The 139,089-nt window shown below is 39.8% G+C and overlaps 1 protein-coding gene across 9 annotated transcripts; it reads left to right on the top strand.

Annotated features, from left to right (window-relative positions):
• The first annotated feature begins 49,990 nt into the window (after positions 1 to 49,990).
• Positions 49,991 to 99,688, top strand: LOC309653903 (cyclin-dependent kinase 20-like). Of its 9 annotated transcripts, XR_014259604.1 has the most exons (13): positions 49,991 to 50,072; positions 50,424 to 50,537; positions 52,664 to 52,852; positions 53,098 to 53,219; positions 53,410 to 53,472; positions 54,208 to 54,331; positions 54,778 to 54,933; positions 62,942 to 63,032; positions 70,885 to 71,048; positions 71,498 to 71,616; positions 74,146 to 74,333; positions 88,602 to 88,643; positions 96,321 to 96,409. XR_014259604.1 is itself a non-coding variant. In XM_082478658.1 (9 exons), the coding sequence occupies exons 1-9, from the start codon at positions 49,998 to 50,000 to the stop codon at positions 98,961 to 98,963; spliced, it is 948 nt and encodes a 315-aa protein (XP_082334784.1). In that variant the 5' UTR covers positions 49,991 to 49,997; the 3' UTR covers positions 98,964 to 99,688. The 9 variants fall into 9 exon arrangements, 6 of the variants coding, with proteins under 6 accessions (XP_082334784.1, XP_082334783.1, XP_082334782.1 ...); XR_014259605.1 differs by lacking the exons at positions 70,885 to 71,048; positions 71,498 to 71,616; positions 74,146 to 74,333; positions 88,602 to 88,643; positions 96,321 to 96,409 and adding exons at positions 56,667 to 56,819; positions 65,303 to 65,635; XR_014259606.1 differs by lacking the exons at positions 70,885 to 71,048; positions 71,498 to 71,616; positions 74,146 to 74,333; positions 88,602 to 88,643; positions 96,321 to 96,409 and adding an exon at positions 65,303 to 65,634.
• The last annotated feature ends 39,401 nt before the right edge of the window (positions 99,689 to 139,089 follow it).

Below are 139,089 nucleotides of genomic sequence, written 5' to 3'. Positions count from 1 at the left end.
TGGAATGGTGTACTGTTGGAGACCTTTGTTCACCTTTCTTCAGCATCCCGGAGACCCAACAGCCAATATCTATCTGCCTTTACTTGGAACAATCAACAATATACCTGCACTTTTATGCCTCAAGGGTTCACTGGGACCCCTTCTTTTTTCTCCCAAGCACCTCACCAAGATTTAAGTACCCTCTAGTTCCCTGAGAAATCAACCTTTTTACCATATGGAGATAACCTCCTGCTGTACTCAGCTACTGTAAAGATTCCATAAGGCATGCATAAAAGATTCCATTTATTTGCTGCAACAGTTAGCTGAGAAAGAACACAAAGGAAAAATTACAATTATCTCTAGACACTGTTCATTACCTAGGACATAATCTAAGCACTGAAGGAATTCAGCTATCTCCAGAGAGAATTAGGCTGATACAGGAACTTCCTAGACTCACAACTAAGTGCTAGCATTGTGGATTTCTAGGTTTAGCTGGTTATTGCAAGCTCTGGGTTCCAAATTTTTCTCTGTTACCTCTTCCACTCTATGAACTTATTAAAGATTTAGTTCCTGAATCCTTTGCTTGGGAAGATAAACATAAGCAGGCTTTTATAAGGCTAAAACAAGCACTGCAAGAGCTGCCTGCCTTAGGGTTACCCAAATGATCAGGTTCAGGTTGATCCGGAAACTTTAAGGTGAGATCTCCACTGGAGGCAAAATATATTAGCCCTTTTAAGTTAGCAAAGAGATCTCTACCTAACAGATTAACTTTAGGTTATTCAAAACCTTTTACTTTATTTGTGCATGAATGGCATAATCAGGCCCCGCGGAACTATGTGAGCATGGTAGTAAACATAGGCCTTTTGCCTATTATAGCATGCAATTTGAGTCAGTTGCTTATGCCTATCTCAGTTGTCTTAAGGTTATAGCCACAACTGCAAATTTAGTGGAAGCCTTGGCAGATTTGACTCTAGAAAATGAAGTTTATTTGCAAACTCCACACATTGTCCACAGTCTTCTTAACTCTGAATTGACAACGTTTCACTGCAAGTGTCACTAGATTCACTTCCTGTGAAATCCTGCTTTCACCACCTAATCTTTATCTTAAACTTTACAACGTTCTCAATCCTGCTACACTACTACCTCTGTCTCACAAAGGTGAGGACCATGACTGCAAGGTAACAGTGTCCCATGGGAATTCCCTGGTAGTCCATTGCTTAGGACTCCGAGCTTCCACTGCAGGGAGCGCGGGTTCGATCTCTGGTCGAGGAACTAAGATCCCACAAGCCACGTGGCGCAGCCCAAAACAAAAACAAACACAAAACACAAAAACAAAACAAACAAACAGAAAACAATGTCCCATTTTGTGACACCGTGTCCTGAGTAAATATGTTACCAAGTCCAAGCTTGCTGTGCTTGCCGCACGACAGGCCAATAAATCGGAGATGAGGTGTTGAGGCAAGGAATATGACTTTATTCGGAAAGCCAGCAGACCGAGAAGACGGCGGATTAAAGTCTCAAAATAACCATCTTATCGGGGTTTGGATGCCAGTTTGTTTTATAGCACAGAGATGGGGAGGAGATGAGGAGGTAAAGTAAAAGGGCCATAAGTTTTGCGAATATCCCCTGGAATGGCCAGCCTCAGGGAGGGGATGTGTTAATTTCTTCTTAATTACAGCCATCCACAGGTGGACAGAGTCCGTATGTTTCCCTGAACAAAGGCACTTTGGTTTAACATTCAGGCAGAGGAACAGGGTTCCCCGAGGCAGGCCATTATGTACAGACAGTATCCTTTTAGTGAACAAAAGCAGCGGAAGGCAAAGGTTAAAGTCAAAGAAACAGATCCAACGTGTAGTCAGATTTGGCTCCTCCCTGTTCCAATTCCCTACTGTCAATGTCCATTCCACAGTCTTGTGGAAAAGGGGGTGACGGCCCTTCTAATTGCTTCGTCAGATGGAACTTTCCGGGAGTGTCCACCATTGGTGCCAGTGTTCCAAACGTTGTTTTTTTTGTTGTTGTTCCTCTCTGGAAAGTGTCTCCTTTACACCTGTAGCCTTAAAAAAATATTCTCAGCCTAAAAGTTGAGAGTTATGATCTATTTGATGGGAATTTTGAGAGCTTCAAGCCTGGGAGGCAGCATCTCAAGGTAAGGAATTTAGCAGTTTTCTATGTATGGGAAGATGCAAGAGTCTGGGCTCACTGAAATCATTCATTTGATATGTACCTCAGCTACCCGGGGCCTGTATCCTATATTCTCATATCCTGAGTTTCGTCAGGGCTCACCGGCTCACGTTGGAGGGCTGCAATCGCTAATGACTGATGTGTCAGGCAATATTCCATTTCTCAGATCCTCTCCTCTTGGTCAGGATTTTGACCAATATCTGGGAGATATTTCAGGATCAAATTTTGTCCCACGGTGCTGGGAGGCTCATCCCAGGTCAGGGGAGAATTCTTGATATGCCACTCCAGGTGCTAGTTTTTGGACTAGGCCCTATTGATAATTAAAGATCCTCTGGATCCTCTATCTAATTATGACCCAGGAGACATTTTCCCTTGTTGCTTCCTCCCATACCTAGAATCACACTATTACAATTATTTTATGTTATAAATGTGATCTATTTCCTCAAGATGTTTAGCCATAGAAGTATTGTTGGAGGCCTGGTTACATACTGGGTACTGTAAGAGACACCAATCTTATAAAATAGACAAGATATAAGTAATGCAGCTAGTAACGTTAACAAAGACACAGTGCAGCAGGGAGACACAAAGAGCAAACAATCTGGAAACAAAGAACAATGATCAGTATAACTACTTGTAATCCAATTGCAATAGCGAGCGACCAGAGGTACCATAACTGATTTAGTGAGCCATCCGCTGTTTCAGTGTACCAGCAGTGCATACTTAGACATGCACGGCTTAATCTTTGAGACAAGCATACGCTACTGGCAGGATCAACCAGGTAGAGAGAAAAAGATAAATGTTTCAATTCTGCTTACAAGGGTATAATTTAACAAATTACTGTAAGTCATAGTTAGTTTAAGGGGAGGGTTTTGCTTACACCTGGAAAACACAGATTTAAAACAGTCATTTTTCAGATAGAAACCATAAAAATTATAACCATAGTCACCAGTTTACCCAGTTATGTGCAACTAATCGTTTTTGTTAACAGCTTTATGAAGCCATCAGGTTTCCCATTAGAATTCTTCAAGTTCTTACCCAGTTCACCCTTATGGTTTGAAAACCAGAAACTTGTATTTATCCGAAGGTCCCTTCTATAAATCTTCTTGAAGAGGAAACATTTTTGCAAAGGCATCAGAGTGAAACCATAACTGTGTACAATGACGAAAGACTTAAGAAGGCACGTTTAAATCTGATTACGATGCAATTGACAAAGTAACGTGGTTACTGCAGTGACATGCAACACTTTCCGATAATAAAGAGAATTCTGACTGGTAATATTTTACCAGGACATACCAAATTTTAGGAACTCCATATAATCTGTAGAATTCCTGTATCATTTGGCATACAATGTAACCTAAGAAGATTTATTGCTTATTTGACAACACTTCCCGTGTGATTCAACATACCAAGTCAACCGAATTAGTTAATATCTCTCTTTGGGATGTTTCAGGGGCCCTTTGAAGCACCCCAAAGTTAGCTAGAGCTCAAAGGAACTTCATTATAATTTGATTTGGGAAGTTTTGTCCGAAAAATAAGAAAAGGGTTTAAAACTGTCAGGTAGGATCACATGTCACTGTGAAACAATAGTTATTCAGTTAGCCAAAGTAACAATAAAAGATTTCAAAGGCAAGTACAGAACAGATCTCTTAAGAGGTAGAAAAACTTAAAATCTGGTATCAAAAGCAGTCCAAAATCTTAAGAAACCTTGTCTTCTTAACAGAGAGAAAAGCGAAATTCAAGTTTTGCACCAGCTTACTTTTAAAATTTATTGACTCAATTAAACTTATTTTAAACTTAGTCAATCCTGACCACGTACAGAACTCTTTTTTTCAGGGTCCACTTTCCATAAACCTTCTGTCACTTATTTTAGCACAATTCTGACTTTCAAGTGGTCAAATATCTGGAGAGACTAATTTTAGATAGACCTTCCTAAAAGATAAGTATTTTAAAAAGTTCACCTAAAGCTCTTATTTCATTTGCATTTTCTTTCCTTAAAAGTTTCTTCATATCAAGTTATTTCTTTGCTGACAAATTTGCAATAGATATAACAAGATTTTATTTAGCTTATATTAAACCTAGGCATAATAAAAGTATTATACTTAATGTTGATGACTCTAACAGCATGTCTGTATTAATTAGATCAACAAACGAAAGTTAATACCAGGTCTTAATTAATACTGACTATTTCCCAGTTCACATGAACCTGAAGCTCATTTAGCTCAATTTCTCTTGTATTTAGAATAGTTTGGTTTGTAAGTGCTCACTTTTCTTTAAGCCAATTAAATAGAGCTCATCCACAAATCAACCTCAGTAATGTTATCCAAAGACAAAGACACATACAAGGACACAAACATACAGAGACGTCATAGTTGTCATTTCAAAATTTCAGCAGGGAGTCAGGTACAGCCATGTGAAACCCATCAGTTTACAAAAAGAGGTTGGATTCAAATTAGGTTGCTGAGAGATGGAAAAAATCAAACTCACTTGTCTAGATGGCTGAATTATTACAGCAAAGACACTTAGGTTTTTTATTTATCCTTGATAAGTCAATTTCTAAATTACTTTACCCTCTTTTAAAAAGATGCATTTTAAAAAGATGGCAGAGATGAGGGTTCCGGAGAAGACCAGAAAGGACGTTTGCATCTCAAAGATACAGGCAAGTTTTTCCTAGGATGACTTTGTTTCCCCTTTGTTTAATATTTACAAGCCTCTTAAGATAAACAGGGAGGGTTTGGGGAGTGGTATCTATTGGAGAGTCAATCAACTCGTTCCCCACTGTCAAAGTTCCCTGGGGCTCCTGTGGGGAAATTAGAATCGGACGCCTCAAGTCCAAGGGCGTCGCCTGGCCTCTTATAGGTTGTCAGCACAAGGGAAATTGCCCTGCTGTGGAAGTGGCTCCCGGTCCAAATTGGGTGGCCTGTGGAGTCTTAGATGGTGATACTAAATCCGGCTCCTGTGCTCTGGGGGTTAACACAGAAACTTCTATTTGATCCCCGTGGGTAGGGGAAACAGGAGGTGGTGAATATGATGGCGGCATGGGGGGAGGGTGGGCAGTTGGAACAACTGCCGGTGCAGCTTGCTGTTTTGCAAAACACTTGTAACTGCGAGATCCTATAAAAGTTGAGTGAGCCATTCAGGGGCTACCACCCTTCTGATCCTATATTTTGGGTCCGCACCCTATTAAAATAGTATATCATGTGTTTCTTAGTCATAGGCTCAGGGCTATGTTTCACCCATTTATCTAATATAGGCCCCAAAGGGCTCTCCTTCAGGGTAGATGGAGTATTTCCCATTGTGTACACCAAAACGCAAAAGACGCAAGCAAACTCTGGCATCAGTGCACACCAAACCAAGACCAAAACCAACGAACCAGTTCCCAAATCGGTTCTGAGGGGGTGTAGTGGTGTAGAGAGCAGCCGTCTGGTCCAGAAGCCCACAGGCAGCTAGGAGGAGCTGTGTTAGTCCAAAGGCTCTGGGACTCATAGTCCATTCTCAGCCCAGAAGGAGCAGCCAGGGGGAACCAGTGGGAGGGCTTGACTAATTGACCTTTGTGCCTGCTATAAAGCTTATTGTTTAGCTCTTCGCCAGTAAAATATGGAGGGTTTGTACGTGGCTGCATAAATGGGTCTACGAATGATGGACGAGTGTGGTATTTGTTGCCTCCGAAGTGTGAAGAGACCTAAGTAAGACGAGTTGGGCTTGCTATAGTGTGTTGGGGGGCTGAATAGTTAACAGCTGAGGTTTAGCTGCAAGAGGAATTTCCTGGCTTTTAGAGGATCAGTTAATGCCCAGAAATGTAATAGTTGTGGACAGCCCTTGAATTTTCTGTGGGGCAGTAGCCCACCTGTATGTTATAGATGGGTCACCAACCATGTTAGGGCCTCGTGCACCAATCTCCTCAGGGGTTCTGGATTAGAACATCAGTATAGTGCCAGACGGTGCAAGGGGACACCAGGTCTTCCCAGCAAAGACTGTGGGCAATAGCTGGGCTGTTAAGATAGCCAGTAGGCAGACAGGTTAGAACACAGTGGGTGCCTTCTGCAGTGAAAGTAGACTGCAGCTGGGACTCCTCAATAACTGGTACTGAATAGAACATAATAGCTAGATTGTCACAGCAAAGTAATTCCCTGGAGCCCTTTGGATATCCTTAATTAACTGGACAGTGTTGGAAATGGGAGCCTTACTAGTGGGGATCAGCACTGATATTTCAGTAGTTGCTTATAAGGCGCCACTCATTAAGAACAGGCTTTAATAGCAGCCAAATGGGGGAATTGAAAAGGAGAAATGGTGTGTTTAATGACTTCTTCTTGTCATAAATTTTGAATTTTGGGCTGCAATCCCACAGCCCCCTGTCATACGTGTTATTGGGGGATATTTACTGTCTTAGGTGGCAGTCTTATGGGCTCCCAGTATTCGGCTTCCACCAGGAAGACCAGGGATTTGGGTTTGTTCCAAATGGCGTTGCAGTACATCAAGGCATCCATAGCTGTAACGGGAAAGGGTAGGGCCAAAGGGGCTACCACCACTACAAGATTTTTAATAAAGATTGTTTCAGTAGTGACATTCAATGGAAGCTGAAAGCTTTCCACTCCCCTGACTATTATGTGTTGTAATCTAACGTGTGGCCCTTGCTTATAATTGAAGGGTTTCCCAGGAAGCACTGTAATTTGAGCTCCAGTTGTCAATGAGAGCCATAAGAAAAGTTGTTTATGTGTGTCCCAAGGATAATTAGAGAAGTATATGGGCAATTGTCCCAGAGGAGGGCCACGCTCCAGGGATCTGCCAGGTCACTAAGGCAGAGGCCTTGGCAGAGGTCAGGGTACAGGATTCGGAGAGGTGACAGCTGCCCATCACTCCAGTCTGCTGAAGAGTCTGTAACGCCTGGGCAAAAATTTCTAACTTGTGCTTGGGCTGTCCCAAGGTTACGTCATTAGGGACCCCGATCTCCAGAGCTGCCAATACAGGGAGGTCTGTTAGTCATCTCATGAAGGATGGAGCTGTGTGAAAGCACCACCCCTTGGTGGAGACCAGTAAGGGTCCCAGAAGCCCCTATATCCCTTAAGGGTCCTCTGTTGGGTTCCTGGCCGATGGGGCAGCGGGGCCCATGTGCCTTTACTGGCAAGAGAGATTTGGGGCTTCAGAAAAATTATCTTTCTCATATCTAGCTACAACATGGATGCAGTCCAATGCCTGTTGTACTGTATCTGACGTTTCTTTGAATTGTAACAGCATGGCTTTATAATTAGGGGGAACACAGTTCTCCCCCTTCCCTTGGACAAATTTTTTCTAGAAAAATTTGCATTTCTATCATGGTATAGTTACATGTCTCTGTTTCTTGTTCATGCTGGTCATCCGATGTTTTGGTGCAATGGATGGTGACAGGGAATACCTGGAAGGGAGTTTTCCTCTTCCCTGACTCATATGCTGCCACTTCCCGTTTAGGGTGTCCCAGTCAGCCTCGGTGGGGTCAAGGGATGATTTGCAACAGCAGCAAGAATTGCAGCAACATAGGAGGCACTTACCTCAGCGGCATTTGCCCGCTCGGGGTGCCATGATGCCCCTGGTAGAGCTGCCTCTATCATGGGTTAGGGCTGTGTGGGGAACTCATGGATGTATGTTTGAGGTATAGGACGGTTTGGGGTAATAGTAAAGCTGTGCAGAGACTGTGTATGTGTGATCTGGGGAGAGATGAGGGGCCTGAGTGCCTTTATGAGTGTACGGTTGGTGTAGCATTGTGCGGCTGGGTGGTGGGGCTGGTTCTGGGTGTTTTGAGGCTGTGTGTGCAGGCATTTGAGAAGAGGTAGGGGTATGCATTTTAATGTTTTGTGTGTTGGATCTGTGTGTATTCAGAGTATAGGGCTATACATATGCTCATCCTGTGGGGTAAGAGTTTAGGGAGTGTATTTTTGGTGTGGAGGAATTTGCAGAGACTGGGGTTGTCAGTGTAAATTGGGGTTGCTAGCTGTGTGTGTATAATCAGGGGATGTGACAGAGGCTGTTTATAGTATCTCAAGAGGGAGATGGGTGTATGTTTGTATTGGGGATGTGAGTTCATCATGTGTTCTGGGGGGAGTATTTAGGAGAAGGTTGAAAACATTGTGTCTCTCTGATGGTATTTTGTGTTTGTCTCAGCCTCTGAGGCATTGTACATACGTGGATGTTCACAGCTGTGGGGGGACTGTATGTGTTATATTTGGATTTTGGGGGTTGTGTCTTGTATTAAGAAGTATGTGAGCTTGGTTTGGATGTATTTGGCTATTGTTGAAGGGTTTGTGTGTTTGCATTGGGAGGTTATATGGGGTTGGGTGGATTTTTGTGGGATATGAGGATTTAGGTGTTTGATTATCGGAGGCCGTTGGGGGTGTGTTTTTGTATTCAAGACTGTGGCTGTGATTTTATTGGGGTTTGTAGTGCATGTATATTGGAGCAGGAGGGTTCTGGGCACACAGGCATCTGCTTATAGGTAGGGAGTTTGTGTGTTTGAGGATGTTTGGAGCTCTGTGGGGCTGTGTGATGGTGGCACAGGCGACTGTGGGCAGGTGGAGTGTGTGTTGGGCTGGAAGGAAAACTCGAGGGCATGTTGGTGACTGTGAGGCGCCCATGTGAACTCCCATGTGGACTGACCTTTGTTCCTTCTGATCTTCTATGGCTTGGACCCATCCTGATCTTCTGTGGCAGCTACTCCCCTGGAATGGTCAGCAATACTCTGCTCATTCTTAGCCAGATGAGTCAGGAAATGTCACTTCCTCTGGCAGCTGGATGTGTCTCTTGCAAGTGAGTGGTCCTGGAGTCCAGGGTGCAGGACTGGTGGACAGATGCAGAGGGAGGCTGATTCCCCCATGAGCTCTCTCCTCAGTGAGGTGGCCAGGAGGTCAGGGCTGTATCTCCAGAGGGTCAGACATGGCCAGTCCTCTCTAGAATGTGCTGGAGGGGCCAACTCATTGAACGGACCCTGCCAGGAGATAAACAGACCCCGAGGACAATTCCTAAGGGAGAAGTCTATACCTACCCATCTTCCACTTTCTGCTTTGGATGGCCTCTACCACAAGGTAAAAGCTAAACCCCCTCACACGGCCCTTCTTGGCCTGGTCTTACTGACCGACCAGTCTCTCCCCACATCCTTGCTCACTCTGGGCCCTCTGGTGATAGCAGCATGAGGCCCCCTTGCATGTCAGTTCTCACCTCCTTCCCTTGGCCCATGCTGCCCTTGCTGTTTGTCCTGCTCTTCCTCCCCCAAGGCTGTGAGTCACCTTCTCCAGGTGGGAAGGATCCACTGAAAATGCAAATTTGGGTAATTACTGCATCATCTGAGACTCTAGCACGTGTCAGGCGCTATGACGCTTGCCAAATCCATAAAAACCCCACAAAGCGGATGTGCTATTAGTTGCACTTTGCAGGTGATGAAGCTGAGGTTCAGAGGTGAGCAACCATGACCAAGTACCCTGTATGTACCAGAATATCAATCAGACTGGTCAACGTATCCAATAAAGCCAAACATTAGTCTGATCAGGACGCCTAGATGCCAGGCTGTAAAGGGGCAAAATATGTCCCAGCAAGAGAAGGAGCAGTGCCAAGTACCCCAGCAAAGAAGCAGAGTTCATATCCTGCTTTCTTAATCAAAATAGCTGCAGATCAACCCACAGTTTCCTAGTCTGTTAATAGGAGGAAAATACTAATGTGCGTTGTCCTATAAAACTACCTTAAGATAGTGTGTATGATCCCGAGTGCTTTGGTAATGACCCCAAATCATCATCATGAAGTTGGGATACTTCTTAAAACACTGCAAGTCTTACACACTGGCATATAGAATCTGTACAGTCAGTTCTTTGGGTAATGATGGTAGATAGAAGTGGCCCAGAAGGACAGAAGACAGAAAATAGAGCAGAAACTATTTGTCCAGAGGTGAGAATGGGTCATAGCCAAGGTTCAAGCATTACTAGGGAGGTGGTGAAAATAGTAATGGGCATAGAGTGTAATAAGTCAAGGATATCTAATGTAGTTTCCAATGAAAGTTTGTGAAAGACATATAACTAAAAAGATAATAGGCTGGGAGGTGAAATAGTACAAAACATTTGATATATTTTTTACAAGGATAAAAGAAGATAGAAATGAATATTAAAGAAGTAGGTCAAATAGAAAAACTGTAAGATGGTAATAACCTCACAATATGATGAGGCAACTTAGATTTATTTTGTTTAAATAAATTTGTAGACTATATTTAGAGTAGTTTTAAGTTTAAAGAGAATTTGAGCAGAGTATAGAGTTCCCATACACCCCCTCACATCTATTCTCCAAACCAAAGTTTCCCCTATTATTAACGTCTTGCATTAGTGTGGGGCATTTTTTACAATTGATGAGCCAAAGTTCATACATTCCTACTAACTAATATCCATAGTTTACATTACAGTTTACTCTGTTGCATATCCTATGGGTTTTGACGAATGTATGACAAGCATTGACCATTACAGTATCATACAGAATAGTTTAAGTGCCCTACCTTTTCCAGGATGTCATATAGCTGAAATCATACAGTATGTATCCATTTCAGTTTGGCCTCTTTCATTTAGCAATATGTGTTTAGGGTTCCTCCATGTCTCTTCCATTTAGTACTCTTATAGCTCAAGCTGCCATAACATAATACTATAGGCTTGGTGACTTTAACAACTCACAGTTCTAGAGGCTTGGAAGTCTAAGATCACGGTGCTGGCCAATTCAGTGCCTGGTGAGGGCTCTCTTCCTGGCTTGCAGACAACTGTCTTTTCCCTGTGTCCTCACATGGTGGAGAGAGACAGAAAAAACTCTCTGGTTTCCTCTTACAGGGGCACTAATAGAGCCTAATCCTCATGACATCATTTAATCTAATTACCTGCCAAAGACCTCATCTCCAAATACCATCACTTTGTTAGAGCTTGAATATATGAATTTTGGGGGGACAGAATTCAGTTGCTAGCGTCATTCTTCTAACAGTATAAAATATGACGAATAAAGAAAGCTCATCATTAAATTATCTCTTTTCTAGCAATACATAGATATTTACTTGCTTTTTATAAACCATTTACATATTTTAAGATAAATGAATTAAAGATTTAGAAAAGTAAGGTAGAACAAGATAAGAAATTGTAGGCACAAACATGTTGAAGCAATAACACATAAACCCCGCCGTTGCATTGTCTCAAAAATTCAGTTAGAGTTCTAAGGTCTAATTTAGGTTTCCACCTCTGGTTCATGCCATTTGCTCTACCACAACAATAGGGATGGGGTAGTATGCTAAAGTTAGGGCATTAAAAAAACCATTAGAAAACAGATACCTCGTTAAACTGAATGTTTATTTGGTGTGAATTGAGGCTGTTTCTTCTTAACGATATGATTCATATTAAAACTTGTCAGGAAACAGTAAATTAACTAAACGTAACTTGGGGAGAAGTTTTACTTTTTACGGAGACAAAATTAACCGTTTTAACTCGCACGATTCAATAGCATTTAGTACCTTCACCATGTTGTGCAACCCTTACTTCTACGTGGTTCAAAAATAGTTTTATCGCTGTAAAGGGAAGACCTACCCATGCTTTCTTCTACCTAACCCCTGGGCAGTCACCAATCGGCTTTCTGTCTCTATAGATATATCTATTTGGATATTTCATATAAGTGTAATTTATACAGCATGTGACCATTTATGTCTGGCTTCTTTCACATAGCATAATTTTCAAGGTTCACCCATATTGTAGTATGTATCATTACCTCATTTCTTTCTTCTTCCCATCTTTAATGAGGTATAATAGAGAAATAAAAATATATATTTAAGATATACAACTTGATGTTTTGATATGCATATACATTTTTGAAATAATTGCCACAATCAAGCCAATTCACATATCCATCACCTCATATAATTACCACTTTCTTTTTTCTTTCTTTATGGTGAGAACACTTCAGATCTACCCTCTTAGCAAATTACAAGTACACAATACAGCATTGTTAACTATATGCACATTGTTGTACACTAGATTTCCAGAAATTATTCACCTTGCATAACTGAAACTTTGTACCTCGTGATCAATACCTGCCAATTTTCCCATCCCCTCATCTACTGTCAACCACTGTTCTGCACCCCACATCTATGACTATTTCAGATTCCACATAAAAGCAGCATCATGAAGTGTTTGTAGCTGTCTTTCTGTATCTGGCTTATTTCATTTAGCATAATCTCTTTCAGGTTCATCCATGTTGTCACAAATAGCAGCATTTCCTTCATTTTAAAGGCTGAATAATATTCCATCGTATACAGGCATACCTTGGAGATACTGCAGGTTTGGTTCCAGACCACCAAAATAAAGCAAATATTGCAACAAAACAAGCCACATGAATTTTTTGGTTTACCCGTGCATATAAAACTTATGTGTAGGGCTTCCCTGGTGGTGCGGTGGTTGAGAATCCGCCTGCCAATACAGGGGACACGGGTTCGAGCCCTGGTCTGGGAAGATCCCACATGCCGCAGAGCAACTGGGCCCGTGAGCCACAATTACTGAGCCTGCGCGTCTGGAGCCTGTGCTCCGCAACAAGAGAGGCCGCTATAGTGAGAGGTCCGTGCACCACGATGAAGAGTGGCCCCCGCTCGCCGCAACTAGAGAAAGCCCTGGCACAGAAACGAAGACCCAACACAACCAAAAATAAATAAATAAATAAATAAATAAATAAATAAATAAATAAATAAATAAAAAACTTACGTGTATACTATATTATAGTATGTTAATATGCGATAGCATTATGTCTAAAAAACCAATGTTCATACCTTAATTTTAAAGTAATGCTAATTGGGAAAATGGCACCAATGGACTTAATGCAGGATTGCCACAAACCTTCAATCTGTAGACAACGTAGTATCGGCAAAGCACAATAAAGTGAGATATGCCTGTTTATATACCACACTCTATTTATCCATTCATGAATCTACAGACACTTCGGTTGATCCAATATCTTGGCTACTGTGAAAAGTAAACATGGAAGTGCATATGTCTCTTCACGATACCGATTTCATTTCCTTTTGCTGTATACCCAGAAGTGGGATTGCTGAGTCATAAGGTAGTTGTATTTTTAATGTTTTGAGGAACTTCAATACTGTTTTCCTTAGTGGCTGTATCAATTTACATACCCAACAGAAATGCACGAGGGTTCCCTTTTCTCCACATCCTCACCAACACTTGTTATCTTTTGTCTTTTTGATAATTGCCATTGTAACAGGTGTGAGGTGATATCTCATTGTGGTTTGACTTGCATTTCTCTGACAGTTAGTGATGTTGAGCACCTTTTCATACATCTGTTGGCCATTTATATGCCTCCTTTGGAGAAATGTCTATTCAAGTCCTTTGCCCATTTTTAAAACTAAATTTATTTTATTTATTTATTGATTTTTGGCTGTGTTGGGTCTTTGTTGCTGAGCGTGGGCTTTCTCTGGTTGAGGCGAGTGAGGGCTACTCTGTTGTGGTGCACGGGCTTCTCATTGCAGTTGCTTCTCTCATTGCAGAGCACGATCTCTAGGTGCGCGGGCTTCAGGAGTTGTGGCTCACAGTCTCTAGAGTGCAGGCTCAGTGGTTGTGGCGTGTGGACTTAGTTGCTCCACGGCATGTGGGATCTTTCTGGACCAGGGCTCCAACCCGTGTCCCCTGCATTGGCAGGTGGATTCTTAAGCACTGCACCACCAGGGAAGTCCCCCATTGGGATTTTAATAGGGATTGCATTGAATCTGTGGATTGCTTTGGGTAGTATGGATATTTTAATGATAGTAAATCCTCCAGTTCATGAACATGGGATGTCTTTCCATATTATCAGTGTCATCTTTAATTTTCCTCATCCATTTTTTATACTTTTCAATGTAGAGATCTTTCACCCCTTTGGCTAAATTTATTCCTAAGTATTTTATTCTTTGTAATGAAATTAAGAATGGGGTTGTTTTCTTAATTTCCTTTTTTGGGTAGGTCATTCCTTTTGTATAATGACTTCTATATGCTGATTTTATATCCTGCAACTGTACTAAACTCACCTATGAGTTCTAACAGTTTTTTGTTTTTTATTTATTTATTTATTTATGATTGGGTGTGTTGGGTCTTCATTTCTGTGCGAGGGCTTTCTCTAGTTGTGGCAAGCGGGGGCCACTATTCATCGCGGTGCGTGGGCCTCTCACTATCGCGGCCTCTTGTTGCGGAGCACAGGCTCCAGACGTGGAGGCTCAGTAGCTGTGGTTCACGGGCCCATTTGCTCCGTGGCATGTGGGATCTTCCCAGACCAGGGCTCGAAGCCGTGTCCCCTGCATTGGCAGGCAGATTCTCAACCACTGCACCACCAGGGAAGCCCCTCTAACAGTTTTTATTGCTGTTGTTGTTGAATCTTTAGGATTTTCTACATGTATGATCATGTCATCTGCAAACAGAGGTAATTTTATTTCTTCCTTTCTGATTTGGATGCATTTTATTTCTTTTTCTTGCCTAATTCCTCCGTCTTCCAGTGCTATGTTGAATAGAAGTGGTAAGTGTGGACATTCTTGCGTTCTTCCTGATATTAGAGAGACAGCTTTTAGTTTGTCACTGTTGAGTAAGATGTTTGCTGTGGTCTTTTCTTTTTCATATGCCTTTATTGTGTTGAGGTACATTCCTTCTACACCTAATTTGTTTAGAGTTTTTATCATGAAAGGATGTTGAATTTTGTCAAATCCTTTTCTGCCTCTATTGAGATGATCATATGATTTTTCCTTCATTTTGTTAGTGTGGTGTATCACATTGGTTGATTTGTGTATGTTGAACCATCCTTGCATCCCAGGAATAAATCTGACTTGAGCATGGGGTATGATAATTTAAATTTATTGTTAAAATTGGTTTGCTAATACTTTGTTGAGGATTTTTGCATCTATGTCTATCAAAGATATTGGCTGTAATTTTCTTTTCTTGTAGTGCCTGTGTCTGGCTTTGGTATCGGGGTAATGCTAACCTTGTAAAATTAGTTTGGAAGTGTTCCCTCCTATCCAAATTTTTGGATGAGTTTGAAAAGGATTGGTAGTAATTCTTCCAATATTTGGCAAAATTCACCAGGGAAGCCGTCTGGTTCTGGATTTTCTATTTTGCTTTTTTTTTAAATTATTGATTCAATCTCCTTATTTGTTATTGGACTTTCAGACTTTCTGTGTTATCTTGATTCAGTGTTGGCAGGTTGTATGTTTGTAGGAATTTATCCATTTCTTCTAGATTATCACATTTGTTGGCATAATTGATGATGGACCCTTATGATTCCTTTATTTCTGAGGCATCACTTGTATTGTCTCCTCTTTCATTTCTGATTTTATTGAGTTGTCTTTTGTATTTTTTTCTTAATTCGTGTAGTCAAGAGTCTTTCAAGTTTATCTTTCCAAAAAACACCACTTAGTTTTGTTTCTATTTTCTATTGTTTTTCTGTTCTCTATTTGATTTATTTCTGCTCTAATCTTTACTATTTCCTTCCTTCTGCCAAATTTGAGATTACTTTTTTCTTCTTTTTCTAGTTCCCTGAGGCATAAAGTGAGATTGTTTACTTGAGGTTTTACTTCTCCTTTAATGTATGCATTTATCACTACAAACATCTCCTGTAGTACTGCTTTTGCTGCGTCCCATAAATCTTGGTGTGTTGTGTTTCATTTTAGTTTGTGTCAAGATTCTTTTAAAATTCCCTTTTGATTTTCTCTTTGACCCAATGGTTGCTCAAGACTGTATTATTCAACATGATAAATATAATTAACATTGCTGTGTGTTATGTATGAAGGTTAAGAGAGTAAATCCTAAGAGTTCTCATCACAAGGAAAACATTTTTTTCTTTTTCTTTTATTTTGTTGCCATATGAGATGATGGTCACTAAACTTACTGTGGTAATCATTTCTTGATGTACATAAGTCATATCTTTATGCTGTACACCTAAAACTTATGCAGGGCTCTATGGCAGTTATATCTCAATAAAAGTGGAACGAGGGAAAAGAGTATATTGTTTAGTTTCCACATATTGGTAAATTTTCTTGTTTTCTTTTCTTTATTAGAATTTTGTTTTTAATTTAATTTTTTTGCTGTGTTGGGTCTTCGTCGCTGCATGCAGGCTTTCTCTAGTTGCAGTGAGCAGGGGCTACTCTTTGTTGTGGTGCACGGGCTTCTGATTGCGGTGGCTTTTCTTGTTGCGGAGAACAGGCTTTCAGGTGCACAGGCTTCAGTAGTTGCAGCACTCGGGTTCAGTAGTTGCGGCACATGGGCCCTAGAGCACAGGCTCAGTAGTTGTGGTGCACGGGCTTAGTTGCTCTGCATCATGTGAGATCTTTGCTTACCAGGGATTGAACCCATGTCCCCTGCATTGACAGGCAGATTCTTAAAGCACTGTGCCACCAGGGACGTCCAGATATTCCTGTTTTGTTACTATTATGGGATTTCTAGTTTCATACCATTGTGATCAGAAAAGATACTTGAAATTATTTCAGACTTCTTAAATTTGTTAAGACTTGATTGTGGCCTAACATATTATCTATTCTGGAGAATGTTGTGTGTGTACTTGAAATGAACGTGTATGTGCTGCTGTTGGATGAAATGTTTTGTATATGTCTGTAAGGACCATATGGTCCATAGTGTTGTTCAAGTCATGTTTGTTGATTGATTTTCCGTCTGGGTGTTCTATCCATTATTGTAACTGGGTTATTGAAGTCCCTTACTATTCGTGTACTGCAATCAATTTCTCCATTTAATTTCAATATTTCCTTTAGAGCTTTATGTGCTCTGATGCTGGATGCGTATATAATTGTTATATCCTCCTGTTGAGTTGACTCTTTTATTATCATATAGAAACCTTCTTTGTCTATACAGACAATTTTTGACTTAATGTCTATTTTGTCTGTTATGCATATAGGAACTCTCACTTTGTTTTGGTTGCCATTTGCATGGAGTATCTTTTTCCATCCCTTCACTTTGTGCCTGTATGTGTCTTTTAATCTAAAATGAGTCTCTTGTAGACAACATAAGGTTGGATATTGTTTTTTTATCCATTCAGCCACTCTATGCCTTTTGATTGGGAAGATTAATCCATTTATATTAAACTAATTATCAATCAGTAAGGACTTACTATTGCTGTTTTGTTAATTGTCTTATGTGTGTTTTGCAGCTGTTTTGTCCTCTTTCTCTGTAGCTTTATTTCATTGTTGTTTGATCTTTTTTTTTTGTAATGATTTACTTTGATCCTTTTCGCTTTATCTTTTATTTATAGTAGGCCTTTTCTTTGTGGTTAGCTGAAGGCTACATAGAAACCTTGTAGTTCTAAACATCTATTCTTTTACTCCCACCCAAACTTTGTGTCCTTATAGTCAGTTTCCTTCCTTGTATATTGTTAACCAATTTTAACTTTTATCTCAGGGTTAAAGTACTTTATACAGCACCATTACAGTGTTATTATGCTATATTTGTCTGTGTGTGTATGAGTTTACCATTGAAATTTATGCTTTTGTTTGCTTTTGCATTTCTGTTCACATGTTTTCATTTCAAAGTGATCTCCCTTAAGCATTTCTTATAAGGCAGGTCTAGTAGTGATGAACTCACTTTGATTTTGTTGACTTTATCTCTCCTTTATTTTTAAAGCATAATTTTGCTAGGTATGGTCATTTTTGCTTACAGGTTGGTTTTTTTTTTTTCGGTACTTTGAATATATCATCCAACTTTCTCCTGACCTTTAAGGTTTCTGCTAAGAAATTCACAAGTTGTTTTCTGGGAGTTCCCTCATATGTTCCAAGTCACTTTTCTCTTGTTCCTTTCAATATTCTCTCTTTGTACTTCACATTTAACAAGTTGATTATAACGTGATTGCGTGTAGTCTTCTTTGTGTTGATCCTATATTGAGCCCTTTGAACTTACTTCTACTGCTACACTATTTATTTTCTAGATATCTTATATCCTTTTTGTTCTTCAGTTCCTTCATTATTACATTCTTTTGTGGTTGATGTGTTTCCCAGTTTACCATTTTGATTCTCTTCTTATTTCTTTTCTGTATATTTGTGAGGTAGTTTTCTTAGTGCTTATCCTAGGGGTTAAAGTAAACATCTTAAGTTTATGAAAAAACGAATTTGAAGTAATAACATTTTCATTCAATAATAACACAAATTCTGCTTATTTACATCCCGCATCCTCGTTTACACTGCACTTGTCACAAATGACATCCTTATGCATTGTATGCCCATTAATAGCCTTATAATAACTATTTTATATATTTGTCTTTTAAATCACATTTTGAAAAGAGGCGTTACAAACCCTAACTGCAAATGTGTTGGCCTTTTAAACTTAGTGTAGTTACCTTTACCATTGTTCTTTAATTCTTCATATGGTTTCAAGTTACGTTTCGTTTCAGCCTGAAGGATTCCTTTAACAGTTCTTATTGAGCAGATCTACTAGTAATGAACTTCATCAGTGTTTCTTTATATGAATGTCTTAATTTTCCTTTATTTAAAAAAAATCTGGTAAAATATACATAACATAAAATTTATCATCTTAACAATTTAAGAGTGCAGGCCAGAGGCATGAAATATATTTACACTGCTGTGCTATCATTACCATCATCCATCCACAGAACTTTTCATCTTGCAAAACTATAATAGTCTGTACTCCTGAAACAACAACTCTCCATTTCCCTTGCCCCCTCACCCCTGGAAACCACCATTGTACTTTCCATCTCTGTGAATTTGATTACTCTATGTACTTCATATAAGTGGGATCATACAGTATTTGTCCTCTTGTGACTGGCTTATTTTACTTAGCGTAATGCCTGCAGGTTGATCCATGTTGTAGCATGTGTCAGAATTCCCTTCCTTTTTAAGACTGAATATTGATTTATTGTTTGTATAGGCCACATTTTGTATATCCCTTCATCCCTCAATGGACCCTTGAGTTTTTTCACCTTTTGCCTATAGCGAATAATTCTGCTATGAACATGGGTGAACACATAACTCTTTGAGTTCATAATTTCAATTCTTTTTGAGTATTTAATAGGAACTCGAATTATGGGATCATATGGTAATTCTATTTTTAATGTTTTGAGGAACGACCATACTGTTTTCCTTTCTGTGTGCACCATTTTCCATACCCACCAACAGTGTACAAGTGTATACATACTGGATATTAACCTTATCAGCTATAGGATTTGCAAATATTTTCTCCCATTCAGCAGGTTCGTTTTATTTTTTGATGAAAGAAGTATTTTTAAATTCTGAATACCTAGTTTATCTATTTCTTTTATTACCTCCACTTTTGGTGTCATATTCAAGAACTCTTTACCAAATTTCATGTCATGGTTTTCTTCCCAGAACATTCTTCTAAGAGTTTTATAGTTTTAGGTCTCACATTTAGGTCTTTGATTCACTGAGTTAATTTCTGTATGTGGTGTAAGGTAAGGGTCTACCGTCATTCTTTTGAATGTGGATATTGTTTTTCCAGTACCATTTGTTGAAATCGCTATCCTTTCCCCATTAGGTGGTCTTGGCACTCCTGTTGAAAATCATTTGGTGATGTATATACGGGTTTACTTCTGGGTTTCTATTTTGTTCCACTGGCCTATTCTCCGTCCTGTATGTGTGTTTATGCCAGTACTATGTTGATTACTGTGGTTGTTTAGTCGGTTTTGAAATCAAGAAATTTGAAACTTCAAATTTTGTTCTTTTTACACATTATTTTGACTATTCAGGCCTTTTAAATTCCATATGAACTTTAGGATGAATTTTACTACTTCTGAAAAAAACCTCACTGTGATGTTTAAAGAGATTGCTTTTAATCCGTACATCCCTTTAAGTCGTGTTGACATATTAACAACATTAAGTCTTCCAATCTGTGAACACAAGATGCCTTTACATTTATTGGTGTCTTCATTAATTTCCTTCAGCAACGTTTTTTAGTTTCCAATGTACATGTCTTTTGTCCCGCTGGTTAAGTTATTCCTCGTTTTTTACTATATTTCATGATATTTTAAATGATATATATATATATTTTTTACTTTTCAAACTTTTCATTCTTAGTGTATAGAGAAACAACTGATTTTTGAGTGTTGATTTTGTATCTGGCAAATTTTCGAAATTCATTTATTAATTCTAACAGGGTTTTTTTGGTGCATGTGTGTTGTCTCTGAACAAATATAATTTCATTTCTTCCTTTCCGATTTAGAGGCCTTTTATTTTTTATCTTGCCTTATTTATTTGGCTAGGAATTCCAGTACTTTGCTGAATAGAAGTGGTGACAACAGGCATCCTTCCTTTGTTCCTGATCTTAGGGAGAAAGATTTCACCACTGAATATAATAGCTGTTGGTTTTCTATCTGTGACCTTTGTTATGTTGAAGTCATCAACTTGTATTCCTGGTTTGTTGAGTTTTTTTTTTTTTTAAATCATAAAATGGCATTGAATTTTGTCAAATGTTTTTTCTGCATCAATTAAGATGATCACATGGAGTTTAGTCCCTTCGATCTGTTTACATGCTATACTACATTGATTGATTTTCATATGTTGAACCAACCTTGCCTTGCAAGAATAAATCCCATTTGGTCATGATATATAATCCTTATAATGGGCTGTTCTGTCTCTTATTATTTTTTAAAGGGTTTTTGCATCAGTATTCATAAGGGATATTGGTCTGTAGTGTACTTTTCTTGTAGTGTCTTTAGGTTTGTAATTGATGTAATGTTAACCTCATAGAATGAGTGAAGATACATTCTCTCCTCTTAAATTGTTTGGAAGAACTTGAGAAGGATTGGTGTTAATTCTTCTTTAAATTGTTGGTAGAATTCACCATGAAGATACCTGGTGCTGGGCGTTCAGTTGTTGGGAGATTTTTGATAACTGATTCCATATCTTAACTTCTATATCTGTTCAGATTTTGTATTTCTTGGTAGGATGTGTGTTTCTAGGAATGTGTTCGTTTCATCTAAGTTATCAAATTAGTTGGTATACAACTGTCAATAGTACTCTATTGTAAGCCTTTTTATCTCTACAAAATTGGTAGTAACGTCCCTTTCTTCATTTCTGATTTTACATATTTTGTTCTTATCTCTTTTTTTAATAGTCAATCTAACTAGTTTTGTCAATTTTGTTGATCGTTTTCCTCTTTTTACAGCTATTTTGAGGCATAACTGACAAAACTGTAATATATCTAAAACGTATAGCATGATTATTTGATATACGTATATATTGTGAAAGGATTCTCACAATCAAGTTAATTAACATACCCATCACCTGTCATATATTTACTTTTTGTGTGTGAGGACACAAATTCTACTCTCTCAGAAATTTTCAGTTACAGAATACAGCATCATCAGTTAGTCCCCATGTTATACATTAGCTCCTCAGACCTTATTCCTTCATTTTATCCCTCATGTTATAACTGAAAATTTGTATCCATTTACCAGCGTGTTCCCATTCCCCCCCATGCCCAACTGCAGGCAACAGTTCCTGCTCTGTGTTTCTATGATTCCATCTTTTTTTTAGATTCCACACATAAGTGATACCATGCAGCATTTGTCTTTTCTCCATCAGGCTTATTTCACTTAGCATAATGTTCTCCAGGCTCATTCATGTTCTTGCAAGTGTAAGGATTTACTTTAAGGCTGAATAATATCCCATTGTGTATGTTACGTATGTATATTTGTGTGTATGTGTGTGTGTGTGTGTGTGTGTGTGTGTGTGTGTCAGATTTTGTTTATCCATTCATCTGTGAGAGACAGGCACGTTCTTTCCATACCATTACTGTGAATAACATTTCAAAGTTTGTTTTTGTTTTGGTTTTGTTTTTTTCCCATACCACGTGGCTTGTGGGATCTTAGTTCCCCAACCACGGATTGAACCCGGGCCCTCCCCTCAGCAGTGAGAGCATGAAGTCCTAACCACTGGACAGCCGGGGAACTCCTAAAAAAATATTGTTTCTTTTTGCTATATGACCAGAAGTGGAGTTGCTGGATCACATGGTATTCTAATTTTATTTTCTTGAGGAATCTCCATACTGTTTTCAGTACTGCTTGTACCAATTTACATTCCCAAAAACAGTGCACACAGATTCCCTTTTCTCCACATCCTCACCGGCATTTATCTCTTGTCTTTTTCATAATACACATACTAACAGGTGTGAGGTGATATCTCATTGTGGTTTTGATTTGCATTTCCCTGATGATTGGGGATGTGAATCACCTTTTCATATACCTGTTCCCCAAATGTTTGTCATCTTTGGGAAAATGTCTTTTTAGGTCCTTTGCCAATTTTTAAATTGTGTTATATGGTGTTTTTGCTACTGAGTTGTATGAGCTCCTTGTATACTTTGGATATTAACTTCTTTTTAGATACGTGATTTGCAAATATTTTCTCACACTCCATAGGTTGCTTTTTCTTCTTCTTAATGGTTACCTTTGCTGTTCAGAACCTATTTCGTTTGATGTAGTCCCACTTGTACATTTTTGCTTTTGTTGCCTTTGCTTTTGGTGTCAAATCCAAAAGAACAGTGATGAGATTAATGTCAAGGAGATTACCCCCTATATTTTCTACTAAGAATTTTAAGGATCAGGTCCTATGTTCATGTCTTTAATTAATTTTGAGCTTATTTCTATGTCTGGCGTAATATGACTTTTGCATGTGGCTATGCAGTTTCCCCAAAAACCATTTATTGGAGAGACTCTCCTTTTCCCATTGTTTATTCTTGACTTCCTTGCTGAAAACTAATTGACTATATATGCGTGGATTTATTTTTGAGCTCTCTATTCCTTTTTGTTGATCTGTGTTTCTGTTTTTTGCCAATACAGTACTTATGTGATTACTATAGCTTTGTATTATAGTTTGAAATCAGGAAGTGTGATGTCTCTAGTTTTGTTCTTCTTTCTCAAGATTGCTTTGGCTCTTTGGAGTCTTTTGTGGTTTCATATGAGTTTTAGGATTTTTTTTCTATTTCTCTAAAAAATGCTTTGGAATTTTGATAGAGCTTGCATTGAATCTGTAGATCACTTTGGATGGTATGGGCATTTTCACAATATTAACCCTTCCAATCCATGAACACAGAATATCTATCCATTTGTTTGTGTCTTCTTCAATTTCTTACATCCGTGTTTTATGGTTTTTAGTGTGTAGATCTTTCACCCTGTTAGATAAATTTGTTCCTAAGTATTTTACTTTTTTTCATACTATTGTAAATGAGATTATTTTCTTAATTTTTCTTTCTGATAATTCATTGTTAGTTGATATTCGTTCATATACAAATGCAGCTGATTTTTGTATATTGATCCTGAAACTTTACAGAATTCAGTTATCCTGACAGGTTTTTTTTTTTTTTTGCAGTGTGTTTAAGGTTTTCCACATATACTATCATGTCATCTGCAAACAGACTTATTTTACTTATAACTTTACAATTTGGATGCCTTTTATTCGTTTTTCTTGCTTAATTGCTGTGGCTAGGACTTACATTCATATGGTGAATGAAGGTGCAGAGAGTTGCATCCTTGTCTTGTTCCTGATCTTAGACGACCCTGTTCCTTGCTTCAGCTTCTCACTGTTGCGTGTGATGTTAACTGTAGTCTTATCATATATGGCCGTTATTACGATAATGTACATTACATCTATACATAATTTGCTGAGTTTTTTTTCACACACACACACTGTATTTTATTTTTACAAGAGTTAAACTGACACGATGCATTGTAAATGGATGACCACAACTAAAGCAACAATGATTGCAATTACCAAACACGAAACACACTCATACTGTGTCATAATATTGACATTCAGTCCAGCAATCCTCCACTGTAACAGCTCCTTTACTTTGCAGTGAAAATTGATTTGTATATTTTTTGCCTCTGAGTCCTTGTGGGATTTTTTTTTTATTCAAACAGAAAGTCACAGAAATTATAATCATCCTCATCAGTTCACTCAGTCCCATGTAATTAATTTTTTTTATCTTGATCTTTTGTTAGCACTTTTATGAATTCATCATTTTTTCATTAGAGTTCCGAATATGCTTATTCATTCAGGTCAGCAGTATAGTTAGTTACCAGAAACGTGTACTTGTCAGAGTCTTTTCCATGAATGCCTTGAATATGAAACCCTTTTATAGGAACATATTTGCAAAATCATCAGAGTACACCCAGAACTGTCTGTAAATGACAAAAGACTTAAAAATGACCATGGTTAAAGATGTGATGAAAGTTCATAATAATGCAATTGACAAGGAAATTTAGTTATTCCTGAGATATACATTTTAAAGTAATAGCTAGAATTATGACTTATAACATTATACCAGAACATATAAGATTTTTAGAAATTTCATGTACTGTCTGAAACATTTATATTAACATATTTCCATACAAATAACCCAAACAAAGTTTCGTATTAGTTGTTTTTTTGTTTTTTTTTCTATACTGCAGGTTCTTATTAGTCATCAGTTTTATACGCACCAGTGTATACATGTCAATCCCAATCGCCCAATTCAGCACACCACCATCCCCACCTCACCGCGGTTTTCCCCCCTTGATGTCCATATGTTTGTTTTCGACATCTGTGTCTCAACTTCTGCCCTGCAAACCGGTTCATCTGTACCATTTTTCTAGGTTCCACATACATGTGTTAATATATGATATTTGTTTTTCTCTTTGTGACTTACTTCACTCTGTAGGACAGTCTGTAGATCCATCCACGTCTCAACAAATGACTCAATTTCGTTCCTTTTTATGGCTGAGTAATATTCCATTGTATATATGTACCACAACTTCTTTATCCATTCGTCTGTTGATGGACATTTAGGTTGCTTCCATGACCTGGCTATTGTAAATAGTGCTGCAATGAACATTGGGGTGCATGTGTCTTTTTGAATTACGTTTTTTTCTGGGTATATTCCCAGTAGTGGGATTGCTGGATTATTCTTCAGTTTGTTAATATGGTGTATCACATTGATTGATTTGCATATATTGAAGAATCCTTGCATCGCTGGGATAAATCCCACTTGATCATGGTGTATGATCCTTTAATGTATTGTTGGATTATGTTTGCTAGTATTTTGTTGAGCATTTTTGCATCTATATTCATCTGTGATATTGGTCTGTAGTTTTCGTCTTTTGTAGTATCTTTGTCTGGTTTTGGTATCAGGGTTATGGTGGCCTCATAGAATGAGTGTGGGAGTTTTCCTTCCTCTGCAATTTTTTGGAAGAGTTTGAGAAGGATGGGTGTTAGCTCTTCTCTAAATGTTTGATAGAATTCACCTGTGAAGCCATCTGGTCCTGGACTTCTGTTTGTTGCAAGATTTTTAATCACAGTTTCAATTTCATTACTTGTGATTGGTCTGTTCATATTTTCTATTTCTTCCTGGTTCACTCTTGGAAGGTTATACCTTTCTAAGAATTTGTCCATTTCTCCCAGGTTGTCTATGTTATTGGCATATAGGTGTTTGTAGTAATCTCTTATAATCCTCTGTATTTCTGCAGTGTCTGTTGTAACTTCTCCTTTTTCATTTCTAATTTTATTGATTTGAGTCCTCTCCCTCTTTTTCTTGATGAGTCTGGCTAATGGTTCATCCATTTTGTTTATCTTCTTAAAGAACCTGCTTTTAGTTTTATTGATCTTTGCTACTGTTTTCTTTGTTTCTATTTCATTTATTTCTGCTCTGATCTTTATGATTTCTTTCCTCCTGCTAACTTTGGGTTTTTTTTGTTGTTCTTTCTCTAGTTCCTTTAGGTGTAATGTTGGATTGTTTATTTCAGATTTTTCTTGTTTCTTGAGGTAGGCTTGTATAGCTATAAACTTCCCTCTTAGAACTGCTCTTGCTGCATCCCATAGGTTTTGGATCCTCATGTTTCATTGTCAGTTGTCTCTAGGTATTGTTTGATTTCCTCTTTGATTTCTTCAGTGATCTCTTGGTTATTTGGTAATGTATTGTTTAGCCTCTAAGTGTTTGTGCTTCTTACTGTTTTTTCCCTGTGATTGTTTCCTAATCTTATAGCGTTGTGTTCAGAAAAGATGCTTGATATGATTTCAATTTTCTTAAATTTACTGAAGGTTGATTTGAGACCCAAGATGTGATCTATCCTGGGGAATGTTCCATGCGTACTTGTAAAGAAAGTTTAATCTGCAGTTTTTGGATGGAATGTCATATAAATATCAATTAACTCTATCTGGTCTATTGTGTCATTTAAAGGCTGTGTTTCCTTACTTTTCTGTTTGGATTATCTGTCCATTGGTGTAAGTGAGGTGTTAAAGTCCCCCACTATTATTGTGTTACGGCCGATCTCCTCTTTTAGAGCCGTTAGCAGTTGCCTTATGTATTGAGGTGCTCCTATGTTGGGTGCATATATATTTATAATTGTTATATTTTCTTCTTGGATTGATCCCTTGATCATTATGTAGTGTTGTTCCTTGTCTCTTGTAACATTCTTTATTTTAAAGTCTATTTTATCTGATATGAGTATAGCTACTCCAGCTTTCTTTTGATTTCCATTTGCATGGAATATCTTTCTCCATCCCCTCGCTTTCAGTCTGTATGTGTCCGTAGATCTGAAGTGGGTCTCTTGTAGACAGCATATATATGGGTCTTGGTTTTTTATCCATTCAATTTGCTGAGTTTTTATCATGAAATAATGTTCACTTTTGTCAAAAGCTATTGCTGCATCCATTGAGCTGATCATATGATTTTATCCCTTATTTTATTAATGTGCTATATCACATTTACTGATTTACATGTGATGAACCATCTTTGCATCCCGGGAATAAACCTGCTTGGTCATGGTGTATGATTCTTGTAATGTGCTGTTGAAGTTTGTTTGGTAATATTTTGTTGAGGATTTTGGCATCTGTGTTCATCAAGGATGTTGAGCATTAATTTTATTTTCTTGTAGTGTGCTTGCCTGGCTTTGGTAGCAGGGTAATATTGGCCTTGTAAAATGAGTTTGGGAGTTTTCCCTCCTCTTCAGTTCTTTGGAAGTGTTTGAGATAGAATGGTTAACTTCTTTAAAGTGTTGGTAGAATTTACCAGTGAAGCCATCTGGTCTTGGAACTATTTTTGGTTGAGAGGTTTATTATTTACTGATTCAATCTCCTTACTTGTAATTTGTTCATATTTTCTATTTTCTTATGATTCAGTCTTGGTAGGTTGTATGTTTCTAAGATTATATCCATTTCTTCTAGGTTATCTAATTTGTTGGCATAAAATTGCTCATAGTAATTTCTTCTGATCCTTTATCTTTGTTGTTACTGTTACGTGTGGTGATATATCCCCTTTCACTTCGGATAATACTGAGTCTTCTCTTTTTTGCCTAGTTAGTCTAGCTAAAGGCTTGCACATCTTTTTTTTTTTTTTCTAACTTTTAAAAAACCAGCTCTTAGTTTCAGTGGTCGTCTCTTGTATTTCTAGTCCCTGTTTCATTTATATCTGCCCTAATTTTTATTTCCTTCCTTCTGTTAACATTAGGCTTAGTATGTTGTTTAGTTCCTTGAGGTTTTTTAGTTGTTTTTTGTTTAGGTTGTTTATTTTAGACCTTTCTTTTTTCTTAATGTAGACTTTTATCATTATAAACTTCCCTCTTAGAACTGTTTTTGCTGCAGCTCATAAGTTGTAGTACATTGTGTTTCATTTTCATTTGCCTCAAAATATCTTGTCAATTACCCTTTGATTTCTTCTTCAGCCCTTTTGTTTAGGAGCCTGTTGTTTAACCTCCACATATTTGGGATATTTCTGATTTTCCTCCTATAATGTATTTTAGTGTCAAACCATTGTAGTCGGAAACGATACAGTGATTTCAATTATATTATGACCTAACAGATGATCTGTCATGGAGCGTATTCCATGTATGCTTGGGAAGAATGTGTATTCTTCTGTTCTGCATATGTCTGTTAGGTCCATCTGGTATTATGTGTAGTATGTGTAGCTTAAGTCCAATGTTTCCTTATTGATTTTCTTTTTGGATGATGATCTATGCATTGTTGAAAATGGGGTATTGAAGTCCCGAAATACTGATTTGCTGCCTATTTCCGCCTTCAGGTCAGTTACTATTTGCTTTATATATTTAGGGTGCTTTGATATTGGAGGAATACAAATGTATAATTGTATGTCCTGTTATAACTAAATTTATTCTTTATCTTTATATAATGACCTTCTTTGTCTCTTGTTACAGTATTTGACTTCAAGTTTATATAAGTATAGCTACCACTGCTCTCTTTTGTTTTCCATTTGAATAGAATATCTTTTTCCATCCCTCTACTTTCAGTGTAAGTGTGTCATTAAAGCTGAAATGAGACTCTTGTTATCAGCAGAGAGTTGGGTCTTCTTTTTAAATTCATAAAACCACTCTATGTCTTTTAATGCGAGAATTTAATTCATTTGCATATAGAGGAATCATTGACAGGTAAGGACTCACTAATTCCATCATATTAAATGTTTCCTGGCTTTTTTGTCATTCTTTTACTCCTTTCTTCTTTTCTTGCTGTCTTTCTTTGTGAATTGATAATTTGTTGTGATATGCTTTGATTCTTGTCTCTGTTTTTTGGGCACCTACTAAAGGTTTTTGATTCTTTGTTATCGTGAGCCTTTCATACAACCTCTTAGACTTATGACATACTATTTTAAGCTGATAACAACTTAATTTTGAATACATACAAAAGCGCTACAATTTTACACTCTCCTTATTTTACGCTCTGATGTCACAATTCACGTCTTTTTATATTGTGAATCCATTAAAAAATTATTGCAGTTATAGTTGTTCTTGTCTTTAACTTTTATACTAAAGTTATAAGAGGTTTACCCATCACCATCACAATATTAGAGTATTCTGAACTTAACTATCTTTTGACCCATGAGTTTTATACTTTCATGTGTTTTCATGTTCCTAATTAACTAACATGCTTTCATTTCAGATTGAAGAACTTTTAACAACTTTTGTATAAACTCCTTCAGCTTTTGTTTGTCTATGAAAACTCTGTCTCTCCAATTCTAAAGGACAAGTTTGCTGGATAGAGTATTCTTGGCAGTTTTTTTTTCTTTGCACACTTTGAATATATCGTTCCTATCCCTTATGGGCTGCAATATTTTTTGCTGAAAAATCTGTTAATCTTATGAGGATTCCCATGTATTAAACAAGTGGCTTTTCTGTTCTTGCTTTTACGATTCTGTCTTTATCTTCTGATAATTTCATTACAGTCTGTCTATGTGTAGATCTCTTTGGATTAATCTTCTTTGGAAGTTTTTGGGCTTCCTCAATCTGGATATCTCTTTCTTTCCCCACATTAGGGAAGTTTTTAGGCATTATTTCTTTGAATATGCTTTCTGCCCTTTCTTTCCTTCTCTTTCTTGAAGACCTGTAACGCATATATTGATCCACTTACTGGTGTCCCTTATGTGATCTTCACCTTTTTCTAGTCTTCTTTCTTTTTGCTCTTTTGATTAGATGACTTCCACTGCCTTGTCGGATTCTTTCTTCCATTTGGTCTAGTCTGCTTGTGAAGCCCTGTATTGAATTTTTCGGTTCATTTATTCTTGAAATCTATGATTTGTGTTTCGTACTTCTTAATATTTTCTGTCTCTTTGTTGAATCTCATACTTTGTTCATGCTTTATTCTCCTGACGTCAGTAAGCATCTTTATTACCATTATTTTGAACTCTCTGTTGGGTAATTCACTTATATCCACTTCATTAAGGTCAGCTCCTAGACGTCTGTTTATTTGTTTGAAACATCCCCGTTTCTTTACTTTCCTTGACTCTCTGTGTTGGTTTTTGTATAAAACAGCCACTTTTCCCAGTTTTGACAGATTGGCCTTGTGTAGGATATGAACCTCCTTAATCAGCCTGGCCTGGTTGTTGAAACCATTGTCTTTGTTCTTAGTGACTTCCAGTAGTTGAGGGTGTTCCAAGACCCATCAGTGTCCTCAAAGATGTGGTTAATGCGCATATGCCTGTTTAGGCTTCTGGACAACTGCCAGTTGCCTGCCGCTTTAACTCCCTGATGCAGGTTAATTGGAAGCCCAATTATCAGGCAGGAGTTGGAAAAGTCAGAATATGACATATGTAGTCTAGCCCCTATGAAGAAGAATCCAGAGCTGGAAGAGTTTTTTCTTCCTCACTCTGTGCTGAACCAAGGGAAATAGTTGCTCTGAATGCTTCTCTGTCCAAGTAAAACAGCCTTTGTTTTTAGTGGTCCCAGGGACTCATGAAGGCTGAGCCCTTTCAGCTCCGAGAGCTAGGTGAATTGGGGGCTAGTCCCTTAGGTGGCAGTTGAAAACTGGTGTGCTAGAGGTGTGGACAAGCTCCTTCCAGGAGAGAAGATAAAAATTTGGTCTTACTTGGAGCTGGGGGAGATGGCAGGGGACATGCCCACCATACATTTAGTACAGCTAGCCTGACCAGGAAAAAGAGAGAAAATTCAAAATACTCTAATCAAGAATGAATGTGGTGGTAGTTGTTAAAACTCTTAGAACTCTACACCAAAAGGAGTGAATTTACTGTATATAAGTAACAAAAGAAAAAAGCAGCCTGGACTTTCCTTAAGAAATTGCAAGTACAAATAAGTATAAGTTTCTTTTAATGAGAAGAGTATTATAAATCCACATAAATTAAAACTCCTAAAAAGTGGCCCTTGGACAGCGTGATGGGTCTGGACCCCTCCTGTATACTAAGACACTTCCAATTCTACACTTACGAGGGGTAGAGTTTAAGCAGTATAGAAGCATGAGCTGTGCAGAAGATGGCCCACCTAATGGATAGAAAAGACCCTGTAAGTCAGCACGGACCTAAGGGCTATACTGAATTCCCCATTATGGGCAAGTAAATTATACCAAGAGTTTATAACCTACTCATTGGTTGGAATTAATTAATTATTGACTCATTCTTCCTGAAATTTTTTCTGACACAGCTGATTTATTTACAAACTGTGACTTCAGATGTTACCTTGTGCTTGTTAGGAATTTCCTGTCAGGTTCTAGAGAATTAAAAAAAGGGAGAGGAGGGGACTTTCCTGGTGGTGCAGTGGTTAAGAATCCACCTGCCAGTGCAGGGGACATGGGCTTGAGCTCTGGTCTGGGAAGATTCCCACATGCCACAGAGCAACTAAGCCAGTGCGCCACAACTACTGAGCCTGCGCTCTAGAACCTGCAAGCCACAACTACTGAAGCCTGTGCACCTAGAGCCTGTGTTCCGCAACAAGAGAAGCCACCGCAATGAGAAGCCCGCACACCACAAGGAAGATTAGCCCCTGCTCACCGCAACTAGAGAAAGCCCTCACGCTACAACAAAAATCCAACGCAGGCAAAAAAAATAAATAAATAAAAAAATAAAAATAAAATAAAATAAAATCAGTAAAATAAATAAGTAAATAAATTAAAAAAGGGAGAGGAGAGATTTCCATTTCCCCATTTTCTATGACCCTTACTTAGGTTTTCACTAAGTATGGGAATATATCAGTTTGGCACCCAGAAATAAAACCAGATTCATTCAATATTATTCCACAAAGAACAAAATCTATAAACAAATAAAAAATCTTAGCTGTAAAAAAAAAAAAATGAATGAAAAACATCACTACTGACCTAACAGATGTAAAAAAAAAAAAAAAGGATTATATTGGAATACTATGAACAATTGCATGGCAAAAGAAGCTAGATAATCCAGATGAAATAGACAAATTTACAGAAAGACATGGACTCCTGAAATTGTTCAAGAAGAAAAGAAACTTTGAATATATACATAGCAAGTAATTAATAATCATAAAACTTCCCACAAAGAAAAGCCCAGGAATAGTTTCACTGGTGCATTCTCTGAAATGTCTAAAGAATTAACACCACTCCTTCACATATTTCAAAACATAGAAGAGAAGGGAACACTTTCCAACATATTTTATGAGTCCAGTATTACCCTGATACCAAAATCAGACAACGATATCAGAAGAAAACTATAAACTAGTATCCTTTATGGATAAAGTGGATATGGATAATGAAAATGGACTTTAAAAATCTTCAACAAAATACTGGCACAGCAAATCAAGAAAGTATAAAAAAGATTATATCAAAATAATGAGAAGACAAACCACAGACTAGAAGAAAATATTTGCAAAAGACAGCTGATAAAGCACTGTTATCCAACCTGATTTTAAAATGGGCAGAAGGTCTGAGCAGACAATTCACCAAAGAAGATATACAAATGACATATGAAAAGATGCTCTACATCAAATGCCATTAGGAACTGCAAATTAAAACAACAATGAGGATACCACTACACACATATTAGAATGGTGAAAATCCAAAACACTGACAACACCAAATTCTTGTGAGGATGGAGAGTAAGAGGAATGTTCATTCATTGTTGGTGATAATGCAAAATGATACTGCCACTTTGGAAGACAATTTGGTAGTTTCTTACAAAACTAAACATACTCTTACCATTCAGTTCAGCAATTGTGCTCCTTGGTATTTACCCAAAAAAGTGGAAAACTTAATTCCACAAAAACACCTACACGTGGATGTTTATAGCAGCTTTGTACCATAATTACCAAACCTTGGAAGCAACCAAGGTGCCCTTAAGTAGGTGATTGGGTAAATAAACTATGGTATATCTAGACAATGGAATATTTTTCAGTGCGAGAAAGAAATGAGCTACCAAGCCACGAGAAGGCATAGAGGAACTTTAATTGCATATTACTAAGTGAAAGTAGCCAATTACTGTGTGATTCCAACTACATGATATTCTGGAAAAACCAAGACTATGGAGACAGTAAAAATTTCAGTGGTTGCCAAGGGCTGGGGTGAAGGGAATGAATAGAATGAGCACAGGGGACTTTTAGGCAGTGAAATAATTATATATGATACTATAGTGGTGGGTGCATGCCATTATACATTTGCCAAAATCCGTAAAATATACAACACCAAGAGTGAACCTTAATGTGAACTATAGACTTTAAATGATAATGAAGTGTCAATGTTGGTTCATTAATTGTAGTAAATGTACCGCTCTGGTGCAGGATGTTGATGGTGGGGGAAGCTGTGTGTGCAGAGCAACAAGGAATATAAGGGAACTCTCTGTACTTTCTGCTCAGTTTTGCTGTGAACCTAAATCTTCTCAAAAAATAAAGTATCTGTGTGTCTGTGTATGTGTGTGTGTGTTTAAAAGACTATACACAGCAACCAAGTAGGATTTGTCTCAGGAATGCAAAGTGCTCAACATAAGAAAATCAATAAATGTAATATATCATATTGATAAGGGACAAATCTCACATGCTAATTTCAATAGACACAGAAAAAAGCACCTGACAAATCGAAACCCTTACAGGATAAAAATATTCAACAAAATAAAAATAGGAGAGAACATCCTCAACCTAATAAAGGTGTCTATGGAAACCCCACAATTAACATCGTACTTAATGGTGAGAGACTGAAAATTTCCTCCCGAATATCAGGATCAGGACAATAATGTCTGCTCTCTCCACTTACAGGCAACATTTTACTGGAGGTTCTAGCCAGGGCAATCCGATAAGAAGAAGAAGTAAAAGCTACCCAGATTAGAAAGCAAGAAGTAAAACTATCTCTATTTGTAGATAAAAAATACTAAGGAATCCACAAGAAAACTATTAAGCTAATAAAGTTCAACAATGTTGTAGGACACAAGATCAATATACAAAAATCAGTTGTATTTCTATAAAGTAGCAATGAACACTCTGAAAATAAAATTAAGAAACCAATTCTATTTACAATAGCAAAAATTGAATAAGCTTCTTAGGAATAAATTTAACAAAAGTAGCACAAGACTTATGCACTGAAAACTACCAAAAAAAAAACAAAAAGAAATTAAAGAAGATCTAACTAAATAGAATGATATCCTGTCTTCATGGATTAGAAGACTTAATATTCTTAAGATGGCAATACTTCCCAAATTATGTACAGATTCACTACAATCTCTACAAAATTGACTTTTTCCCCCACAAATTAGCAAGCGGATCCTAAAATTCAGATGGAAATGCAAGGGACCCAGAATAGCCAAAACAATCTTGAAAAATAGGAATATAGTTTAAGGATTCACATTTCCCAACTTCAAAACTTACTACAAAGCTACTGTAATCCAGACTAGGTGATACTGGCATAAGGACAGACATATAAATCAGCAGAGTAGAATTGAGACTCCAGAAATAAATCCAATCATTATGGGGAGCTGATTTTTGACAAGGGTTCTAAAACAATGCAAAAAGAGAAGAATAGTCTTTTCACAAACACTGACGGGACAACTATATATCCTCACGTGCAAAATAATGAAGTTGGACCTCTACCTCACACTATCTACAAAAGATGGATGAAAGACCTAAGTGTAAGAGCTAAACCTACGGAACTCTTAGAAGAAAATATAAGCATAAATCTTTGTGATCTTGGATTAGTCAATGATTCCTTAGATATGCTACCTAAAGCACAAGCAACCAAAGCAAAAAATAGATAACCTGAACTTAATAAAAAAAAAACTGTGCTTCAAAGGACGCTATCAAGAAAGTGAGAAAAAAAAACACAAAAAAACAACAAACCCTGAGTGGAAGAAAACATTTGCAAATCATATATTTGATAAGAGTCTAGCATCCAGAATACATAAAATACTCTTACAAGTCTACAATAAAAACAAAAATATCCCAAACACAAATTGCTCCAAAACACAAATTTCTCCAGAGAAGACATACAAATGGCCAAAAAGCACGAGAAAAAATGTTCAACATCATTGGTTATTTGGAAAATACAAATAAAATGCAGAGTGAGATACCACTAGGATGGCTGGAATAAAAAAGATGGTCAATAACACATGTTGGTAAGGATGTGGAGAAATTGGAATCTCATACATTTCTGGTGGGAATGTAAACTGTTGCAGTTGCAGCTACTTTGGACAACAATGTGTCAACTCCTCAAAAAGTTAAACATAGTTAACATATGATCCAGCAATTCCACTCCTACAAATACACCGAAGAAAATTGAAAACATAATTTCACACAAAATCTTGTATATGAGTGTTCATAGCAGCATTCGTCAGAGTCAAAAAGTGGAAACAAATGTCTATCACCTGATGAATGGATAAACAAAATGAAGTATATCCGGATAGCGGAATATTATTCAGCCATAAAATGGAATGAGTACTGATGCATGCTACAACATGGATGAACCTTGAAAACATTATGCTAAGTGAAAGAAGCCAGACACAAAATGTCACATATGTATGGTTTCATTTATATGAAATGTCCAGACTAGGAAAATTCACAGTAATAGAAAGTATATTAGTGGGTGTCAGGGGCTGGGGCGAGAGGGGAATGGGAAGTGACTGCTAATTGGTATGGGATCTTATGGAGGGTGATGGAAATATTCTGGTTTAGATAGTAGTGATGGTTGCAGTCTTGTGGACATATTAAAAATCTTGTGAATATACAAAAAACGACTTAATGTACACATTAAAAGGGGAAATTTTATGGTATGTGAATTATATCTCAATTTAAAACAAAAACATTTGACCATACTTGTGTTGGTCTATTCTTGGACTCTATTCTATTCCATTGATTTATGGGTCTATTTGTCTGCCAGTATCACACTGTCTTGATTACTATAGATATACCCAACTCCGTAAATTTGGGTAGGGTGAGTCTTCAAACTTTATTCTTCATTTTCAAAACTTTTAAAAATAACTTTTCCAGTTTCTTTGCCTTCCCACAAAATCTGATAATCAGTCTATCGACATCTACACAAAATACTGTAGGCATTTTGTTGATAGTGTCGTTTTTCCATACCCTTGCTGCTTTTATCTGGTGGTTCTATCGATGACTGTGAGATGCGTGTCAAAATCCCTGCCTATAATTGACCATGTGTCTGCTTCTCTTTTCAGTCCTATCAGTTCTGTTTTTTGGTGCATACACATTTTGGATTATATTTTCTTAGTGAATCGACCCTTTCATCATTATCATCTCTCTCTTTGACGCTGGTAATTTTCTTTGTTCTGAAGTCCATTTTGTCTCACATTAATATAACCACTCCAGCTTTCTGTGATTAATGATATTAATCACAGAAATCACAATAATGATATTACTGTTCTAATGATATATTTTTAGAGGAAACTTTAAAATTTAGAATAGTTTTAGATTTACAGAAAAATTGCAAAGATAATACAGCTTGCATATACCTCACATCTAGTTTCTTCTATTAACATTTTGTATTAGTATGGCACATTTATGACAATTAATAAATGAATATTGATACATTATTATTGACTAAAGTCCACACTTTATTCAGATTTCCTTAGTTTTTTAAAATTAATTAATTAATTTATTTATTTATTTATTATTTTTGACTGCATTGGGTCCCCGTTGCTGTGCGCAGGCTTCCTCTAGTTGCAGCAAGCGGGAGCTACTCTTCATTGCAGTGCACGGCCTTCTCATTGCGGTGGCTTCTCTTATTGCGGAGCACAGGCCTCAGGCACACGGGCTTCAGTAGTTGTGGCACATGGACTCAGCAGTTGTGGCTCACGGGCTCTAGAACACAGGCTCAGTAGCTGTGGCGCACGGGCCCAGCTGCCCCGCGGCATGTGGGATCTTCCCGGACCAGGGCTTGAACCCTTATCCCCCGCACTGGCAGGTGGACTCCCAACCACTGCGCCACCAGGCAAGTCCCTAGATTTCCTTAGTTTTTACCTAAAGTGTTTTTTCTGTTTCTAGTATTCCATCTAAGATACCAAGGTACATTTAGTCTCCTTAGGCTCCTCTTGGCTGAACTGTTTCTCAGACTTTCCTTGGTTTTGAAGACCTTGACAGTATTGAGGAGTGTTGGTCACCTATTTTGTAGAATATCCCCTATGTGGGATTTGCCTGATGTTTCCTCATGATTAGATGGAAGTTATAGGATTTGGGGAGGAAGACCACAGATGTAAAGTGTCATTCTCTTCACATATCAATGGCACATACTATCAACATGACTTATCCCTAGTGTTGTTGACCTTAGTCTCCTGGCTGAGGTGGACTCCTGTCAAATTTCTTCACTGTATAGTCTGTTTATTCCCTTTCCATATTGTCCTCTTTGACAGTATGACACAATGTACAGCCCACAGTTAAAAAGTGGGGAGTTATACTGCACCTCCTGAGAGCAGAGTATCTATATAAGTTATTTGGACTTCTTCTGTACAGGATACTTTCTATTATCCGTCCTTCCTTCCTTCCTTCCTTCCTTCCTTCCTTCCTTCCTTCCTTTCTTTCTTACTCATTTATTTATTAATAAGGATTCATGGATATTAATTTTATACTTTGGGTTATAACCCAATACTAAGTTATTTATTTTATTGGTCAAATTGCTTCAGCTTTAGCCATTGGAAGCTCTTTTAGTTGGCTCACGTAGACCTTATTTATTTATTTATTTATTTATTTAGAAGTTTCTTTTTTATTTTTTTGAAAGTCTGTCTTTAATATTTTATTTATTTATTTTTCTTTTTTAAAAAAAATCTTTATTGGAGTATAATTGCTCTACTCCAATAATGGTATGCTAGTTTCTGCTTGATAACAAAGTGAATCAGCTATACATATACATATATCCCCATATATCCTCCCTCTTGCATCTCCCTCCTACCCTCACCATCCAACCCCTCTAGGTGGTCACAAAGCACTGAGCTGATCTCCCTGTGCTATGTGGCTGCTTTCCACTAGCTAACTATTTTACATTTGGTAGTGTATATATGTCCATGCCACTCTCTCACTTCATCCCAGCTTACCCTTCCCCCTCCCCATGTCCTCAGGTCCATCCTATACATCTGCATCTTTATTCCTGTCTTGCCCCTAGGTTTTTCAGAACCTTTTTTTTTGTTTAGATTCTATATATATGTGTTAGCATATGGTATTTGTTTTTCTCTTTCTGACTTACTTCACTCTGTACGACAGACTCTAGGTCCATCCATCTCACTACAAATAACTCAATTTCGTTTCTTTTTATGGCTGAGTAATACTCCATTGTATACATCTGCTACATCTTCTTTATCCATTCATCGGTCGATGGACACTTAGGTTGCTTCCATGTCCTGGTTATTGTAAATAGAGCTGCAATGAACGTTGTGGTACATGACTCTTTTTGAATTATGGTTTCCTAAGGGTATATGCCCAGTAGTGGGATTGCTGGGTCGCATGGTAGTTCTATTTTTAGTTTTTTAAGGAACCTCCATACTGTTCTCCATAGTGGCTGTATCAATTTATATTCCCACCAACAGTGCAAGAGGGTTCCCTTTTCTCCGCACCCTCTCCAGCATTTATGGTTTGTAGATTTTTGATGATGGCCATTCTGACCGGTGTGAGATGATACCTCATTGTAGTTTTGATTTGCATTTCCCTAATGCTTAGTGAAGGTTGAGCATCTTTTCATGTGTTTATTGGCAATCTGTATATCATCTTTGGAGAAACGTCTATTTAGGTCTTCTGTCCATTTTTTGATTGGGTTGTTTGTTTTTTTGGTATTGAGCTGCATGAGCTGCTTGTAAATTTTGGAGATTAATCATTTGTCACTTGCTTCATTTGCAAATATTTTCTCCCATTCTGAGGGTTGTCTTTTCGTCTTCTTTATGGTCTCCTTTTCTGTGCAAACGTTTTTAAGTTTCATTAGGTCCCATTTGTTTATTTTGGTTTTTATTTCCATTACTCTAGGAGGTGGGTCAAAAAGGATCTTGCCGTGATTTATGTCATAGAGTGTTCTGCCTATGTTTTCCTCTAAGAGTTTGATAGTGTCTGGCCTTACATTTAGGTCTTTAATCCATTTTGAGTTTATTTTTGTGTATGGTGTTAGGGAGTGTTCTAATTTCATTCTTTTACATGTAGCTGTCCAGTTTTCACAGCACCACTTATTGAAGAGGCTGTGTTTTCTACATTGTATACTCTTGCCTCCTTTATCAAAAATAAGGTGACCATATGCGTTTGGGTTTATTTCTGGCCTTTCTATCCTGTTCCATTGATCTAAATTTCTGTTTTGGTGCCAGTACCATACTGTCTTGATTACTCTAGCTTTGTAGTAAAGTCTGAAGTCCTAGAGCCTGATTCCTCCAGCTCCGATTTTCTTGTCTTTTTTTTGAATTTTTGAATTTTATTTATATTTTTATACAGCAGGTTCTTATTAGTTATCCATTTTATACATATTAGTATATATATATATCAATCCCAATCTCCCAGTTCATGACACCACCACCACCACCCCTGCTGCTCTGCCCCTTGCTGTCCATACGTTTGTTCTGTACATCTGTGTCTCAATTTCTGCCCTGCAAACTGGTTCATCTGTATCATTTTTCTAGGTTCCACATATATGCGTTTATATACGATATTTGTTTTTCTCTTTCTGACTTACTTCACTCTGTATGACAGTCTCTAGATCCATCCATGTCTCTACATAAGACCCAATTTCGTTCCTTTTTATGGCAGAGTAATATTCCATTGTATATATGGACCACATCTTCTTTATCCATTCATCTGTTGATGGCATTTAGGTTGCTTCCATGACCTGGCTATTGTAAATAGTGCTGCAATGAACATTGGGGTGCATGTGTCTTTTTGAATTATGGTTTTCTCTGGGTATATGCCCAGTAGTGGGATTGATGGGTCATATGGTAATTCTAGTTTTAGTTTTTTAAGGAACCTCCATACTGTCCTCCATAGTGACTGTATCAATTTACATTCCCACCAACAGTACAACAGGGTTACCTTTTCTCCACACCCTCTCCAGCATTTGTTGTTTGTAGATTTTCTGGTGATGCCCATTCTAACTGGTGTGAGGTGACACCTCATTGTAGTTTTGATTTGCATTTCTGTAATAATTTGTGATGTTGAGCAGTTTTTCATATGCTTCTTGGCCATCTGTATGTCTTCTTTGGAGAAATGTCTATTTAGGTTTTCTGCCCATTTCTTGATTGGGTTGTTTGTTTTTTTAATATTGAGCTGCATGAGCTGTTTATATGCTTTGGAGATTAATCCTTTGTCAGTTGATTCATTGGCAAACATTTTCTCCCATTCTGAGGGTTGTCTTTTTGTCTTCTTTATGGTTTCCTTTGCTTTGGAAAAGGTTTTAACTTTCATTAGGCCCCATTTGTTTATTTTTGTTTTTATTTCCATTACTCTAGGAGGTGGATCAAAAATATCTTGCTGTGATTTATGTCAAGGAGTGTTCTTCTTATGTTTTCCTCTGAGAGCTTTATAGGGTCCGGTCTTACATTTAGCTCTCTAATCCATTTTTTAAAAATTATTTATTTATCTATCTATCTATTTATTTATTTATTTATTTTGGGCTGTGTTTGGTCTTCGTTTCTGTGCGAGGGCTTTCTCCAGTTGCGGCAAGCGGGGCCACTTTTCATCGCGGTGTGCAGGCCTCTCACTATCGTGGCCTCTCTTGTTGCGGAGCACAGGCTCCAGATGCGCAGGCTCAGTAGTTGTGGCTCACGGGCCTAGTTGCTCCGCGGCATGTGGGATCTTCCCAGACCAGGGCTCGAACCCATGTCCCCTTCATCGGCAGGCAGATTGTCAACCACTGTGCCACCAGGGAAGCCCTCTAATCCATTTTCAGTTTATTTTTGTGTATGGTGTTAGGAAGTGTTCTAATTTCATTCTTTTACACGTAGCTGTCCAGTTTTCCCAGCACCACTTATTTAAGAGACTGCCTTTTCTCCATTGTATATCTTTCCTCCTTTGTCATAGATTAGTTGACCATAGGTGCGTGGGTTTACCTCTGGCCTTTCTATCCTGTTCAATTGATCTATATTTATATTTTTGTGCCAGTACCATATTGTCTTGATTAGTGTAGGTTTGTAGTGTAGTCTGAAGTCAGGGATTCTGATTCCTCCACCTCTGTTTTTTTCCCTCAAGACTGCTTTTGCTATTCAGGGTCTTTTGTGTCTCCATACATATTTTAAGATTTATTGTTTTAGTTCTGTAAAAAATGCCATTGGTGTTTTCATATGGATTGTATTGAATGTGTAGATTGCTTTGTGTAGTATAGTCATTTTCACAATACTGATTCTTCCAATCCAAGAACATGGTATATCTCTCCATCTGTTTGTATCATCTTTAATTTCTTTCATCAGTGTCTTATAGTTTTCTGCATACAGGTCTTTTGTCTCCCTAGGTAGGTTTATTCCTAGGTATTTTATTCTTTTTGTTGCAGTGGTAAATAGGAGTGTTTCCTTAATTTCTCTTTCAGATTTTTCATCATTATTGTATAGGAATGCAAGAGAATTCTGTGCATTAATTTTGTATCCTGCTACTTTACCAAATTCATTGATTAGCTCTAGTAGTTTTCTGGTGGCATCTTTAGGATTCTCTATGTATAGTATCATGTCATCTTCAAACAGTGACAGTTTTACTTCTTCTTTTACAATTTGCATTCCTTTTACTTCTTTTTCTTCTCTGATTGCCGTAGCTAGGACTTTCAAAACTGTTGAATAACAGTGGTGATAGTGGACATCCTTGTCTCATTCCTGATCTTACAGGAAATGGTTTCAGTTTTTCACCATTGAGAATGATGTTTGCTGTGGGTTTGTCACCTTTATTATGTTGAGGTAAGTTCCCTCTATGCCCACTTTCAGCAGCTTTTTTATCATAAATAGGTGTTGAATTTTTTGAAAAGATTTTTCTGCATCTATTGTAATGATCATATGGATTTTATTCTTCAGTTTGTTAATATGGTGTATCACATTGATTGCTTTGAGTATATTGAGGAATCCTTGCATCCCTGGGACAAATCCCACGTGATCATAGTGTATGATCCTTTCAATGTGTTGTTGGATTCTGTTTGCTAGAATTTTGTTGAGGATTTTTGCATCTATATTCATCAGTGATTTTGGTCTGTAATTTTCTTTTTTTGTAGTATCTTCGTCTGGTTTTGGTATCAGGGTGATGGTGTCCTCATAGAATGAGTTTGGGAGTGTTCCTTCCTCTGCAATTTTTTGGAAGAGTTTGAGAAGGATGGTTGTTAGCTCTTCTCTAAATGTTTGATAGAATTCACCTGTGAAGCCATCTGGTCCTGGACTTTTGTCTCTTGGAAGATTTTTAATCAGAGTTTCAATTTCATTACTTGTGATTGCTCTGTTAATATTTTCTATTTCTTCCTGGTTCAGTCTCGGAAGGTTATACCTTACTGAGAATGTGTCCATTTCTTCCAGGTTGTCTATTTTTTTTGGCATAGAATTTCCTGTAGTAGTCTCTTAGGATGCTTTGTATTTTTGTGGTGTCTGCTGTAACCTCTCCTTTTTCATTTCTAATTGTATTGATTTGAGTCCTCTCCCTCTTTTTCTTGATGAGTCTGGCTAGTGGCTTATCAATTTTGTTTATCTTCTCAAAGAACCAGCTTTTAGTTTTATTGATCTTTGCTATTGTTTTCTTTGTTTCTATTTCATTTATTTCTGCTCTGATCTTTATGATATCTTTCCTTCTGCTAACCTTGGGTTTTGTTTGTTCTTCTTTCTATAGTTCTTTTAGGTGTAAGGTTGGATTGTTTATTTGAGATTTTTCTTCTTTCTTGAGGTAGGCTTCTATTGCTATACACTTCCCTCTTAGAACTGCTTTTGCTGCATCCCATAGGTTTTGGATCGTCGTGTTTTCATTGTCATTTGTCTCTAGGTAATTTTTCATTTCCTCCTTGATTTCTTCAGTGATCTCTTGGTTATTTAGTAACGTATTATTTATCCTCCATGTGTTTGTGTTTTTTACATTTTTTCCCATGTATTTGATTTCCAATCTTATAGCATTTGGGTCAGAAAAGATGCTTGATATGATTTCAATTTTCTTAAATTTACTGAGGCTTGATTTGTGACCCAAGATGTGATCTATCCTGGAGAACGTGCTTTGCGCACTTCAGAAGAAAGTGTTATTTGCTGTTTTTGTATGGAATGTCCCGTAAATATCAATTATACCTATCTGGTCTATTGTGTTTCCTTATTAATTTTCTGTTTGTATGATCTGTCCATTGGTGTAAGTGAGGTGTTAAAGTCCCCTACTATTATTGTGTTTACTGTTGATTTCCTCTTTTAGAGCTCTTAGCAGTTGCCTTATGTATTGAGGTCCTCCTATTTTGGGTACATATATATTAATAATTGTTATATCTTGTTCTTGGACTGATCCCTTGATCATTATGTAGTGTCCTTCCTTGTCTCTTGTAACGTTCTTTATTTTAAAGTCTATTTTATCTGATATGAGTATTGCTACTCCAGCTTTCTTTTGATTTCCATTTGTATGGAATATCTTTTTCCGTCCCCTCACTTTCAGTCTGTATGCGTCCCTAGGTCTGAAGTGGGTCTTTTGTAGACAGCAGATATATGGGTCTTGTTTTTGTATCCATTCAGCAAACCTGTGTCTTTTGGGTGGAGCATTTAATCCATTCACATTTAAGGTAATTATCAATATGTATGTTCCTATTACCATTTTCTTAGTGGTTTTGGGTTTGTTTTTGCAGGTCCTATAATTCTCTTTTGTTTCCCACTTAGAGAGTTCTTTTAACATTTGTTGTAGAGCTGGTTTGGTGGTGCTGAATTCTCTTAGCTTTTGCTTGTCTGTAAAGCTTTTTATTTCTCCATCGAATCTGAATGAGATCCTTGCTGGGTAGAGTAATCCTGGTTGTAGTTTCTTCCCTTTCATCACTTTAAGTATGTCATGCCACTCCCTTCTGACTTGTAGAGTTTCTGCTGAGAAATCAGCTGTTAACCTTATGGGAGTACCTTTGTATATTATTTGTCATTTTTCCCTTGCTGCTTTCAATAATTTTTCTTTGTCTTTAATTTTTGCCAATTTGACTACTATGTGTCTCGGCATATTTCTCCTTGGGTTTATCCTGTATGGGACTCTCTGTGCTTCCTTAACTTGGATGACTATTTCCTTTCCCACGTTAGGGAAGTTTTCAACTATAATCTCTTCAAATATTTTCTCTGGTGCTTTCTCTCTCTCTTCTTTTTCAGGGACCCCTATAATGCGAATGTTGTTGCATTTAATGTTGTCCCAGAGGTCTCTTAGGCTGTCTTCATGTCTTTTCATTCTTTATTCTTTATTCTGTTCCACAGCAGTGAAATCCACCATTCTGTCTTCCAGGTCACTCACTGTTTTTCTACCTCAGTTTTTCTGCTATTGATTCCTTCTAGTGTATTTTTAATTTTAGTTATTGCATTGTTCATCTCTGTTTGTTTGTCCTTTAATTCTCCTAGGTCTTTGTTAAACATTTCTTGCATCTTCTCGATCTTTGCCTCCATTCTTTTTCCGAGGTCCTTGATTATCTTCACTGTCATTATTCTGAATTCTTTTTCTGGAAGGTTGCCTATTTCCACTTCATTTAATTGTTTTTCTGGGGTTTTATCTTATTCCTTCATCTGATATATAGCCCTCAGACTTTTCATGTTGTCTATCTTTCTGTGAATGTGGTTTTTGTTCCACAGGCTGCAGGACTGTAATTCTTCTTCCTTCTGCTGTCTGCCCTCTGGTGGACGAGGTTATCTATGAGGTTTTTGCAAGTTTCCTGATGGGAGGGACTGGTACAGCTCCATTTTTCTGTCTCAAGATTGCTTTGGCTATTCGGGATCTTTTGTGTTTCCATACAAATTGTGAATTTTTTTGTTCTAGTTCTGTGAAAAATGCCATTGGTAGTTTGATATGGATTGCATTGACTCTGTAGATTGTTTTGGGTAGTATAGTCATTTTCACTATGTTAACTCTTCCAATCCAAGGACATGGTATATCTCTCCCTCTTTTTGTATCATCCTTAATTTCTTTCATCAGTGTCTTATAGTTTTCTGCATACAGGTATTTTGTCTCCTTAGGTAGGTTCATTCCTAGGTATTTTATTCTTTTTGTTGCAATGGTAAATGGGAGTGTTTCCTTAATTTCACTTTTAGCGTTTACTTCATTAGTGTATAGGAATGCAGGAGATTTCTGTGCATTAATTTTGTATCCTGATTTTTTTTTAGCAGTTTCTTGCTTTCTGTTTTAAATATTGTTTGTGTTAAATGTTATCTGAATACACTGAGAACTACTTCAAACAACGCTATATATTTTGTTGTTTTTCAATAGCAAACAATTTTTAAAACCTCAGTGGAGAATAATCTAGTATCCTCACCAATATTAACCCTTTCTATTCTTCTTTTTCACTCTTGACATTCCCTGTTTCCTTCTGTTATCATTCCCCTTCTGTCTCAAGAACTTCCTTTAGCAATTTTCAAATTAAGTCTGCTGGCAACAAATTCACTCAGTTTTCCTTCATCTGAGAGTGTCTTCATTTCACTTTCATTTCTGAAGGATATTCTCACTGGATATAGAATTCTGTTCACAGTTCCTTTCTCTTAGCACTTGAAAAATGTGGTATTTCCTTCTGGCCTCCATGGCTTCTAATGAGAAATCACAGGAATTAGAGACAATCTGCCCCAGGAGGCAATGTGTCATCTCTCTATGGATGTGTTCAGGAAGGTTTTTTTGTTTTTTTTTTTGTTTTTGCTTTTTTTTCCTTTAGTTTTCAGTAATTTGATTATGTTGTTTCTGGGCACTATGATGTTTTGGGGCTTATTCTTACTCAGCTTCTTGAATCTGTAGGTTGTGCCTTTCCCCAAATTTGTGAAGCTTTCAGTCATTATTTATTCAAATATTATTTTTCAGCCTTGCCCTCTTCCTCCTCTCCTAGATGTTAGATCTACTGCTATTTTCCTACCAGCCCTTCATATTCTGTTTATTAAAATTTTTTTTTATTTAAATAGTTTTAATTGTGGAAAAGAACACATATAAAATTTACCATTTGAACTATTTCTAAGTGTACACTTCAATAGTGTTAAATATATTTACAGTATTGTGCAACCAATATCCAGAAGTTTTCATCTTGTAAAACTGAAACTCTATACTCATTAAAAAACAGCACCTCATTTCATCCTCCCTCCAGGACCCAGTAACCATCAATCTAATTTCTGTTGATATGAATTTGACGTCTCTACATATTTCATATAAATGGAATCATACAGTATTTTTCTTTTTGTGACCTGCTTATTTCACTTAGCATAATGTCCTCAAGATTCATTCACATTGTAGAAAGTGTCAGAATTTTCTTCCTTTTTCAGAATGAATAGTATTCCATTGCATGTATATACTGCATTTTGTTTATTCATTTCTCTGTCTATGGACACTTGGGTTGCTTCCTCCTCTTGCCTATTATGAACAGTGCTACTAGGAAAATGCGTGTGCAAATATCTCTTCAAGATCCTGCTGTTAATTCTTTTGATATATACCCAGAGGTGGAATTACTGGATCACAGAGTAATTCTATTTTTAATTTGTGAGTAACTGCTATATTGTTTTCCGTAGCAGATGCACCATTTTACATTATTTTCTGTCAAGTTTCTTTGCTGAACATTGTGTTTGGGATTCATCCATGTTGTTGCCAGTAGTTATGGTTTGTTTATTCTCATTGCTGTGTAGCACTGCATTAGGTAAAATTCCCACAATTTATTTATTTATTTTACTATAGACTTTGGGGTTGTTTCCAGGTTTGGGCTATTAAAAAGAGTGTTGCTATGAATATTCTTGTGTGTTTCTGGTGAATATATATATATATATATATATATTTACACATTTCTGCCAAGTTAAATTCCTAGGAGTGGAATGATTCTGGTGATTATAGTAATATTGTATTAAAGTTTTGATTTGAAATTTCCTGATGACTAGTGGAGTTAGCACAGACCTTTTCAAATGCTTATGGGCCATTTGGGTATCACCTTTTGTGAAGTGTCTATCACAGGTTTTGCCAATTTTTCTGAAGGTTTGCTTCTTCTTTATGATTTTGTAAGAGTTCTTTATAAGTTCTGGATATGAGTGCTTTGTCAGATACATGTGTTACGATACCATGTCCCTTTTTGTGGCTTTGCTTTTCACTCTCTAAATGGTTTCTTTTGATGAACAGATGTTCTTACTAATGACGAAGTCCGACTTCTAATTTTTATTTCCCTTTTAGTATTCTCTGTAACCTTATTTAGAAAAGGCTTACCTAACCCAAAGTCATTAAGATATCATGTTTTCTTCTAAGAGTTTCATTGTTTACCTTTTATATTTAGGTATGCAGTCCATCTGGAATCAGTTTTCGTTTATGATTTCAGATTTGGGTCAATAGACATTTCTTCCTCATATGACTTTTCAAATGACCCGTACTATTTTTTGAAGACCATCTTTTCCAATTCCACCACTGTGTCTACCCTCACCATTTATAATAGCTGTAAAGCATGTCATTCTAAGTTACTCTCATAACTTATTCAGCCACTCTTCCATGGGATATTTGGGTTATTGTCTGGTCTCTGCCATCATCAAACAGGGTGAACATCTTTGTATGGACATCAAGGCCTTCTTCTGAAGTTGTTAGAACAGAGTAGAATTTCTGAGCCTGAAAATTCTTACTTTTTTTAAGAATTAATAAATTATACAGTTCACATCTCAAAGAATACGAAGAGCCCCAGTGAAACATTTGCCTCCTACCCTGTCCACAACCCTCCCAGTCCCTTCACCAGGTAAGCACAGTCATGAAATCTTGAGTATTTTCCAGATATCCTGTAATGCACAAAAATTCATTCTTTATATTCTTTTCTTCTTTTCTTTTTACACGGCTAGCGGTACTGCATATGCTCTGTTCTTCATCTTGCCTTTCTAACTTAACAATACATCTTAGAAATCTTCCTATTATTGTAATAAAAAAGCATCCTTGTTCATTTTTAAGGTAGTGAGCATAATTTTTCATTTGATGGGTGTATCAGAATTTAGACAGTCTCCTATTGATTGGCATCTATGGTGTTTCTAATCTTTTGCTATTCAAACTATGCTTCAATGAATAACTTTGAACATGTCATTTCGCTGTGTGCAATATATCTGTTGGAGGTACTTCTAGAAGAGACCTTGCTGGGTCCAAGGGGATATGCAGATGTAATTTGATTAGCAGTGCCAATGCTTCAGCAATATATGAAAGCTCCTGTTTTCCCACAGCATGGCCAATGTGAGGCAGGAGACAGAGGGGCTCCAGGCTAGACATTTACAGCTGGCCTCCTGTTTGCCCTTCCTGTGGTGAGAAGAAGTTGTGCTCCAGGCCGGACATTCATAACCAGCCCCCTGTTTACATTTCCTGAAGCAAGAGATAAATGGGCTCCAGGACTACGTATTTATGACTGGACTCCTGTCTATATTTTGAGATGTGCACCTCAGTATAAAAACCAGCAACAGAAATAGGGTAAATAACTGGACACTGGACATTTTTATGGCAGGGACAGAGTGGGACTAAACCCTGTGAAAAGATCAAGGGGTCATACATTTCCCACCCTCGGGGCACATGTGCAGAAAGGCTCGTTGGGAGTCACAAGGGAGGGGGCACCACCCCAAAATATGTGATGCTAAGGTCATCCCATAGGCCTCTGGGCTGTAATCCATCTTGGAAAAAAGTTGCACATGCACGTTGGGGAGTGTCCTAGGGCAGGTCAGGTGTGGAAAAGGAAACCAGATAATTGGCCAAAGGTACACAAAGACCCAGAAGAACTGCCCTATATAAATGACTTCACCTCCTCTTTACTGTGCTCCTCCTCATTAGGGAGGACACCCACACCCTTTGTCTCCAGGTGTGCATCTCTGCCTTGCTTCTATCTTAACTAAACAAACTGTTTCTCTGTGTGCTCTCCCACTTGTTGTTGTTGTGCTGTGTCTCTATTAATAAACTTTGTACCTGTTTTTACAGTTTTGCCTCCATGAGAAATGCATTTTTCACAGGGGGCAAGAGCCAAGGGGTGGTGGTTAGGATTCCTGGTTTTCATCTAGGCTACCCAGGTTCAATTCCTGGGCACGGAATTAAGATCTTGCTTCATGCCACCACTCACTGCTGCCTCTCCAAGATTAAATGGACTGTTAGATCTGAGATCTTTAGCTATCCCAAAGATGGAAAATTGTAGATTGTTTTACATTTATCTCATTGTGTATGAGATTGAGCACCTTTTCAGAAGTTTAAAAAGCTAATTGTGTTTTTTGTCAACATCCTTTCATGGCATGAACTTCTTAAAAATCACTCAGGCTGCAAATGCCTCCAAATGTTTCCTCATGAGAAGCCCTTAGACATGGACTTTCTGGGTCAGACTTTTTACTCTTTAAACGTTGTCTTTACATGTTGCCAACTGACGCTCCCTCCACAATGCAGACCCGAACCCGTCTCGCTTCAATCATCATTGGCTTTGGGGCTCATAGGTGGAAATGGCACCTGTAGGTTCTCACAGGCGGAAGCTTGCACCTCTAGGTATGGGGGCGAGGGTACCCTGGCCTGCCAGAGTAGCCGGCCCCGCCCCGTCACCTTTCGGCCATGCCCTCGGCGCCGCTGTCCCGCCCCCGGCTGTGCGGCCCCGCCCCGTGCCCCCGCTCGCCCCGCTGAGTGCCCCGCCCGCCTCGCTGAGTGCCCCGCCTCCACCCCGGAGAGCGGCTCCACCCTCCCGCCTATGTAGCCCGCTCCCAAGGCTGTTCCGCCTTGCTCCTTGGCTGCATGCCCCCGCCCCTCTGCGTAACCAGGCGTCACTCGTCACGTGACGCCCGGCAGTGCCGCGAGGGGTCGGCGGTGGCTCTCGCTCCTGCTGGCACGGTCTGTGCACGGGTGATTCCCGCCGAATGAAGCGCACTGAGGCGTGATGGCGAGGGCCTAGTGGAAGGCGCAGACAGGCCTGGACGCCGCCTGTAGCTGCCTTCGGCCTCCCGGCCTCTGCGCTCTTTCCTGCGCCGTTGCTAGGCAGCCGCATCTGGGCACGGGAGGTAGGGTGGGCTAATGCGGAAAGGTACGGGTGCCGGGGAGGGGCTGTGATTGCAGAGGGTCCGGGTGTCTGGCAGAGGGCTATGGAGCAGTACTGCATTCTGGGCCGCATTGGGGAGGGCGCGCACGGCATCGTCTTCAAGGCCAAGCACGTGGAGGTGAGCACCCAGCCCTTCCTCCTTCGGTTCCATTGAGATCTACCCGTTGTCCTGACCCACGCTTGGGCTCCTGCCTCCCCGCAGCTTTTCGTGGCGTGCTCCCGCCTCCTTTGCTCTCTTGAGTGGAGGGCGTCCAGCAACCAGCGGTGCTTTCTTCGGGCGAGTGCCCCCTAGGAGCGTGGCGTGGATGTCTCTGAGCTGCTTGCTCAGCGCTGCGCCTGCTGGCCCTGATTTCCCTCCAGCCCGGGGTGGGGGGCGCGTCCCACCCCCACGAGGGCCTCAGGCCTCGGCGTCGCATCCCCTTTTCCAGCCGGGGATGGGCCTGCAGTGTCTGCGTCCTGTCCCAAACAGACTGGAGAGATCGTTGCCCTCAAGAAGGTGGCCCTGCGGCGGCTGGAGGATGGCATCCCCAACCAGGCCCTGCGGGAGATCAAGGCCTTGCAGGAGATCGAGGACAGTCAGTATGTGAGTGGGGCTGGTGTTCTGAGGTGCTGGTTCCCGCCCTCCTCCACTCACTCCCACTCTGAGGTCCTGCAGTCACTCTGTTCACTCATTTGCTTCCTCACCCCTCACTCACTCCCTTTCTTCTCCACTTGTTGTTCACCCTCATTCACTCAGTTACTTCACTCATTCATTCCCTGTCGTTCACTCGCTTATTTCTTCGCATACTCGTTCGCTCATTCACTAACTTATTCCTTTTTTCTCAAAACACTTGGTGATTTCTGATGATAATGATAATTGCCACCTATTGAGCTCCTGTTATGTTCTGCATGCCAGGTTGACTGCTTTATGTATATTGTCCTTCTGAGTTTCGTCCTCTGCTCCGCAAGGCACGCTCAGGCCCTCCCTATCTCAGGCCAGGGGAGGAGGCGCAGCCACCAGCTTACCGGTGCTCAGCTTGTTCCGCTTGTCTGTGGAGGCTTTGGCCCAGGTCTGATCGCAGAATCAGGACGGTTTAACACTGGGGCCTCCCATAGACTCTACCCTCTACTGGCTACTGGCAACACAGAAACCAGCCCCTACCCTGCTCTTGAGAACTGAAGTGTGGTAGGGGAGATGGCCAAAGGCTACAGCGCCCATCTGGCGTGGTTTGTGCTGTGACAGGCCTGGGAGGGGCTGTGGGCACACGAGGAGAGACACCTCACACACCCAGTTTCATTCTCTTTGTGGTATTCTCTCTTGTCCATGTCCTGAGTAGAGGATGTGCTTAACTTCCCAGGGAGTGACAAGGGTAGGTCCACCCACCTAAGGGTGGGTGATACTCTGACTTGTTTCTTATTCTCTGGAGATGTCCTTGATATATTGGGTGACACAAGCATGTTATAAAACTGTGTGTGTCATCTTGGTTTTGTATGAAAATATTTTGTATATATATACGAATACATGCCTGTGTGTGCCATGTCTCTTGTAAAGTCTGGTGGAATAGACTCCTAAGGTTGACTGTAGGTGATAGGATTTTTCTTTTGCTGTTTTTTTCATTATAATTTTGAGTATTATATTATCTGAATGTATTTGTTTGTCCCAATCTGTAAAATGAGTGTCTACTACCCTCAACATCAGAAAAACAGCAATATGGCCATTCTTGTTTTTTGAGGAAAGTAAAAGGGCTTTGCTGACAGCTTGTGTGTGGGAGAGGTGGAGGGCCCATAGGAAGCTGGTGATACGGTCCCATGTCCTGTGCATCAGCAGGCCTGAAGAGTCTACGTTCAAAACACTCCAGATCTTACCCTGGCCCAGGCCATCCTCACCTCTCATCAGAACAACTACAGCAGGCTCCCCTGCCCCCCCGCCCCCCCGCCACTGCCTCCACTCCACAGTCAAAAAATGTACATGAAATCATCCACTCCCTGGCTTGAAAAGCTCCAGAGGCTTCTCTTCACTCTGAAAGAACTGTCACCATCTGCTTCCACCCCGCTCCAGCCTCTTTTTTCATTCACAACTTCTTAAGTGTCTCGCCCGTGATAAGCACTGTCTAGGCTCCAGGAGTGCAGAACAGAGCAGCCTCCTTCCTGTTCTTGCCTCCGGGCCTTGTGTTTGCTGTCCCCTGGCCCAGAGCTCCTTCCCAGATGCCTTCTCTTCTTTCTTCATCAGAATCTTCATCAAAATACCTTATACGTTTGTTGTTTGGTCATTTGTCAGTCATTTGTCCCCTGAGCTCCTTCAAGTCCTTCGGGACCCACCAGCCCTTGCTCCTGTTCACTACTGTGCAGCCTGCCCTTGTGACCTCGTGGGCCCTCAGGAAGTATATGTGACATGTCTCCTGCTCTCCCAGTGCTGGGAGTTGTGATCACCTGTGTGTGTGTGTGTTTCCAGGTGATTTTCCAGTTCGTGGGCTGGGTGGGGGACCAGACACTGCCCTAAGTCGCCTTTCTTAGACCTCCTTTTCCCTGAGTGTTTACTGGAGCATTAGAGTAGGGACTTGCCTTCTCCTGGGAGAGGGAAGCAAGAGATCACTAAGCTCCCTGATTCTGAGCTCAGATCTCATGCCACCATCTCTGCCTGCCTGGTCCTCTGTTGGTGCAAGGGCTGAGGGTCCCAGAGAGAGTCTGAGCCATGTGAGTCTGGAGGCTGACGGGATGCCCCGCTTGCAGGTGGTACAGCTGAAGGCCGTGTTCGCGCATGGCACAGGCTTCGTGCTGGCCTTCGAGTTCATGCTGTCAGATCTGGCTGAGGTGGTGCGCCACGCCCAGAGGCCGCTGACCCAGGCGCAGGTCAAGAGCTACCTGCAGATGCTGCTCAAGGGGGTCCCTTTCTGCCATGCCAACAACATTGTACATCGGGTCAGTTCCAGCATGGGCTGGGGTGGGACCGGGGGGGTGGCTGGGCTGTGGGTAGGCCAGCCCTTGATGAAGGGCATGGTTAGAAAAGGGACAGAGGGGGCAGGGCCTATGGGTAGGAGGCCAGGGCTGGGGCCCTGGAGGAGGTCGGGTCTTGCGCTGACCTGGGTGCCCAGCCTGCCAAGCCCTCCTGTCCCGAGGTCCTGTGGGGGCTCTGGAGGGACTGATGCCTCTTCGGGTGCTCTCAGGACCTGAAACCAGCCAACCTGCTTATCAGTGCCTCGGGCCAGCTCAAGATAGCGGGCTTTGGCCTGGCCCGGGTCTTTTCCCCAGATGGCAGCCGTCTCTACACGCACCAGGTGGCCACCAGGTAGGGAGGACCAGTTCCCAAGCAGGACCTGGCAATAGACAGGCCCCAACCCTCCTGCTGGGAAGAGATGCTTCTGGACCTTCTGTCCAAACAGTGCTCTTGGGGCTGGTGTGGGGGCCAGGATGACCTTCCGAGGCAGCTTCCTGACAGACCGGTGACCTGGCTGTGACCACCTGCCCTCCTCTCACAGGTGGTACCGAGCCCCTGAGCTCCTGTATGGTGCCCGCCAGTATGATCAGGGTGTCGACCTGTGGTGAGACGCCTATGGACTGGGCAAGGGGGAGTGTGGGTCATTGGGTCACCTTTTCCTCCTGGGCATTGAGGTCTCTAAGCCATTTGGGGGTTTTCCTGCTGTGAGCTCTAGGTTGCCATGGGGGTGTCTCCCCTGGTTAGAGTATCTCTGAGGAGTTTGGGATCAGTGTTCCTCCCCATGACAGTTTTGAGCTGGGAGGGGTCAAGTGGGATCAGAGTGGTTGTCCCAGTAGGAAGCTTCTGGGCTGAGGTCGGGGAGGTGGTCCGAGGCATGGGGCGTCTAAGCTGCTATGCAGGGGGTGATATCCCAGGATGCAATGTTCCTGAGTTATCTAGAGGCCTGGGTCCCTGGATATGAAGGCCCTGAACCTTTATTTGGGGTAGGATGGTTTGTATATGCCTAAGAGTTTGAGATTTGGGGGCCATTTTGGAGTCTGCCCCAGAATGGGAGGAGGTGGCAGTGTGTCCCAGAATGTGAGGCTCTGAGAAGTCTCAGAACTGTTGAGGGGTTGATGTGTGTTCCAGAGTTGAGGCCTGAGAGCTGTTTAGAGAGGGGGATATGCTCTGTGTTCTAGGCTTGAAGTCTTTGACTGTTTGGGGATCTGTATCCTTAGCTATGAAGCCTGAAGGCTACTTTGTGGGTATCTTGACCACAGTGTGAGGTGTGGGTGCTGGTGTGGGGGGATCTGTTTCCATGGTGTGAGATCTCTGAGTTGTTTGGGTTCTGTATCTGCAGGGCTGTTGGCTGCATCCTGGGGGAGCTGTTGAACGGGTCCCCCCTTTTCCCAGGGGAGAATGACATTGAACAGCTTTGCTGTGTGCTTCGAATCTTGGGCGCCCCCAGTCCTCAAGTCTGGCCGGTTTGCAGGGGCCTACAGTGGGAAGGGGTGGGGGCGGGTGGCTTCTATTACCCCAATAGCTAGTGACTCCCCTGCCCTGCACCTTCTCTCTCGTGGCCCCATGCCTCCTTGACTTGCCGGACCTCGGTCCTGGCCCAGCGTGGGGTCTCCTCCTCCCCTGCCCTGCTGGAGGTGCGAGGGCCAGGGCCCAAGCCCTATCCCTTCCCACCCGTCCCCAGCACACACGCATCCAAACCGAGCTGGGCATGGAGCAGGCGCCTGAGATGTGGAGGAAGCACTGAAGGACTGAGTGAGCACGTGATGTCATGAGTGACATGTGAGCAGGGGTGCATGGATGGGGGAGTGATGAGTGAATGGGAGCAGGTAGGTGACAGGGAGCGAGAACTGACACCTTAAGGGGGCTGGCGGGGTGGGTGCCGGCCCTGATGGACCCCCTTCTCCTCCAGGAGATCAAGGACCTGCCTGACTACAACAAGATCTCCTTCAAGGAGCAGGCTCCCATGCCCCTGGAGGAGGTGCTGCCCGATGCCTCTCCCCAGGCCTTGGACCTGCTGGGGCATTTCCTCCTCTACCCTCCACGCCAGCGCATTGCAGCCTCCCAGGTAGGGTGACACCCGTTGCCCTGACCCTCCTCGTCCGTGTCCTTTTGACCAGGCAGGTTGAGATTCTCAGAACCTGTGATGGGCTGGGACCAGAACCCCTGGAGCCAGGGTTAGGAGGGTGCAGGGCAGGTGTTCCTCTCCTGAGTGGACCCTAGAGCGGACCCTAGAGGGCAGGTGGCCAGGGGTGGCCCATTAGAAGGGCATGCACACGTCGCAGAAGAGCGAGTCTTGGGTTATTGGTGACTCACTTCTTCGTCCCTTCATTCCTTCAACAAGAATTTACTAGCATCTGGCACGTGCTGAGCATTGTCCTGGACCCTGATCCAGAGTGAACAGACGTGGCTTGTGCCTGTGGGGTCTCCACCCTGTGGTGAGGCAGGGCCGTCAGTCTGTGGGAGCTGAGGGGAGGGATGTTGGGACTGACTTTGGGGTCATGCAAGGCTTCCTGGAGAAGGGCAGGTTTAAGCATGGGGAGCTGTTTTCCCAAGAGAAATGATGAGCAGAGGCCTGGAGAGGAGGACCCAGGAGGGGTGGGTCGTGGCTAGAAGGCAGGGGAGGAGGGGAGGACCATGGGCTGATGGCTGATGGTGTGAGGGCCTCTGTCGGGTGTATCTGTCCATCTGGCCTCATGGCAGCCTCCCCTCCCTGCCCTCGGCACTAGCAGTGTGTGTTTACACATGCCCCTGGCGAGTTCCCATGTCAGCAGCACCTTCAGAGTGTACTGAGGCCAACTGACCACCTCTCAGCCCCCTGCTGCTGCCCCCATTCTAAGCGCCCCCCCGCCCCCATTGCCTCCCAGAATCTGCTTCTCCTGCCCATTTAGTCTTTCCTCCACGTGGCAAAGAGAGGGACCTTGTCCAGGTAGGCTGTCGCATCCTCGCCTGCAGGGCCCTCCTGGGGCTCCCTCAGAGGAGAAGCCAGGTCCTAGTGGCCCACAGCCATCACACATTTGGGGCCATCACCTCTGTGACTCTGCCAACTCCCATTCCCCTTGCTCACTCCCCTCGGGCCCCAGGGCTTCTCCATGTCCTGGGGGTCTGTGCATTTCTGTCCCTAGGCCTCACTCATTCACCTTTCAGGTCTCTGCTTGAGCGCCACCTCCCAGGGGCCTCCCTTCACCATTCTTCAGGCCTGCAGCCCCTCCAGTATTCCTCATCCCCCCCTCATACTTTCTCTTTCCCACATCACTAATCATTTGATGCACTGTTTGTCTTACTTCTTTATCGTGTTTATTACCCCCACCCCTCACTATGTGGAAAACTTGAAGGCAGAGCTCTTTGTTCTGTTTACCGCTGCATCTCCTGTCTCTGGAGCAGTGCGCAAACAGTGAGCACTCCGAGGTGTTGGAGTCACCTGAACGATGAGCAGATGAAGGCAAAATCCTCTCCAGGGCAATGTTCACATCTCCTCCTCGGAGGGAAGTGGCTGAAGCTGGGACGGGGAAGTGACCAGTTTCCTTTTGCTGCCCCTTGCTTGCTACCCTCAGGCCTTCCTGCACCAGTACTTCTTCACAGCTCCCCTGCCTGCCCACCCCTCGGAGCTGCCAATTCCTCAGCGCCCAGGGGGACCTGCCCTCAAGGCCCCTCCCAGGACCCCCCCCACGTCCATGACCTCCACGTGGACCGGCCTCTCGAGGAGTCACTGTTGAACCCGGAGCTGATTCGGCCCTTCATCCTGGAGGGCTGAGACGTTGGGCCAGGCCCCACAGGCGTGTCGCCCCCTTCCCTCCCCAGGACAAGCCAGGCCTCTTGTTCTTCTGCTCCGTCCTGATTCGACCACAGTGGTCCTGCTCCTGGCCAGGCCATCCAGCCTCAGCAGAGGGGACCCTCGGCCTGTGCTGTCGGCCTCCCATCTGTTGCTGGTAACAGATCCATCAGAAGGAGGCAGTGAGTTCCGCTGCCATGCCTGCCATGGGGCTGGTTCTCTAGTTGCTGCCTTCCTGGTCAGGGACAGTCCTGGTAGAGCCATTTGGGGGAGCGCTGAGTGTAGGATGTCCTCATGTCGGAAATCCAAGTGGCAAGGAAAGTTTGGTTTGATTTTGTTCTCAGAGACATTAAACACTAGTTCACTTTTGAGATTTATTATAAAAACGCCCGGTAGTTCTACGTGATGTATGCCCCTCTTCCTTTCCAGTTGAGGGAAGTGGCTGAGGTAGCATCATCCCCTGGCCCTTGCTTCTCTGTGGTCACTGGGAAAGTGGCCCCATTCATGGCTACTTTAGTCTTGGGAGATTGCTAGGTGCTTCATGTGACAGAGCTCCCTTTTGGAGGTGAGTTGGCAGAAATCAGGACCCAGGAATGGCTCAAGTTGGGGACCCAATAAGTGACCCTCCACACCTTAAGCTGGTTTACCAACATCACCCTCAGGATACGGGTGAGCCTGGACCACATGGGCCTCCTCTTTACTCAGAGATACTGGGCAAATAAGAAGACAGACATTCCTGGAACTCATTTGTTAATTCAGTAAATCCCAATACAATCTGAACTGGCTCTTGTTTTTCTTATTAAATAATTTGGTAAGCCAATTCTAAAATATATGCGGAAATGAAAGGGTTAAGAGGAGGCAGAAGCAGAAGAAAAGGCAAAAAATGATGAAAGGACTTACCCTATCAGATACCAAGACTATCATAGGGCTGTAATAAATAAGCAATGTGGTATTGGTTCACAGATAGATAAAAACAGAGAAGTCAGAGAAACTTATTCTTAGCAATCTTGTATTCTTAAAATATTCATTTTGTGCTCATGTGGCTAAAATTCTGTAAGCACTGCAGTCACAGAGGTGACTAACAGTGCCACAGTCACTGCTCTCCAAGCTCTTAGAGGGCAAAGCACAGTAAACTCTAGTTGTTGCTTTCAGGGAAGAGTCTGAGTGTCCCATATGTCTTTAAAGATGTTTTAAGGATCTGGCCTCTGCCTGTTTGTCCAGCCACATCTGTAGACTCTAAGCTTCAGTCTAGCTCAATTTCTGGTGTCTCTCACCTTCGTATGAACGCAAGTCTGTACCCAAACCCTGACCACTGACTCTCAGCCAGTTCCACTCACAAAGACTCTAACGCTTACTCCACCCTGACATTGACCCTCACCTTTACCTTAAACCTTACACTTAACCTGACCCTATCACCCTGACCCTGACATATACACTGACTCTCACCCTCACTCAATTCTTTGCCAGCCCCTTCCCCACCCATGCCTGGCTTTGATCTTGGCATTGACTCTGACCCTCACCCAAACTCTGACCCCGTTTGACCTAGAACTAAACCTTGTCCATGAACTTGGCTCTCATCTTAACCTTAACCCTGGGTCTCTAATTGACATTCCTCTTACCTTGATGCTCATTATGATCCTGATCCTGACCGTTAACATGTCCCTGACACTTGTCCTGAGCTTGACTTATCTTTGACAATGACAGCTTCTCTCACACTGATTGTGAATACTGTGATAAATGAGATACTCACCACCTTCAATCTGATTCTGACCCTCAACTTCACTCTGCCCCTAGACTGAATCCTCACCTTGACAAGGACCATCATACTGACACACCCTGCCCTTGAACTTGCACCTTGATGCTGAACTACACTGTACACTCAAGCTGGAACTAGTCTGCACACCAAGCCTGACCATGATCCTGATCCTGACCCTCATCTTGACCTAGACCTCAACTTCATCCTGACCTGGGTCCTCATCCTAATGCTGAACCTCACACAGAACATGGACTCACACTTGGCTGTCACCATTGACACCCTAATCCCATCATGACCTTGAACCTAATCTAGACCCTGACCCTGAATTGAACTTCACACTGACACTGACTTTCATTATTATGATGACTCGTCCTCAGCCTGATCGTCACCTTCATCTTGACCCATCCTCACTTTGAAACTTAACCTTGAACTTGATTTTGACTATAAACCAAACTCTGACCCTCTGTGGTAAGCAGAATAATACCCCCCCCCACCAAAGATGCCCATGTCCTAACCTATGAATACATTGCCTTACACACAAAAGGGACTTTGCAAATGTGATTAAAGCGTACAGACTTTGAGATGGAAAGAGTGTCCTGGATTATGCAGATTGGGCCAATGTAATGGGGGTTGGGGGGAGGGAGAGTTGGAGGAGGAGGACTTAATTCCTTCCAGCAGCAATAGAAAAGGGACCCACCTTGACTTTTAATTGACCTTGACCTTCACAATGAACATCATGCTCACCCTGACCCTGACACTACCTCACATTGATCTTGACCCTGAACCTGACACTGACTCTAATCCTGAACATCAACCTCACCCTCACCTTGACCCTGAATCCTACACGGAACTGGACATCCACTGTCAACTTGAATCCAACTTTCAATCTTACTTTCACCCTGACAATAACCATCATCCTAATCCTGACATTCATCCTCTCACTGATCCTCTCTAATGGAGCCTCAACCTGATCCTAACCTTGGCTCTCACACTGATCTTGAACTTGATCTTGAACCTAACCCTGGATCTAAAATTTCCCTCATAGTGATCTTGTCCTTGAACCTGATTCTGACACCATGACCCTGACCATTGTCTTATCTTGATCCTTAACCTGACATAGAATTTTACCTTGAACTGGACACTCACCCTCATGCTGATTCTGATCTTCATCACTCTGTCTCTGTTCTTACCCTCATCCTGACTGTGACCCTGGCTGCTCTGACATTGAGCTTGATCATGACCTTCACCCTTACACTAACTCTGATCTGATCTTGGCCAGGGCCACGACCAAAACCAGGGTGAGGTCCAGGGTTGGGGATAAGGCTAGGTAGGGTGAGAGCCCGGGCAGGGGCCATGATGAGGGAAGTACCAGGTTAGAGCCAGGGCTTGGGCAAGGGCCAGTGCCAGTGTAAGACGGAGGCTGAGGGTCATTCTGAAGGTGATTGTGAAGGCCAGGGTCGGGGCTAGGGCAAAGCTCAGGATGAAGGTGTGTATTAGGGTGAGTCAGGGTCAGGTGAGGGTAGGGACAGGAGTGTGGTAGATGTCAGATGCTAATGAAATCAAGGGTGATGATTAGGGCGAGGTTGAGGAAGAGGGTCAAGGTCTGGATAAGGGCCAGCACCAGGGCAAGGGCTCGGGAGGTGCTGGGTTCAGGGGCACCACAGGGTCCCGCGTGAGGGTCAGGGCGAAGGTCAGAACGAGGATGAATGTCAGTATAAGGGGGTGGGCGAGGGTCTCAGCGAATGTCAGGACAAGGGTTAGAAGCCAGTCTAAGGCCAAGTAGAAGCAGGGCCGGTGAGCGGATTAGTAGAAGTGGGTGTTCCGAACGGAAGCGTGGAGGCTGGGCGAGGATGAAGCGAGAGGGCGGGGCTCGGCCTGCGGGGGCGGAAGCGCAGCGAAGGCGTAGCCCGGCCCAGGCAACCATGGGGGCTGGCGCCGTGGAGCCGCAGATGGGTTTGCCCGAGCTGCTGCACGTCTTCTCCTTCTTGGAAGGCCGAGACATGCTCTGCGTCGCCCAGGTGGATAAGGTAGCGCGTCCTGTCCCAGGCGGTAGGCAGGGCTGGGCTCCTGGTCACTGGCGTGTCCATGGTCGGCCCGTCCCCTCGGAGCCTCCGTTTCCCAAATCTGGGAGGGAGCGTCGGACGGCCCTGAATCCGCGATCTGCAGAGGACGCTCTTGGCCCCCGGGGTGGCGACCTCGGCGACCTATGAAGGGGTTGCTGTGGAAACCTCTTATCCCTCTGTTCCTCCTTCTGTCGGTGTGTCCAGAGCCCCTGCGCGGTTGGCTTGCACTGGGCACCTGTGAACAGGGTTCACCCCTAAGATTGGCCTAGGGATCCCACCTCTTCTGGAATATTCTGGAATTCCCCTTCTGGGGCCTGCCTGGAAAGCCGTGCCCTCCCTGTGAGTGGCACCTCCTCCTGCGGGCTCCGCCTGTCCCTTCCCAGCCAGTCGAGTTCCTGTACTGGCTGTGCTCCCTAAGTGCCTGTTTGGTGCGTTAGTCTGATCTGCGCTTCTGCCCCTGTTGTGCTCCGAGCTCTTCCTCCTCTGTGCTCTTACTCAGCACAACTGTGACTAAATGATCACATACTGTGCTTGTTAAATGTTTGCTTCCCCCCCACCCCCGCTAGACTCATTCTTTTGTCTCTTGCATCACTGTGTGTATAACCACTGTATGATCACTGTGTGTATACACTCAGCGTATGGCTTGATATTTAGTGTACTCTAAGTAAATGTTTGTTGAGTAAATGAATTTCTTTACTTTTAAAATACATTATTATATCATTTTACAGAAAGATTAATAAACAGACTCTTACCTGAATTGTGTAATTATAACTTAAATGTATCAAGTAAAATACTGGGTTGCTATCCCCATTTTTACCAATAGGGAAAGTGAGTATCGTGCCGAGAGTGCATTGGCTGAGGTCGCCCAGGTAGTCTCCCAGCAGATTTTGAAAGGGAGGTGCCTTTTACCCTTTGATAGCAGCAACTTCTCCAGGTTCTGGTTTCCCTGTTAGGTAAAATGAGGTCAATAAACCCTGCCTCACAGTGTCATCATGAAGATCAGCATCTAACAGAGGCATTCTCCAAGGTGGGTAACACCCATTTTGCAGGTTATATTACATATTATAATTTTATGTTAGGGAAGTAAGAACATCTCAGTTGGGTTTTGAACTGGGAACTATAGAAAAAAAGAATGCGGAAATCTTCTTACCTGGTTTGATTATTGCAAAGTATCAACTTTACATTCCTACTAGCCAAAAAGATTTCTTAAGGACTGAGAAACTTTGATCTCGGGTGAGTGAGGGCTGTGGAAGTAGGAACCTGGGCTCAGACAGGGTGGTTGTTATTTCTGCCAGGGCCTGGAAAGCCACGTATCTGGCTGGGACCCTCAGTAGGTCTGGGCCACAGAAAGCTCCAGAGTGGTTTCTACTGAAGCTGTATAGGCTCCAGAACCCAGGGTGGCCCAGCTGGAGAGGCCAAGAAGTTCCAGGATGCAGGTGTGGGCCTGAGGGAGGGTGAGGCAGGGTACTGTGATCCCTTCCCAGGGCCACCTGAGCCTCTTCCAGATACTTCTGCAGAGAGCAGTTTGTGGGAATACGGCCTGTGTGCCCTCCCCAGGTAGCAGTTCTGTTCCTGCACCTTGGCATCTCTGGGACATCCCTTTAGCCAGAGCCTTAATTTACTCCATTGCAGCAGCCTTCTTATGGGTCCTGCTGCTCTGCCCTCGTTTCCAGTCTTTCCTTCTCTCTCTCTTTTTTATTCAATTGGCCCTACCACGTGGCTTACAGGATCTTAGTTCCCCAACCAGGGATCCAACCCGTGCCCCCTACAGTGGAAGCTCAGAGTCTTTTTTTTTTTTTTTTTAATATTTATTTATTTATTTTGCTGCATCGGGTCTTAGTTGCGGCACACGGGATCTTTGTTGTGGCACGTGGGATCTTTCGTTGCAGTGCACGGTCTCTCTAGTTGTGGTGCATGGGCTCTAGAGCGTGCATGGGCTTAGTTGCCCCAGCATGTGGGATCTTAGTTCCTCGACCAGGTATCCAACCCATGCCCCCTGCATTGGAAGGCGGATTCTTAACCATTGGACCACCAGGGAAGTCTCCAAGTCCTTCCTTCTCATAGCAGCCTAAAACACAGTTTGACTTGCCACTCTTCCATTCACAGTTCTCAAGTGACTTCTCACTGTTTTTGCCCTTCTGACTTCCAAGAGTTGGTCTAAGCCTGTCTCCAGCTCCTTTCTCTATGTTCTGATTAAGGCAACTTACTCATCATCTTTTTCATACTTCTGAATCTTTGCCCAAGCGGATCTTTCTCTCCCTGACATGCTTCAGCCGTTTTCTTAGAGGATAACTACTCATCCTTCAGGAGTTGATCAGTAGTTACTTCTGAATCCCTTGGCTCCAACTGAGTTGGTCATTCTCTCCTTTGTCATTCATTATTTGGTGTGTTTTATTTGATGGTCTGAATTTGTCTGTAACTCCCCAGGGTGAGTGTTCTTGAGTGCAAGCACTGGGTCTCATTTAGCTCTCTGTCCCCTCCACAGGGCCTGGCAGGCTAGGCACTAATTGCATGTTGACTGACCAGATACTCTTCTAGGTCTGGAATGAGGCTTCAAGGACCAAGGAACTGTGGAGGTGAGTGGAGGAAGAGCCAGGCCTGCTCAGGATAGTATCCCTCAAAGGAGAGAGGGGTGTACTTTTCAGCACTCACTGCGTTTCTGTTAAGTAGACAAGAAGGGACAATCCACAGCCCTTACCAGCAGAAAACTCCTCCCTAGTTGGGGGTGTGAGGTAGTATAGTATAGTATATTGAAATATAAGCGATTTTGTTAATCAAGTGGAGGTTGATGTAGGTGGGGGTACCAAACTCAGGGGCAGAAATGTACAGCAAATTGAATGCAGCTGGCTGATAGACAAATAAATAGACAAATAAACCACTTTTATTTGATTTCAACTTTGGTGTAACAACATAGTTATATAAGCATGTTTGATATTAGAACTTAAATAAAATTCAAAAAATTAAAAGTAGAAAATAAAAAATATTTTAATCATTAAATTATTAAATTTTTCTTTTCTGTTCATTCCTCCTTTGGAACCTGACATCTTTGCTTTTGTCCCAAGAGGTAAGTGTCAGATCTTCTGCCTCTTGCAGAATATAGGACAGACTACATAGCCTTGACAATCAACTAGGAGCTATATTTAGTTTTAGTCTTTCCTGATGGAAAACAACTGTTCACATGTAGTTTCCTCCAAACATGGAGGGAATCTTTGCTTGATGGTTTTTATTTTTAGAATAACTGTGAATTGATATATTTGAGAATTGTGGAATGCCAACCTTGCCATATTTATTTTTCAGTATCATACAGCACTGTTCTGTTTGTTGCTTTTTATTCAGTATTTTTATTGCTAATAATATTAATTAGAAAAATGATGTTAATCTCTAGTCAATTTTGAAGTAAGGGAACTTTTATTGGATTTCAGTCTTTATCGCTACAATTTGGGGGATGTACTCTAGATAGAACATTCAATTCTGGAAATTGATTTCTCTGTAGATAAGTGGACAAGAGAATGTCTTGCCAAATGTGATTCTCAAAGACACTGTGTCACTAGAAATAAATGAGTTGACTCATAGATTGGTGTAACTATTTGTGGAAGCCCTTGGAGGGCAATTCTCACAGTTGAAATGGGTAGGATGCCAACCTTAAACCCTAGTCTTTGTTCTCATCTTTACTGATAAGCTGGGGTAGGAATTTCCCTTTGAGTAACATAAGTAATATATTTCTTTCAGCAGTTCAAAAAATCTCTTGTGCAGCTTATCACCTAACCCCCACATGTATGCATGTGTTACCATATTGTGTGTACCTCCAGGTTCCTCAAGCAGATTCTTCAGCTGTCTGCAAGCCAAGTCACGAATGGGTTTTCGGTTCATTACTATTTTATAGTTTTTGGTGCTAAACTCTTTTTAGCATACAGTCATTCTTTGGGATGGTATCCTTGACCTATGTTCATATAAAAAACACTGGGTTTATGTTTCTGGAACTGGGACAACTGCAACAGCATTCCAGGAGCATTGTCACATGCACGTGTCATTTCTAATGTTGTACCTGTCATGGGTACTAGGCCCCAAAACTCTCCAGGCCCATAGGAACTCTTACGGACACAGTAAATGAACATGGTTAACCGGTCATATGTTTTTAATATGTACTCTATAATTCTAATTTAAAACACTGCAAGTTACTTCTTTAAAATGCTTCATGACCTTTTAAATTCTGCCAACTCTTTCACACACTATGTGTTAGATTTTTGGTTAAAAGGAAAATTGCAAATATTTGCTTTTGTTTAAGGTACAAATATTTTTTTTTTGTTTGTGTACAGTAGATTGTTTTGCTGTTAATTGCTATCTGAAAGGTTTTGGTGCCATGGTGTTTTTTCACTTGATACATCTTTGTATTTCAGAGGCTTGTATTTCTCATACTTTACTCATGTGCACACTTTAGCCTTGTTGACAGTCTGCCCTTTTTTTGGTCAAATCACTTGGTGTTATTTCTTCTGAATATTGGTCATGGTTCCTACTTATGGTTTGATGTATAATGGCCTTAAATATGTAGAAATAGACTTCACTTCCACAAAGAAATGTTATCCCCCCTTTTTCTTAAACCACATTATCTTCTTAGTCTAGCTTTTATTTTCACACTGTTTAGGTTGAGATATGGGTACAAGAAATTTCCCTTTCTGATTATTTCAACTAAAAGAAAATCAACAACATAAGAATGATGATGTGAGGCAGCTGATACTCAGCCTCTTAGTCCAAGAGATAAAAGGGATGGTGAAGGCCACGGTGGAGCTGAAAGCTCATTCTTTTTTTTTTTTTTTTTTTTTTTTCGGCTGTGCCATGCGGCTTGCAGGATCCTAGCTCCCCGACCAGGGATAGAACCCAGGCCCTCAGCAGTGAAAGCGCAGAGTCCTAACCACTGGACCACCAGGGAATTCCCTGAAAGCTCATTCTTGTCTGAAGAGTACTGTTCTGTGTGGCCCCAGATAAATTTTTCCAGGTGAGAATTTGATTTCAGTATAGTTAGATCTTCTTCTTTTACCGAATTAGTATGTGAAATCTCTTGATTTTTAAGTATTGGCAGCTAGTTCACATAGGCCAATCCTATGCAGGCCAGACAAGGTAATCTGGATGCCCATTCTGCCTGCAGGCTGTGAATATGCTACTTCTGGTAGAAGGAACAGGGTTTCAGAGGGTACAGGAAAACCCATATCCAACATAAGCACTGGATCCTTCACAGTGTGTTAGAAGGTCACTGGTGCCTAGTACAGAGCCTGACACATAGATGCTCGGTGAGTGTACAGGCTTTGAATGGAGAGAAACTCTTTGCGTTGTACTTATTGGGACCATGGGCTGTGAGCTACTTATTTCCCATCCAGCCTCATTTTTCTCCTCTGTGAGATATGACTGGAGTCCTCTGATGCTGTATCAACTCTGGTGACTGTAAATTTTGAAAGCCTTTGTCCATGGGGCCTCCCTAATCCTCTCCCAGATGTTCACTCTCCTTGTGTTTTACTCCCATGGCACCATAGGCTGCCCCTTCTGAAACTTAGCATTTCTCTCCAGAATTTTAGTTTTACTTATCCTCCTAACCACCAGCTGCGAGTACTCATAGGGCAAGGACCATGTCTCACTCACTTTGGGGTCCACAGACTAGGTGGGGATTCAGTATTCTCCATAGTGTGGATGAGCTAATGTTTTATCTTCAACAACCTTATAAGCGAGTTGCTATCATAGAATTGACAGTAGTTACTGATACATACAAGTTAAGGATGCAGACTCTTGGAAAATGGTGGATTAATGACTTCTGAAAATTTTCTCCTCCGTAAAAGCAATGAGAAAACTGGCATAAATTGTCAAAATCAACTTTTACAGAACTCTGGAAATTAACCAGAGACTTACAGTAGTCTGGGAAATGTTTATTCAAGAAAAAAATGGCTTATTCTCAGTAAGAGCAGCAAGTGTTCACTTGCCCTGTTCCCATAACAACCTTCCAGCTTTGTGTTAGCCTTGAATACCAACAGTTCACAATCACAGTGAAAGCAGGAGCCGCAGTCACTGGAAGGGTAAGAATGGGATGAGAGATTCTTCAAAGCCTTATTCCCAGAGAATTGTCATTGTTCAACCTGTCTGGTGTTTCCTGGAAGAGCTCACGTGTAAGCTGTCTTTATTTTACCTTGCTTGGTGTTCATCCAATGTGAAAAACCTTTACCTTGGGGCATTTGTCAAAACAACTAAAGAGAATTGATTAACTTTTTAATTAGTCTTTAATCAGAGTTGATGAATGATAGTTAAGGAAACAATAGGCTAACCAAAGAGTTTAAAAGGAAAAGCTGGGAATGTGATGTCCTTAGGGGTTTTGGAAAGCTCCAACACATTCCTAGGAATCTAGAAGGCCAAGTGCTTGTGCAGGGCTGTGTGCTAACTCAGGGAAGATATAAAAGGGCTCTAAACTTTTACCTCTGGTTAACCTTGAGGTTCTGTGGAAGCAGGAAGTGAAGACTAAGGCAGAGAAGTCAACTGCCTGGCTGAGTGTTGCACACATGCCCCAACCTGCACATAGAGCCTTTGGCAATGACTAGGAAACTTAGTGGTTCCAGAAATTTAGGAAATCTCTGTCCTCTCATTACTGCACATTAATTTAACTGAGCAGAGACATAAGTGGCCCTACATAACAAAGAATACAGACTTTCAGAGTTACTTCAGAAACTTTTCAGTTACTTCACTAAACAAACAAAAAATAATAAGGGCAATAATAACAAACCGGGGGTGGGGTGGAATCAGATTTCCAGAGTTCTACATTATGTTATTTAAAATGTTCAGTTTTCAACAGAAGTTATAAGTCATGCAAAGAAATAAAGTGTCGCTAGTATGCAGGAAACAAAGCAAACAATAAAGACTGTCCCCAAGGAAGCGCAGGCATCAGACCTACTAGACAAAGACTTTAAATCAACTATTTTAGTATGTGCAAAGAACTAGAGGAAACCACGTGAAAAGAACTGAAGGGACGTATGAGAACAGTGTCTCATTTAATAGAGAATATTAATAAAGAGAAATTATAAAAAAAAAAAACTAAACAAATTATGGAGTAGGAAAGTACAATATCAAATTAAAAATTCAAGAGCAGATTTGAGCAGGCAGAAGAAAGAATCAGTAAACCGGAATATAGGTCAGTTGGGATTATCCAGTCTGAGGAATGCAATGAAGCTAAAGATGAAGAAAAATGAATAGTGCCTAAGAGACCTGTGGGACACCATCAAGCATGCAAGCAACAGATAATAGGGAGTTCCAGATGAGAGGAGAAAGAAAGTAGAAAGTATTTAAAGATATGACTGAAAACTTCCCAAATTTGATGAAAAATGTTAATTTACACATCCAGAAGCTCAGTGAGCTGCCAGTAGGATAAAGTCAAAAGAGTTCCATGTCGAGACACATTATAATCCAACTTGAAAGCCAAAGACAGAATCTTGAAAGCATCAAGAGAGAATCAACTCATCATGTATGGGACAACCCCAATGAGAGTAACGGTTGATTTCTCATAAAAAACCATGGAGCCCAAAAAGGAGTGGGCTGATTTGTTGAAGGTGTGGGAAGAAAAAGATTGTCATCAAGAACTCTATATCCTTTGCTGTGCAAAAGCTTTGAAGTTTCATTAGGTCCCATTTGTTTATTTTTGTTTTTATTTCCATTACTCTAGGAGGTGGATCAAAAAAGATCTTGCTGTGATTTATGTCAAAGAGTGTTCTTCCTATGTTTTCCTCTAAGAGTTTTATAGTGTCCGGTCTTACATTTAGGTCTCAAATCCATTTTGAGTTTATTTTTGTGTATGGTGTTAGGGAGTATTCTAATTTCCTTCTTTTACATGTAGCTGTCCAGTTTTCCTGGCACCACTTATTGAAGAGACTGTCTTTTCTCCATTGTATATCTTTGCCTCCTTTGTCATAGATTAGTTGACCATAGGTGCCTGGGTTTATCTTTGGGCTTTCTATCTTGTTCCATTGATCTATGTTTCTGTTTTTGTGCCAGTACCATATTGTCTTGATTACTGTAGCTTTGTAGTATATTCTGAAGTCAGGGAGTCTGATTCCTCCCGCTCCGTTTTTTTTTTTTTTTTTTTTTGCACAAAAAAGGAAACCATAAACAAGACGAAAAGACAACCCTCAGAATGGGAGAAAATATTTGCAAACGAATCAACGGACAAAGGGTTAATCTCCAAAATATATAAACAGCTCATTCAGCTCAATATTAAAGAAACAAACAACCCAATCGAAAAATGGGCAGAAGACCCAAATAGACATTTCTCCAAAGACATACAGATGGCCAAGAAGCACATGAAAAGCTGCTCAACATCACTAATTATTAGAGAAATGCAAATCAAAACTACAATGAGGTATCACCTCACACCAGTTAGAATGGGCATCATCAGAAAATCTACAAACAACAAATGCTGGAGAGGGTGTGGAGAAAAGGGAACCCTCTTGCACTGTTGGTGGGAATGTAAATTGATGCAGCCACTATGGAGAACAATATGGAGGTTCCTTAAAAAACTAAAAATAGAATTACCATATGATCCAGCAATCCCACTACTGGGCATATACCCAGAGAAAACCGTAATTCAAAAAGACACATGCACCCCAATGTTCATTGCAGCACTATTTACAATAGCTAGGTCATGGAACCAACCTAAATGCCCATCAACAGACAAATGGATAAAGAAGTTGTGGTACATATATACAATGGAATATTACTCAGCCATAAAAAGGAATGAAATTGAGTCATTTGTTGAGACGTGGATGGATCTAGAGACTGTCATATAGAGTGAAGTAAGTCAGAAAGAGAAAAACAAATATCGTATATTAACGCATGTATGTGGAACCTAGAAAAATGGTACAGATGAACTGGTTTGCAGGGCAGAAGTTGAGACACAGATGTAGAGAACAAACGTGCGGACACCAAGGGGGGAAAACCACGGTGGGGTGGGGATGGTGGTGTGCTGAATTGGGCGATTGGGATTGACATGTATACACTGATGTGTATAAAATTGATGACTGATTATAAATAAATAAACAAATAAATAAATAAATAATTCTATATCTAGCAAAATGAAGGAGAAAATTAAGACATTCCCAGATTAACAAAAGCTCTGAGGATTTGTTGCTAGCAGACTTGCCCTACAAAAAATACTAAAGAGAGTCTTTCAGATTGATATGAAAGGACATTAGACAGGAACTTGAATCCACGTGAAGAAGTAGCACCAGTAAAGTAACCATATGGGTGTATATAAAAGGCAACATAAATGAATTCTTTTGTTTGTAACTCCTTTTTTCCTATGTGATTTAAAGGACAACTGCATAAAACAATAATTGTGACTCTCCATTGGGTACATAACGTATGAAGATGTAATCTGTATGACAATAACAGCATGAATGAGAGGGGCATAAAATGGAGCTACACAGGAGCTAAGTTTTTTGATACTATTAAGTTGATATTAATCAAAACTAGATTGTCATAAATTAAGATTTTTATCCAGTAATCCCCAAGGCAACCACTAAGAACTAAAAGAATATACAGTTGAAGAAATGACAAGGCAATAGGACACAAGAAAATACTTAATACAAAAGAAGGCAGTAATAGAGGAATAGAAGGAAAAATGCATAGAAATAAGCAAAATGACATGTAAATCCTATCTTATCAGTAGTTGTATTAAATATATATGGATTAAACACTCCAATGAAAAGGCAGAGATTGGCAGAAGGGATTAAAAATATCCAAGTATATGCTGTCTACAATAGACACACTTTAGATTCAAAGATACAGGTTGAAAATAATAGAATGGAAACATATACCATGCAAACAGCAACCAAGAGAGAGCTAGAATGACTATGCTAATATCAGACAAAACAGACTTTAAGACAAAAAGTGTTACTAGGGACAAAGAAGGATATTTTATAATAATAAACAGATCAATCCATCAAGAAGATCTAAAAATTATAAATGTAAATGGACCTAATAACAAAGCAACAAAATGCATGAAGGGCTGACAAAATTGAAGGGAGAAATAGTTCAACAATAGTTGACGGCTTCAAAAAAATGCAGACTCTTGAGTTCCAGTTGCATGACCGAGGCTGCATGACCCTGGGTTAGTTGTTTAACCTCTCTCTCATGTCTAAAATGGAGATGAGGACCTACCTTATGGGGTTGTTATATAGTTTGACTGGAAACACGAAAAGCACCTATTCCTGACACGTGGTGAGCACTCGTTCAGTGTCATATCATTATCCCCATTTAACAGTGGAGGAAACTGAGACCTACATAGGCAAAGTGAGTTGTCCAAGCTAGTAGATGGTGAAGCTGGGAATCAAAGCTAGGCCTATTGATGCCAAAACACCTTCTAATGACTCCTTTTCTGCCTGGGACTGTGGGTCTTTGTTTCAGGCAGCTGTGTCTGAGACGCTGGTCCTCCTGTAAAGCCTCCCAGACGACCCTGGGCACACAGACATGGAAACAGTACTATCTCTGCTGATCCGAGCTGGAGTTCCGAATGGAATCTGGGTGGCCAGAGAAGGACTTTATCCGCAAAGCCATTGCTGGGCACAAAGGTACGGGGTGGGGAAGGTGGTAACTCTGTGCATTCCCACTCTTTCCCTGGTCAGATCTCTAGGGATTTGGTTTTTCAGCCAATTAGTTGGAAAATGCCACATAATGAGGACATACCCTGCTATGTTCTATACCTGTGTTATCATTTGATCCTCACAGAGATCATTACATCTATTTCAGAGTAGAAAGAAACAGAAACTAAGAGATAAGGATGTTGTAACTGTTGTTCACAGTAACATGGCTGGTGGGTGGTAGGCAGTCCTGGGCATGATACCCAAATTGTAAGTCTGAAGTCCCAGCTCTTTCTGTCCACCACTGTCCCCAGAATCAGCACCTGTCATGCTCCTGAGAGAGAAGAGGAATGAATTGCCTGCCTCCCCTTCACCAAGTTGAATGTTCACATGCCAGGCATCCATGTGTGTGCTTAAGGCAAGTCTGTGTTCTCTTTCAGGAGAGATAGATGAGCTGGCCTACATCTCAACCAAAGAGTACTGGTTTGATGGGCGGGAGAAGTCCGTGGCGTGCACCGTGTCGTCAGATGGCACCGTGTGTGCCTGGGATCTGCAAGAGGTGAGCTGTCCAGGAGGGGGCCAGGATGAGAAGTGACCAGATGCTGCTATGTCCTCAGTCTTAGCGAGGCCCTTTGCCTTTATTCTCTTTAACCATCACAGCCAACTTGTGAGGTGAGGAGTGGGAGCCCCATTGTACAGATGAGAAATCTGAGCTGCAGGAGGCTCAGTCGCTGTGCCAGGTCACACTTCAGACTTGAGTCTGATTGATCGCAAATGCCCTTGACTCTCTGCTGTCCTGCCTCAGGGAGATGGGCATTTTTGCAGTGCCTGATGGAGGCTGTTTATGCAAGGGGATGACAGCTGCCATGCCCAGTTCTGTGATGTCCACACTGGAGCCAATGCCAGCCTCTGGGTGGTTTTGCCCAGATAATGCAGCTTTTACTCACCCCACTTGCAAACTTAAGTGTTACAACCTCGATAACTTGATTAGTATTTTGGACTTGGTTGGTACTAATTGTTAAAAAGCTTTCCTATCCATTTTCATATTCTCTGATTGCTCTTTTTTGTTGTTTAAAGGATACAGTTATTTGCATCATATGTCTTTCCTCCATGGTCAGTTTTTCATTTGTTTATCATGTTTTTTTTTTCTCTTCCACGTGCTTTATTTTCCTCATATACAGTGATGTTTGACATTATAATTTCGAGTGAAGGTCTCTGGTGACTGATGGGTGCAGGTGGCTGGTCTCTGTTTCATTGCAGTTGTGTTGCCCTGAAAGAGACCCACCTTAGGCTGTGGACATGAGACCACACAGGCTTAGATGAGGGGCTCTTGGGCAGGAAGAAGACCTGAAGGCTGGGAGGTTCCATAGTTGCCAAAACAAAAAGGTCTTGACTTGAACATAAAGAGCTTTGGTGCTGGGGTGGCAGACCTTTTCTGTAAAGGGCCAGAGAGCAAATATTTGAGGCTTTGCAGACCACATGGTCCTGTTGCAACTACTTAACTATGTGGCTGAAAAGCAGAAGCAGCTGTAGACAAGAAGTAAAAAAAAAGGGAGTGGCTGTGTTCCAATAAAACTGTACTTATGGACCCTCACATGTGAGTTTCTTGTTTTTTTCATGTGTCATGAAATATTCTTTGATTTTTTTTTTTTTTAACGAAAATACAAAAATGGTTAGTGGGCTGGGTTTGGCTGCAGGCTGTGGTTTGTTGAACTCTAGTGTGGTCCGTTGGTCACAGTGTGGGACTGTTAGACAGGGCTAGACCCTTCTGCACCCATTCTGCCTGGCTTGCCAACCTTAATCCTCTTTGTGAACACATCTCCAATCTTATTTTATTTTTAGAAAGCTCAATCATTTTGTTGGAGTCATGCAGTATGTAGCCTGTTTCTGCGCTCTGTTCCCCTGGTTGCTACTTTCTATTCTGAAATGGGAAGGGGAGTTTCACTGCTTCTTTGCCCACTTCCATACTACTAGCCACTAGTGAATAATGTGTATTCTCCGAGACCTAGTTGACATGACCCAGTCACCGGTGCCGAGTTCCTACTAGTAATAGTCTTGTTAGCTGTTTAAGCAACAGAAATCAACTGTTGATTTGTTGATGTGAGGGGGAAGAAAGAAAAGAATGGAAGAATACTGGGATATCATGATTGGAAAAAGATCATGCTAACATGATAACACCTGATAGAAAAAGAACCGTAATAACTCCAAATTGGAAAGAAACCCCATGTGGCAACTCTGAGAAACTCAGAAACAGCAATTAGAGGATTGGTTCTCTGACGCCCTATCCTAATGTGCCGTGGGCCTGCTGGACCCGGGCTCTTTACCTCGCTGTTCTAGCTTTCAGAATCCTGGGAGAGACCATGTATCTGGGAATCAGCCCATCTCGGACCAGTCATTTTCCTCTGTGCTAATGGCCGTGACAGGGCATGGGCCTTCGCCAGGCCTGGCCCGCGGTGGCACTGCTGGGTACACCACTGGGAAGGGCATGTTCTGAGCAGGGCAGTTGCAGATATGCAACAGAAACTGTTTACAACCACAAGGCTGAATTAGTTTATCTGTAAACCTGGGTTCCTTGGGGACCAAGTGAGACGTTCCACGTGGAAGTTCACTTTATGCAGCCCTGCAAAGCCCAGGTCCTGAGTACGGCCCAGGTCCCCAGCACAGCCTAGGTCCCAAGCACAGCCCAGATCCCGGGCAGGGTGGGTAGTGTTGGGTCCTGCCTCCCTGCCCAGCCTTCTTCAGTTGAGCCATAGGTAACCACTGGGAGTGCTTCAGACATCCTGTGCCCAGTGCACATGAAGAACCCCACCCTCAATCCCCCTGCAATGGCACCAACCCCAGGCAGTCTCAACACCCACGCTCAGCCACTGCTCTCCTCCAGGACACACCTGTCTCCTCTATGGTGGAACATTGCTTCTGTGTTGTGTTCCCTACCATGCTGTGCAGCCTGTGAGGATGGGGATCATATCCTTTACACCTACATGTCCCCAGTATGCACTGGGTGATGGTCGAATGAATGAAAATAATAAGTGTTTAGGAAATAAATGGGCCCTATGGGAGTTGTTACATTAATTTTGTTGTTGCCTAGGGCACGGAGATCTGTCGAGCCCTCTACAGCCTGCAGCTCTGGTGAATTTGGTGACTTACCCTCGGCTGCAACTGGTTGTCACCGTGGACAAGCAGGGACTGATCAAAGTATGGAAAGCAGAGAATGGGTGTGAGCAAGCCTCCTGCCTGCCTACATACTGTGACTTTCCAGAAGGCCCCCTCCTGCTGGTGAGTGACCCAGCTCTCAGGAACCTCTGCTGTTTCCCAGGGTCTGTGGACCTGGCACCAGACCACTGTGCCAGGTGGCACTTCAAGCCAGGCCCTCCACATGGCAGACCAAGTGACCACATAATTCTGCTCGGTCCCCCAAGCTCCTCCTTGCCTGCCACGTGGAGGGCAGACTCCTCATCCCCCTTCGGCTCTAGTGTGCCACAGCCTGTTCCCTGGCCCCATCTCTGCAGCCTCTCACCCCTTCAGAGTGAGGTCCAGCCCTGTGGGCTGCCTGTGTTTTCTTGTCCACAGGCCCCTGCTTTCCTGTCTCCTGGTCCTACTCATAGTCTTTCTTCCCCTTGCAGTTCCTTCTCACTATTGCATTCTCACCCTTCTTTCCCCCTTTTCAAGTCTCCACGAGGGCCCAACTCAAAGGAAAACTGAGGCATGTTCGACAGAATGCAAGCATTTGCCTCAGATGATGAAGGCCTTCTGCTGCCAGGACATTTGTTTTAGAGGTGATTCTTGGGCATTGGGAGGGAGCATTTGGCCAGAGAGAAATGGCAAAAGTGGGTGTTAGCTGGCAGATTGAGGAAGTAGCTCTCACCTGGGGGCAGTATCCTCCTCCTGGAGGGAAGGAGGTCTTTGCAAGTGTGGGCAAACTGGCATCCCAAATATCAAGATGAGCAGACATCCAGGAACAGTTTCATATGTAAACAGAACTAACTCTGTAAAAGAACTAAGCTCGTAAACAAAAAAAGTAAAACCTGATGAAACAGATTTCACATAAACAACTCTAGTTGTTTAAAGAAGACTTTGGAATAAGTGTAATTAACATCTCCAGAGCAATTTGAGAATATATTGTGTAGATGAAGAGGAAGCCACTAAGTTTCTTTCCTGGGAATGGTAGAGCACATGATTCACACATACTTGTCAGTGAAGGACAATTAGAAAAATTAGAATATATATCAAGTCAGAGAGCTAAAAAGAGCAAACGGTTTCTAGGCCAAGATTCAGAAGATGGCAGAAATCAAAGTGCTGAGCCTAACAATGGGGCTGCTTTTGCCCTGGAGATGTTTACTACAAAGCTAAGGGGCTGAGCAGAGCTTAATAACCAAGTAGACAAAAGTTGGACGGCAGGGCCACCAAGGAATGGAGCCCTGTGAATCCTCTTACGTTGGGTGGGTTATCAAGTTTCAACCTAAGAGGGAGGGTGGTCTGAAAGTAAACAGTCCCTGAACTGGCTGCAGCTGCCCAGTTACTGGCTGGGAGTAAATGAAAATCCTTTCTGGAGAAGGTTAACAACTCCCAAGGCCTCTCTTTTCAAATACAGTGTTCAGCACTCACTTAGAGATAAGTAGGCACATGAGGTAAGATGATATGAACTACCCAAGGCAATCTACAGATTCAGTGCAATCCCTATCAAACTACCATTGGCATTTTTCACAGAACTAGAGCAAATTTTTTTTTAAATTACATGGAAACACAAAAGACCCCGAATAGCCAAAGCAATCTTGAGAAAGAAAAATGGAGCTGGAGGAATCAGACTCCCTGACTGCAGACTATACTACAAAGCTACAGTAATCAAAACAGTATGGTACTGGCACAAAAACAGAAATATATATCAATGGAATAGGATAGAAAGCCCAGAAATAAACTCACGCTCCTATGGTCAATTAATCTATGGCAAGGGAGGAAAGAATATACAATGGAGAAAAAACAGTCTCTTTGATGAGTGGTGCTGGGAAAACTGGACAGCTACATGTAAAAGAATGAAATTAGAACATTCTCTAACACCATACACAAAAATAAACTGGAAATGGATCAAAGACCTAAATGTAAGTCCAGACACTATAAAACTCTTAGAGAAAAACATAGGCAGAACATTCTTTGACATAGATCAAAGCAATATCGTTTTTGATCCACCTCCTAGAGTAATGAAAATAAAAACAAAAATAAACAAAAGTGACCTAATTAAGCTTAAAAGCTTCTGCACAGCAAAGGAAACCATCAGCAAAACAAAAAGATACCCATAGAATGGGAGAAAATATTTGCAAATAATGCAACTGACAAGGGGTTAATCTCCAAAATATACAAACAGCTCATGGAGCTCTATGTCAAAAAAACAAACAACCCAATCAAAAAATGGGCAGAAGATCTAAACAGACAGTTCTCCAAAGAAGATATACAGATAGCCAAGAAGCATATGAAAAGATGCTCAGCATCACTAATTATCAGAGAAATGCAAATCAAAACTACAATGAGGTATCACCTTGCACCTGTCAGAATGGCCATCATCAAAAAGTCTACAAACAGTAAGTGCTAGAGAGGGTGTGGAGAAAAGGGAACCCTCCTACACTGTTGGTGGGAATGTAAATTGGTACAACCACTATGGAGAACAATATGGAGGTTCCTTAAAAAACTTAAAATAGAGCTACCATATGATCCACCAATCCCACTCCTGGGCATATATCTGGAGAAAACCATAATCCAAAGGGATACATACACCCCAGTGTTCATTGCAGCACTATTTACAATGGCCAGGACATGGAAGCAACCTAAATGTCCATCAACAGAGGAATGGATAAAGAAGATGTGGTACATATATGCAATGGAATATTACTCAGCCATAAAAAAGAATGAAATAATGCCATTTGCAGCAAAATGGATGGACCTAAAGATTATCATACTAAGTCAAGTAAGTCAGACAAAGACAAATATCAGATATCACTCATATGTGGAATCTAATTTTTTTTAAAAAAGATACAAATGAACTCATTTGTAAAACAGAAGCAGACTTAATAGATATCAAAAACAAACTTATGGTTACCTAAGGGGAAACGTGGTGGGGAGGGATAAATCAGGAGCTTGGGACGAATACACACACTACTATATATAAGATAGATAACAAGGACCTACTGTATAGCACAGGGAACTCTACCCAATATTCTGTGATAACCTGTATGAGAAAAGAATGTAAAAAAGAATGAATATATGTATATGTATAACTGAATCACTTTGCTGTACAGCTGAAACTAACACAATGTTGTAAGTCAACTATACTCCATAAAAAAGAAAAAAAGATAACATGAACTAGAACCTGCAGGATAAACAGCTGACAATGTCAGTAGAGCCCCAGGGGATTTGGATATTGTAGTTAATAGACACAAACACTAGCACACCTGTGGTTGCCCTGCTCAAGGAGATAAATTTCAACAGAGAACTTAAAGCCGTGAAAAATGACATACAGATTTGGAAAAGAACCAAGTAGAAAGAAATTCTGGAGTAGCAAAACTGAATAACAAACGTTAGGACTCAGCGGATGAATTTAATAGCAGAGTGGACAATTGAATCCCACAAAAGTCTGGGGTGGGTGGGGGGAGCTTGTGGGCCACTGGCAGTGTTCTTAACTTCGGTGGTGACATGAATATTTACTTTGTAAAAATGTACTGAGCTCTTATGTTTATGTCTTGTGCAATTTTCTATGTGTATTATATACATCAATTAAGAAGTTAAGAGTATGAAAGAATTAGTGAACTGGAAGATAAAAGTAATTATCTACAATGGAATGGGGAGACGAGGAGTGGTAAATGTGGAAGAGAGGCTGAGAGATGGAGACCAGTGCTTCTCAGACTTGAATGGGATGTGACTCACCTGTGGATCTTCTTTAAATGAAGATTCTGATTCAGTGGATCCCTGGGGATGCCTGAGATGCTGAGTTTTTAGAAGCTTCTTGAGAATATTGATGCTATCAGGTCATAGACCACACTTTGAATGGCGAGGCCATAAAGGATCCATGAAAAAATTTTAGTATTTGTTTATTTTATATCCTAGGAGTAGGTGAGGCAGGGGCGCATAGGAAACATTTGAAGAGATGATGGTAGATATTTTTCCAAAATAGACTAAGGACAGTACTCCATGGAATCAAGAAGGCCCTGCAAACCCCAAGCAGGGTAAATAAAAATAAATCTGCATATAGACCCATCAGAGTGAACTGAGATAACTGAAGACTAAGAAAAATGTATTTAATAGCAGCGAGAGGAAGTAAAATGACCTTCGGTGTAATACTAATGAGACTTCTTCAGGCAGAGGGAAAATGATCACAGACGAAATGTCAGAGAAGCAGGAAAGATCGATGAGCCGCAACAGTGAGGAAATCCACCTCACCTTTGATGAGGAAATCTAAATATTGACTGTATAAAACAGCAACAACAATGCCTTGTGGACTTTAAACTATATGTAGAAATAAAATGCATGACTTTAGCATTTAGGCTAGGGGAGGTTTATGAGGAACTAAAAGGTCTAAGCTCCTTGAATTGTCGGAGAAGATTAAATGTACCAATTAGCAGTATACTTTATAAGGCAGGCTGCAAATAGTAATCTCTCGTCTAACTCCTAGAAGAATAGTATACAGCATATAGCTTCTAAATCATAAGAGGAAGATGAATGTGTTTTGTGGTTGCACCATAGGGGGCAGGATCAACCTGACCCAAAATGTGGCTTGGTTATTGTTGACTGAAAAAAAAAAAAAGCACAACCTAAAAGTTGAGAGTTATGTTTTATTGGGTGGACTTTCTGAGGACTGCAGGCCCGGGACATGGCATCTCAGATGACATTGCAGAAACTGTTCCGAAGAGGCAAGGGTGGGGAGCCAGGATATATAGGAGATTCTCAACAAAAGACCAGGTAGTCAGAACATCAAAAGATTACTGTTAATAAAAGAAAACCAGATTTCTCAAGTTATGGAATTTAGCACTTTTCTATGTTTGGGAAGATGCAAGAGCCTGGGCTCACTGAAATCATTCCTTTGATATGCACCTTAAATATCTGGGGCCAATATCCTGTGTTTTCTCATCCTGTGTTTCCTCAGGGTACACTGGCAGAACCAGGGGGTGCGGCAGTGGCTGAGGGTTTGGCAGTGAGCAGCCCATTTGTCTACATCCTGGGTTCCCTTAGGGCTCACCCTCCGGTGGCTGTAATATGATGGCTTGATGGCTGCAACATCCTTTGTTTACTGATATGGCAGGCAACATTTTAGTTCTCATTATCAAGACTGATGATGCCACACATGCAGCGAGTGGGAGTGAAAAGGTCAATTTTTCACATAATGAGACTTTGTTGGGAGAGCAGGGTGGGCTCCCAGGAGGCAGCTCTGGAAATGGCTTGAGGAAGCAGGGAGGAGTTACTGACTCTGGCTTTCCCTGTGGTTTGGGAGGTGGGGTTCTTACCCTGGGCCAGGGTTTACTGGTGTGAATTCTCTGCAGGTGCCCCTTTCTTATCAGCTTGCCCTGGGGTAAGAGAGGGGGGTGGTCCTTAAAGGCTATCAGCTGTCAAACATCAAAAATGGAGTAAGTTATTATGATGCATTTCTGATGTTTGATGACTGACAGGTGCATGTTTCATTTCCCTGAACCTGAACTTGTATAAGTAGGCCATATGGTCCTCTGTGAGGCCTGCGTTCTAAATTGGCAGATGAAGGGAAGTTCTCTTGAATGACTGGCTCAAGAGCTTGGTGTTGTGTGTTTTTTAAAGTGAAATGAGAGTCTTGGTCACTGTTGGTAATGTCTGGGTCTCCAAAGGGGATAGGAGTGCCTGCTATGTGCAGACATGTGTGACTATCATTTATATCTGGGGTGTTTGGGGGGCAAGAGGTCCTGAGGTCTTCCTCCCAAATGGGAAAGCTTGGATGAGAATTTAGTTTCTGCATTGGCTGGCCACATGGCCATGCCACTGGCAGTGGCCAAAGAGTGTAAACATGCTGGTTGTTTGCTGGGGCATCAAGGGCTAAGGTGACTGAGATGACAGCCTGAAGGTCAACCATTTGTGTGGACTGTTGTGTCTGTCCTTTATCAGGGACACCCGGTAAGGTACGGGCAGCAGCAGTGCTCTGGTGGGCCGTGTGGCATGGGACAGTGGCAGTGCTCTCTATACCACGAGAGAATTCCCTTTCATGTCTACTCAGAGGGTGGCCTGCTCCAGTGTCATTGCCTGTGGCAAGGGTCTGAGGACAACAGGAAGCTACTTCCTCCTGCACCAGATGGCCAGGCCTGCCTTCATCCTGAAGATGTCATTTCTGTCTTAGCAAGGAGGCTCCAGTGGCTGTGCGGAGCCTGCAGGATGCTACCTCCACGTCCCAAGGCATAATACGTACCTGGGAACAGAGAGTCACCTGTGATCTGAACCTGAACCTGTGATCACCTCTGTCACCACTAGGGCCCAGATGTAGCCTGCAGCTTTCACTTTGATGGTGTGTTGTGCGGGGCTGAGGTCGGTAGGTTTTGTATCAGAAGCACTGATTTTCTTGAGGTTGCCCTGTCGGAGGATGGGGCAGGATCAACCCCCTACACAAAATTTGGCTCAGATTTGGAGACTGCTGACTTTACACATGCACCAGTGGGGTACGGAAAAGGGTATCCCCCCAAAATTCAGGTCTACCCAGAGCCTCAGAATGTGACCTTCTTTGGAAATGGTGCTGCTGCGATGTATTTATTTATTTATTTATTTATTTATCATCTTTATTGGAGTATAATTGCTTTACAATGGTGTGTTAGTTTCTGCTTTATAACAAAGTGAATCAGCTATACATACACATATACCCCCATATCTCCTCCCTCTTGAACCTCCCTGCCACCCTTCCTATTCTGCGATGTATTTAGTTAAGGATCTCAAGATGAAATCATCCTGGATTTAGTCTGGGCCCTTAATCTAACGGTATCTTGCTAAGAAGAGGAGAGGGCACAGAGACACAGAGAAGCCATGTGCAGATGCCGCAGACATTGGAGTGTGCTGTTACACGCCAAGGAAAGCCCTAGAACCTTCAGAGGAAGCAGAGCCCTGCTGGTACCTTGACTTTGGGCCTCTAGCCTCCAGAACTGTGAGGGAGTAAATTTTTGTTTTTTTAAGCCACCCTGTTTTGTTACTTCAGCCCTAGGAAATTAATACAAGACTCATCTAAAACAGAACACTTAAGGAGGATGGAATTAAAAGGATGGGAAAATGATAGGCGTTGGAGATGCCAACCAGAAGCAAGCTCACACAGCTGGTAATGTTAGACGAGAAGACCGGAAGATCAAAGTTTTTACTAGATCTTAGGGGTCATTTCAAAATAATAATTTGATCAGCCTCCCAGAAAGATACAGCGAGGCTAATTTTGAATGCACTTTAAAGTATGGCCTAAAATATATATGGAACAAAAATGTGTGGAATTTCAAGGAGAAATTGTTAACGTTACAAGCATCACGAGAAATTTCTGTTACCTGGCTAAAGAGAGATGATCTGGGCGGGCCCACTTTAATTCCATGAGTGCTTCAAAGGCAGAGAGTTTTCTCTGACTGGTCACAGAAGAGGAAGTCAGAGACTCACGGGTGTGGGGGCCTCACGTGCTGGCTGCCAGGCTGTCGGTGGGCCTGAGAACAAGAATAGTCTCTGCCACCAGCCAGCAGGCAGGGAAACCTTAGTTCTGTAGCCACAATGTCCTGGACTGCCAACAACCTGAATGGGGCCCCAATGAGAACCCAGCACCTTGACGCCTTGGCTTAGCTTTGTGTGACTTCGTCTCACGGGTTATTGGGAAGATGATCTACATATAGGTCTGTGGCTCATTTCAAGTTAAATTATATTTGTGTGCATGGTCAGCGTCAGGGTTCATTTTTATTTACAAATGGGTATCCAGAATTTGTAGGAAAGACCATCCTTTCTTCATCAAATTATATCATCACCTTCGTTTGTCAAAATATCAAATGACTGTATGTGTTATATGTGTTATATGTTGAACATGTGGGTCAGTCTCCACTGATCTGTTTGTCTGTCCTCATGACAGTAACACAGGGTCTTGTTTCCCGCAGATTACAGTTAAGTCATGACCTCCAGCATTTTCTTTTTTGGAAAATATATCCATTTCCATAAAATTTGTCAAGTCAGCTTGGAAATTTCTACAAAACTGCTTACTGGGATTTTGATTACTTTGAATCTATAGATTGATTTGGGGATAACTGACATCTTAATGTTTAGTCTTCTAAGCCATGAACATGGCATATATGACCCCATTTATATAGGCCTTCATTTATTTCTCTCAACAAAGTTTTGTAGGTTTAAGTGAACAGGGCTTGCACATATTTTGTTAAAATTATTCGTAAGTATTTTTATACGATTTAAATGTTATTTTAAAATTTGATTTTCCAATATTTTCATTGCTAGTATACAGCATATATAGAAATACATAAATAATTGTATGATCAAGCCACCCAAGATGGCTCTTCTCTTGCTCGCTGTACAACCCCTGCCCGACCAGTCCTCCTTCATCTACACACTACTCACATCACCAAGCTTCCCTCCTAATACATACTTGCCCCCGGCCCCAGCTAGTGATTGTTCTAATCTTTAGATCAGAGCACCTCCACTGTGATAGCTTGTCAAAGGGACGGTGAGGGACGTGCCCCTCTGCTTGTTTCCCTGGTAACCGATGAGCCAACCTGATGTCAATTCCCCCTATAACCGGTAACCTCCCCGAGCTCTGGGAGCAAAGACTACTACCATGTCCTGCCCGCTGTCTGCCGCACACCGTGGAGTGTTGCTCCAGGACATGTAAGCTCCTCCATCCATTAAACCATTGATGTCTATGTCGCTGACTCCAGGCTCTTTCTTCGGTGTCGAGGCTGGGCAAGTGCAGGGCTTGCAGGCCTGTAGGGTGCAACGCAACAGTAATACATAGGGGAATGTATAGTTTTGTATTTACAGAAAAAATTCTGTGCATACTATATGTAGCATACATAGAAATCATTTGTGTATAAATATAAATAGAAATGCATTCGAGTTTTGTATATTGACCCGTATTCAACTGCCTTGCTAAATTTACATATTAATTCTTTGTGTGTGTGTGTGTGTGTGTGTGTGTGTGTGTGTGTGTGTGTGTGTTTTGAGCACTTAGAGTAAATCTAATTTCTTTTTTTTATAAACATCTTTATTGGAGCATAATTACAAGGTGTTAGTTTCTGCTGTATAACAAAGTGAATCAGCTATATGTATACATATATCCCCATTTCCCCTCTCTCTTGCATCTCCCTCCCACCCTCCCCATCCCACCGCTCTAGGTGGTCACAAAGCACCGAGCTGATCTCCCCGTGTAATCCAGCTGCTTCCCACTAGCTATCTGTTTTACATTAGGTAGTGTATATATGTCCATGCCACTCTCTCACTTCGTCCCAGCTTACCCTTCCCCCTCCCCATGTCCTCAAGTCCATTCTCTACATCTGCGTCTTTATTCCTGTCCTGCCCGTAGGTTCTTCAGAACCTTTTTTTTTTTTTTTTTAGATTCCATATATACGTGTTACCATATGGTATTTGTTTTTCGCTTTCTGACTTACTTCACTCTGTATGACAGACTCTAGGTCCATCCACCTCACTACAAATAACTCAGTTTTGTTTCTTTTTATGGTTGAGTAATATTCCATTGTATATATGTGCCACATCTTCTTTATCCATTCATCTGTTGATGGACACTTAGGTTGCTTCCATGTCCTGGCTATTGTAAATAAAGCTGCAATGAACATTGTGGTACATGACTCTTTTTGAATTATGGTTTTCTCAGGGTACCTGCCCAGTAGTGGGATTGCTGGGTCATATGGTAGTTCTATTTTTAGTTTTTTAAGGAACCTCCATATTGTTCTCCATAGTGGCTATATCGATTTACATTCCCACCAACAGTGCAAGAGTGTTCCCTTTTCTCCACACCCTCTCCAGCATTTATTGTTTGTAGATTTTTTCATGATGGCCATTGTGACCGGTGTGAGATGATATCTCATTGTCGTTTTGATTTGCATTTCTCTAATAATTAATGATGTTGAGCATTCTTTCATGTGTTTGTTGGCAATCTGTGTATCTTCTTTGGAGAAATGTCTATTTGGTCTTCTGACCATTCTTGGATTGGGTTGTTTGTTTTTTTGATATTGAGCTGCATGAGCTGCTTGTAAATTTTGGAGATTAATCAATCCTTTGTCAGTTGCTTCATTTGAAAATATTTTCTCCCATTCTGAAGGTTGTCTTTTGGTCTTGTTTATGGTTTCCTTTGCTGTGCAAAAGCTTTTAACTCTCATTAGGTCCCATTTTTTAATTTTTGTTTTTATTTCCATTTCTCTAGGAGGTGGGTCAAAAAGGATCTTGCTGTGATTTATGTCATGGAGTGTTCTGCCTATGTTTTCCTCTAAGAGTTTCATAGTATCTGGCCTTCCATTTAGGTCTTTAATCCATTTTGAGTTTATTTTCATGTATGGTGTTAGGGAGCATTCTAATTTCATGCTTTTACATGTAACTGTCCAGTTTTCCCAGCACCACTTATTGAAGAGGCTGTCTTTTCTCCACTGTATATGCTTGCCTCCTTTATCAAAGATAAGGTGACCATATGTGCGTGGGTTTATCTCTGGGCTGTCTATCCTGTTCCATTGATCTATGTTTCTGTTTTTGTGCCAGTACCATACTGTCTTGATTACTGTAGCTTTGTAGTATAGTCTGAAGTCAGGGAGCCTGATTCCTGCAGCTCCGTTTTTCTTTCCCAAGATTGCTTTGGCTATTCAGGGTCTTTTGAGTTTCCATACAAATGGTGAGATTTTTTTGTTCTAGTTCTGTGAAAAATGCCAGTGGTAGTTTGGTAAGGATTGCATTGACTCTGTAGATTGCTTTGGGTAGTAGAGGCATTTTCACAATGTTGATTCTTCCAGTCCAAGAACATGATATATCTCGAGTAATATAATTATATATGTATGTATTATATACATAATATATTAGAGTTAGATATATTTATAAATATATAATATATCATAATTATGTTATTTATATAATAAATATAAAATAAATACATTTATATTATAATTATATATATATAAATATATTATTTAATATATATATTTTTATATATAAAAATATATATACTTTGTGGTATAAAATTGGTTAAAGCAGTCAGAAAATAACTACACATAAGGAATAGATTTATAATTTAACTCCATTAAAATGTAAAAGTTGTGTACATTAAAACACTATTTAAAAATTGAAAGATAAAGTAATGAGTGTCAGAGAATATTTTCTAAAGTTATAAACAATAAAGGATTAAAATGTATATACATATTTTTTTTTTAATTTAAACATATAATTTTAAATCTCTGATTCAATAGGAAGGCAGGCAATGTATAGAAAATAGGTGGTGCTTCATAATAGAGAAAATAAAAATGGCCAAAAAGATATGAAAATTTACTTTAAATCATTATTATTCAAGGAAGTGCATATTAAACTATGGTGAGATACCACTCTATCCCCTCAGACTGGCAAACATTAAAAACCTTTAGAGTTATGAGTGTTGTTGAGGATATGTCACAACAAGAACTCATTCAGCACTGGAGGCAGTGCATATTAATCCGTCCCTTTGGAAAACAAGTTGTTATTAAATGGTAAAGTGGTGATATTCCTATCACCACCCCTAGGAATATATAACTTTGAGAAGCTCATGCGCACATGAACCATGACAGTATGAACAAGATTGTTCATAAAAGCAAGCATAGTAGTCCCAAATTAGAAACAACCCAAGTATTCATAAATAGTAAAATGGATAAATATGCTGCAGTAGAGTCATACAATGGAAATATTCTACAGAAATGCAAGTAAACAAACTAGAGCTCCATACAACAACATTGATGAATCTTACAAAAGGTTGAACAGAAGGCATAAAAAAGTAAATCTATGATTCCATAGATTCCATTTATATGCAACTCAGAAATAAGCAAAACTAACTTGTATTGTTTAGAGATGTAAACATAGGAGATAAAATCATAAAGCAAAGCAGAGAAATGATCACTATGACAATCAAGATTGTGATTGCACATAAACTGGAGCAAGAGGGTTTTGGTCATGAAAGAACACTCATATTCTTTTTGGGGACCTGCAATTTTTAATTTCTTAAGCTGGGTAGTAATTACATTAGTGTTTGCTTTATAATACTTTGTTAAATTGTACATCTATGTTTTGTTTGCTTTTGCACATACATTGTGTTTAACAATAAAATTTTTTTAATTATATATTACTTATATGTTATAAAAAGATTTACCACAAAATTCAACAGTTTAAGTAGGCAAATACTTATTATCTCACATATTTTCTGAAGGCCAGGCCTTTGTGAGTATCTTAGCCGGGTGGCCTTGGGGTCAAGCCATTGGCCAGGGCTGTAGTCATATGGCTTGACTGGGGCCGGAGGATCCACTTCCATGAAAGTTCACACACATGTCTGTTGGTTGGGGGCCTCAGCTCCTTACCATGTGGGCCACTTCACAGGGCTGCTTGAGTTTCCTTACCACATGACAGCGGACTTCCTCCAGAGTGAATGATTCAAGAGAGAAAGAGAAGAGAGCAATGCCTTTCATAACCTAGTATCAGAAGTCAAACATTGTCAATTTGCCACATTCTATTCATTAAAAGGAAGTCATTAAAGTCCAGTCCATGATGAAGATAGAGGAATTAAACTCCATCTCTTCAAGGGAATGGTATCAGAGTATTTGTGGACATATTTTAAATCACCATAAATTTTATCAGAAGTCTACTATAAACGAATTCAATGTAGAGTACCTATATTAGGAAAAGTATTTGCAACATATAGGAAAGCAAAATGACTTAATCTATTATAAATGAGGATAAGAACTCAATATACACACTGAAAAAAGACATGAAAAAATTCTAATGAGCATATAAGAGGAAAAATATAAACAATGCTAGTGAAAATGAAAATCTGAGTTTTTACAGCTTTTCTGGAAGAAATGTCACATATATTGTATATTAGTGTGGAGACTTAAACCACTTAATATACAAAGAATTTATTTCTTTAAAAGGGAATAAAGACACAGACCTACTAGAGAATGGACTTGAGGATACGGGGAGGGGGAAGGGTAAGCTGGGACAAAGTGAGAGAGTGGCATGGACATATATACACTACCAAACGTAAAATAGATAGCTAGTGGGAAGCAGCCGCATAGCACAGGGAGATCAGCTCGGTGCTTTGTGACCACCTAGAGGGGTGGGTTAGGGAGGGTAGGAGGGAGGGAGATGCAAGAGGGAAGAGATATGGGGACATATGTATATGTATAACTGATTCACTTTGTTATAAAGCAGAAACTAACACACCACTGTAAAGCAATTATACTCCAATAAAGATGTTTAAAAAGAAAAGGGACCAATATGTATAAAATATGTATGGAGATGTTTATTTTACATTATTTGTAGAAGAAAAAAGCTGAAACAAATGGAATGACCAATAAGTACAGAAATGTTTGAATACATTATGACACATCCATGATGTGAAAACATTTTTTTAAACTTTCTATTGACACATAGTGTACATACAGAAAAGTGCAATACTGCATGCATAAAGCCCAAAGAAATATCACTATCTGGTCATACTCATGATATCAGCATTCTAATCAAGAAAGAGAACAATGTCAGAACCCCCAAAGCCCTCTCAGCTTCCTTGTAGTCTCAAACTTCTCTGAGTAACCACTATCCTGACATCTGAGAACATAGATTAATGTTGCTTTTTTTGGTACTTTGCATGCATGAAATCATATAGTATGTTATGTGGTATATTATATAGTTGACGCTTGAACAACACTGCTTTGAACTGTGGGTTCACTTATATGTGGGTATTTTTCAATAGTAAATAGTATAGTACTACACAGTCGGTGGTTGGTTGAATCTGCAGATGCAGAGGAACCAGGGATATGGAGAGTTGACTATAAGTTATACATGGGTTAACTCCCATGTTGTTCAAGGGTCAACTGTAGTTTTATTTTCCTTTGTATTCTATTTGTCAGATTCATCCATACTACATGTAGTTATAGGTAATTGATTCTCATTGCTGCATAGTACTTTATTGTGTCTCAACTCATTTATCCACACCAGTTTTAACAGGTATTTAGTTTCCAGCTTGGGACTATTATGATTAGTGCTATGAATATTCTAGTACATGTCTTTTGGTAAATAAATGTGCACATTTCTGATAGATATATACCTAGGAGCAGAATTGCTGGGTCATAGGATATGCATGTGTTTGGCTTTAGTAGACCCTGCCAAGCAGTATTCCAAAGTGGTTGGACCAATTTATGCTCCCAGTAAGAGTGTATGAGATTTACTGTTGTTCCACATTCATACCAACACTTGCTTTTTCCATGTTTTAGATTTCAGCTTTTGGATGTGTGTCATGAAGTGGTTCTCATAGATTTTCTTCTAGAAGCCTAATTGTTTTTTCTTCACATTTAGGTATGCAATCCATATGGAATTGATTTTTATGTATGGTATGAGGTAAGTGTCAGGTCACACTTATTTTTTCATATGGATATTCAATTGACCCAGCACCACTTATTGAAAAGATCCATCTTTACCATACTATTTTGATGATGATAGCTTTTTAGTATAGTTTGAAATCAGGGACCATGATACCTCCAACTTTGTTTTCTTATCAAGGTTGTTTTGACTATTTGGGTCTTTTGTGTGGAAAGATACACTGTGTTCATGAATTGGAAGAATTAATATTGGTAAAAATGACCATACTACCCAAGGCAATCTGCAGATTCAGTGCAATCCCTTTCAAAATACCAACAGCATTTTTCACAGAACTGCAATAAATTATTCTAAAATGTGTATGAAAACACAGAAGACACAGAATAATCAAAACAATCTTGACAAAGAAGAACAAAGCTGGAGGTATCATGCTCCCTGATCTTAAACTATACTACAAAGCTACAGTCATCAAAACAGTATGGTACTGGCACAAAAATAGATACATAAATTGTTAGAACAGAATAGAGAGCCCAGAATTAAACCCACACTTATATGGGCAATTCCTCTATGCCAAAGTAGGCAAGAATATACAATGGGGAAAAGATAGTGTCTTCACTAATTGGTGTTGGATAAACTGGACAGCTCCACGAAAAAGAATCAAACTGGACTACTTTCTCACACCATAAAAAAAAAAACCCAAAAAACTCAAAATGGATTAAAGCCTTAAACGTAAGACCTGAAAACATAAAACAACTAGAAAAACATAGTCAGTAAACTCTTTGACATTGGTCTTAGCAATATTTTTTTGGATATGTGTCTTCAGGCAAGGGAAACAAAAGCAAAAATAAACAAATGGGACTACATCAAACCAAAAAGCTTTTGTATAACAAAGGAAACTTTTAACAAAATGAAAAAACAGCATGCTGAATAGGAGAAGGTATTTGCAAATGATATCCAATAAGGGGTTAATACCCAAAATATACGAAGAACTCATATAACCCAAAAGATCTCATGTAACCCAATACCAATTGAAAAATTTGCAGAGGACCTAAATAGACATTTTTCCAAAGACATACATATGGCCAACAGACACATGAAAAGATGTTCAGCATTACTAAATATCAGGGGAATGCAAATCAAAACCACAATGAGATATCACCTCACACCTGTCAGAATGGCTATTACAAAAAGACAAGAAATAACAAGTGTTGGTAAGGATGTAGAGAAAAGGGAACCCTTGTGCACTGTTGGTGGTACAAATTGGTGTAGCCACTATGGAAAACAATATGGAGGTTCCTCAAAAAGTTAAAAATAGAACTACTATATGATCCAGCAATTCCACTTTGGGTATTTTTCCAAAGAAAACAAAAACATTAATTAGAAAAAATATATGCATCCCTATGTTTATTGCAGCACTACTTACAAGAGGCAAGATATGGAAACAACCTAAGTATCCATCAATAGATAAATGGATAAAGATTTGGTATATTATACACAGTGGAATATTACTCAGCCATAAAAAAGAATGAGATCTCTTGTGATTTCGATGTGACAACATGGATTGACCTAGAGGTTATTATGCTAAGTGAAATAAGTCAGGCAGAGAAAGAAAAATGATGTATGATTTTAACTTATATGTGAATGTAAAAAACAAAGCAAATGAACAAATGAACAAAATAGAAACAGTCTCTTAGATACAGAGAAGAAATAGTGGTTGCCATAAGGTAGGGGGTGGGGGGTTGAGTAAAATAGGTGAAGGAGATTAAGAGGTGTAAACTTCCAGCTGCAATATAAATGAGTCGTGAGGATGAAATGTACAGCATGTGGAATATAATCAGTAATATTGTAATATCTTTGTATAGTAATGTACTGTAACTAGATTTATCATAGTAACATTTTCTAATGTATAGAAATATTGAATCACTATGTTGTACACCTGGAACTAACATAGTGTTGTAGGTCAATTATACTTCAATTAAAAAAAAAAACTAGTTCTTTGAAAAGATCAATAGAGCTGATGAGCCTCTAGCCAGGCTAACTAAGAAAAAAAGAGAGAAAATACAAATTAGTAACATCCAAAATAAAGGAGGGACATTACTACAGATCCCATGGATAGTAGAAGGATAATCAAGGAATACTATGAACAACACTATGGCCACAAATTTGATAACCGAGATTAAATGGAGTAATTCCTTGAAAGACACATCTGCCAAAACTCACACAAGAAGAAAGAGATGCTGAATAGGCCTGTATCTATTAAATAAATTGAATCAACAATTAATAACCTTCCAAAACAGAAAGCAGCAGGCTCAGATAGGTTCACTGGTGAATTCAAACATTTAAGGAAGAAATTATGCCAATTTTATACAATCTCTTCCAGAAGATAGACACAGAGGGGAAACCTCCTAACTCATTATATGAGGCCAGCATTACCCTAAAACCAAAACCAGATAGTCTTTAAAAGAAAACTACAGACCAATATCTCTCATGAACACAAATGCAAAAATCCTCAACAAAACATTAGCAAATCAAACCCAAAAATGTATGAAAAGAATTATACAACATGACCATGTGAGATTTATCCCAGGTATGTAAGGTTGGTTTATCATTTGGAAATCCATTAATATAATCTATCACATCAACAGTCTAAAGAAGAAAAATCACATGATCATATCAATAGATACAGAAAAAGTATTTGACAAAATCCAATACTCATTCTTGATAAAAACTCTTAGCAAACTAGGAATAGAGGGGAACTCTCTCAAATTGATAAAGACCATCTATACAAAATTGATAGCTAACATTATACTTAATGATGAGAAACTAAGTTTTTCCACTAAAAGCAGGAACAAGGCAGATGTCCTCTCTCACCACTCCTTTTCAACATCATACCAGAAGTTCTAGATAACTCAATAATACCAAAAAAGGGAAATAAAAGTTATACAGAGTGTAAAAGAAGAAATAAAACTATCTTTGTTCATGGATGACATGATTGTCTATATAGAAAACTCAAAAGAATTAACAACAAAATTTCTGGAACTAATAAGTTATTACAGCAAATTTGAAAGATGTAAGGTTAATGTACAAAAGGTTAACACTTTCCTTATCCCAGCAATAAACAAGTAGAATTTTAAATTAAAAACATATTGCCATTTACATTAACACAAATACTTAGGTGTAAATCTAACAAAATACGTACAAGATCTATATGAGGAAAACTACAAAATTCTGATGAAACAAATTTTAAAAAGAACTAAATAAGTATAGAGATATTTCATGTTCATGGATGGGAAAACTCAATTTTGTCAAGATGTTGGTTCTTCGTAACTTGATTTATAGATTCAACGCAATCCTTATTAAAATGCCAGCATGTTATTTTGTGGATGTCAACTAAGTGATTCTAAAGTATATCTGGAGTGGCAAAAGACCCAGAATAGCCAGTATTGAAGGAGAAGAACAAAGCAGAAGGACTGACACTGCCTGACTTCAAGACTTACAATAAAGCTATAGTAACCAAGTGTGGTGTTGGTGATAGAACAGTTAAATAGACCATTGGAACAGAATAAAGAGCCCAGAAAGAGACTCACATAAATATCACTATATTTCTGTGAAAATATCACTGATCTTGATGAAATACAATGGTAAAATGGAGAAAAGACACTCTCTTCAACAAATGGTGCTGGAACAACTAGACAGCCACATATTAAAAAACATAAGAATCTAGAGACAGACCTTTCAAAAAAATTAACTGAAAATGGATGATAGACCTTAATATAAAATGCAAAATTATAAAACTCCTAGGAGTTAACACAGAAAAATTCTAGATGGCTTTTGGTATGGTGATAACTTTTTAGATACAACACCAAAGGTATGGTCTGTGAAAGAAATAATTGATAAGGTGGACTCATAAAAAATTAAAAAAAGAAAAACCTTCTGCTCTGTGAAAGACACTGTCAAGAGAATAAGAAAACAGCCACAGACTGCGAGAAAATATTTGCAAAAGATTTATCCAATGAAGGACTGTAATTCACAATATACAAAGAACTCTTAAAATTAAATAATAAGAAAATGAACATCCTGATTTAAACATGGGCAAAAAACCTGAACAGATACATCATTGAGGAAGATAAACAGATACCAAAATAGCATACAAAAAATGCTCAACATTATATGTCATTAGGAAATTGCAAATTAAAACAATAGTAAGATACCACTACACACCTATCAGAATGGCCAAAATCTGTAACACTGACAACACCAAATGCTGACAAGGATGTGGAGCAAGAGGAACTCTCATTCATTGCTAGTGGGAATGCAAAATGGTACCACCACTTTGGAAGACAGTTAAGCACTTTCTTACAAAACTAAACATACTCCTACCATATGATCCAGCAATTGCACTACTTGGCATTTACCCAAAGGAATTGAAAAGTTATGAACCTGCATGTGGATGTTTATAGCATCTTTATTCATAATTGCAAAAACTTAAAAGCAACCAAGTTGTCCTTCATTAAGTGAATAAATAAATAACTGTGAAACATCCAGGCAATGGAATATTATTCAGCACTAAAAAGAAATGAGCTTTCAAGCCATGAAAAGACATAGAAGAAACTTAAATGCCTATTACTAAGTGAAAGAAGACAATCTGAAATGGCTACGCACTGTATGGTTGCAATATATGAAATTCTAGATAAGGTAAAATTATGCAGACAGTAAAAAAGAACAGTGGTTTCCAGGGGTTCAGAAGGAGGGAGGAATAAATAAATTTGTGGAGCACAGAGGATTTCTAGGGCAGTGTAGCTGTTCTGTATGATACTATAATGGTGATACATGTCATTATGCATTTGTCAAAACCCACAGGGTGAACCTTGATGAACTTTTGGTGATAATGATGTGTCAATGTAGGTTGATTATCAAATAACCTGCAAATGTACTCTCTGGTATGAGACATTGGTAGTGGGGGAAGCTGTGTGTGTGTTGGGGCAGGGGGTAACTTTTATACTGTCTCCTCAATTTTCCTATGAATATAAAATAAATAGAGCTTCTTAAGAAAATATTTTCAAATTAAAAAATAGAAAAGGAGAGATTCCTAACTCATTTCTGAGGCTAGTATTAGCCTTAAAAGGCCTTGTAAGAAAGTTACAAATCAATATCCCTTATGAAAATAGACATAAAATTTTCTAATAAAATTATAGCAAATTAAATCCAGAAATTTATAAAAGGAATAATACATCACAACCAAGTGGGGGTTTTCTTGTGATGCAAAGCTAGTTAAACAGACAGAGATCATTGATGCAATCCACTATATTAATCAACTAAAGGATGATTTGGCAATTGTTTTTCAGTAAAGAACCAGATAGTAAATAGTTTAGGCTTTGTGGGTGACATACAGTTTTTATAGCATATTCTTCTTCTTTTTACAATACTTTAAACATGTGAAAAAATCATTTTTTGGCTTGTGGCCTCTAAAGAAACAGTCAATGGGCAGGATTTGGCCTGTGAGTCACAGTATGCTGACCCCTGGACTAAAATAATTAAAACCACATGATTATATCAATTGATACAGAAAAAGAACTTGAAAAATTCAACGTCCATTCAGCATTAAAACTCTAGTAAATTAGGAATAGAAAGCATCTACAAAAAAATTTTATAGCTAACATCATACTTAGTAGTGAAAGATTTAATGTTTTACCCCAGGATCAAGAACAAAGCAAAGATATATATTTTTTCCACTCCTATTCAACACCATAGGTTGGTTGACAAGCCAGTGCGATAAAGCAAGGGGAAAAAAGCTTAGATATTGGAAAGGATGACATGATTGTTAAAGTAGAAATCTCCAGAATCTATTTTAAAAGCTACTGGAATGAATAAGTGAATGTAGCAAAGTTGCATAATAAAAGGTCAATGCACAAAAATTAAAATGTAATTTATATAATATTAATGAAAAATAGGAAACCAAATCTGTTTTTTAAATACCATTTACAATAGCTTCTTTTTAAAAAAGGAAATACTTTGATATAAATCTAACAAACGTGTAGGAGCTGTACACTTAAAACTAAAAAAAGCTAATGAAAGAAATCAAAGGATGTCTAAAAAATCTAAATAAATGGAGAGATATATCATGCTCATGGATTGAAAGACTCAATATAGTTAAAATGTCAATTCTTTAAAAAATGATCTATAGATTAACACAATTCCAATAAAAATCCCAGCATCACTCACTCTATATATTGACAAGTTAACTTTAAACTCTTTATAGAAAGTCATAGGAATTAGAGTAGCCAAAATAAATTTGAAAAGAAAAAAATTTGACTTTAAGACTTACTGTAAAGTCACAGTTATTAAGACAGTGTGGTAATGGTGAGATGATAGACACGTAGATCAATGGAACAGAACAGAGAGTCCAGGTATGAATCCACACAAATACAGGCTTTTTTACTAAGGTAAAATTTACATGAAATGAAATTCATCATGTTAACCATTTTTAAGAGTACAATTCAGTGCTATCGTTAGTACTAAGGTCCGTAGTAATTTCCTCACTTTCGTTTCTGATTTTAGTAATTTGAGTTTTTCTGTTTTTTGGTCACTCTAGCTAAAGGTTTGTCAATTTTGTTGCTCTTTTAAAATAAATTTGGTTCCTTTATTTTCCCTCTTGTTTTTCTATTCTCTATTTATCTCCACTCTAATATTTATTATTTCCTTCCTTGTACTAGTTTTGTGTTTAGTTTGCTCTTCTTTTTCTAGTGCTTTATGGTGCAAAGTTAGGTGACTGATTTGAGATATTTTTTAATGTAGGCATTTAAAGCTATAAATTTCCCTCTGAACTTATCTCACTGCATCCCATTAAGTTTTGGTATAGCATGTTTATGTTTTTGTTTTCATTTGTCTTAAGGTATTTTCTAACTTCTCTTGCGATCTTTTCTTTGGCCCATTCGTTGTTTAAGAGTGTGTTGTTAGTGTGCACATATTTGTGAATTTTCCAGTTTTCCTTCTGTTAGTGTCAGGGCAATTTCATAAGAATTTCTTGACTTACTTGGGCAAGGGAAGAAATTCATGAGTAGACCAGAAGAAGCAGAAATTTTGTGGAATGGATTCTGGCTCTCTTCACAGGGCTACTTTTTTCAACATTTAATAAAATAAGGTTATATTTTACTGAAATGACTCTCTCCAGCATTGACAGTGACAGCTACAGGGAAACTTAATTTTTGATCCTGAGATGGGGGGGAGGAGAAAAGGTCGACTAGAGACCTGCCTTCTCCCATAAGAATGAGAGATGATAATACAGATGCTCATTCCTTCTACTCCAGCAATAAGATGTAAACCTTGCATTTGGTATGGTCTGGAAATAGAGCACTTTGTTTAGTCAGATATTACTGTTGTCAGAAAGTTACATACTTTCGTTTAAAATGCCAACTTTTCTACGTTTCACACTAGTAAAGGCACATTTAAGTTGATTTTATTTATAACGGTCATGAGATAATGATAGCTGTAGTACCATAGTTCATTTCACCGCATCTCCAATTCCTAGAAATTCGACTTCATAGAAATGCCCAATGAACAACTGACTGGTAGCAGTTTAATGGTTCTCCTGTGAGACCTCTTAGAACTGATTTCAGATTGGAAGTATTACTACAGTGAGAAGTGAATTACTATAATACCTTTTCTGTTGGCTAACATTTTACAAATTTTTCTCTGAAGGGTTTCACAGATGTGATTTCAGGATGGAGTTGGAAAAGTGAGAGTCCACTACTGCAGAAGAAACAAAAGGACAGGTTCCTCTTCAGGTATATAATACCATAAATAAATGATCATATTCGCCACTTTTTGAAATTACGATGGCTATCCTCAAGGGGAAATTGGAAGAGGTGGATTTCGAATTGCCAAAATATCTTGGCCTGTTTTTAGTTTCCTGAACAAGGTGCTGAGCTAGAGGAGCTCTGAAGTCCATTGCATCTCAAGGTTTTTAGTCTCCCTGACCAGAGAGCACAAGGGAAGCTGGCAGCCATTTCGGGGCTGATGGAGATGTCCTGGGTTTACAGATGCCAAGCTGGCAAGCCCCAAGCTGGCTCCATGGGGTGAGCCTCTGCTCTCAGGACATGCTGGAAGCCACCCCCAATTAGGACATAACCTGCACTGAGGTTAATTACTGAGGATATGGGTACCCTGTGGATATTTTCAGAAATGCCGAAGTTCACACACTGTGGTTGTTTGACTATAATGGCTAATAAACTTCAACAATGTTTTTGCAAGGAACTTTATGACAAACACCATACTAGGCTGATTGTATGGCATTGTTAATGGTGTCTTCATGAAATTTATTACATATATTTATTTACTCATGAACTATTAATAATTTATGGGACATCATATTTGCTTTCTAATCCCAGTGATATTCTTTCCTACCAGAACAAAAAATTAATTCTGTGTCAAAGAAGCCTTGGTTTGATTAGATTCTTATGGAAATACTCAATACTGATAATCCTCTAACAGATGTATTCTCACCAATTTTTCTTCTATTATGAAAAATTGTGTCACATTTTATATTTATATACAAAGTGTGTGTGTGTATAGAGACAGAGGGGTTGGCTTTCAACTTTCAGAAGTGACCTAAATTTGTTTGTATTCTCATTTTGTATTATACAACTCTAAGCCATTATTAATATTTTACTTCATTTTAAAGTAAAAATAAAATGATGGTGTTGGTTTTGAGGCTTCAAGTTGTCTCAGGGATTGAGGCAGGAGGTAGATGGGTCCCAGGCTGAACAGTTTCTCCCCTGTGGACAGGAACTCCATAATAGCAGGAACCCCATAAAAGCAGGATGATGGAGGAGGTTGGGCCCTGCTCAGATAAGAGATAAAAGACCACATGTTCCTCATTCTTGAAGTCAAGGAGACCTTCTCGACTATACATGCACAGAAAGGCTCCATGGAGGTCAAAAAGGGAGGGGGGGCCACCCCATAGTAAGTGATGTCAACTACCTATAGGCCTCTTCACCAGAATCCAGCTTGGCTAAGAGATGCGCACGCACACATGGGAGGACCCTGAGATAAACCAAATACAGACTCAGAAGCAGGCAAAGCAAGATGATTGGTCTAAGGAAACCCAGAAGAAATGCCCCATAAAAGTGATACAAACTACCACGAGGGTGCGACTCTCTCTCTGAGCCCACCTGTGTGTCCATCCACATGTACTGTACTCTTTTCCTCCTAATAAACACTTTACTTGTTTCACTACTTTCCGTCTCTATGTGGAAATTCATTTCCACACAGCTGACGGGCCAGGGACTTGTCACTGGCCACTGGTCCCTGGCAGTGTGGTGGCTAGGATTCAGCGCTCTCACTGTCATTGCCCGACCTCAATCTCTGCCTGGAAACCGAAATCCTGCTTCAAGCCGCTACAGGCCAAGGCCACCTGCGATCAGGATGATGCTGTTTTACCAAACAAACATTCTTTTCACGTTAACAGGTTTAAAAATTGCTCAATATCAAAGTATTTCTTCAAGCCATCCTTTAAGAAATTAGATTTCCCCACAAATGCAGAGCTTTGAATTCCAGCATATAATTTATTAAATTCTTTTTTCATACTTGAAATAATCACAAGAGTTGGTGGATGCCACATTTCTGAAGCCCTGACATTAAGGAACTAAGCTGAAAGGATATTTCCCAGGCTTAGGGTTTCAGGAAATTGCAGGTGGAGTAATGTCAACAATTCACAGGACTCTGATATAGATCACTAGTTTTCATTCTCCCAAATAGAAAAACTCGCCATGTGACCCTTCATTGGCTGCTCTAGTAAAGCAATTTGAATTTTGCTGACCTAAAGTAAGTGAACAGTTTATACAAGCTTTAAGTATTGGTCATTTGAAAGAATTCTCTTGTTTCTGAGTATCGTGCCTTTTATGTTTCTAATGATACTTGCTTGGAATTCCTAAAAAATATAATTATTTTTACTTTGGAAAGTGCTGAAGTATAGAGTACAGTATAGGATAGGTATGTGGTATGAGGTTTGTTATTTAATTTCCTTAATTTAGGGTTGTTAATAATTTTCCTGAATCAAACCATTTCATTTGTATACTGCCTTTGTCATGATTTTGGAAATGTACTCTATGTCTTATTGTCATTATTATTCATGAAATTCTTTAGGAATTTACATTCTTTCTTCGGTTGGGCTGTGCAAATGGAAAGCCACTTTTCTTCCTGCCATGTACAAATTTATCCAGCCCACCATAGATATGTAAAACTGCATGAGATTTTTTCAAAGAGAAAAGTTAATACACATCTTTCTTTTTTTATTTCCACAGTTACCTGAACCATAACCATTTTATTTTGAGGGATGATTAGTGTACTGAAGGAGAGTGATGATGGCAACTGCTTTTCTTGCTGAACTTGAGAAGATAAAAAAAATAAAGAGGTGAAGAACAGGTTAGTGAGGTAAGATTATATTTTTATTTGTTATTTCCATGCTACTGAACCTCAGTATTAAAAATACTTCAGATTAAACATTATCTTCCTTATGATAGCAATTATACTGCCCTTGTGAATGTTTTACTATACCTTTAGAGCTATGAATCTGAGATTGTAAGTCTCCATGTCATGATAGGAGTTACTCATCTGTACTTTTGTCCAACTCTCCCATTTTTCTGCCATGTTGCCTATTTTTCATTAATTTGCAAGAGTTGTTTATATATTCTTTCAATGAGCTGTTTGATACTTACAGTGTAAACTGCTGATCACTTTTTTTGTGGTGGTTTATGATAAACAAAGTATTCCATTTTAAGTTCCTAAACATCAATATTCTCTTTAAAGCTTAGGGCTATTTATTCATTGTTTTGGTGACACATTACAATTTTATTTCATTTTCTTACTTTTAAAGTTGAGGTAAAATTCATACAACATTACATAAAATTCACACAAAACAAACCATTTTAAAGCAAACAATTCAGGGGCATTTAGTATTTTCACAATGTTGTGCAAACACTGTCTCTATCAAAACATTCATCACATATTCATCGCCCCAAAAGAAAACCCCATACTCACTGAGGAGTTACTCCTCACCCCCCTTATTGTTAGGGCTGAATAATATTCCATTGTATGTATACACCACAATTTGTTTATCCATTCATGTGTTGATGGACATTTGGGTTAACTTTTTGATTACTGTGAATAGTGCTGCTATGAACATTCAATAAGTTTTTGTGTAGACAGATGTTTTAAATAATCTTGGGTATACACATAAGAGTGGAATTGCAGGGTCATGTGGTAACTTCATGCTTTCCAAGTTGGCTGCACTATTCTACAGTTCCACTACCAATGAATGAGGATTCCAATTTCTCCACATTTTTGCCAACACTCGATACTGTCTGCCTTTTTAATATATCCATCCATATAGGTGTAAAGTGCTATCACATTGGTTTTTTATTTTAACATCTTTATTGGAGTATAATTGCTTTACAATGGTGTGTTAGTTTCTGCTTTATAACAAAGTGAATCAGCTATACATAAACATATATCCCCATATCTCCTCCCTCTTGCGTCTGCCTCCCACACTCCCTCTCCCACCCCTCTAGGTGGTCACAAAGCACTGAGCTGATCTCCCTGTGCTGTGCGGCTGCTTCCCACTAGCTATCTATTTTACATTTGGTAGTATATGTAAGTCCATGCCACTCTCTGACTTCGTCCCAGCTTACCTTTCCCCCTCCCCTTGTCCTGAAGTCCATTCTCTACGTCTGCGTCTTTATGCCTGTCCTGCCTCTAGGTTCTTCAGAACCTTTTTTTTTCTTTTAGATTCCATATATATGTGTTAGCATACAGTATTTGTTTTTCTCTTTCTGACTTACTTCACTCTGTATGACAGACTCTAGGTACATCCACCTCACTACAAATAACTCAGTTTTGTTTCTTTTTATGGCTGAGTAATATTCCATTGTATATATGTGCCACATCTTTATCCATTCATCTGTCGATGGACACTTAGGTTGCTTCCATGTCCTGGCTATTGTAAATGGAGCTGCAATGAACATTGTGGTACATGACTCTTTTTGAATTATAGTTTTCTCAGGGTATATGCCCAGTAGTGGGATTGCTGAGTCATATGGTAGTTCTATTGTTAGTTTTTTAAGGAACCTCCATATTGTTTTCCATAGTGGCTGTATCAATTAACATTCCCACCAATAGTGCAAGAGGGTTCCCTTGTCTCCACACCCTCTCCAGCATTTATTGTTTGTAGATATTTTGATGATGGCCATTCTGACCAGTGTGAGGTGATACCTCATTGTAGTTTTGATTTGCATTTCTCTAATGATTAGTGATGTTGAGCATCCTTTCATGTGTTTGTTAGCAATCTGTATATCTTCTTTGGAGAAATGTCTATTTAGGTCTTCTGCCCATTTTTGGATTGGGTTGTTTGTTTTTTTGGTATTGAGCTGCATGAGCTGCTTGTGTATTTTGGAGATTAATCCTTTGTCAGTTGCTTCATTTGCAAATATTTTCTGCCATTCTGAGGGTTGTCTTTTCGTCTTCTTTATGGTCTCCTTTGCTGTGCAAAAGTTTTTAAGTTTCATTAGGTCCCATTTGTTTATTTTGGTTTTTATTTCCATTTCTCTAGGAGGTGGGTCAAAAAGGATCTTGCTGTCATTTATGTCATAGAGTGTTCTGCCTATGTTTTCCTCTAAGAGTTTGATAGTGTCTGGCCTTACATTTAGGTCTTTAATCCATTTTGAGTTTCTTTTTGTGTATGGTGTTAGGGAGTGTTCTAATTTCATTCTTTTCCATGTAGCTGTCCATTTTTCCCAGCACCACTTATTGAAGAGGCTGTCTCTTCTCCATTTATATTCTTGCCTCCTTTATCAAAAATAAGGTGACCATAGGTGTGTGGGTTTATCTCTGGGCTTTTTATCCTGTTCCAATGATCTATATTTCTGTTTTTGTTCCAGTATCATACTGTCTTGATTACTGTAGCTTTGTAGTATAGTCTGAAGTCCAGGAGTCTGATTCCTCCAGCTCCGTTTTTCTTTCTCAAGATTGCTTTGGCTATTTGGGGTCTTTTGTGTTTTTATACAAATTGTGCAATTTTTTGTTCTAGTTCTGTGAAAAATGCCATTGGTAGTTTGATAGGGATTGCTTTGCATCTGTAGATTGCTTTGGTTATTATAGTCATTTTCACAATGTTGATTCTTCCATTTCAAGAACATGGTATATCTCTCCATCTGTTTGTATCATCTTTAATCAGTGTCTTATAGTTTTCTGCATACAGGTCTTTTGTCTCCTTAGGTAGGTTTATTACTAGGTATTTTATTCTTTTTGTTGCAATGGTAAATGGGGATGTTTCCTTAATTTGTCTTTCAGATTTTTCATCATTAGTGTATAGGAATGCAAGAGATTTCTGTGCATTCATTTTGTATCCTGCTACTTTACCAAATTCATTGATTAGCTCTAGTAGTTTTCTGGTAGCATCTTTAGGATTCTCTGTGTATAGTATCATGTCATCTGCAAACAGTGACAGCTTTACTTCTTTTCCGATTTGGATTCTTTTTATTTCTTTTTTGTATCTGATTGCTGTGGCTAAATCTTCCAAAACTATGTTGAATAATAGTGGTGAGAGTGGACAACCTTGTCTTGTTCCTGATCTTAGAGGAAATGGTTTCAGTTTTTCACCATTGAGAATGATGTTGGCTGTGGGTTTGTCATATATGGCCTTTATTATGTTGAAGTCAGTTCCCTCTATGGCTACTTTCTGCAGGGTTTTTATCATAAATGGGTGTTGAATTTTGTCAAAAGCTTTTTCTGCATCTATTGAGGTGATCACATGGTTTTTCTCCTTCAATTTGTTAATATGGTTTATCACATTGATTGATTTGCATATATTGAAGAATCCTTGCATTCCTGGGATAAACCCCACTTGATCATGCTGTATGATCCTTTTAATGTGCTGTTGGATTCTGTTTGCTAGTATTTTTTTTAAAATAAATTTATTTATTTATTTTTGGATGCGTTGGGTCTTTGTTGCTGTGCTCAGGCTTTTCTCTAGTTGTGGCGAGGGGGTCTACTTTTCGCTGTGGTGCGCGGGCTTCTCAGTGTGGTGGCTTCTTTTGTTGCGGATCACAGGCTCTAGGTGTGCAGGCTTCAGTAGTTGTGGCTCGCGGGCTCTAGAGTGCAGGCTCACTAGTTGTGGCACATGGGCTTAGTTGCTGTCCATCATGTGGGATCTTCCCGGACCAGGGCTCGAACCCGCGTCTCCTGCACTGGCAGGCAGATTCTCAACCACTGTGCCACCATGGAAGCCCTGTTTGCTAGTATTTTGTTGAGGATTTTTGCATCTATGTTCATCAGTGTCATATTGGTTTTTAAATTTTTTATTTCCTTGGGACTTCCCTGGTGGCAGAGTGGTTAAGAATCTGCCTGCCAATGCAGGGGACATGGGTTCGAGCCCTGGTCTGGGAAGATCCCACATGCCGCAGAGCAACTAAGCCTGTGCACCACAACTACTAAACCTGCACTCTGGAGGCTGTGAGCCACAACTACTGAGCCTGTGTGCCACAACTACTGAAGCCTGCGTGCCTAGAGCCTGTGCTCTGCAACGAGAAGCCACCACAATGAGAAGTCCGTGCACCTCAACCAAGCGTAGCCCCCGCTCGCCGCAACTAGAGAAAGCCTGCACACAGCAACGAAGACACAATGCAGCCAAAAATAAATAAATAAATAAATAAATAATATGTGAATAAAATTTGTATTTCCGTAATGTCTGCTGTTGTTGAGAATCTTTTCATGTGCTTATTGGCCATTTATATACCTTCTTTGGAGAAATATCTACTCAGATCCTTAGCCCATTTTAAATTGGATTATTTATTTGTTATTGATTTGTAAGAGAGTTCTTTATATATTCCAGATACACATCCCTAAGATACAGGATTTGAAAAAAATTCCTATTGTGTACATTTCCTTTTATCTTTCTTGATAGTGTCTTTTGAAACCCAAAGCTTTTACTTTTATTTGATGAAGTACAATTTATCAATTTTTTTCTTTGGTTGCTTGTGCTTTAGTTGGCATATTTAAGAAAACATTGCCCAATCTGAAGATTTACATCTGTTTTCTCAAAGCTTTATAGTTTTACTTCTTACATTTATGCCTATGATCTATTAATTTGTGTGTATGCTGTGAGATAAGGGTCCAACTTCATTCGTTTGCATGTGGCTATTCAATTGTTCTTAGCACTATTTGCCCATTGAATTTTCTTGGCACCCTTGTTGAAAACCAATTGACCATAAATGTATGAATTTTTTCTGGACACGTAATTCTATTTCATTTATCTCTATGTCTATTCTTATGCCAGTACCACAGAATCTTCATTACTGTAGCTTTATGGTATATTTTGAAATGTGGTAATGTGGAGTCCTCCAACTTTTTGGGTCCTTGAGACTGGCCCTTCCTCACTGAATGGTCTCAGCACTCTTGTCAAAAATCATTTGATCCTATATGTGAGGGTTTATTTCTGGGTTGTCTATTCTGTTCCATATATATATATATATATATATATATATATATATATATCTTTATGCCAGTACCACACTGTTTTTGTTTGTTTGTTTTTTAATTAATTAATTTATTTATGGCTGTGTTGGGTCTTCGTTACTGTGCAAGGGCTTTCTTCTAGTTGTGGCAAGCGGGGGCCACTCTTCATCGTGGTGCGCGGGCCTCTCACTATCGCGGCCTCTCTTGTTGCAGAGCACAGGCTCCAGACGCGCAGGCTCAGTAATCGTGGATCATGGGCCCAGTTGCTCCGCGGCATGTGGGATCTTCCCAGACCAGGGCTCGAACCCATGTCCCCTGCATTGGCAGGCAGATTCTCAACCACTGCGCCACCAGTGAAGCCCCACACTGTTTTGATTATTGTAACTGTTTAGTATATTTTGAAATCAGGGATGGTGATTTCTCTAGTTTTGGTCTTCTTTTTTCAAGATTTTTTTGGCTATTTGGGGTCCCTTGAGATTTCATATGAATTTTATTTCTGCAAAAACCTCTGTTGGGTTTTTGACAGGGATTGCATAAAATCTATAGATCTCTTTGACAAGCATTTACCTATTAACAACATTAAATTTTTCAATTCATGAACATAGCATGTCTTTCCATTTATTTGTGTCTTCTTTAATTTCTTTCATCAATATTTTATAGTTTTCAGTGTACTAGACCTTCACCTCCTTAATTAGGTGTATTTCTAAATATTTTACTATTTTTGGTGCTATTTATTGTAAGTGGAATTGTTTCTCAATTATCTTTCAAATTGTTCATTGTTAGTGCAGAGAAATCTGATTTTTGTGTTGATTTTTTATCCTGCAACTTCACTGAACTTATTTAATGGTTTCCTTTGCTGTGCAAAACTTTTAAGTTTAATTAGGTCCCATTTATTTCTTTTTGCTTTTATTTCCATTCCTCTAGGAGAGGGATCTAAAAAATTATTGCTGTGATTTATGTCAAAGAGTGTTCTGCCTATGTTTTCCTCTAGGACTTTTATAGTATCCAGTCTTATGTTTAGGTTTTTGATCTGTTTTGAGCTTATTTTTGTATATGGTGTTAGAGAATGTTCTAATTTCATTCTTTTACATGTAGCTGTCCAGTTTTCCCAGCACCTCTTGTTGAACAGACTGCCTTTTCTCCACTGTATATTCTTGCCTCCCATGTCATAGATTAATTGATCATAAGTGCATGGGTTTATTTCCGGGCTTTCTATACTGTTCCATTGATCTATATGTCTGTTTTTTGTGCCACTACCATACTGTTTGATTGCTGTAGCTTTTCTGAAGTCAGGTAGTGTCATTCCTCCAGCTCTGTTCTTCTTTCTCAAGATTGCTTTGGCTATTCAGGATCTTTTGTGTTTCCATAGAAGTTAAAAATTTTTTTGTTCTAGTTGTGTGAAAAATGCCATTGGTAATGTGATAGGGATTGCATTGAATCTGTAGCTTTCCTTGGGTAGTATGGTCATTTTAACAATATTGATTCTTCCAATCCAAGAACAGTAGATCTTTCCATTTGTTTGTGTCATCTTCAATTTCTTTCATCAGCATCTTATAGTTTTTGGAGTACAGGTCTTTTGCCTCCTTAGGTAGGTTTATTCCTAGGTATTTTATTCTTTTTGATGCAATAGTAAATGGGATTGTTTCCTTAATTTCTCTTTCTGGTATTTTATTGTTAGTGTATAGGAATGCAACAGATTTTTGTATATTAATTTTGTATCCAGCACTTTATCGCTGAGGTCTAGGAGTTTTCTGGCAGCATCTTTAGGATTTTTTATGTATAGCATCATGTCATCTGCAAACAGTGACAGTTTTACTTTTTCTTTTCCAATTTGGATTCCTTTTATTTCTTTTTCTTCTCTGATTGCTGGGACTAGGACTTCCAATACTATATTGAATAAAATTGGCGAGAGTGGGCATCCTTGTCTTGTTCCTGAACTTAGAGGGAATGCTTTCAGTTTGTCACTGTGAGTATGATGTTAGCTGTGGGTTTGTCATATATGACCTTTATTATGTTGATGTATATTCCCTCTATGCCCACTTTCTGAAGAGTTTTTTATCATAAATGGTTGTTGAATTTTGTCAATTTTTTTCTGCATCTTTTGAGATGATCATATGGGTTTTATTCTTGAATTTGTTAATGTGGTGTATCACATTGATTGATTTGTGGATATTGAAAAATCTTTGAATCTCTGGGATAAATCCCACTTGATCATGATGTATCATCATTTTAATGTATTGCTGGAGTTGGTTTGCTAGTATTCCATTGAGGATTTTTGCATCTATGTTCATCAGTGATATGGGCTTGTAATTTTCTTTTTTTGTGATATCGTTGTCTGGTTTTGCAATCAGGGTGATGGTAGCCTCATACAATGAGTTAGGAAGTGTTTCTTCCTCTGCAATTTTTTGGAATAGTTTCAGAAGGATATCTGTGAAGTCTTCTCTAAATGTTTGGTAAAATTCACCTGTGAAGCCATCTAGTCCTGAACTTTTGCTTGGTGGGAGTTTTTAAATTACTGATTTAATTTTATTACTGGTGATTGCTCTGTTCATATTTTCTATTTCTTCCTGGTTCAGTCTTGGGAGATTGTACCTTTCTAAGAATGTGTCCATTTCTTCTAGGTTGTCCATTTTATTGGCATATATTGAATAGTTGCCTGTAGTAGTGTCTTATGGTCGTTTGTACTTCTGTGTGTTTTTCATTTCTAATTTTAAGGATTTGGGCCCTCTCCCTTTTTATTCCTGATAGGTCTGGCTAAAGATTTGTCAGTGTGTTTAACTTTTCAAAGAACCAGCTTTTAGTTTTATTAATCTTTTCTATTGTTTTTTTAGTCTCATTTATATCTGCTCTGACCTTTATGATTTCTTTCTTTGTACTAACTTTGGGTTTTGTTTGTTCTTTCTCTAGTTGCTTTAGTTGTAACATAAGGTTGTTTATTTGACATTTTTCTTGTTTCCTGTGGTAAGTTTGTATCACTATAAGCTTCCCTCTTAGAACTGCTTTTTTGTGTCCCATAGGTTTTGGATCATCATGTTTTCATTTTCATTTGTCTCTAGGTATTTTTTGACTTCCACTTTGATTTCTTCAGTGATCCATTGGTTGTTTATTAGCATGTCATTTAGCCTTCACATGTCTGTGTTTTTTGCAGTTTTTTTTGCTTATAGTTGATTTCTAGCCTCATAGTGTTGTGGTCAGTAAAGATGCTTGATAAGATTTCAGTTTTCTTAAATTTACCAAGGCTTGCTTGGTGGCCCAGCATGTGATCTATCCTGGAGAATGTTTCATGTGCACTTGAAAAGAATGTGTATCCTGCTGCTTTTGGATGGAATGCTCTATAAATATCAATTAAGTCTATGTGGTCTCATGTGTCAGTTTCCTTTAGTACATTCACAATATTGTGCAACCAGTACCTATAAGTTCCAAAACATTTTCATCACCTCAAAAAACACCACATACCCACTGCACAGTCACTTCCATTCTCCCCTATTCTCACTCCTCATAACCATCCGTCTTCTGTGTCTATATGTTTACCTATGGCTATTTCATATAAATGGAATTGTAAACTACATCATCTTTTGTGTATGACTTCTTTCATTTAGCATAGCTTTTATTTTTATTTATTTATTTATTTTGTTTATTTTTATTTTTGGCTGCATTGGGTCTTTGTTGTTGTGCATGGGCTTTTCTCTAGTTGTGGCGAGTGGGGGCTACTCTTCGTTGCAATGCACGGGCTTCTCATTGTGGTGGCTTCTCTTGTTGTGGAGCATGGGCTCTAGGCATGCGGGCTTCAGTAGTTGTGGTGCACAGGCTTAGTTGCATCCATGGCATGTGGGATCTTCCTGCACCAGGGCTCGAACCCGTGTCCCTGCATCGGCAGGTGGATTCTTAACCACTGCACCACCAGGGAAGGCCCTAGCTAGCTTTTAACTATTCACCCACATTGTAGCATTTATGAGTACTTCATTCCTTTTTATGGCTGAATAACATTTCATTGTATGTATATATTACAATTTGTTTATCCACTTATCTGTTGATGGACATTTGGGTTGTTTCCATCTTTTGGCTATTATAAATAATACTGCTGTAAAGATCTGTGCTCAGGTTTTTGTTTGAACCCCTGTCTACAATTAGTTTGAGTCTATAGTTAGGAATGGAATTGCTGGGTTGTATGGAGTTCTGTTTTTAACTTTTCAAGGAACTGTCAAACTGTTTTTACACAATGACTGAACCATTTTATACTGCCTACAGCAATGTACAAAGGTTCCAATTTCTGCACATCCTTAACAACACTTGTTATTTTTTTCTTTCTTTTTTTAAAAATTTTAGCCATCCTAGTGGGTGTGAAGTGGTATCTCATTGTGGTTTTGATTTTCATTTTCCTAATGACTAATGATGTTGAACAGTTTTCATGTTGGAGAAATGTCTATTCAAGTCTTTTGCCCATTTTTTAATAGAGTTGCTTTTTGTTGTTGAGTTATGAAAGTTATTTATATATTCTGGATACCAAACACTTATCAGTTATGTGATTTGCAAATATTTTCTTCTATTCTATAAGGTTATCTTTTCACCTTTTGATAATCTCATTTGGTGCACAAAGGTTTTTAATTTTGATGAAGTTCAATTTTTTCATCCTCAATAATATTAACAGCTAATTTCTCATTGGAAACCATGGAGGTCAGATGCAGTAGTATTGCAGGAAAATGCGGCATAAGAGGATGGTCATGTCTCAGGTCTCAGGTGAGTTCCTGGGATGGGCTGCCAAGAAAGGGTGCCTGGCTTCACGCAGGAAAGAATTCAAGAGCAAGCCATAGTAAAGTGAAAGTGAGTTTATCTAAAGTGATACACCTTCAACAGACAGAACGCAGGCCATCTAAGAAAGTGAGAGTGGCCCCGAGGTATGGGGTTGTTAGTTTTATGGGCTGGGTAATTTCATAGACTAACAAGTGGGAGGATTATTCCAACTGTTTTGGGGAAGAGGCAGGGATTTCCATGACATGGGCCACTGCCCACTTTTTGGCCTTTTATGGTCAGCCTTGAAACTGTCATGGCACCTGTGGGTGTGTCACTTAGCATGCTAATGTATTACAATGAGCATATAATGAGGCTCAAGGTCTACTGGAAGTTGAACCTTCTGCCATCTTGGACCTAATCAGTTCTAACCATTTTTTGTCGTATCCCATTCTTCTCAGTGGCTATGTCATTCTTTTAATGGTTGTGCCCTGCCTCCTTCCATCTTGTCTCAGTATGAGGATATATTCAAGTGCTGAGAGGAAAGAAAGCTTGTCAAATGAAGTATTCTATATCCAACAAAACTATTCTTCAAAAATGAAGAAAAATTAACATATTTTGAGCTATACAAAAACAAAGAATTCATTGGTAACAGACCTACCTCACTAAAGGGGTGACATTAGCAAAAATGTCAGAGTAGATAGTTCCAGGGGCCTACCCCTCAATAGAAACACTGAAAAATCGAGTAAAAATGATAAGAATCAACTTAGTTAGAATTGTTGAAAACAGAGGTTCATAGCAACCAAGAGAAGGCTGAATCAAGAAAAGGTCAACTTTAAAATGGTAGGAAAGCATTGCAACATTTTTACTTGTACTTGACCTACACCCTTCATCAGCTTGGCAGTGGTCTTGAGAAAAGAAGCTTTCATTCCCAGCATGGGACCCTGGTCCCTGGTTCTAGAGGGAGCAGAGAAGCCCTTATTTGCAAAGAATTGTGTTTGTCTGCTTTGACCTATCTTGGATACTACCTGAAAGACTGATAGAAGGTGCCTGTCTGTTTCATCTAATTTGGAATTCTCTCAGGCCAAAAAATTGGCTACACAGATGGCATTCCTCAGAAACATTGTAAGGCAAATGAACAAACTTCTTCAGCCCAGGGCAAAGGATTACAGTTGAGGAAAATAATAAATACGCAAAAGCCTGGGAAGAAAAGCTAGGGAAAGACTTCCTTTGGGAAATTAGGGCTTTCATAAGTGCCTGTGTATAGTGGGTAATTTGGAAAGACATGCATATAACCTAGGCATGACACATGCTCAGAAAAGACCTGAGAAGATTCTGAGCTTTCATCTCTGGCTGATCTCTAGGCTCAGCACAAACAAGAAGTGAAGGTGAAGGCAGAGTTGTAATTGGCCTGGCTATGCAATAAAGGAGTGCCTAAACACAGAATCAATCTGAGAAAACTGGGAGAAGTTTTTATTTTCCTTTTTTTATTCTTAGGCATTAGGGGACTTTTAGCTTCCTAGCAACTTTTCAAACCCTTATGAACATCTCATTACCCAGTTTTTCCTTTTACACTATTTGGCTGGTCTATTTTTGGCCCCCACTATTATTCACTGCCTCAGGTCACTGCAAATGTAAGCAATTGCCTGTAATTGTTCTTGACAAACACCCCCAAAGAAGGCTTTTCACACTGAGCTCTAAGGTCAAATAAACTTAGTCCTCAAAGCAGGGTTTCCAGGGAACCACTGGTCAGATCAAGTAATGATAATTCTCTGGTAATGGAGCTTTGAAAAATCTCCAAATTTGTTCTGATCCTTCCAGTGGCTGGCAGGCTGCTGGTTTTCACTGTAATTGGGGGTTGTTAGTTTTCAAAGCTCTCTACCATGGAGAGTGGAGGATGGAACTCGTGCAAGTTAAAACACAACAAAACAAACTTAAAAGTTTTTGCACAGCAAAGGAAAACATAAACAGAACAAAAAGACAAGCTATGGACTGGGAGAAAATATTTGCAAATGATGAGACTGACAAGGGCTTAATTTCCAAAATATACAAACAGCTCCTACAAGTCAATAACAAAAAAACAAGCAACCCAATCAAAAACTGGGCAGAAGATCTAACTAGATATTTCTCCAAAGAAGACATACAGATGGCCAACAGGCACATGAAAAGATGCTCAACATCATTAATTATTAGAGAAATGCAAATCAAAACTACAATCACGTCACACCAGTCAGAATAGCCATCATTAAAAAGTCTACCAATATAAATGCTGGAAAGGTTTTGAAGAAAAGGGAAACCTCCTACACTGCTGGTGGGAATGTAAATTGGTACAGCCACTATGTAAAACAATATGGAGGTTCCTTAAAATACTAAAAATAGAGTTACCATATGATCCAGCAATCCCATTCTTGGACATATATACAGAGAAAACTCTAATTCAAAAAGATGCATGCACCTCAATGTTCATACCAGTACTATTTACAATAGCCGAGACATGGGAGCGACCTAAAGGCCCATCGACAGATGAATGGATAAAGATGTGGTATGTATGTATATGTATGTGTGTATATGTGTATATATATATATATATATATATATATATATATATATATATATACACATATACATACCTATAATGGAATATCACTCAGCCATAAAAAAGAGTGAAATAATACCATTTGCATCAACATGTATGGGCCTAGAGATTATCATACTAAGTGAAATAAGTCAGACAAGAGAAAGACAAATATCATATGCAATCACTTATATGTGTAGTCTAAAATATGATACAAGTAAACTTATTTACAAAACAGAAATAGACTCACAGACATAGAAAACAAACTTATGGTTACCAAAGGTGAAAGTGGGGGGTGGGGAGGGATAAATTAGGAGTTTGGGATTAGCAGATACAAACTACTATATGTGAAATAGATAAATAACAAGGTCCTACTGTATAGCACAGGGAACTATATGCAATATCTTGTAATAAACTATAATGGAAAAGAAAAAAAATAAACTGTTGGAATGAAAAAAAAGATAACAAAGTATTTTTACTGAGATTCAGTAATCTTCCTTGAATAGACAGTCCTTGGCTTTCTGCAGATCTTTGCTTAATTTCCAGAGTTCTGAGAAAACATGATTGTGACAAATTTGGGGGCCAGTTTTCTCTGTTCTTTTACAGAAAAGGGAGTTTTCTGACATTCTTACTCTTCCATTTTCATTGATATCACTCATTCTCCTGTGTCCTTTCACTATGTTCCCATCAATAATCATTTCATTACTTTCTGGCACTATAGTATGTTCCAGCTCATTTTTTACTTGAACTCCCCCAGTACGGAATCAGCCACTATTCCAAGGAGGCTTTGTTCCTATTATTAAAACACACACACACAAAATATAAATTAGCTAAAGATACCCCTGTATATCGGTCCTTCAATAGTCTTTTTCAACATAGCAGGCTGACTTTTAGCTGAAAGTCCAGCAGCACCAAACTCAAATTTTTACATATACAATTGCCTTAAATATAGCCAAAATAAGTTTACTTTCACCTTTTAGAGACTGCCTGCTTTGCATGCCCCATGAAACTGCACCCAACATTAGCTAGCCATAGATAAGATGAATCCTGGGATATAAAAAGCCCCAAGCTGCTGCTGCTCTTTGGAGCTCTCTGAACCAGAGACTCTCCATCTTGCTGCTAAGCAACATCACCTAAACACCTCTCTAATTTCTCTCTCCCCCACGAGTTTCCTTGCCCTCTTCCCCTTCTGGGTGCTGGTGGTGCTGTCTCTGGAAGGTCTCCTGTTGCGAGGGACTTTCTCTCTCGGGCAACCTCTCAAAGTAATGCCCAAAGAAAGCTTGCCATGTGCTACTGCCATCCCATGGTTTTGTCTTTTCCTTGATCACCACTCCCCCCACCAAACTTCGAACTCATAACAAGTGGCACTGAATACAAAAATTTGGTTATGATCAAGGAATTGGTATGGGGTCTACCCAGTCAGTAGGACAATCAATTGGCAATTTGATCCTGAATAGTCTTAAGTGGTTGGGACTCAAAATTTGGAATGCCTCTGCAACAATTTGGTTGGAATCACTCCTGTGTACTGCTCTCTACATTTTTCACAGTCTCCTCCTCTGTTTCATTAGCCTGGCCAAGAGGTAGCACCAGTATCTGAGTGCACCCACACTATTAGAACTGACTTTGGGGGTTAGAAACACTGAGTCATCCAGAGACAGATGGTTAACCCATCTGCCTGGGTCCCCCACTGGGCAGGCAGGGGACACTGTAAGACCTATAGGCTTGGATAGAAAAAAGGGGAGGGATGCACCCCTCTGGACTGAGGGTGGGCTCCCCTAACCCTGGCCCCATCACAGTAGAAGCTTCCCATAGTGTGTTGGTAGTTTGGAGTACTCTGAGATAAGAGAATGTCTTCATCCCTGGTGACTGCTATGGCAGGTAAAGAAACTGATAAGGCAGAGGTGGATGCTGGATGTCAGGTGGGGAGACACCTTTGCAAGCAGCTAGCATGCCTCTTCTCTTGTGATAATCTATCATGCTGTTATGGATGTTGTCATTCTAGCCCCTCCCCAGTGCTTGGGCTGAGCTGGCTAAAGCATTACTCAAAGGACCAAAGTCAAGGAAGTTTATAGCCCAGCCCTTCCCAGGACACTGAAGGAGGTGGACACCTTGCTGAGCAGATGATCCAAACCACAAGATATGTGTTAGGGCTTGCTCACCGCTGCTTCTCACCCAGGCACTGCCTGGAGAGGAGGCAAGATCCCAAAGTCCCAGGGCAGACCCAATGGAGGGGAGGACCCTGGGGAGACTGACTGGAGCCCTGGAGAGGAAGATGCAGCACAGTGTCCTCCTGATAGTGACTGGGATAATTTACCCTCTGCTTTGTTGGTAATCACCTGCAAAGTAATACAGACAGAGAAGACAAAAGGGAAGGGCCAAGGGGGGCCTTCCCTTGTTTGAAGGAGGAGACACATTCACTCCCTTGTCCTGAGGCCCAGTCTCTCCTTTGAAAGACCCTGCCCAGGAACCAAATGAAAAAGGGCTTCCTGGCTGTCTAGAATGTATCTGGTGGGGAGCAAGATTCACCTAACAGGGGCTGCCATAGTATGGGATGTAAAATGGTATCCCAGTAAAGGATCCCACACAATTAGTGTGGAAGGTGGGAATGACCCCCAGAGGTGGCTTTGGACCCTGGTCCATATGTATTTTGTGGGTGTGGAGTTTCATGGCTTGTAAGGCCACCTGCCCTACATTAGGCCTCATAACAGCCCGGCAGATTGTCAATGGAAAATGTTAGCTGAGGCCAAAGATCGCCTCTGCCAGTTGGGGACATTGGAGTGGGCCTGTCAGGCAACAGATGATGTGCATCATGATGACTTGGCAAGTTGAAGGAGGCTGAATTGAGTCCTGAGTCCACCCAGTTGTTTCTCAGGGGTGCCCCCTCACAAATAAAAGTCCTCTTTACTGACAATGACGGTGAATGCTGAAACAATTCAAGAGGCCGTACCAGCCCTACACTTAAAAGAAGCTCTTGAGAGACAAACTCAGAGTCAAGTTCCTGTTAATTCTACAGCAATATCCTGCCCGGCCTAAAAATTACACCAACAGTGAGGCTGCCCCCATTCTAGGCCAAACAAGCCACCTACAACCATACCTAAATATCAACCCCAAGATGACAAGAGATATTGTGTTGGAACCTAAGGGACAGGGGGTGCCAGTTTGGATGGTCTCTAGAAAATCAGTAAGCAGTTACAATACTAAGGTTAAGTTACAGTTGATGACAGGCATCACCTTTGGGGTCATCCCCACCTTCTGTGCCTAACCCTGATCTCTACCAGTGGCAGGGACCTACCCCACATAGGGAATCCCACCATCATGGAAGCAGTCCCCTTCTGGCAAACAACCACCTACATTAACCGTGGTTTGGGCTCAAAAATGAACAATGCTGGTGGCTCTGTTGGACACAGATGCCCAAATCTCCCTATTCCCAGGAAGCACTCTTTCCCTAAAGGGACACCTCGAGGAGGTGACAGCCTTGGGAGCAGGATTGATAATGGTTAATTACCAACTTTATTAAAATTGGCCCAGTTTTGCTAAAAATATGTTTCTATTCTTGTTTCCTCCAAGACGCCCTATTTTTCCATTATTAGAATACACCTCCCTCATGCTGACTTAAAAAAATGCACAACGTGAGAGTTGCGAGTTAAGTTTTATTTGGGGGAAAATGAGGACTGCAGCTCGGGAGACAGTGTTTCAGATAACTCTGAGAAACTGCTCCAAGGAGGCGAGGGGAGGAGCCAGGATCAATAGGAGTTTGGCAACAAAGGGCAGGTAGTCAGGAACATCAAAAGATTATTGTTAATTAAAGAAAACCAGATATCTCAAGTTAAGGAATTTAGCGCTTTTCTATGTATGGGAAGATGCAAGAATCTGGGCTCACTGAAATCATTCCTTTGACATGCACCTCAGCTATCTGGGGCCAGTATCCTGTATTTTCACATCCTGAGTTTCCTCAGGGCTCATCGCAGGGAGTGGCTGCAGTCTGATGGCTGCTAGATGGCAGGTATTCTTTTCAGCCCTGAGTTTCCTCAGGGCTCACCAGCTCACATTGGAGGGTTGCAGTCTTTGATCACTGTGACATCCTTTGTTTATTGATATGGCAGGAAATATTCCGTTTATAAATATTCCATTCCATTTATAAATATTCCATTTATCACTCAGCAGCAGGTAACCTCAGGAAACAAGCCTAAGGCTTTTATGCTATTGGTTGGTATCATTCAGTGGGAACAAATTAATCTTCCCTACCAGTACAGGTGATAAATATGTCATAGTACTAGCTAGCTAAGGTAAGGCACTGAAGGATAAGGGGCTATCAGAGCTGACCTAGGTAAGAAGGGATATTGATTCCCACCATCTCACTTTTCAGTTACCTTGTATTTCCTGTGCTTAAAGCCACTACTGATGACTGGAGGTGAAGTATAGATTATAGAAAGTTGAACAAGGCTATTTTCTTTATTAGGGTACCTCTACCATCCTTGCCTTGATGGATGACATTCATAACAACATGGGTAAATTGTTTGGAATTATAGACTTGGGTAACATGATCTATTCAGTACAAATTTTGCAGCCAACCACAATTCACCTTCTCCTTTGAGGCTCAAGAATATACCTTTACCTGATTACCTATTGAGTTCTTAAATAGCCCTGCAATTACACAAGGGCTTTGCAGCCAGGGCTTGGATGCCTGCCCGACACTTCCATCAGAAACTCAGCTTTGGCGTTATATGGATGACATCCTCCTCATTGAACTTGCCCAAGACTATGTCTCATAGGCCAGTACAGCCATGAGTGAACAACTCACTGACAGGGGATGGACAAGTATCCCCCTAAAGTACAAGGCCCCTCCTAGTCTATTAAAATGTTAGGTTACGTTTACAATTCAGAAGAGTGAACTATCCCCAATCCAGTAAGAGACAAGCTCCTAGCACTTTAATTTCTCACATTGCTAAAGGGATCCAACTAACATTTGGTAGGAACGTTCATTCTGGCACCAGCACATTATTTCCCCCAGTAGTCACTGTCCCCTGTCTTATCAAGTTACCTGTAAGTTTTTCACTTTTCAGTGATCAAAGCTGAAGTTCTTACTGGGGCAGAGAAAATTACCCTATGAACCAAGATTTCTGTTATGACCTGGGTAATGGTAAAAGCTCCCTGTAGAAGTGGATCTGAATCAGAAGTCTCCTTGTTAAAATGGAAATGGTATCTACAGCATTGGGCAGAACTCATACCTACTGTAGTGTTATGCTCTACGAGGAAACAGCCACATATCCTGCCACTCAGGTTAACTTGATGAAACTGCAGAAATGCCTCCACCCTTTGCCCAAGGGGGTGCTAAAGGGAAGATGGTCAGCACTCTTAAAACAAGAAAACCAATAGTCATTCTTTACCAGTGGAGTGAACAGTGGGTTTAAGGGAGCCACACAATGGCAGCTGCAGCCTATCTCCCCTATTCAAATACTCCAATTTCCATATATGCAATACTCCTAGCAATGGAGTATTCCCTTGACAAAAACTTTCTTAAGGTTTGTATTTTCACAGATATGTTCCTGGTTGGTGGCTAACAGGCTAAGTACTTGATTGGGACTTTGACAAAATCAGGGCTGGAAAATACAAGGCCAAGACATTTGGGGTAAAGAGATATGAGGGAAAAATAGCTACACTGGTTCCCATTCTACCAAGCTGGGTGCACCATATCTTGGCTCATACTAAGCAAGACATGTAAGAGGCATAATACAACAACAAAGCTGACAAACTAACCAATCCACCAAAACAGGAAGGAAAGTCCCAGAATTTTGTCCCTTCTACCAGTGGGCACATGAGAGATCAGGGCATTTGGGCATCATGGAGTGACAAAAATGGATTGTTAATAGATGAGCTGACCCAAAAGAGAGGCATTTACAAAAAGCCACTGGGTATTGTACCATATGCCAGAAATTTAGATACTGGGCCTACCACATCAGAGGAAAAGTTTGCAGAGAAGGGCCACATCAGAACTTGCAAATCAATTTCATTGTGCCTCTCTCAGCAGCATCAGGGGCCACTGAATTTGCCTTAACAATGGTAGTTACCTACACAGGCCTTCTATTGCCTTACCCATGCAAGGCATCAACCTCTGCTAATGTCACTGAGGTGTAAACAAAGCAGCTTTTACAACCTTTCGGAGTGCCACAAGCTAAAAAGTCAGATCAAGGCTCCCACTTCACCATGAAGCAAATGCAATAATGAGCATTATGAAATGACATTACAAAATAACAGTGGTAGGTATCACATAAATACATAAAGGGCTTTTAAAACAAGAGCTGTTGAGAGAACTTGGAGGACAACTGTCTCCCAAGTGGTCAAAAAAGCTACCCATTCTCCTGATTACATTAAATCCACACTCCCTGATTACATTAAATTCATGGAATCTATAGCATAACTATACCATATTTAAATTCACAGCAACTGAGGGAACCACCAACAGAGACGCTGCAACCTCTAATGGTGTATACACCTGCATCAGAAACAACACAATGACCAGTTTTCACAGATATGGTAGCTCTAACATTGCTGCCCACAGCAAAGGAACATCCCGCTCAGTACCTGCACCGTTCTCTTCTCCCTCATAGAAAATACAGAGCCTGACCACTTCCCCCTTGATCCTGATAAGAGCCTGATGTGGACCACTGGCTCTGGGGCCATTCTCAGCCTGAGTTTGCTCATCGTCAGCGAGAGGCAAGCAAACTACCCACACCACTTGGATAGGCTGCCCACATACTTTGTGGAACCAACATGGACCTGATCCTGACACCCAGGAGGTGTAACTAATCACCCTCAGACTGGGTACTAGCACTTGGATGACACTCAGGGGACCATCACTATCGTATAGCTGGCTGCAGACAACCTCAGACTTTAATCTCTACTCTATTGCTGTGTCCCTTCCTTACCTGAGAAGTTCCTACCCACACCTACTCCATGTCCTTGGCATTCACATCACAGAAAGAAACACAATATGGGTTAGACTGGGGGAACCACACCATTGGCTCTTTGGGTTGGTCAATCAGCACTGAGGCTGGCACTCCTTCTCCTATCTCTACTACCACTGGCAATAGTCCTCTGGATAAGCTAGAGTCTGTGATACCACTTGTGACTTATAGGTGCCTTCTAAGCCCTATAGACCAACTTTAACTTCAAATCAGATGAAACCCACTATTATTAACTAGTGCCATTAAAAAATAGAGCAATGGCCATTACCTATCGAGTCTCATCTAAGAAATGCCCAGGTATAGTGTGCACTCAAATTACAACCAGGATGCTCGGGATTGGTACAATCAAATGAAAAACTCTGTAATTCAGAGACTATACCAACGAACCTTATGGGATTATGGAGATAAAAGTATACCTCCTGCTAATCCCTGAGATGATGATAAATATAAACCCTGACAACAATGTATACCCTTACAGTTATTGGCCTCTCTTTCTTTTATTTTTTTCTTTTAAAGTGATAATTGCAAGGAGTGGTAAGATCAATAGACAGGTTTTTTTCAGGTGTTTTTTAAAAAAATTATTTATTTTTGGCTGTGTTGGGTCTTCGTTTCTGTGCGAGGGCCTTCTCCAGTTGCGGCAAGCGGGGACCACTCCTCATCGTGGTGCGCGGGCCTCTCACTATTGTGGCCTCTCTTGTTGCGGAGCACAGGCTCCAGACACGCAGGCTCAGTAGTTGTGGCTCACGGGCCCAGTTGCTCCACGGCATGTGGGATCCTCCCAGACCAGGGCTGGAACCCGTGTTCCCTGCATTAGCAGGCAGAGTCTCAACCACTGCGTCACCAGGGAAGCCCTGGCCTCTCTTTCTGTTCTTTACAATGATCTCTCTCCTTTGCTAGTATGAGCCTCATTTATTGAGGTGGAAAGAAATTGCGCTAACCAAGTGGCCATGGGCACGTTACCATGGACCTCTTCCCTGGATACTGATCAATATATTCAAGGAAGGCAATGTGTACAATATAATGTTACCTAAGCTAAGGCATGTCTAGGAAATTAGAAACTGGCTTGAGAATGCTCCATAACCTAACCTCCTCACATACCAACTGCAAATTTTATGTACCACTCAGTAGGGGTGGGCTCTACAATAATTGCAATACTGGCTGCCCACAGTGAATAATCGTATCTCTTGGGTATTATAGCAGACAATTCTCATGAAAAGCATATTTGATCATATTGATAGAGAAATCTAACTGCTCTCTGCATGGGAGTTTCTCTACCCAACTATTTTCTATCCAACTACTTGCTTCAGCTATTACAGAATTTTCTAGACCTATCAAAACCACCATTAATAAGTACTTGGGAAATATTTGAGGGTAATTTCTGCCCAATGTTATTGTTCTGGGACCTTATTTTAGAAACCTACATAAAGGCATCCAATCAGAAGAGAAGAAGTAAAACTGTCTCTATTTGCAGATGACATGATATTATATTTAGAAAACCTTAAAGACTCCACCAAAACACTGTTAGAATAAAAAAATTCAATAAAGTTGCAGGATACAAAATCATTATACAAAAATCATTGCATTTCCATACACTAATAATTAGCTATCAGAAAGAGAAATTAAGCGCTTCCCTGGTGGCGCAGTGGTTGAGAATCTGCCTGCCAATGCAGGGGACACGGGTTCAAGCCCTGGTCTGGGAAGATCCCATATGCCGTGGAGCAACTAGGCCCGTGAGCCACAACTACTGAGCCTGTGCGTCTGGAGCTTGTGCTCCGCAACAGGAGAGGCCGCGACAGTGAGAGGCCCACGCACCACGATGAAGAGTGGCCCCCGCTCACTGCAACTAGAGAAAGTCTTCGCACAGAAACGAAGACCCAACACAGCCAAAAATAAATAAATAAATAAATAAATAAATAAATAAATAAATTTAAAAAAAAAAGAAAGAGAAATTAAGAAAACAATCCCATTTACAATTGCATCAAAAAGAATAAAATACCTAGGAATAAATTTATCCAAGAAGATGAAAGATCTGTACACTGAAAACTATAAGAAATTGATGAAAGACATTAAAGAAGACACAAATAAATGGGAGTGTATATCATACTCATGGATTGGAAGAATTAATATTGTTAAAATGTCCCTACTACCCAAAGAAATCTATAGATTCAGTGCAACACAATCAAAATCCAATGGTTTATTTTTTCACAGAAATAGAACAAACAATCCTAAAATTTATATGAAACCAAAAAGACTCTGAGTATCCAAAGCAATCTTGAGAAAAGAACAAAGGTAGAGGCTTTTCTGATTTCAAACTATAGTACAAAGCTCTAATAATCAAGACTGTATGATACTGGCAAAAAAATAGACACATGCACCAACTGAACAGAATAGAGAGCCTAGCAATAAACCCACACGTATATTGTCAGTTAACTGATGATAGAGGAATCAAGAATATACAATGGGATAATATAGTCTCTTTAGTAATGGTGTCAGGAAAACTGGACAGCCACAGGCAAAAGAATGAAGCTCGACCACACTATCTTACACCATACACAAAAATTAACTCAAAATGGATTAAAGACTTGACTATCAGACCTGAAACCATAAAAATCCTAGAAAAAAGCGTAGATGGGAGGTAACTTCCTTCACATAGCTCTTAGCAATGTTTTTGTGGATCTGAATACAAAGGCAAGGGAACTAAAAGTAAAAATAAACAAATGGGACTACATCAAACTAAAAAGCTTCTGCACAGTAAAGGAAACCATCAACAAAATCAAAAGGCAATCTAAAAGATGGGAGAAAATACTTGCAAATCATATCTAAAAAGGGATTAATATTCAAAATACATAAAGAATACATACAACACTATGAAGTAATATGAAACAGAACAAAATAAAAAATAATCTGATTTTTAAAATGGGCAGAGGACCTGAATACACAGTTTTCCAAAGAATACATATAACTGTCCAACAGATATATGAAAAGGTGCTCAACATCATTAATCATCAGGAGAATGCAAATAAAAACCACAAAGAGATAGCACCTGACACCTGTTAGAATGGCTCTTCTCAAAAAGACAAGAAATAACAAATGTTGGTGAGGATGTGAAGAAAAAGGAAAACTTGTATACTGTTGATGGGAATGTACATTGGTACAGCCTCTATGGAAAAAAAGTATGAAGGTTCCTCAAAAAATTAAAAATAGAACTAACATATGATCCAGCAATCTCACTTCAGGGTATCTATCTGAAAGAAATGAAATCACTATATCAAAGAGATATCTGCATCCCCACGTTCATTGCAGCATTATTCACAATAGCCAGGACATGAAAACAACCTAAGTGTCTATTCATGGATGAATGGATAAAGAAAATGTGATATATAGGTATATGTATGTATGTGTGTATATATATATATATATATATACACACATACATACATACACACATACATACGTATATATGAAGTATAATATAATATAAATATATGTATAATGGAATATTATTCAGCCATAAAAAAGAAGGAAATTCTGCTATTTGCGACAACATGGATGGACCTCAAGGGCATTATGCTAAATGAAATAAGTCAGAGAAAGACAAATGCTATATAATCTCAATTATATGTGGAATCTAAAACAAAATCAAAAACCAAAAAAACCCCAGAACTCATAGATAACAGGAAACAGATTCGTGGTTGCCTGAGGTGGGGGGTTGGGGTGGGAGTGGGGGAATTGGGTGAAGGTGGTCAAAAAGTACAAACTGGAAAGTTATAAGATAAATAAGCCCTAGAAATGTAATTTACAGCATGATGACGTAGCTAACAATATTGTATATTTGAGAGTTGTAAAGACAGTAGATCTTAGAAGTTCTCATCAGAAGAAAAAGAATTGTAAACTATGTGTGGTGATGGATGTTAACTAAACTTATTGCGGTTATCATTTTGTAATATATACATATATCAAATCATTATGCTGTACACCTAAAGTGAATACAATATTATATGTCAATTATATCTCAATTTTTAAAAAACCTAAAAATCCCACCTTACAGCATATAGAAACAATAATGAAAAGACAAGTAGCAAAGCTAACCTGGGAGGAAATGTATTGGTGTAGTCACAACACCACCTCCCAAGGGGCCACTATGAAAGCTGTTCTAACGTCTGCCCTAGGAAGGTTTGGATACCATGGAGCAGAGGGTCCCACAGTGAAACACAGCAAACTTGTAATAAATAGGGATAGAATTGGGACAAATGTATAATACAATTGATGTCTGCTTTTAGAAATAATTTGGCCCACTTGGGAGGATCCCATATGTGAGTGCCCCATGGTTCAGGAACTAATTTGGTGCATGTCTAAATTAACTTTTTATCAGACTGCTGAGATTATCTGTGAAACCTATCCCATGTCCATGGGCACACACTGATGCTACTTATTATGGCAGTCAGCAGGAAACTCAATCACTAATGCTCACCAATCTGAACGAGAAGGAATATACAATTGCCCACCAAACCAAATCTGCATACAGCCTTAGCCACAGCAATACATATGTATGCAGATCTAACTGCATGCTGGGTTAGATTCCTACAACCTGATTTTAGTACACAGCATAACGGCCAAACTCTCCTGTAAACCTCACCCATCAAGATGAGCCTCTTCCCTTCACCATTAACATCCAACAACAGCATCAACATCCAACGAATTTATGTGAGGCTTGCCACATAAATGTGTAGACAGTGGTGGGCTAAGCACATAACCCATTAGTTGACCCAGGTGCTGAGTGTGAGGTAGAGAACATTCAAGTCTGTTCGACCATGACATTGTATGCTCCTATTCACACCACTTGGAATTGCACTAAGCTGTGCAAATATACCTTTCCTACAAACACAGAGCATATAGGCAGCAGAGGGAGGCTGGAGGACCTGAAAGAGAATCAAATAGTCTCCCCTATCACAAGCTTCTTCCCACCCAACACTGCAAAGTTTTCCCTGCACTTGAATTTGGCTGAAAATTCCAGTAGATTTTTACTCAGCAGCAGAACACCCCAAGTCCTTGTTTTCACAAACCACACTAGCCACAGCTCTCCAAGGACACAAACGAGCTCTGCTAATAGTCCCCCTGGCACTAATCACTCTAGGTTCACTAACTCTGGAAATAGAACAGCATATGTGTGGGACACTTCACAAAGAAACACAGATAGCCATGTCCAAGGAATTATCCACAGAAATGAAACAAATGGCCCAGGGATTAGAACTCTTGGCTGAATCTCAGTGTACTTTAGGGACCACGGCATTAGACAACTGCATAGCCCTAGATTATTTATTAGCTGTTAAAATGGGGGTGTGTTTGTGTCTGTGCACTTCCTCACATATCTTGCTGCATGTGAGTCATAACACTTACCACGTTTTAAAGATAGCCAGGGACATGTATCAAAGGAGTCATAATGTCACTCTATTAACTAAATCGATTGAACAAGTCAAAATCTTCTCCTTTTCTGATCTATTCTCCTGACTTCCCCCCACTAAGTGGGTCAACTGGCTGAAAATGGGCTTTGAAATGGGCTTTATGCCCTTGTAGGATTTTGGGCATTTAGAATGCTTTATTGCTGGCTGCAGACTCAGACATTACAAAGTTATACACAACTTAGATTATAAAACAACATGGAGCCAGGGGATATATTATTGTATAAATGAGCCAAAGATGTCCCTGTATATTGGTCCCTATGCTGTTTACTTTTTTTTCTTTCTTTTTATTTATGTATTTATTTGTTAATATTTTCTTTTTATCTATTTATTTATTTGGCTGCATTGGGTCTTGAGTTGTTGCTGTGCGTGGGCTTTCTCTAGTTGTGGTGAGCGGGAGGCTACTCTTCGTTGCAGAGCACAGGCTCTAGGTGCTCAGGCTTCAGTAGTTGTGGCTCTTGGGCTCAGTAGTTGTGGCTCACAGGCTTAGTTGCTCCGCGGCATGTGGGATCTTCCCAGACCAGAGCTCGAAACCGTGTCCCCTGCATTGGCAGGCGGATTCTTAACCACTGTGCCACCAGAGAAGTCCCATGCTGTTTACTTCTTAACAGCAGGCTGAGACCTCTAGCTCAAAGAGTGATGGTATCAAACTCAAATTTTTACAAATTGAATTGCTTTTTTTTTTTTGGCCACGCCACCATGCATCTTGCGGTATCTTAGTTTCCCTACCAGGGATCTAACCTGGGCCCTCAGCAGTGAAAGCGCTGAGTCCTAACCAGGGAATGCCCTCAATTGCTTTAAATATAGTCCAAATAAGCTCATTCTTAGCTACTTATAGCCTGTCTTCTTCATAAAACCTGTGAAACTATACCCAACATGTGCTAGCCATAGATAAGACTAGTCTTGGGGCTGTAAAAGACCCCAAGCTGCTGCTGTTCTTCAGAGCTCTTTGATCCAGAATATTTGCATGGAATATCTTTTTCCATCCTTTGAACCTATTTGTGTCTTTAGGTAGGTGAGTCTCTTGTAGAGAGCATGCAGTTTTATCCTGTTTTGTTTTTTTAAATCCACTCTGCCAATCTATGTCTTTTGATTGGAGAGTTTAACACATTTACATTTATAGTAATTAGTGTTAGTGAAGGACTTAACTGTTGCCATTTTATTTGTTGTCCTTAAGTCTTATAGAATATTTTGTCCCTTATTTCCTCCATTAATGCCTCCCCTTGTGTTCAGTTAATTTTTGTAGTGACACGTTTGGATTCTCTTCTCATTCCCTTTTGTGTATATTCTATAGATATTATCTTTGTGGTTAACATTGGGGATGTTATAACATTCTAAAGTTATACCTATTTAAAATTCATACCAAACCAATTTGATCACATAAAAAAACTTTACTCCTTTACATCTCTGCCCCCCCTTTATTTTATTGATGTTGTAAGTTGCATCTTTATATACTGTGTACCTACTAACATATTTATAAATATATTTTATGCTTTTGTCTTTTAAATCCTGTAGAATAAAAAGTGGAGTTACAGGCTCAAATGACAAAGTAATGATTTTTATATTTGCCCATATATTTACCTTTATGGGAGAACTTTATATTTTCATATGGCTTCTAGTTATTGTCTAGAATCCTTTAATTTGATCTTGAATGACTTTAGAATTTCTTTTAGGGCAGGCCTAGTGGTAATGTATTCCCTCAGGTTTTATCTGGAATGTCTTAATTTCTCCCTCATTTCTGAAGGATAGTTTTGCCAGATATAGAACTTTTGGTTCATAATTTTTCTTTCTGCATTTTATCAGCATTTTATTAAATATATAATCCCACTACTATATGGACTGTGTAAGAGTCCTGCCAAGAAATCTGCTAATATTCTATTGAGGATCCCTTGTATGTGCTGAGTCACTTTTCTCCTTCTGCTTTCAAGATTCTCTTGTTGCCTTTGTCTTCTGACAGTTTGATTATAAACTGTCTCACTGTGAGTCCCTTTTTGTCCTACTTGGAGCTGGTTGAGCCTCTTGTATTTCTATATCCATGCATTTCCTCAAGTTTAGGAAGTTTGGGGTGATTATTCCTTCAAATAATCTCTCTGACCCTTTTTCTTTCTCTTGCTCTTCTCCTTTAAGATCCCCATAATGTATATATTAGTCTGTTTGATGGTATCCCATACATCCCTTAGACTCTGTTCACCTTTATTTTCTTATTTCTCAGATTCAATAATTTCAAGTGACCTGTATTCAAGTTCACTGATTCTTTCTTCTGCCTGTTGGCATCTGATTTTGAACTCCTTTAGTGAGTTTTTCAATTCAGCTACTGAATTTTTAGATCCAGAATTTGGTTTTCTTTATAATTTCTCTTTGTCAGTGTTCTCATTTTGTTTATATACTGTTCCCCTGATTTCCTTTAGTTCTTTATCCATGTTCTCCTTTTTGCTCTTTGAGAATATTTAAGACAGTTATTTTCAAGATTTTCAGGGACAATTTGTGGATATTTATATTGTTTTCTTAAATGGGCCTGAAAGTATGTTGGTATTAAAGGAAAAAAAGTTTGAAATCTAAGGAGCAAAAAAGCTTATCTGTGGAAAATTCTCCCAAGTATTAGGTCATCAGATGTGTAAATCTGTAAGCTGCATATTTGGTTTGAATATCTTCCCAGTCAAAACAGAAGTTTTAACCTGTACTTATGAATGCAATAAACACACACACACACACACACACACACACACACACACACACTTACTTTTTGAAAATCAGAATGCCTATGTTTATAGGATAGAGACTTCTGGCAGTACTACAGTGATTCCATTTGTGTATGAAGTCACACATTTTATAAGCCCAACATAATGGGCTCTATCTTAGGGTATCTGATATTTGCTATCATAATGAAGTCTAACAGTTTCATATAAAAGAACAGAAAATTGACCACTTATATGAAATTAGCTGAAATCCTGTAGCTAATAAATGAAATAATTTTGATAGGGTTTTTCTTAAATTTGACAACAATCCCAAAATTTTCCATAACTTTACCACTAATGATTTGTGAAGCTAATGAATTTTCTATGCCACCTATAATAAACACAGTCAAGCATGACATCAGAATCTATTTTCTCTATAGAAAAAAAAAAAACCTGCAAACTTACTTTCAAATGAGAACCAATCAAAGAATAAGCAGCCATTGAAGTATAGAAAAATATATTACAGAATACACTAGACAATTAATATAAACATTATGGTATTTTATATACTTTGTGATATTTCTGTAGTTTTCAAAACTTTCTTAAATATGTAATTCATGAAAAGAGGAACCAAGATGGCAGAGTAGAAGGACGTGCTCTCACTCCCTCTTGCGAGAACACCAGAATCACAACTAGCTGCTGGACAATCATTCACAGGAAGACACTGGAACTCACCAAAAAAGATACCCCACATCGAAAGACAAAGGAGAAGCCACAACGAGACGGTAGGAGGGGCGCAATCAGATTAAAATCAAGTCCCATAACTGGTGGGTGGGTGACCCACAGACTGGCAAACACTTATACCACAGAAGTCCGCCCACTGGAGTGAAGGTTCTAAGCCGCACGTCAGGCTTCCCAACCTGGGTGTCCGACAACAGGAGGAGGAATTCATAGAGAATCAGACTTTGAAGCCTAGTGGGAATTGATTGCAGGACTTTGACAGGACTGGGGGAAAGAGAGACCCCACTCTTGGAGGGCGCACACAGAATAGCGTGCGCATTGGGACCCAGGGGAAGGAGCAGTGACCCTGGGGGAGACTGAACCAGACCTACCTACTAGTGTTGGAGGGTCTCCTGTAGGGGCGGGGGCTGGCTCTGTTTCACCGTGGGGACAAGGACACTGGCAGCAGAGGTTCTGGGAAGTACTCCTTGGTGTGAGCCCTCCCAGAGTCTGCCATTAGCCCCACCAAAGAGCCCAGGTAGGCTCCAGCGTTGGGTTGCCTCAGGCAAAACAACCAACAGGGAGGGAACCCAGCCCCACACATCAACAGTCAAGTGGATTAAAGTTTTACGGAGCTCTGTCCGCCACAGCAACAGTCAGCTCTACCCACCACCAGAGCCTCCCATCAAGCCTCTTAGATAGCCTCAACCACCAGAGGGCAGACAGCAGAAGCAAGAAAAACTATAATCCTGCAGCCTGTGGAACAAAAACCACATTCACAGAAAGATAGACAAGATGAAAAGGCAGAGGGCTACATACCAGATAAAGGAACAAGATAAAACCCCAGAAAAACAAATAAATGAAGTGGAGATAGGCAACCTTCAGGAAAAAGAATTCAGTATAATGATAGTGAAGATGATCCAGGACCTCGGAAAAAGAATGGAGGCAAAGATCGAGAAGGTGCAAGAAATGTTTAACAAAGACCTAGAAGAATTAAAGAACACACAAACAGATATGAACAATACAATAACTGAAATGAAAACTACACTAGAAGGAATCAATAGCAGAATAACTGAGGCAGAAGAATGGATAAGTGACCTGGAAGACAGAGTGGTGGAATTCACTGCTGTGGAACAGACTAAAGAAAAAAGAATGAAAAGAAATGAAAACAGCCTAAGAGACCTCTGGGACAACATTAAACGCAACAACATTCACATTATAGGGGTCCCAGAAGGAGAAGAGAGAGAGAAAGGACCAGAGAAAATATTTGAAGAGATTATAATCGAAAACTTCCCTAACATGGGAAAGGAAATAGCCACCCAAGTCCAGGAAGCGCAGAGAGTCCGATACAGGATAAACCCAAGGAGAAACATGCCGAGACACATAGTAATCAAATTGGCAAAAATTAAAGACAAAGAAAAATTATTGAAAGCAGCAAGGGAAAAATGACAAATAACATACAAGGGAACTCCCATAAGGTTAACAGCTGATTTCTCAGCAGAAACTATACAAGCCAGAAGGGAGTGGCATGATATACTTAAAATGATGAAAGGGAAGAACCTACAACCAAGATTACTCTACCCAGCAAGGATCTCATTCAGATTTGATGGAGAATTCAAAAGCTTTACAGACAAGCAAAAGCTAAGAGAATTCAGCACCACCAAACCAGCTCTACAACAAATGCTAAAGGAACTTCTCTAAGTGGGAAACACAAGAGAAGAAAAGGACCTACAAAAACAAACCAAAAACAATTAAGAAAATGGTAATAGGAACATACATATCGATAATTACCTTAAACGTGAATGGATTAAATGCTCCAGCCAAAAGACACAGGCTTGCTGAATGGATACAAAGACAAGACCCATATATATGCTGTCTACAAGAGACCCACTTCACACCTAGGGACACATACAGACTGAAAGTGAGGGGATGGAAAAAGATATTCCATGCAAATGGAAATCAAAAGAAAGCTGGAGTAGCTATACTCATATCAGATAAAATAGACTTTAAAATAAAGAATGTTACAAGAGACAAGGAAGGACACTACATAATGATCAAGGGATCAATCCAAGAAGAAGATATAACAATTATAAATATATATGCACCCAACATAGGAGCACCACAATACATAAGGCAACTGCTAACAGCTATAAAAGAGGAAATCGACAGTAACACGATAATAGTGGCGGACTTTAACATCTCACTTACACCAATGGACAGATCATCCAAAATGAAAATAAATAAGGAAACAGAAGCTTTAAATGACACAATAGACCAGATAGATTTAATTGATATTTATAGGACATTCCATCCAAAAACAGCAGATTACACTTTCTTCTCAAGTGCACATGGAACATTCTCCAGGATAGATCACATCTTGGGTCACAAACCAAGCCTCAGTAAATTTAAGAAAATTGAAATCAAAGCAAGCATCTTTTCTGACCATAATGCTATGAGATTAGAAATCAATTACAGGTAAAAAAACGTAAAAAGCACAAACACATGGAGGCTAAACAATACGTTACTAAATAACCAAGAGATCACTGAAGAAATCAAAGAGGAAATCAAAAAATACCTAGAGATAAATGACAATGAACACACGATGATCCAAAACCTATGGGATGCAGCAAAAGCAGTTCTAAGAGGGAAGTTTATAGCTATACAAGCCTACCTAAAGAAACAAGAAAAATCTCAAGTAAACAATCTAACCTTACACCTAAAGGAACTAGAGAAAGAAGAACAAACAAAACCTAAAGTTAGCAGAAGGAAAGAAATCATAAAGATCAGAGCAGAAATAAATGAAATAGAAACAAAAAAAACAAGAGCAAAGATCAATAAAACTAAAAGCTGATTCTTTGAGAAGATAAACAAAATGGATGAACCATTAGCCAGACTCATCAAGAAAAAGAGGGAGAGGACTCAAATCAATAAAATTAGAAATTAAAAAGGAGAAGTTACAAAAGACACCGCAGAAATACAAAACATCCTAAGAGACTACTACAAGCAACTCTATGCCAATAAAATGGACAACCTGGAAGAAATGGACTAATTCTTAGAAAGGTATAACCTTCCAAGACTGAACCAGGAAGAAACAGGAAATATGAACAGACCAATCACAAGTCATGAAATTGAAACTGTGATTAAGCATCTTCCAACAAACAAAAGTCCAGGACCAGATGGCTTCACAGGGAATTCTATCAAACATTTAGAGAAGAGTTAACACCTATCCTTCTCAAACTCTTCCAAAAAATTGCAGAGGAAGAAACACTCCCAAACTCATTCTATGGGGCCACCATCATCCTGATACCAAAACCAGACAAAGATACTACAAAAAAAGAAAATTACAGACCAATATCACTGATGAATATAGATGCAAAAATCCTCAACAAAATACTAGCAAACAGAATCCAACAACACATTAAAAGGATCATAAACCACGATCAAGTGGGATTTATCCCAGGGATGCAAGGATTCTTCAGTATACGCAAATCAATCAATGTGATACACCATATTAACAAATTGAAGAATAAAAACCATATGATCATCTCAATAGATGCAGAAAAAGCTTTTGACAAAATTCAACACCCATTTATGATAAAAACTCTCCAGAAAGTGGGCATACAAGGAACCTACCTCAACATAATAATGGCCATATACGACAAACCCACAGCAAACATCATTCTCAATGGTGAAAAACTGAAAGCATTTCCTCTAAGATCAGGAACGAGACAAGGATGTCCACTCTCACCACTATTATTCAACATAGTTTTGGAAGTCCTAGCCACAGCAATCAGAGAAGAAAAAGAAATAAAAGGAATACAAATTGTAAAAGAATAAGTAAAACTGTCACTGTTTGCAGATGACATGATACCATACATAGAGAACCCTAAAAATGACACCAGAAAATTACTAGAGCTAATCAATGAATTTGGTAAAGCTGCAGGATACAAAATTAATGCACAGAAATCTCTTGCATTCCTATACAATAATGATGAAAAATCTGAAAGAGAAATGAAGGAAACACTCCTATTTACCACTGCAACAAAAAGAATAAAATACCTAGGAATAAACCTACCTAGGGAGACAAAAGACCTGTATGCAGAAAACTATAAGACACTGATGAAAGAAATTAAAGATGATACCAACAGATGGAGAGATATACCATGTTCTTGAATTGGAAGAATCAATATTGTGAAAATGACTATACTACCCAAAGCAATCTACAGATTCAATGCAATCCTTTTCAAATTACCAATGGCATTTTTTACGGAACTAGAACAAATCATCTTAAAATTTGTATGGAGACACAAAAGACCCCGAATAGCCAAAGCAGTCTTGAGGGAAAAAAACGGAGCTGGAGGAATCAGACTCCCTGACTTCAGACTATACTACAAAGCTACAGTAATCAAGACAATATGGTACTGGCACAAAAACAGAAACATAGATCAATGGAACAAGATAGAAAGCCCACAGATAAACCCACGCACCTATGGTCAACTAATCTATGACAAAGGAGGCAAAGATATACAATGGAGAAAACACAGTCTCTTCAATGAGTGCTGCTGGGAAAACTGGACAGCTACATGTAAAAGAATGAAATTAGAACACTCCCTAACACCATACACAAAAATAAACTCAAAATGGATTTGAGACCTAAATGTAAGACCGGACACTATAAAACTCTTAGAGGAAAACATAGGAAGAACACTCTTTGACATCAATCACAGTAAGATCTTTTTTGATCCACCTCCTAGAGTAATGGAAATAAAAACAAAAATAAACAAATGGGGCCTAATGAAAGTTAAAACCTTTTCCAAAGCAAAGGAAACCATAAACAAGAGGAAAAGACAACCTTCAGAATGGGAGAAAATATTTGCAAACGAATCAACAGACAAAGGATTAATCTCAAAAATATATAAACAGCTCATTCAGCTCAATATTAAATAAACAAACAACCCAATCCAAAAATGGGCAGAAGACCTAAATAGACATTTCTCCAAAGAAGACATACAGATGGCCAAGAAGCACATGAAAAGCTGCTCAACATCACTAATTATTAGAGAAATGCAAATCAAAACTACAATGAGGTATCACCTCACACCAGTTAGAATGGGCATCATCAGAAAATCTACAAACAACAAATGCTGGAGAGGGTGTGGAGAAAAGGGAAGCTTCTTGCACTGTTGGTGGGAATGTAAATTGATACAGCCACTATGGAGAACAGTATGGAGGTTCCTTAAGAATCTAAAAATAGATTTACCATATGATCCAGCAATCCCACTACTCGGCATATACCCAGAGAAAACCATAATTCAAAAAGACACATGCACCCCAATGTTCATTGCAGCACTATTTACAATAGCCAGGTCATGGAAGCAACCTAAATGCCCATTGACAGACAAATGGTTAAAGAAGTTGTGGTACATATATACAATGGAATATTACTCAGCCATAAAAAGGAACGAAATTGAGTTATTTGCTGAGCCGTGGATAGATCTAGAGACTGTCATACAGAGTGAAGTAAGTCAGAAAGAGAAAAACAAATATCGTATATTAATGCATGTATGTGGAACCTAGAAAAATGGTACAGATGAGCCAGTTTGCAGGGTAGAAGTTGAGACACAGATGTAGAGAACGGACATACGGACACCAAGGGGGGAAAACTGCTGTGGGGTGGGGATGGTGGTGTGCTGAATTGGGCGATTGGGATTGACATGTATACACTGATGTGTATAAAATTGAAGACTAATAAGAATATGCAGTATAAAACAAACAAAGAAAACAACTAATACTAAACTTTCATTGGGTTATTTGTATGGAAATATGTTAATATAAATGTTTCAGACATTACATGAAATTTCAAAAAAAATATGTAATTCATTGTGATTTATTTTCTTGTTATAGACATTCATAAGCAGAGGTAATTTTGTACCTATTTTGTCATCTTTTATTTAAAGGGTTTCCCTTAAAACTCTGTAAGCATCAAGGCCTATAGAGTTTTGGACATCACTGACATGTTCCCTGGACTAAGTTAGTTTACCTGTGTAATCCTAGTCCGAGGAGGAGGTGGGTTTCTCAGAGAAACAAACATGCAATACCCATCACTGCCATGGGAACATGAACTCACTGAAGATTAGGAGAGTGGCAATAGCTCCTGGCCTGCAGTAGCATATATTTACTAAGACTTTCTACTGTTTAAATGAATTAGCTACTGCTGTGTAATAAAGTACTACAAACACTTGATGGCCAAAGCAACAACCACTTATTTAGCTCCTGAGTGGCTCTGTTGATCTGGGCCAGGTCCAGCTAATTTTGGATCGGCTGCTGGTGCTTCTGCATCAGCCATCCAGTGGGCCAAAAGTTGGCTGGTTTAGGATGGTCTCAGCTGTGATGACTCATCTCCACTCATCTTCCAGGTAGTCAGTCTCTCATCCTCTAGGAGGCTAGCCTGAGTGTTCATATGGTAGTTGGGTAGGTTCCAGGAGAGAGAACAAATCACATGGGGCTTCTTGAGACCTGGATTCAGAACTGACCATCACTCTTCTGTTGCATTCTGTCAGCCTAAGCAAGCAGATGTCTCTCCTTTCCCTAAAGCAGTTAAGGAACACCCTGGTAAAGGAGACCCAGCATCTTTGACAAATTTGATGGTGACTCTTTGCTATTGGTCTGAATTGACAGTGGGAGATACTACCATGGCAATACCAATGAGGATGTAGAGATTCCAGAATGGCAGAAACCAAGAGGCAGCACTTAATTATCAGTGGGAAGGTGGATATAATTACATAATACAGCAGTGCAAGAGTGGTTACCAAGTACCTGGACCTTTGGATTGTATAACAATGGCTACTTTGTCATAGTGTCCCTAGGGGCAAGGTAAATGTAGAGCACACTAGCATTTCTTTAATTGCATGATACTGGCTCCTCCCCTAGTATACAGAATTCGTGTCAGTTCACAGACACACAAACCAATCAATGAGGGGACTGTTGACTGTTTTTCCTATCTGAAGAAAAACATGGTAATACCAGTGTGTGCGTGTGTGTGTGTGTATTCTCCTATTTCCCAAAGGTTGTTGAAGTTATTATTCAGAGTAACTGTGGGGATGGGGAATATGAAGACTCTTCAAAGCCTCCATAAACCCAATCTGTGTATAGCCCCAGCTCCACAATGTATAAGTGGGATAGATGTGGGAATAGAGGCTGCAGAATCCTCACACTGATCTTCAAACTTGTAGAGTAAGAGCTATTTCAATAGAAAGAGCCAAGTGGAAACCCTGGAAACTGACATTTTAGCCAAAACAACAACTCAGAAAGAATAATGCACTTCAGGAGGATTTACTGAGATTAATGCCAGAAGAGTCATAAAAGATGTTGTGGTAGTAGTCTCCATCATATTCCTTTTCCATTTACGACCCTTGCAAAACCAGAAGAATCATAATGGATAACAGTAGTCTGCTATAACAAAGTATGGTAGTCTCAATTTATAACTTCTATGCTGAGTGTTGAATCGTTGCTAAAAGACATCTACCAAATTCAGACACTTAGTATGGTGTTGACCTGGTGATCACATTACTTTCCATTCTCATTAATGAAGAGGCTGGGCTTCCCTGGTAGCGCAGTGGTTAAGAATTCGCCTGCCAATGCAGGGGACACGGGTTCGAGCCCTGGTCCGGGAAGATCCCACATGCTGCGGAGCAACTAAACCCGTGTGCCACAACTACTGAGCCCGCATGCTGCAACTATTGAAGCCCACGTGCCTAGAGCCCATGCTCCGCAACAAAGAGAAGCCATCACAGTGAGAAGCCCATGCACTGCAATGAAGAGGAGCCCCCGCTCACCGCAACTAGAGAAAGCCCGCGTGCAGCAATGAAGACCCAATGCAGCCAAAAATAAATAAATAAATAAATAAATAAATTTATTTTAAAAAAAAAGAGGCTCATGAGCAGTTGGCTTTTTCATGGGAAAACAGAAGTATACATTCATTGTCTTGCCAGGGGCCCATGTTAACATTCTTGCTCTTTGTCACATATAGTTCACAGGGACCTTGACTTTATGCAGAAATACCACAACAGTCCACAATAATATCAAAATCTTGATTGGACCTGGTGAACAAGAGTGACAAACAACTCAGATGCCCTAGTAATTTACATTTGAGTTTAGCTGATCAGTAGGGCTGCCTTAGGCTGACTCTGTCTCTCAGCTGAGGTCACTGCTTCTCTCAAGGCAACCTTCTGCACATGAATTTCACCTTCTGTGTTCCAGCAACCCTCAGTGCTCCTCCTCACTTTGGTCTTGGAGTTAGCAATAGCTCCACAGGTACAAGTTCTGGGTGTATCACTATCTCTTGTTTGTTTCCCTACCTCCTGCTCACACATTTAAAAGTTCCTGTATTAAACCCTCATAAGTTGCCTGAAGTATCCCATCTGTACTCTGCTAGGACCTTGGTGGGACATGTCCCAGTGGTTGGAAATTCTCAGGAGAGAATATTTTCTCAATTCACCTATAAGGGATGACAGCTTTCCATGTATGGAAAGTCTATGTATGTCTCTGTCTTGGCCTCCCAATTTCACATAGGTCTCAATGTTTGTACTGTGTCTTTTTGTACTGCAGTCTTTTAAAGTTCAGCTGTGGGGTTCTAAAGTAAAATGCTTTAGTTTTTGCTTATTTTCATGGATTCATAATCACAGGTGACTTTGATTACTTGCAGTAATTAACTCTGAAGGATTCAGAGGATTTTCCTCTCAAACCAGTCCCAGTCTGAATTCACAATACTAACCCCCCTCCCCCATATACTCTCATATTCCTTAGATTGAAATTCTATTATGGTATGTTTGTTTGCTACCTTTACCTCCATCTAATTAATACTCTGCCCAGGATTAGAGCAAATGTTTCTTACTACTCTTACTCCACAACGCCAGCTGAAGTGTCTTTTTCTGATCCATAGAAGGCAGTTTTTTCCTAATACAGTTAACATAATTATTCTGGGCTTGCCAATCAAAATCTACTACACCTAGAATGATGAGACAAAATTTACTTCATTTTTTACCATAACACATTTTCAAAGAGTACATCACCAGAAAATTGTGTCCAGTTTTTTCTTGACATAGCACACTCTATGCTCACATCATCATGTCTGGCTTTGGATATGTAGCTGCAGACAGAAGGGACATCATCACCAATGGGGAAACAGGCATGCAGCTGGTTCTATTACCAAACATATAAAGCAAAGGTTGGACAGAGATATAGCTAACGTTGGAAAAACCTGACAAGCCTATGCTTAATTGGCTCACTCTTGGATTTGGATTTGAATACATGAATTATCTGAGAGGGTATCACTGCATTTTTAATCTCAGGAGGGACTGAGATAATAAAGGCACCCAAGTTATAACTCTGCCCGGAGTCTTGAGTTCTGTCTGATTTGAAAGGTTCTCTGGTTCATCAATTATGAAAGAGGATTTTCACCAAAAATGGCTTTCTGTTTGTGTCAAGGCTATTCAGAGAATGTTATAATTATCTATTTTCCAAAACTACTCAATTGACAGATAAGTGGAACAACTAAAACCGAACTATTTTTGTTATCCAAGATTGTTTTTCATTTTTAAATTTGTATATTTTCCTAAATATTTATAACTAAGGTATAGAGTACAACACAAGAAAATTATTTTTTTAATCCCTTAAAAATATACATTAACAGGTATCTAGGACCCAAACAAAAATGTAGGCCAAATATACACAATTGTGGAATTTTAAGCAATATTTAAGGAACAGCAGTTAGATGCAAATTACACTTCATAGATGCAGTTAGATGCAAATTACACTTCATAAAGTCAGGCTGATCAAATATGCCTTCCTTGGGTCTCATGGATGTACAGGCCTAACATTAGGTCTGTTGTATTATTTTAAAACATTTCCCCTTGGCGCTTTAACATTAACGAGGTATGATCACAGCACTTCTCAGTATGATACACTGGCCCTGAAGGTAAGTGACAGACCTGCCAACTGCTGACTGCCAACTGGCAAGTGGTGGTGAGAGCTAGAGTGTGAATCCTGGCTCTAGCACTCACTTGCTGAGTGACTTCAGACAAATGATTTCCATCTGAGGCTCAGTTAAAATATTAAATATGTACTTTATTTCTTGTAGAACTTTTGAATGACTAGTATGGTACTAAGCTAGGTGCTGGGGTTCCACACGAAAGTCTCAGTTTTGTCTTTATGAGGTTTGTGGTAAAGGAGAAAGAAACAAATAATCAGAAACACACATAATTACAATATGTGATTGGTTCTATAAAGGCAAAACATAGCATGCTATGTGAGACCATAACAAGGACAGTGAATTATAATTGTGGGTGCCATGGAGAAAGTCTTCTAAGAAAGTCATAACTAAGCTACAGCATGAAGAATAAGGAAAAGTGAGACCAGCACAGTGGTCAGGAGCAGTAGTCCAAGCAGGGACCAGAGATGTGAAGGGTCTGATGGGAACATCATGTTCTTGAAGGAACTGGAGGGAGGTCAGTGTGACTGAAGCACAGACGAAGATACCAAAGAACAAGGCTGTAGACATTGGCTGGGCCTCATCAGCCATTATAAGGATTTTTAAAGAATCTTAAATGCAAAGGAGATCCTTCTTGGGCTTTTAAGCAGGGGTGTGAAATGATTTGAATTGCACTTTAAAAACCTCACTCTGGGCCCTACAGAAAGGATAGATGGCAATGGAAAAGGAAGAACTTTGGGAAAGACAGTAAAGAGCCTGGGAAAGCAGTGTAACTCCAGGTGAGAAGTGATGACTGAGAATTTTTCAGACTGTATGAAAATACATGAATCCTTGAGAAAGAGCACAAAAATTATCAAAAATGTGAAATAAAAATTGTACATCTTTTAAGATTCAGAGCACCAAAGGCAAAGGAGAATTTTTAAAAATAGAAGAAAGCATATGATTAGTAATCAATTACATTCTTATATACAGCAAAAAAACTAAACAGATTTTTAAAAAGATAATATTTATAATGACAAATACTATCAATATATTAATTATATACATGACACAGAATAAATTTAATAAAACTTGTGAAAAAATAAACAAAACTTCAGTGAGACATGTTAAATAAAAATTAGATAACTGTTAATTACATATATGTATGTATGTATATATATATATATAATTAACATATAATATGTATGTGTGTATATATATATATATATATATAACTATGGATGGGAAGAAAATGTCATAAAGATGTCAACTCCCAAATATAACCATATATGCAATGCAATTTCAATAAAAATAATGACAAGGATTTTTATGAAAATTCCAAAGCACATATTAAATTTCTGATGAAAGATAAAGAAGCCAAACATAGCCAAGACAGTTTTGAAGAAGAGCAAGGCAAAATTCAGTGTAGAAGGGGCATGTTTTAAAGTTTAATAAGTTTTGATAGGCAATAATGTAGCAAAGATAGGGGTGAGATAAGAGAAGAGAATAAAAAATATGGAACATAATCACAATCATATGGAAATTTGATATATGACTAAGGTGACACTGAAGATAATTTGGCGAAAGAATGGATATGCTAGAGTCAAGACGGCGTACTAGGAGGACACGGAATTCACATCTCCTCACAACCAGGGTACCTACCAGGCACCAGTGGGGGACCACAGACACCTAAAGGGAAGGGAGGAACCCCCAATGACTGAGTAGGACATGGGGAATGGGGGGAGTGAAGGGGGAGTAGTGGAGGCGGGACAGGACTGGCACCCCTGAGGGGTGGCTCGGGGAGGGGAAGGGATCCCATGCCCGAAGGGGGAAATTGGGGAACCATTGGGAGGGCAGAGGATCAAAAGGGA

This window comes from Balaenoptera physalus (assembly GCF_965194825.1).
Source record: "Balaenoptera physalus genome assembly, contig: HAP1_SCAFFOLD_1429, whole genome shotgun sequence".
NCBI lineage: Eukaryota > Metazoa > Chordata > Mammalia > Artiodactyla > Balaenopteridae > Balaenoptera > Balaenoptera physalus.
This window is presented reverse-complemented; position numbering and strand designations above follow the sequence as displayed.

Coding starts and splice junctions, on each gene's coding strand:
- LOC309653903 (XM_082478656.1), top strand. CDS start 49,998: ATGGAGCAGTACTGCATTCTGGGCCGCATTGGGGAGGGCGCGCACGGC. Junction 50,538..52,663: donor AGATCGAGGACAGTCAGTAT/GTGAGTGGGGCT, acceptor CCCCGCTTGCAG/GTGGTACAGCTGAAGGCCGT. Junction 52,853..53,097: donor CCAACAACATTGTACATCGG/GTCAGTTCCAGC, acceptor GGGTGCTCTCAG/GACCTGAAACCAGCCAACCT.